Source organism: Chiloscyllium plagiosum, unplaced genomic scaffold (genome assembly GCF_037043375.1).
Source record: "Chiloscyllium plagiosum isolate Xiang-an unplaced genomic scaffold, Cpla_swu_hap1 HiC_scaffold_43, whole genome shotgun sequence".
Lineage (NCBI taxonomy): Eukaryota > Metazoa > Chordata > Chondrichthyes > Orectolobiformes > Hemiscylliidae > Chiloscyllium > Chiloscyllium plagiosum.
In genome coordinates, this window is record NW_028270181.1 from 44,133,701 (window position 1) to 44,277,879 (window position 144,179).

Genomic DNA, 144,179 nt, shown 5'->3' on the forward strand with positions numbered 1-144,179 from the left:
TGATAAGATTTTAGCGGAAAAAGGGTGTGTGTGTGTGTGATGTTAGGAGGAAGCTGCTGTACCTTTATTCCTAATAACACTGTGTCTGATGGTTCAATCACTCGGGCCTTAAGGGGATTGACTACCTTATCAGAGGAACTGGCTGAGAATTCAGGAGTAGACACATCTCTCACGGGATGGCTTGAATCATGGTTTGGAAAATGGAAGGGGGTGGTGGTTTCCATCCTTAATTCCCTGATAGTAGTAACCAGGGTATTGGTAACCACTGGCTGTTGCATCATACCCTGTATACGAGGACTCACTCAAAGATTGATTGAGACAGCCTTAATGAAATAAGTGCCCCTAATGAGCAATCGGGGAGAAGGAATAAGTGACCTCGGGGAGATTCCCAAAATAAATGAAATTTCGGGCAAGATGCTTGTCAATTTGGAAGCGACATATAAGAAAAATGCAGAAGATGACAAATGATAATTAAAGAAAAAGGGGGAAATTATGGGATATAGGTAAAGCAGTTACTCCTGCAATCATAATTGCTTATGCAAGGTAAGTGAACTCACACCACTGTATAAGTGTGCTTGGGAAATCATGTCTCACAAACTTGATTGAGTTTTTTGAAGAAGTAATAAAGCAGATTGCTGATGGCAGAGCAGTAGATGTGATCTACATGGACTTCAGTAAGGCGTTCAACAAGGTTCTCCAAGGGAGACTGATTAGCAAGGTTAAATCTCATGGAATACAGGGAGAACTAGCCATTTGGATACAGAACTGGCTCAAAGGTGGTAGTGGGGTTGTTTTTCAGACTGGAGGCCTGTGACCAGTGGAGTGCCACAAGGATCAGTGCTGGGCCCTCTACTTTTTGTCATTTATATAAATGATTTGGATGCAAGCATAAGAGGTACAGTTTGTAAGTTTGCAGATGACACCAAAGTTGGAGGTGTAGTGGACAGCAAAGAGGGTGACCTCAGATTACAACAGGATCTGGATCAGATGGGCCAATGGGCTGAGAAGTGGCAGATGGAGTTTAATTCAGATAAATGCAAGGTGCTGCATTTTGGGAAAACAAATCTTAGCAGGACTTCTACATTTAATGGTAAGGTCCTAGGGTGTGTTGCTGAACAAAGAGACCTTGGAGTGCGGGTTCATAGCTGCTTGAAAGGGGAGTCGCAGGTAGATAGGATAGTGAAGGTGGCGTTTGATATGCTTTCCTTTATTGGTCAGAGTACAGGAGTTGGGAGGTCATGTTGCGACTGTACAGGACATTGGGTGGGTCACTGCTGGAATGTTGCGTGCAATTCTGATCTCCTTCCTATCGTAAAGATGTTGTGAAACTTGAAAGGGTTCAGAAAAGATTTACAAGGATGTTGCCAGGGTTGGAGGATCTGAGTGACAGGGAGAGGGTGAACAGGCTGGGGCTGTTTTCCCTGGAGCATCGGAGGCTGAGGGGTGACCTTATCGAGGTTTATAAAATCATGAGGGGCATGGATAGGATAAATAGATAAAGTGTTTTTCCTCGGGTCAGGGAGTCCAGAACTAGAGGGCATAGGTTTAGGATGAGAGGGAAAAGATATAAAAGAGACCTGAGGGGCAACTTTTTCACGTGTACGTGTATGGAATGAGCTGCCAGAGGATGTGGTGGAGGCTGGTACAAATGCAACATTTAAGAGGCATTTGGATGGATATATGAATAGGACAGGTTTGGAGGGACATGGGCCGGGTGTTGAGGTGGGACTAAATGGGGTTGGGATATCTGGTCGGCATGGACAGGTTGGATCGAAGGGTCTGTTTCCATGCTGTACATCTGTATGACACTATGACTGTAACCAAGAGCTAAGTTAACAACAATGAAAACTATGTGAAGGAAATATATAATTGTTTTTGTATTATCTAAGATGTGCATACAAGAATGAAACGTGCCTGCAAATAATGGTAGATGTTACAGCCAAATAGATAAGGTACTGTGAGGGGAGGGGGTGTAGGTTAAGCTAGATATGCTTGTACAAACAGTTACAAGCTTCTGTTTCCCGCTTCTGCAAAAACAAAAAATACCACAATCAAAAGGTCATAAGGCTCAGTATGGGCAAAGAATGCTGGGAAATATTGCTTGAGCTAGCAAGGAAGCAGAATGCAGTGGAGGAAGATATATAACAATGGACCACAGAGGGATGTAGTGAGATGGCCAAGCAGGACATAAATGTTGTTATGCACACGGCCGGATGAGGCCAGAGGGAAACAGCCGGGTTTCGAGTAGTGGGAGATGTAAACAGGGGAGGAGCAATAGGAGGAAAGAGAAATGAATTGTATATAAGATATGTACTTGCTAAACTCTGTGTGTCTACTTTAGACACCACGCTTGCAAGCGTATAATAAATGATACTGCTGCTTCAGACCTTGTCTCGGACTGAAATTATTGAAGTGAATGGGTTCTATTTCCCACACACTCTACACTTCAACTTTGAAACCTGTCCTTTTAAGATATCAGCACAATTGCAGAAATACTGCTGAGTTTGCTGCTAAATTCAGATACACAGAAAAAAACAACCAGTTTCATGCTCAACAACAAAATTATTCCATATAAATTTCACAATTTACAACACACAAGACCTCAAGTCGTCATCACAGTTGTGTACGAGTACAGAAGGAGGCATTTTGGCCCATCGTTTCTGTTCCAGCTTGGGAAATGTTCCCTTTATTTATTCATTTGTGGGATGAGGGCATTGCTGGCTCGGCCAGTGTTTATTGCCCATCCCTAATGGCTCAAAGAGCAGTTCAAAGTCAACCACGTTGCTGGGGGTCTGGAGGAACATGGAGGTCAGACCAACTAAAGATGGCAGGTTCCTTCCCTTAAATGCATTAGTGAACAAGTTGGGTATTTCCAACAATTTGCAATGGATTCATGGCAATCATTACTCTCTTGTTTACAGACTTTTTAAATCAATTCAAATTCCACCATGGCAGGATTTGAACCTGGGTCTCGGGATTAACAATGCAGTGATAACACCACTACACCATCACCTGGTCTGCAATGTGGGAGTATAGAGAGTAGCATTTACCGTCTGTATTGCAGGGAACAGCAGTCCCTGTGTATGCGATGCTGAACAGCAATTTCTGAGGATGTGAACCAGAAGGCCCTGTGCACGTGACAGAGAATAGCAGTCCCTGTCTATATTATATCAAACAGCAGTTCCTCTGTATAATTACAGTAAATGCTTTCACGGTGTTTATTACTGACAACAGCAGTTCCTATATATATTACACAGAGCAGCAGTACCTGTGTATTTTATACTGAACATCTGTATCTCTGTACAGGAAACAGAACTGCATTACAGAGAACAGCAGTTCATGTGTAGAGAATGGCAGTTTCTGTGGTGTCTGTGTTTATTGTAGAGAACAGCTGTCCCGGTGTATATTGTAGAGAACAGCTGTCCCGGTGTATATTGTAGTGAACAGCTGTCCCAGTGTATATTGTAGTGAACAGCTGTCCTGGTGTATATTGTAGTGAACAGCTGTCCCGGTGTATATTGTAGTGAACAGCTGTCCCGGTGTAGGTTGTAGTGAACAGCTGTCCTGGTGTATGTTGTAGAGAACAGCTGTCCTGGGGTATATTGTAGTGAACAGCTGTCCTGGTGTATATTGGACTGAACAGCTGTCCCGGTGTAGGTTGTAGTGAACAGCTGTCCCGGTGTAGGTTGTAGTGAACAGCTGTCCTGGTGTATGTTGTAGAGAACAGCTGTCCCGGTGTATATTGTAGTGAACAGCTGTCCCAGTGTATATTGTAGTGAACAGCTGTCCCGGTGTATATTGTAGTGAACAGCTGTCCCGGTGTATATTGTAGTGAACAGCTGTCCCGGTGTAGGTTGTAGTGAACAGCTGTCCTGGTGTATGTTGTAGAGAACAGCTGTCCTGGGGTATATTGTAGTGAACAGCTGTCCTGGTGTATATTGGACTGAACAGCTGTCCCGGTGTAGGTTGTAGTGAACAGCTGTCCCGGTGTAGGTTGTAGTGAACAGCTGTCCTGGTGTATGTTGTAGAGAACAGCTGTCCCGGTGTATATTGTAGTGAACAGCTGTCCCAGTGTATATTGTAGTGAACAGCTGTCCTGGTGTATATTGTAGTGAACAGCTGTCCCGGTGTATATTGTAGTGAACAGCTGTCCCGGTGTAGGTTGTAGTGAACAGCTGTCCTGGTGTATGTTGTAGAGAACAGCTGTCCTGGTGTATATTATAGTGAACAGCTGTCCTGGTGTTTATTGTAGAGAACAGCTGTCCCAGTATATATCGTAGTGAACAGCTTTCCCAGTGTATGTTGTAGTGAACAGCTGTCCTGGTGTATATTGTAGAGAACAGCGGTCCCGGTGTATGTTGTAGTGAACAGCTGTCCCGGTTTATGTTGTAGTGAACAGCTGTCCTGGTGTATGTTGTAGTGAACAGCTGTCCCAGTGTATGTTGTAGTGAACAGCTGTCCCGGTGTATATCGTAGTGAACAGCTTGTCCTGGTGTATATCGTAGTGAACAGCTGTCCCGGTGTATATCGTAGTGAACAGCTGTCCTGGTGTATATTGTAGTGAACAGCTGTCCTGGTGTATATTGTAGTGAACAGCTGTCCGGGTGCATATCGTAGTGAACAGCTGTCCCGGTGTATATTGTAGTGAACAGCTGTCCCAGTGTATGTCGTAGTGAACAGCTGTCCCGGTGTATATTGTAGTGAACAGCTGTCCCGGTGTATATTGTAGTGAACAGCTGTCCCGGTGTATATCGTAGTGAACAGCTGTCCTGGTGTATATTGTAGAGAATAGCTGTCCCGGTGTATATTGTAGTGAACAGCTGTCCCAGTGTATATCGTAATGAACATCTGTACCAGTGTATATTGTAGAGAACAGCTGTCCTGGTGAATACTGTCGTGAACAGCTGTCCCAATGTATGTTGTAGAGAACAGCTGTCCCAGTGTATATTGTAGAGAACAGCGGTCCTGGTGTATATTGTAGTGAACAGCTGTCCCAGTGTATGTTGTAGTGAACAGCTGTCCTGGTGTATATTGTAGTGAACAGCTGTCCTGGTGTATATTGTAGTGAACAGCTGTCCAAGTGTATGTTGTAGTGAACAGCTGTCCTGGTGTATGTTGTAGTGTACAGCTGTCCCAGTGTATGTTGTATTGAACAGCTTTCCCAGCGTATATTGTAGAAAACAATTGTCCTGGTGTATATTGTAGAGAGCAGCCATCCTGGTGTATATTGTAGAAAACAATTGTCCCGGTGTATATTGTAGAGAGCAGCCGTCCCGGTGTATATTGGAGTGAACAGCTGTCCCGGTGTATGTTGCAGTGAACAGCTGTCCTGGTGTATATTGTAGAGAATAGCTGTCCTGGTGTGTATTGTAGTGAACAGCTGTCCCGGTGTATATCGTAGTGAACAGCTGTCCTGGTGTATATTGTAGAGAATAGCTGTCCCGGTGTATATTGTAGTGATCAGCTGTCCCGGTGTATATCGTAGTGAACATCTGTCCAAGTGTATATTGTAGAGAACAGCTGTCCTGGTGAATATTGTCATGAACAGCTGTCCCGATGTATGTTGTAGAGAACAGCTGTCCCAGTGTATATCGTAGTGAACAGCTGTCCCGGTGTTTATTGTAGTGAACAGCTCTCCTGGTGTATGTTGTAGAGAACAGCTGTCCTGGTTTTTATTGTAGTGAACAGCAGTCCCGATGTATATTGTAGAGAACAGCAGTCCCGGTGTATGTTGTAGTGAACTGCTGTCCCAGTGTATATTGTAGTGAACAGCTGTCCTGGTGTATATTGTAGTGAACAGCTGTCCCGGTGTATATCGTAGTGAACAGCTGTCCCGGTGTATATTGTAGTGAACAGCTGTCCCGGTGTTTATTGTAGTGAACAGCTGTCCCGGTGTATGTTGTAGAGAACAGCTGTCCCGGGATTTATTGTAGTGAACAGCAGTCCCGATGTATATTGTAGAGAACAGCTGTCCCGGTGTATATTGTAGTGAACAGCTGTCCCAGTGTATATTGTAGTGAACAGCTGTCCCTGTGTAAATCGTAGTGAACAGCTGTCCCGGTGAATATTGTAGTGAACAGCTGTCCCGGTGTTTATTGTAGTGAACAGCTGTCCCGGTGTATGTTGTAGAGAACAGCTGTCCCGGTGTATATTGTAGAGAATAGCTGTCCCGGTGTGTATTGTAGTGAACAGCTGTCCCGGTGTATATCGTAGTGAACAGCTGTCCTGGTGTATATTGTAGAGAATAGCTGTCCCGGTGTTTATTGTAGTGAACAGCTGTCCCGGTGTATGTTGTAGAGAACAGCTGTCCCGGTGTATATTGTAGTGAACAGCTGTCCCAGTGTATATTGTAGTGAACAGCTGTCCCGGTGTAAATCGTAGTGAACAGCTGTCCCGGTGAATATTGTAGTGAACAGCTGTCCCGGTGTTTATTGTAGTGAACAGCTGTCCCGGTGTATGTTGTAGAGAACAGCTGTCCCGGTGTATATTGTAGAGAATAGCTGTCCCGGTGTGTATTGTAGTGAACAGCTGTCCCGGTGTATATCGTAGTGAACAGCTGTCCTGGTGTATATTGTAGAGAATAGCTGTCCCGGTGTATATTGTAGTGATCAGCTGTCCCGGTGTATATCGTAGTGAACATCTGTCCAAGTGTATATTGTAGAGAACAGCTGTCCTGGTGAATATTGTCATGAACAGCTGTCCCGATGTACGTTGTAGAGAACAGCTGTCCCAGTGTATATCGTAGTGAACAGCTGTCCCGGTGTTTACTGTAGTGAACAGCTATCCTGGTGTATGTTGTAGAGAACAGCTGTCCTGGTTTTTATTGTAGTGAACAGCAGTCCCGGTGTATGTTGTAGTGAACTGCTGTCCCAGTGTATATTGTAGTGAACAGCTGTCCTGGTGTATATTGTAGTGAACAGCTGTCCCGGTGTATATCGTAGTGAACAGCTGTCCCGGTGTATATTGTAGTGAACAGCTGTCCCGGTGTTTATTGTAGTGAACAGCTGTCCCGGTGTATGTTGTAGAGAACAGCTGTCCCGGTATTTATTGTAGTGAACAGCAGTCCCGATGTATATTGTAGAGAACAGCTGTCCCGGTGTATATTGTAGTGAACAGCTGTCCCAGTGTATATTGTAGTGAACAGCTGTCCTGGTGTATATTGTAGTGAACAGCTGTCCCGGTGTATATCGTAGTGAACAGCTGTCCCGGTGAATATTGTAGTGAACAGCTGTCCCGGTGTTTATTGTAGTGAACAGCTGTCCCGGTGTATGTTGTAGAGAACAGCTGTCCCGGTGTATATTGTAGTGAACAGCTGTCCTGGTGTATATTGTAGTGAACAGCAGTCCCGGTGTATATCATAGTGAACAGCTGTCTCGATGTATGCTGTAGTGAACAGCTGTCCTGGTGTATATTGTAGAGAACAGCTATCCCAGTGTATATTGTAGTGAACAGCTGTCCCGGTGTATATTGTACTGAACAGCTGACCCGGTGTTTATTGTAGTGAACAGCTGTCCTTGTGTATATTGTAGTGAACAGCTGTCCCGGTGTTTATTGTAGTGAACAGCTGTCCCGGTGTATGTTGTAGAGAGCAGCTGTCCCGGTTCATATTGTAGTGAACAGCTGTCCCAGTGTATGTTATAGTGAACAGCTGTCCTGGTGTATGTTGTAGTGTACAGCTGTCCCAGTGTCTGTTGTATTGAACAGCTTTCCCGGCGTATATTGTAGAAAACAATTGTCCCGGTGTATATTGTAGAGAGCAGCCGTCCTGGTGTATATTGTAGAAAACAATTGTCCCGGTGTATATTGTAGAGAACAGCTATCCCAGTGTATATTGTAGTGAACAGCTGTCCCGGTGTATATTGTAGTGAACAGCTGACCCGGTGTTTATTGTAGTGAACAGCTGTCCTTGTGTATATTGTAGTGAACAGCTGTCCCGGTGTTTATTGTAGTGAAAAGCTGTCCCGGTGTATGTTGTAGAGAACAGCTGTCCCGGTGTATATTGTAGAGAGCAGCTGTCCCGGTGTATATTGTAGTGAACAGCTGTCCTGGTGTATATTGTAGAGAACAGCTGTCCTGGTTCATATTGTAGTGAACAGCTGTCCCAGTGTATATTGTAGAGAACAGCTGTCCCGGTTCATAATGTAGTGAACAGCTGTCCCAGTGTATATTATGGAGAACAGCTGTCCAGGTTCATATTGTAGTGAACAGTTGTCCCAGTGTATATTGTAGTGAACAGCTGTCCCAGTGTATATTGTGGAGAACAGCTGTCCCGGTTCATATTGTAGTGAACAGTTGTCCCAGTGTATATTGTAGTGAACAGCTGTCCTGGTGTATATTGTCGTGAACAGCTGTCCAGGTGTATATTGTAGTGAACAGCTGTCCCGGTGTATATTGTAGAGAACAGCTGCCCCAGTGTATATTATAGAGAACAGCTGTCCCAGTGTTTATTGTAGAGAACAGCTGTCCCGGTGTATATTGTAGTGAGCAGCTGTCCCAGTGTATATTGTAGAGAGCAGCTGTCCAGTGTATATCGTAGTGAACAGCTGTCCCGGTGTATATTGTAGTGAACAGCTGTCCCGGTGTATATTGTAGTGAACAGCTGTCCCGGTATTTATTGTAGTGTACAGCTGTCCCGGTGTATATTGAAGAGAACAGCTGTCCCGGTGTATATTGTAGTGAACAGCTGTCCCGGTGTATATCGTAGTGAACAGCTGCCCCGGTGTATATTGTAGTGAACAGCTGTCCTGGTGTTTATTGTAGTGAACAGCTGTCCCAGTGTATGTTGTAGAGAACAGCTGTCCCGGTATTTATTGTAGTGAACAGCAGTCCCGATGTATATTGTAGAGAACAGCTGTCCCGGTGTATATTGTAGTGAACAGCTGTCCCAGTGTATATTGTAGTGAACAGCTGTCCTGGTGTATATTGTAGTGAACAGTTGTCCCGGTGTATATCGTAGTGAACAGCTGTCCCGGTGTATATTGTAGTGAACAGCTGTCCCGGTGTTTATTGTAGTGAACAGCTGTCCCGGTGTATGTTGTAGAGAACAGCTGTCCCGGTGTATATTGTAGTGAACAGCTGTCCTGGTGTATATTGTAGTGAACAGCAGTCCCGGTGTATATCATAGTGAACTGCTGTCCCGATGTATGCTGTAGTGAACAGCTGTCCTGGTGTATATTGTAGAGAACAGCTATCCCAGTGTATATTGTAGTGAACAGCTGTCCCGGTGTATATTGTACTGAACAGCTGACCCGGTGTTTATTGTAGTGAACAGCTGTCCTTGTGTATATTGTAGTGAACAGCTGTCCCGGTGTTTATTGTAGTGAACAGCTGTCCCGGTGTATGTTGTAGAGAGCAGCTGTCCCGGTTCATATTGTAGTGAACAGCTGTCCCAGTGTATGTTATAGTGAACAGCTGTCCTGGTGTATGTTGTAGTGTACAGCTGTCCCAGTGTCTGTTGTATTGAACAGCTTTCCCGGCGTATATTGTAGAAAACAATTGTCCCGGTGTATATTGTAGAGAGCAGCCATCCTGGTGTATATTGTAGAAAACAATTGTCCCGGTGTATATTGTAGAGAACAGCTATCCCAGTGTATATTGCAGTGAACAGCTGTCCCGGTGTATATTGTAGTGAACAGCTGACCCGGTGTTTATTGTAGTGAACAGCTGTCCTTGTGTATATTGTAGTGAACAGCTGTCCCGGTGTTTATTGTAGTGAAAAGCTGTCCCGGTGTATGTTGTAGAGAACAGCTGTCCCGGTGTATATTGTAGAGAGCAGCTGTCCCGGTGTATATTGTAGTGAACAGCTGTCCTGGTGTATATTGTAGTGAACAGCTGTCCCGGTATTTATTGTAGTGAACAGCTGTCCCGGTGTATATTGAAGAGAACAGCTGTCCCGGTGTATATAGTAGTGAACAGCTGTCCTGGTGTATATTGTAGTGAACAGCTGTCCCAGTGTATATCGTAGTGAACAGCTGTCCCGTTGCATGTTGTAGTGAACAGCTGTCCCAGTGTATATTGTAGAGAACAGCTGTCTCGGTGTATGTTGTAGTGAACAGCTGTCCCAGTGTATATTGTAGAGAACAGCTGTCCCGGTGTATATAGTAGTGAGCAGCTGTCCCAGTGTATATTGTAGAGAGCAGCTGTCCCAGTGTATATCGTAGTGAACAGCTGTCCCGGTGTATATTGTAGTGAACAGCTGTCCCAGTGTATATTGTAGTGAACAGCTGTCCTGGTGTATATTGTAGTGAACAGCTGTCCCGGTGTATATTGTAGTGAACAGCTGTCCCAGTGTATATTGTAGAGAACAGCTGTCCCGGTGTATATTGTAGTGAGAAGCTGTCCCAGTGTATATTGTAGAGAGCAGCTGTCCCAGTGTATATCGTAGTGAACAGCTGTCCCGGTGTATATTGTAGTGAACAGCTGTCCCAGTGTATATTGTAGTGAACAGCTGTCCAGGTGTATATTTTAGTGAACAGCTGTCCCAGTGTATATTGTAGAGAACAGCTTTCCCGTTGTATGTTGTAGTGAACAGCTGTCCCAGTGTATGTTGTATAGAGCAGCTGTCCTGTTGTATGTTGTAATGACTGCTGTCCCGGTATATGTTGTAGTGAACAGCTGTCCCAGTGTATATTGTAGTGAACAGCTGTCCCGGTGTATATCGTAGTGAACTGCTGTCCTGGTGCATATTGTAGTGAACAGCTGTCCCGGTATATATTGTAGTGAACAGCTGTCCCAATGTATACCGTAGTGAACAGCTGTCCCGTTGCATGTTGTCGTGAACAGCTGTCCCGGTGTATATTGTAGTGAACAGCTGTCCCGGTGTATATTGTAGTGAACATCTATCCCCGTGTATATTGTCGTGAACAGATGTCCCGGTGTATATCGTAGTGAACAGCTGTCCCGGTGCATATTGTAGTGAACAGCTGTCCCAGTGTATATCGTAGTGAACAGCTGTCCCGTTGCATGTTGTAGTGAACAGCTGTCCCAGTGTATATTGTAGAGAACAGCTGTCTCGGTGTATGTTGTAGTGAACAGCTGTCCCAGTGTATATTGTAGAGAACAGCTGTCCCGGTGTATATAGTAGTGAGCAGCTGTCCCAGTGTATATTGTAGAGAGCAGCTGTCCCAGTGTATATCGTAGTGAACAGCTGTCCCGGTGTATATTGTAGTGAACAGCTGTCCCAGTGTATATTGTAGTGAACAGCTGTCCTGGTGTATATTGTAGTGAACAGCTGTCCCGGTGTATATTGTAGTGAACAGCTGTCCCAGTGTATATTGTAGAGAACAGCTGTCCCGGTGTATATTGTAGTGAGAAGCTGTCCCAGTGTATATTGTAGAGAGCAGCTGTCCCAGTGTATATCGTAGTGAACAGCTGTCCCGGTGTATATTGTAGTGAACAGCTGTCCCAGTGTATATTGTAGTGAACAGCTGTCCAGGTGTATATTTTAGTGAACAGCTGTCCCAGTGTATATTGTAGAGAACAGCTTTCCCGTTGTATGTTGTAGTGAACAGCTGTCCCAGTGTATGTTGTATAGAGCAGCTGTCCTGTTGTATGTTGTAATGACTGCTGTCCCGGTATATGTTGTAGTGAACAGCTGTCCCAGTGTATATTGTAGTGAACAGCTGTCCCGGTGTATATCGTAGTGAACTGCTGTCCTGGTGCATATTGTAGTGAACAGCTGTCCCGGTATATATTGTAGTGAACAGCTGTCCCAATGTATACCGTAGTGAACAGCTGTCCCGTTGCATGTTGTCGTGAACAGCTGTCCCGGTGTATATTGTAGTGAACAGCTGTCCCGGTGTATATTGTAGTGAACATCTATCCCCGTGTATATTGTCGTGAACAGATGTCCCGGTGTATATCGTAGTGAACAGCTGTCCCGGTGCATATTGTAGTGAACAGCTGTCCCGGTGTATATTGTAGTGAACATCTATCCCCGTGTATATTGTAGTGAACAGATGTCCCGGTGTATATCGTAGTGAACAGCTGTCCCGGTGTAGATCGTAGTGAACAGCTGTCCCGTTGCATGTTGTAGTGAACAGCTGTCCCAGTGTATATTGTAGAGAACAGCTGTCTCGGTGTATGTTGTAGTGAACAGCTGTCCCAGTGTATATTGTAGAGAACAGCTGTCCCGGTGTATATAGTAGTGAGCAGCTGTCCCAGTGTATATTGTAGAGAGCAGCTGTCCCAGTGTATATCGTAGTGAACAGCTGTCCCGGTGTATATTGTAGTGAACAGCTGTCCCAGTGTATATTGTAGTGAACAGCTGTCCTGGTGTATATTGTAGTGAACAGCTGTCCCGGTGTATATTGTAGTGAACAGCTGTCCCAGTGTATATTGTAGAGAACAGCTGTCCCGGTGTATATTGTAGTGAGAAGCTGTCCCAGTGTATATTGTAGAGAGCAGCTGTCCCAGTGTATATCGTAGTGAACAGCTGTCCCGGTGTATATTGTAGTGAACAGCTGTCCCAGTGTATATTGTAGTGAACAGCTGTCCAGGTGTATATTTTAGTGAACAGCTGTCCCAGTGTATATTGTAGAGAACAGCTTTCCCGTTGTATGTTGTAGTGAACAGCTGTCCCAGTGTATGTTGTATAGAGCAGCTGTCCTGTTGTATGTTGTAATGACTGCTGTCCCGGTATATGTTGTAGTGAACAGCTGTCCCAGTGTATATTGTAGTGAACAGCTGTCCCGGTGTATATCGTAGTGAACTGCTGTCCTGGTGCATATTGTAGTGAACAGCTGTCCCGGTATATATTGTAGTGAACAGCTGTCCCAATGTATACCGTAGTGAACAGCTGTCCCGTTGCATGTTGTCGTGAACAGCTGTCCCGGTGTATATTGTAGTGAACAGCTGTCCCGGTGTATATTGTAGTGAACATCTATCCCCGTGTATATTGTCGTGAACAGATGTCCCGGTGTATATCGTAGTGAACAGCTGTCCCGGTGCATATTGTAGTGAACAGCTGTCCCGGTGTATATTGTAGTGAACATCTATCCCCGTGTATATTGTAGTGAACAGATGTCCCGGTGTATATCGTAGTGAACAGCTGTCCCGGTGTAGATCGTAGTGAACAGCTGTCCCGGTGTAGATCGTAGAGAACAGCTATCCCGGTGTATATTGTGGTGAACAGATGTCCCGGTGTATATTGTAGTGAACAGCTGTCCCGGTGTATGTTGCAGTGAACAGCTGCCCTGGTGGATATTGTACTGAACAGCTGTCCCAGTCTATATTATAGAAAACGGTTGTCCCATTGTATATGGTAGAGCACAGCTTTACTGGGAATGATGTCGAGAAAAGTTGTCCTGGGAATGATGTCGAGAACAGCGGTGCTGGTCTGTTTCACTCAGAATTGCAGTCCCTATCTAAATGATAGAGAAGGTCAATTTTCTGTCTATGTTGATTTGTATACTAAGGAGAACAGCAATCCCTGTTGGTAATATCCCAAAGAGCAGCCTCTGATTCTTTGAATCAGAGCAGCAATCCCTGTGTACATTACGAAGAATGGCAGTCCCAGTCTGTATTAAAAGGAAATGCAGTTCCTGGGTCTGTTACAGAGAACACCACTCCCTCTGCATATGACAGAGATCAATGGTTCCTATGTGTACTGCACAGAACAGCAGTTCCCATGTATACTGCACAGAACAGCAGTTCCCATGTATACTGCACAGAACAGCAGTTCCCATGTATACTGCACAGAACAGCAGTTCCCATGTATACTGCACAGAACAGCAGTTCCCATGTATACTGCACAGAACAGCAGTTCTTCTGCATATAACAAAGGACAGCAGTTGCTGTGTGTATTACAGGCAAAAGCAGCCCCTGTGTATATTGAGACCAGCAGTCACTGTGAATGTTAGTGAGCACAGAAGTCTCTCTGCATTAAGGAACAAGTCAGTCCCAGTGTTTGTGGGGGATAAAAACAGTCTCTTTGCATATGAATAGCAGTCCACGTGTATCAGACATTGAACACCTGTCCTTGTGTGTATTGTAGAGAACAACAGTTCCTCTTTGTACAGAGGAGAACAGTAGTTATTGTGTACAATCGAGAGAGCAGCAGTCTCTATTGTTGGGAGCAGCAGTCCCTGGGAACACAATACAGAAAAACAGGCCCTGCCTTCTGCATAGAGAACAGCACGGCCTGTCTGTATTATAGAGAAAAGCAGTCCCTGTATATTGTAGAGAATGAGCAGTCCCTGTCTATATTCAAGAGAACAGGAGTCCTTGTCTATAATACAGGGAACAGCAGTCCCTGTCTATAATAGAGGAAAAAGCCGTCCCTGTCTAAAAAACAGGGAACAGCAGTCCCTGTCTATAATACGGGAACAGCAGTCCCTGTCTATAATACAGAGAACAGCAGTCCCTGTCTATATTACAGGGAACAGCAGTCCCTGTCTACAATACAGGGAACAGCAGTCCCTGTCGGTGATACAGGGAACAGCAGTCCCTGTCCGTGATACGGGGAACAGCAGTCCCTGTCTACAATACAGGGAACAGCAGACCCTGTCTATAATACAGGGAACAGCAGACCCTGTCTATAATACAGGGAACAGCAGTCCCTGTCTACAATACAGGGAACAGCAGACCCTGTCTATATTACAGGGAACAGCAGTCCCTGTCTACAATACAGGGAACAGCAGTCCCTGTCTATGATACAGGGAATACCAGTCCCTGTCTGTGATACAGGGAACAGCAGTCCCTGTCTGTGTTACAGGGAACAGCAGTCCCTGTCTATAATACAGGGAACAGCAGTCCCTGTCTATAATACAGGGAACAGCAGTCCCTGTCTGTGATACAGGGAACAGCAGTCCCTGTCTGTAATACAGGGAACAGCAGTCCCTGTCTATGATACAGGGAATACCAGTCCCTGTCTGTGATACAGGGAACAGCAGTCCCTGTCTGTGTTACAGGGAACAGCAGTCCCTGTCTATAATACAGGGAACAGCAGTCCCTGTCTATAATACAGGGAACAGCAGTCCTTGACTATAATACAGAGAACAGCAGTCCCTGTCTATATTACAGGGAACAGCAGTCCCTGTCTATAATACAGGGAACAGCAGTCCCTGTCTATAATACATAGAACAGCAGTCCCTGTCTATATTACAGGGAACTGCAGTCCCTGTCTACAATACAGGGAACAGCAGTCCCTGTCTGTGATACAGGGAACAGCAGTCCCTGTCTGTGATTTCGGGAACAGCAGTCCCTGTCTGTGATACAGGGAATAGCAGTCCCTGTCTACAATACAGGGAACAGCAGTCCCTGTCTATGATACAGGGAACAGCAGTCCCTGTCTATAATACAGGGAACAGCAGTCCCTGTCTGTGATACAGGGAACAGCAGTCCCTGTCTGTGATACAGGGAACAGCAGTCCCTGTCTGTGATACAGGGAACAGCAGTCCCTGTCTATGATACAGGGAACAGCAGTCCCTGTCTGTGATACAGGGAACAGCAGTCCCTGGCTATAATACAGGGAACTGTAGTCCCTGTCTGTGATACAGGGAACAGCAGTCCCTGTCTATGATACAGGGAACAGCAGTCCCTGTCTATAATACAGGGAACAGCAGTCCCTGTCTGTGATATAGGGGACAGCAGTCCCTGTCTGTGATACAGGGAATAGCAGTCCCTGTCTACAATACAGGGAACAGCAGTCCCTATCTATGATACAGGGAACAGCAGTCCCTGTCTGTGATACAGGGAACAGCAGTCCCTGTCTGTGATACAGAGAACAGCAGTCCCTGTCTGTGATACAGGGAACAGCAGTCCCTGTCTGTGATACAGGGAACAGCAGTCCCTGTCTGTGATACAGGGAACAGCAGTCCCTGTCTATGATACAGGGAACAGCAGTCCCTGTCTATGATACAGGGAACAGCAGTCCCTGTCTGTGATACAGGGAACAGCAGTCCCTGTCTATGATACAGGGAACAGCAGTCCCTGTCTGTGATACAGGGAACAGCAGTCCCTGTCTATAATACAGGGAATAGCAGTCCCTGTCTATAATACAGGGAACAGCAGTCCCTGTCTATAATACAGAGAACAGCAGTCCCTGTCTATATTACAGGGAACAGCAGTCCTGTCTGTGATACAGGGAACAGCAGTCCCTGTCTGTGATACAGGGAACAGATGTCCCTGTCGATAATGCAGAGAACAGCAGTCCCTGTCTATAATACAGGCAACAGCAGTCCCTGTCTATAATACAGAGAACAGCAGTCCCTGTCTATAATACAGAGAACAGCAATTTGTGTGAATATTGCATAGAACAGCAATACCAGTGTATTTTATCCTAAACAGCCATCTCTGTGTATATGAAATAGAACAGCAGTCCCTCTGTATATTACAGAGAAGTGCAGTTTCTGTGTTAATGACAGAAAATAGCATATTAGATTAGCTTCCCTGTAGTGTGGAAACAGGTCCTTCGGCCCAACAAGTCCACACCAAACCTCCAAAGAGTAACCCACCCAGACCCATTTCCCTCTGACTAATGCACCTAACAGTCTGGCTAATTTAGCATGGCCAATTCACCTAATCTGAACATCTTTCGACTGTGGGAGGAAACCGGAGCAACCGCAGGAAACCCATGCAGACACGGGGAGAATGTGGAAACTCCACACAGACAGTCCCCCGAAGCTGGAATCAAACCTGGGATCCTGGTGCTGTGAGGCAGCAGTGCTAACCACTGAGCCACCGTGGCAGTAGTCACTGTGTATATTGTGGAGAACAGTGGTCTCAGAGTTCATTGTTGTAAATAGCAGTCTCTGTGTTTATTAGTGAAGAGCAGTCCCTGTATTATTGCAGAGAACAGCAGGCCCTGTGCTGATGAGAGTAAACAGCAGGCCCTGTCATTTTGATAGAGACTAGCAGTATTTCTCCTTATTGTCAAACAAAAGCAGTCTCTTTCATTTTTACAGAGAAAAACAATCTATGCCTTACTGTAGAGAACATCAGTCCATGTCTTTGCCATAGAGAGCAGCAGTCATTGTCTTTTCCACACAGTACAGAGAACCATTATAAAGAGTTAAAAATCACACAACACCAGGTTATAGGCCAACAGGTTTAATTGGAAGCACACTAGCTTTCGGAGCGACGTTCCTTCATCAGGTGATTGTGGAGGGCTCGATTGTAACACAGAATTTATAGCAAAAATTTGCAGTGTGAAGTAACTGAAATTATACATTGAAGAATTGATTGTCTGTTAAGCCTTTCATCTGTTAGAATGCAGTGATAGTTTCACTTCTTTCATGTGTAAATCACAAAACCCTTTCTTTAAAGTTGCATTCTCAGGTTAGCTGTTAACAATGGTGATAGCTAGACAATATGTTGAAGGTATTAGCCCCCTGTGTTCTCTGTCTATGACCTGATGTTTAGATTGATTCCAATCTAAAAAGTGAGATAACAGAGTTTTACATAAATTCATGCAGTTTTTGAGCTCAGAGTTCTATATGAATGTATGTGGTTTTTGAGCAAAGTGCAATGTAACTCCGAAAATACCAAAAAAATTCACCACGCAAAATATATGTGTGCATGTGGGTCTTTGTCTGTGTGTGTGTCTGTCTGGGGTGGGGGTTATGAGTGTGAGAAAGTGTTGTGTGTGTGTAGTGAGTGCAGAGTGTCTTAAGTCTGTGAGGGGGTGTGTGTCTATAAGGGTGTGTGTGGGTGTCTGTGTGCGCGTCTGTGTTTATCTGTGTCCGTGTGTATGTGAGAATGTGTGTGTGTGTGTAGGAATATCTGTGTGTGTGTGTGTAGTGCAATGGTGATCACCTGTAATGTGACATGAACCCAAGGTCTCCGAATCATTATAAAGAGAACAGTTAAGCCTTTCGTTTTATTTGTGGCAGACACTAGTCCCTGTCATAATACACAAATCCTTCCTATTCATATACCCATCCAGATACCTTTTAAATGTTGCAATTGTACCAGCCTCCACCACATCCTCTGGCAGCTCATTCCATACACGTACCACCCTCTGTGTGAAATAGTTGCCCTTTAGGTCTCTTTTATGTCTTTCCTCTCTCACCCTAAACCTATGCCCTATAGTTATAGACTACCCCACCCCAGGGAAAATACTTTGTCTATTTATCCTATCCATGCTCCTCATGATTTTGTAAAGCTCTATAAGGTCACCCCTCAGCCTCTGACACTCCAGGGAAAACAGCCCCAGCCTATTCAACATGGGTGGCACAGTGGTTAGCACTGCTATCTCACAGCGCCAGAGACCCAGGTTCAATTCCTGCCCTCAGGAAACTGTCTGTGTGGAGTTTGCACAATCTCCCCGTATCTGTATGGGTTTCCTCCGGGTGCTCCAGTTTCCTCCCACAGTCCAAAAATGTGCAGGTTAGGTGAGTTGGCTATGCTGAATTGTCCATTGTGTTAGGTGAAGGGGTAAATGTGGGGGTATGGGTTCCTCACCAGAAGGCTGGTTTGGCCGAAGGGCCTGTTTCCACACTGTAAGTAATCTAATCTAATTTAACCTCTCCCTATAGCTCAAATCCTCCAACCCTGGCAACATCCTTGTATATCTTTTCTGAACCCTTTCAAGTTTCACAACATCTTTCCAATAGAAAGGAGACCAGAATTGAATGCAAAGTTCCAACAGTGGCCTAACCAATTTGCTGTTATCTCAGGATTGTCTCTGCCTCATCACCCTTTTCTATCTCTGTCTGTCTGTCTGTCTCTCTCTGACTCTGTGTCTCTCTATGGCTCCTCCTCTCCCTCTCTCTCTCTCACTCTATCTCTCTCTCTAACTCTGTGTCTATCTCTCTCTGAGTCTGTTTCTCTCTATCCTATGTTTCTCGCTCGCTCTCTTTATGTCTGACTGCCTTTGCCCTCCCCACCCCCACCCCCACCCTGACTTTTGCTCCCCAACAATTTCAACATTCCTGGCAAAGAGAGAGGATCCAGAGTGGTAGAAAGGAAATCTGTTGGGGAATGTGAGCAGGGTGGAGATGGGAAAGATGAGGAATTGAAGGAAAGATGTGGGACAGACAGAGAGAGAGAGATGGGAACACAGAGGTAGAGATAGAGCTGTAGTGAGAAAGGGAGGGAGTGATATCTGTGGGATCAGAGTGTGCAGCAGCTCCCTCTCCATCTTTTTCGTCCCTTTGTCCTCCCAGCCCAGAACTCGCCCCTTGTGATAAAAATCCCAGAGACGGCCTGAACCCCACAATTCTTTTCCCCGTGTGTGAGTTTAAATGAGGAGACAGGACAGTTTCTGATTATTCTCTCTCTGGGTCCAGCTCTTGTCTGACGATTCCTCACAGGAGATTAGATTTGATTCTCTCTGTCTCTGCACCGTCCCGAGTTTGAGCTCCTGGGTCTAATCTCCCCCTCCTCCTCGGGTGGGGAACCGCCTGAGAGAGAAATGAGAATTGATGTGATATAAAATAAAGCCGTGGCACCAAAAGCACAGCAAGATCCCACCACTCTCTGCCTTCCACAATCTCTCCCTTTACCCTGTGATGCTGGATCAGTTTAATTATTGTATCATTAAGGCATTGCTTAACATCACAGCAACATCCAAATACAAAGATATCACCATCGAGCAGTTGGCCAGAGGCTAGAAACATGAATAACCATACACAGCAAGATCCCACAAGCAGCAGTGTGGCCACAGACAGATTATGTGTCACTCACGCTGGTTAAGGGTTTGATTCTGTCTCCAGGATGACAGACAGAGACCAATCCTACTGTTTGACAAATTCCAAGCATTTCCCCCTTCTTCTCTATTTGTCCCCTCACTCTCTGTTCCCCCTTTTGCTCCCTCTCTCTCTGTTCCCCCTCTCACTCTCTCTTCATCTCTGACATCTCTCTCCTTCTCTCTCTGTCTCTGTCAGATGTAATCTTGTACACTGCAATCTTTATCCCAACCCCCACTTTAAATAATGACGGCTCACCTTGTAGCGTGTGGGACGGTTTTACTTGTTTGAAACCTCAACAAAAGAAAACTGGACAGAGACAGACGCCCCGCCCCAGGTCAGGAGCCTTGTTGGATCTAGCTGCCCACTGAGATCTTAATTCGAGGGCAGCAAAGTGTTCCCATTCCTAATTTGTTAAACTCTTTCTAAGTCTCGTTAGTTATGTCAGTGCAGTTTGAAAATATTAAACATTGGTCCCACACTCGTGTCTTAGAGCCTGACTGTAGATACTCTGACACACACAGCGCTGGGAAAAGAGGGAGTTATTTGCTGAAGGTCTCTCGGGATTTTCCTGCTGTACATGTGGTTCCCAGAATCAAACTCTGTCTCTGTGTCTCTGTCTCTGTCTGTCTCTCCCTCCCTGCCCTGCTCTACATGCAGCCATTTCTAACTTGACTTTCAATCTCTCGTTTCCTTTCCCCTTCTCAAATATATCAGCAGAGTTTGGAAGTGTAAAACCTTGATCACATGCCTTCCCCTCAACACCCACAATACCCCCTCTTTATCCCCTTGCCCCCACCCCCAAACTCCCCCCAGTACAGGACTGCGAATTTCATGGGGACTGTACACAGGTTTTGTCAGGGGGGGGGAGTCAGTGAGGGTGTGTAAACCATGTGTTTATGTACCTGACCCAGGTATGATTCACAAACCTCACACCGTCCCTCACTCTCATTCACTCGTTCTCTCACAAGTGTATACACACACACACTCGCATGCCACATTCTGTTCTTCACAGACACTCACTCTCACATATGTGCATGCAAATATCCACACTGACGTGCACACACTTTCACACACAGTCACTGTCAATCCAAGACCCTCACTCTTACAGACGTATGCACAGTTTCATACACACTACCATGATCACACATATGCGCACACCCTCCCACTCACTGTCTGTCTCACACACTCGTGTGCACGCGCGCATACACACACAGTCTCACACTCTCCCACATATATCCTTCATATACTCACCCTGTCACACACATACTGTCTCCAAAACTCCTCCTCTTACACACGCTAACACACATTCTCTCTCTGGTATGCACACGCTCTCTCTTGCACACACAAACTCTCTTGCATGCACACTTGCTCTCATATGCTCATTCTCACAGGCTCATACTCTCTTTCTCTCACACATGCACATTCTCTCTGTCTCACACACGTACACCTTGTGTCTCTTTGTGCATGCACACACTCTCTCTCGCACATACTCTATCACACGTACACACTCAATCTCGCTCACACATTTTCTCTCTCTTTTGCACATGCGCACGTTCTCTCTTCCATAGGCCCTCTATCTCTCACACAAAGTCTGTCTCTCGCATGCACTCTATCTCTTGCATGTGCACACTCTGTCTCACGAGCATGCACTCTTTCAAGCAGGCACGCACTTCCTGTCTCTCACATGCAATCTCTCTCTCTCTAATACCCACTCCTATCTCCCTCTCACACATACTCCATCTCTCTCACATGCGCGCACACACACTTTCTCACATGCACGCACACAAACTCTCTCTCTTGCATTCTCATACTCTCCTTCTCTTGTGCAAGCATACACTCTGTCTCTCTTGCACAGGGACACTCTCTCTTCAAGCATGCACTCTCCTCCCTCATGCACACACTCTCCCTTCCTCTTTCTCATAAGCACTCTCTCTCACTCTCATGCACTCGCTCTCACACAGTCTCTCGCAAGCACGCATTCTCTTTTTTCTCACACGCACACTCTCTTGCTCTCACATGCTCTCTTTCTCTCTCACCCACACACAGTCTCTTACTCTCATGCAGGCACATACTCTCTCTAGGTCATGTGCACTCTCTCTCTCACACACACACACACACACACACAGTCTCTCTCGAAGACACACTCCCTTGTGCACACCCACACACTCTCTCTGTTGAATACATGTTAGAAACGAAAATCGCTTCTCAATAATCGCTCTAGACAAATTCAGGAAAACAAAGTTTTATTAACAAGTCAAGTCTGCAGAGTCGGGCACCCTTAAAGAAAAGGCGCGCTGAGGCTTACAAAGTCTCCATTATATATAGCACAAGTCCCTCCTCTCCTTGGCTCCAACAAGCCATGAGGTTCACATTCTTAAAAACATCATTATTTTTATCACAAAGTCTGCAACAAAAGGCTCCAGAGTCTCCAAAGTTTGTTGTTTTTCTCACCCTGTAGTCTTATCAGTCAAAGGCTTTAATCTGAAACAGATGTCTCAAGTCGTTCCCCCATCCTGGAGTCTTATCAGTCAAGGACTCATCCTTCCCTGCTGTGTGAATGGCTTCATTAATCAAGAGCCTGCTTGTTTTTACTATCACTCACAAATTGTCAGAATTCTGCACAATTTAAACTACTCTACTTTTGAGTATATAAAATGGTTGTTAGAAAAGAAACAAAAGTTTTGTCTTTTATTATAGATCAGTCTGTGGTCCAGGCACATCTTAAAGTTTAAACTGAAATTACCTCTCACAATTCCACCCTTTTCTTTCTTTAAGATGTGCCTGACCAAGATAAGCCCCCCTTTCCCTCAAGGGCCCGGGAAATCCTTGGTCTTTCGCAGCAACATCACTTTAAGTTCCCGTGTCCCATGTTGTGGAACCACCACTGCCTGGAGTCGGGAAATATTTTTCTGAATTAAAAACTGAATACAGGGAGTTCGGCAGGGTAATACGAGAAGAAGAATCATGCCGCCCCCAACCACCAGCAACGCCGTGCGCCACCAGCTACCACCTAGGAGACCATCCCATCCGATGCCACTAAGAGGACGCCAAGATTGTACTGGCACATGGGCCAATCTCCGAATTTCATCGGAAATTTTCAAAACCGCTTTACCATTATCGTCAATTTCTAGACAGCAGTTTGTCAGGTTAAATTTCCCGCACACACCCCCCTCCGAGGCCAACAGATAATCCAAGGCAAGTCGGTTTTGATATATAGCAGCCCTCATCTGATCCTGCTGCTGAGCCAACAGCTCTAGGGCCAGGGCAGTCCGGTTAGTAATGACCTCTACGACTGCTTGGAGCCTGATAATTCGATTTAGCATATAGATAGGAGTGCGATATCCCCATGATCCGTCCTGTGCCCAAGTAGCCGGCCCATAGTATTCAATAATCCGGGCCGGTGGCCACTCATCCCCCCAATCACCGACTTGGATATCCCTTGGCGACCTACGCAGGGAGTCAAAGAGTTTAACTCCCAAATCATCGCCTTCCTCCCGGGGTAATAGGAAGAACGCAGGTCGTATTAGACCCAGGAAGCATACCCCAGCCCATCCCATGGGCAGTTTGGAGTATGCCTGATTACCGCATATCCAAAATAGGCCATCTGGAGCAGGCCCTCCCTGCCTCACAACGTCATCCCACAACTCCTTTACCCCAGGGACGCCCTCATAAGGACCAGGACCACTGCAATTCCAGTATTCGGATTGTTGACCCCGTGGCAGAGTCTGGACAGGATTATTCCAGCATTGATTCCCCTGACAACCACCGCTCCACACTCTTTTCATGCCATCGGAAGGGTCAGCACTGAGCTCGTAAGAGGAGGAATCAGAACGTAACCGAATGCAATTTTGATGATCTCGGTTTGCAATGTACCAAGCAATATTCTCAGGCCACCATACTCGCGTGGTTGCATCCAATATATTCTGACAGGGGCTAATCCCTACCTTCACGGTCCCCTTGCCTTCAATACAGAACTGGCCCTCAGGGCTGTTTGTCAGTCTCCACCCCTGGCTTTTTCTGTCGTTGTCACGAGTCCAAGTGGTTTGCAGCAATTCCCCTATGTCTAAGCTTTGACCAGTCCACGGCCATTGTTCCGACATATGCGGCCCCCCACAGACCCAGCAATTGCTAACATTTAAAACAGTGGCTATTCTAGAGGTGAGATCAATAAACAGGTTTTGTGTAACATCAGGGAGTTCAATCTGTCCTTCTACCTCTTCGTATACAGATGGCACTTTAGGGAGCACGACCGTTCCCTGTCGGTCTTGCTCTTTCCCCAACCCCCGATCAGGGATCTGTATCTTGGTCTCCTTGACTCTGTCAACCTGCTCCCTGAGCAACACGGAGGATAGGTCCCACCTCCCAGTTTTGCTAATACACACCCAGCGGTCATTTATAGGGCATCCATGGATTTTGCCACCGTATCCTTTATTATATACCTGATAATAGGGTCTCCCATCCTCCCAACATTCATGGCGTGCACTCACATCATAACACCTATTGTCCACATAGGAATGGGACACAAATGATCCCGAATAGATTCGAATCCCAAGTCTTACTGTAGTTCGACATTTGTCACATCTCCCCTCACCCTCCCCCACATACAGGAGTAAACTGATCAATATCCCCACTAATACAGTCCAAGTAGAGTTCATTATTGCTGTCTTTTCAGTTTTACCGACAACGGCTTGTCCCCTTGCTCGCATGTCCAGGTGCTTTCTTCTTCAGGCAGAACAGGCCCCTTTATCCTTGATGCGTGGACCCACCCTTTTTCTTTCGTCCGAACAGCTGCTTCAGTTGTTAACAGAACCAGGAACGGTCCTTCCCACCGCGGCTGGAGCGTTTCGGCCTTCTGGTCCTGAAGTTGTTGGAAGGGAAAGTGGGAACCATATATACTGACTCAAAGTATGCATACGGAGTCGTTCATACTTTCGGGAAAATCTGGAAAGAGCGAGGATTGATAACTTCCCGGGGAAAAGAATTAGCTCACGAACAAATGATCAGCCTAACGTTGGAAGCCCTGGCGTTACCTACGGAACTTGCAGTAGTCCATGTACCCGGTCACCAGAAGGGGTCGACACCGGAAGCGGTGGGAAACCGGCTGGCAGATGAGGAAGCCAAGCGGGCAGCGGTCGAAAAATCCGTCCAATTGTTAACGTTAACACCGTTGAGGGAGGGCCTCGCTAAACAACCCGTCTTCACCCAGGGGGAGATTGATAAAATGGATCAATTGGGTGCCCGGCTAGATACTAATGGGAAGTGGACGGTTCCTGATGGGAGACAAGTACTGAACAAACAGATCACCCGGAGTATTCTGCACCGATTACACCATCACACCCACTGGGGGATGCAAGCCATGTGTGACACAATCCTGAGAGACTATGTATGCAGGGGGATATACACATTAGCCCAACAAGAGGTAGTCGGATGCCCCACTTGCCGGCGTATTAATCGGAAGGCCATGCGTTCTATGCCAGCCGGTGGTCAGCCCCTCGCGATTAGGCCATTTCAGAGGATCCAAGTCGACTTTACAGAATTACCCCCAGTACAGAGATGGAAATATCTGCTAGTAATAGTAGACCATTTCACTCACTGGGTAGAGGCTTTCCCAACTGCCAAAGACGATGCACCAACCGTGGCCCGACTGTTGTTAGAGAACATAATCCTGAGATATGGCATAATGGAATCTATCGACTCCGACTGCGGGACGCATTTTATTTCTAAGCTACACCATTTGATCTGTAATGCCCTGGGTATCCAATGGAAATTCCACACACCCTGGCATCCTCAGAGTTCGGGTCGAGTTGAGAGAATGAATGGCACGCTCAAGACCCAATTGACTAAGCTGATGTTAGAAACTAAGTTACCCTGGCCAAAGTGTCTGCCCATTGCCCTAATGAGGATACGTACGGCACCTCGCCGAGATGTCGGGGTTTCCCCCTATGAAATGCTCTTCGGATTACCGTATTGGAGTAAGGTTGATGGATGTCCCACTCTACAAGGGGGCGATGTATTTATCCGAACCTATTTACTGGCCTTATCCCGTTCTTTTGCAGAACTCCGGAGATTGGATACTTGTTAAGACCTGGAAGGCCGAAACGCTCCAGCCGCGGTGGGAAGGACCGTTCCTGGTTCTGTTAACAACTGAAGCAGCTGTTCGGACGAAAGAAAAAGGGTGGGTCCACGCATCAAGGATAAAGGGGCCTGTTCTGCCTGAAGAAGAAAGCACCTGGACATGCGAGCAAGGGGACAAGCCGTTGTCGGTAAAACTGAAAAGACAGCAATAATGAACTCTACTTGGACTGTATTAGTGGGGATATTGATCAGTTTACTCCTGTATGTGGGGGAGGGTGAGGGGAGATGTGACAAATGTCGAACTACAGTAAGACTTGGGATTCGAATCTATTCGGGATCATTTGTGTCCCATTCCTATGTGGACAATAGGTGTTATGATGTGAGTGCACGCCATGAATGTTGGGAGGATGGGAGACCCTATTATCAGGTATATAATAAAGGATACGGTGGCAAAATCCATGGATGCCCTATAAATGACCGCTGGGTGTGTATTAGCAAAACTGGGAGGTGGGACCTATCCTCCGTGTTGCTCAGGGAGCAGGTTGACAGAGTCAAGGAGACCAAGATACAGATCCCTGATCGGGGGTTGGGGAAAGAGCAAGACCGACAGGGAACGGTCGTGCTCCCTAAAGTGCCATCTGTATACGAAGAGGTAGAAGGACAGATTGAACTCCCTGATGTTACACAAAACCTGTTTATTGATCTCACCTCTAGAATAGCCACTGTTTTAAATGTTAGCAATTGCTGGGTCTGTGGGGGGCCGCATATGTCGGAACAATGGCCGTGGACTGGTCAAAGCTTAGACATAGGGGAATTGCTGCAAACCACTTGGACTCGTGACAACGACAGAAAAAGCCAGGGGTGGAGACTGACAAACAGCCCTGAGGGCCAGTTCTGTATTGAAGGCAAGGGGACCGTGAAGGTAGGGATTAGCCCCTGTCAGAATATATTGGATGCAACCACGCGAGTATGGTGGCCTGAGAATATTGCTTGGTACATTGCAAACCGAGATCATCAAAATTGCATTCGGTTACGTTCTGATTCCTCCTCTTACGAGCTCAGTGCTGACCCTTCCGATGGCATGAAAAGAGTGTGGAGCGGTGGTTGTCAGGGGAATCAATGCTGGAATAATCCTGTCCAGACTCTGCCACGGGGTCAACAATCCGAATACTGGAATTGCAGTGGTCCTGGTCCTTATGAGGGCGTCCCTGGGGTAAAGGAGTTGTGGGATGACGTTGTGAGGCAGGGAGGGCCTGCTCCAGATGGCCTATTTTGGATATGCGGTAATCAGGCATACTCCAAACTGCCCATGGGATGGGCTGGGGTATGCTTCCTGGGTCTAATACGACCTGCGTTCTTCCTATTACCCCGGGAGGAAGGCGATGATTTGGGAGTTAAACTCTTTGACTCCCTGCGTAGGTCGCCAAGGGATATCCAAGTCGGTGATTGGGGGGATGAGTGGCCACCGGCCCGGATTATTGAATACTATGGGCCGGCTACTTGGGCACAGGACGGATCATGGGGATATCGCACTCCTATCTATATGCTAAATCGAATTATCAGGCTCCAAGCAGTCGTAGAGGTCATTACTAACCGGACTGCCCTGGCCCTAGAGCTGTTGGCTCAGCAGCAGGATCAGATGAGGGCTGCTATATATCAAAACCGACTTGCCTTGGATTATCTGTTGGCCTCGGAGGGGGGTGTGTGCGGGAAATTTAACCTGACAAACTGCTGTCTAGAAATTGACGATAATGGTAAAGCGGTTTTGAAAATTTCCGATGAAATTCGGAGATTGGCCCATGTGCCAGTACAATCTTGGCGTCCTCTTAGTGGCATCGGATGGGATGGTCTCCTAGGTGGTAGCTGGTGGCGCACGGCGTTGCTGGTGGTTGGGGGCGGCATGATTCTTCTTCTCGTATTACCCTGCCGAACTCCCTGTATTCAGTTTTTAATTCAGAAAAATATTTCCCGACTCCAGGCAGTGGTGGTTCCACAACATGGGACACGGGAACTTAAAGTGATGTTGCTGCGAAAGACCAAGGATTTCCCGGGCCCTTGAGGGAAAGGGGGGCTTATCTTGGTCAGGCACATCTTAAAGAAAGAAAAGGGTGGAATTGTGAGAGGTAATTTCAGTTTAAACTTTAAGATGTGCCTGGACCACAGACTGATCTATAATAAAAGACAAAACTTTTGTTTCTTTTCTAACAACCATTTTATATACTCAAAAGTAGAGTAGTTTAAATTGTGCAGAATTCTGACAATTTGTGAGTGATAGTAAAAACAAGCAGGCTCTTGATTAATGAAGCCATTCACACAGCAGGGAAGGATGAGTCCTTGACTGATAAGACTCCAGGATGGGGGAACGACTTGAGACATCTGTTTCAGATTAAAGCCTTTGACTGATAAGACTACAGGGTGAGAAAAACAACAAACTTTGGAGACTCTGGAGCCTTTTGTTGCAGACTTTGTGATAAAAATAATGATGTTTTTAAGAATGTGAACCTCATGGCTTGTTGGAGCCAAGGAGAGGAGGGACTTGTGCTATATATAATGGAGACTTTGTAAGCCTCAGCGCGCCTTTTCTTTAAGGGTGCCCGACTCTGCAGACTTGACTTGTTAATAAAACTTTGTTTTCCTGAATTTGTCTAGAGCGATTATTGAGAAGCGATTTTCGTTTCTAACATGTATTCAACAGAGAGAGTGTGTGGGTGTGCACAAGGGAGTGTGTCTTCGAGAGAGACTGTGTGTGTGTGTGTGTGTGTGTGAGAGAGAGAGTGCACATGACCTAGAGAGAGTATGTGCCTGCATGAGAGTAAGAGACTGTGTGTGGGTGAGAGAGAAAGAGAGCATGTGAGAGCAAGAGAGTGTGCGTGTGAGAAAAAAGAGAATGCGTGCTTGCGAGAGACTGTGTGAGAGCGAGTGCATGAGAGTGAGAGAGAGTGCTTATGAGAAAGAGGAAGGGAGAGTGTGTGCATGAGGGAGGAGAGTGCATGCTTGAAGAGAGAGTGTCCCTGTGCAAGAGAGACAGAGTGTATGCTTGCACAAGAGAAGGAGAGTATGAGAATGCAAGAGAGAGAGTTTGTGTGCGTGCATGTGAGAAAGTGTGTGTGCGCGCATGTGAGAGAGATGGAGTATGTGTGAGAGGGAGATAGGAGTGGGTATTAGAGAGAGAGAGATTGCATGTGAGAGACAGGAAGTGCGTGCCTGCTTGAAAGAGTGCATGCTCGTGAGACAGAGTGTGCACATGCAAGAGATAGAGTGCATGCGAGAGACAGACTTTGTGTGAGAGATAGAGGGCCTATGGAAGAGAGAACGTGCGCATGTGCAAAAGAGAGAGAAAATGTGTGAGCGAGATTGAGTGTGTACGTGTGATAGAGTATGTGCGAGAGAGAGTGTGTGCATGCACAAAGAGACACAAGGTGTACGTGTGTGAGACAGAGAGAATGTGCATGTGTGAGAGAAAGAGAGTATGAGCCTGTGAGAATGAGCATATGAGAGCAAGTGTGCATGCAAGAGAGTTTGTGTGTGCAAGAGAGAGCGTGTGCATACCAGAGAGAGAATGTGTGTTAGCGTGTGTAAGAGGAGGAGTTTTGGAGACAGTATGTGTGTGACAGGGTGAGTATATGAAGGATATATGTGGGAGAGTGTGAGACTGTGTGTGTATGCGCGCGTGCACACGAGTGTGTGAGACAGACAGTGAGTGGGAGGGTGTGCGCATATGTGTGATCATGGTAGTGTGTATGAAACTGTGCATACGTCTGTAAGAGTGAGGGTCTTGGATTGACAGTGACTGTGTGTGAAAGTGTGTGCACGTCAGTGTGGATATTTGCATGCACATATGTGAGAGTGAGTGTCTGTGAAGAACAGAATGTGGCATGCGAGTGTGTGTGTGTATACACTTGTGAGAGAACGAGTGAATGAGAGTGAGGGACGGTGTGAGGTTTGTGAATCATACCTGGGTCAGGTACATAAACACATGGTTTACACACCCTCACTGACTCCCCCCCCCTGACAAAACCTGTGTACAGTCCCCATGAAATTCGCAGTCCTGTACTGGGGGGAGTTTGGGGGTGGGGGCAAGGGGATAAAGAGGGGGTATTGTGGGTGTTGAGGGGAAGGCATGTGATCAAGGTTTTACACTTCCAAACTCTGCTGATATATTTGAGAAGGGGAAAGGAAACGAGAGATTGAAAGTCAAGTTAGAAATGGCTGCATGTAGAGCAGGGCAGGGAGGGAGAGACAGACAGAGACAGAGACACAGAGACAGAGTTTGATTCTGGGAACCACATGTACAGCAGGAAAATCCCGAGAGACCTTCAGCAAATAACTCCCTCTTTTCCCAGCGCTGTGTGTGTCAGAGTATCTACAGTCAGGCTCTAAGACACGAGTGTGGGACCAATGTTTAATATTTTCAAACTGCACTGACATAACTAACGAGACTTAGAAAGAGTTTAACAAATTAGGAATGGGAACACTTTGCTGCCCTCGAATTAAGATCTCAGTGGGCAGCTAGATCCAACAAGGCTCCTGACCTGGGGCGGGGCGTCTGTCTCTGTCCAGTTTTCTTTTGTTGAGGTTTCAAACAAGTAAAACCGTCCCACACGCTACAAGGTGAGCCGTCATTATTTAAAGTGGGGGTTGGGATAAAGATTGCAGTGTACAAGATTACATCTGACAGAGACAGAGAGAGAAGGAGAGAGATGTCAGAGATGAAGAGAGAGTGAGAGGGGGAACAGAGAGAGAGGGAGCAAAAGGGGGAACAGAGAGTGAGGGGACAAATAGAGAAGAAGGGGGAAATGCTTGGAATTTGTCAAACAGTAGGATTGGTCTCTGTCTGTCATCCTGGAGACAGAATCAAACCCTTAACCAGCGTGAGTGATACATAATCTGTCTGTGGCCACACTGCTGCTTGTGGGATCTTGCTGTGTATGGTTATTCATGTTTCTAGCCTCTGGCCAACTGCTCGATGGTGATATCTTTGTATTTGGATGTTGCTGTGATGTTAAGCAATGCCTTAATGATACAATAATTAAACTGATCCAGCATCACAGGGTAAAGGGAGAGATTGTGGAAGGCAGAGAGTGGTGGGATCTTGCTGTGCTTTTGGTGCCACGGCTTTATTTTATATCACATCAATTCTCATTTCTCTCTCAGGCGGTTCCCCACCCGAGGAGGAGGGGGAGATTAGACCCAGGAGCTCAAACTCGGGACGGTGCAGAGACAGAGAGAATCAAATCTAATCTCCTGTGAGGAATCGTCAGACAAGAGCTGGACCCAGAGAGAGAATAATCAGAAACTGTCCTGTCTCCTCATTTAAACTCACACACGGGGAAAAGAATTGTGGGGTTCAGGCCGTCTCTGGGATTTTTATCACAAGGGGCGAGTTCTGGGCTGGGAGGACAAAGGGACGAAAAAGATGGAGAGGGAGCTGCTGCACACTCTGATCCCACAGATATCACTCCCTCCCTTTCTCACTACAGCTCTATCTCTACCTCTGTGTTCCCATCTCTCTCTCTCTGTCTGTCCCACATCTTTCCTTCAATTCCTCATCTTTCCCATCTCCACCCTGCTCACATTCCCCAACAGATTTCCTTTCTACCACTCTCTGGATCCTCTCTCTTTGCCAGGAATGTTGAAATTGTTGGGGAGCAAAAGTCAGGGTGGGGGTGGGGGTGGGGAGGGCAAAGGCAGTCAGACATAAAGAGAGCGAGCGAGAAACATAGGATAGAGAGAAACAGACTCAGAGAGAGATAGACACAGAGTTAGAGAGAGAGATAGAGTGAGAGAGAGAGAGGGAGAGGAGGAGCCATAGAGAGACACAGAGTCAGAGAGAGACAGACAGACAGACAGAGATAGAAAAGGGTGATGAGGCAGAGACAATCCTGAGATAACAGCAAATTGGTTAGGCCACTGTTGGAACATTGCATCCAATTCTGGTCTCCTTTCTATTGGAAAGATGTTGTGAAACTTGAAAGGGTTCAGAAAAGATATACAAGGATGTTGCCAGGGTTGGAGGATTTGAGCTATAGGGAGAGGTTAAATTAGATTAGATTACTTACAGTGTGGAAACAGGCCCTTCGGCCTAACCAGCCTTCTGGTGAGGAACCCATACCCCCACATTTACCCCTTCACCTAACACAATGGACAATTCAGCATAGCCAACTCACCTAACCTGCACATTTTTGGACTGTGGGAGGAAACTGGAGCACCCGGAGGAAACCCATACAGATACGGGGAGATTGTGCAAACTCCACACAGACAGTTTCCTGAGGGCAGGAATTGAACCTGGGTCTCTGGCGCTGTGAAATAGCAGTGCTAACCACTGTGCCACCCATGTTGAATAGGCTGGGGCTGTTTTCCCTGGAGTGTCAGAGGCTGAGGGGTGACCTTATAGAGCTTTACAAAATCATGAGGAGCATGGATAGGATAAATAGACAAAGTATTTTCCCTGGGGTGGGGTAGTCTATAACTATAGGGCATAGGTTTAGGGTGAGAGAGGAAAGACATAAAAGAGACCTAAAGGGCAACTATTTCACACAGAGGGTGGTACGTGTATGGAATGAGCTGCCAGAGGATGTGGTGGAGGCTGGTACAATTGCAACATTTAAAAGGTATCTGGATGGGTATATGAATAGGAAGGATTTGTGTATTATGACAGGGACTAGTGTCTGCCACAAATAAAACGAAAGGCTTAACTGTTCTCTTTATAATGATTCGGAGACCTTGGGTTCATGTCACATTACAGGTGATCACCATTGCACTACACACACACACACAGATATTCCTACACACACACACACATTCTCACATACACACGGACACAGATAAACACAGACGCGCACACAGACACCCACACACACCCTTATAGACACACACCCCCTCACAGACTTAAGACACTCTGCACTCACTACACACACACAACACTTTCTCACACTCATAACCCCCACCCCAGACAGACACACACACAGACAAAGACCCACATGCACACATATATTTTGCGTGGTGAATTTTTTTGGTATTTTCGGAGTTACATTGCACTTTGCTCAAAAACCACATACATTCATATAGAACTCTGAGCTCAAAAACTGCATGAATTTATGTAAAACTCTGTTATCTCACTTTTTAGATTGGAATCAATCTAAACATCAGGTCATAGACAGAGAACACAGGGGGCTAATACCTTCAACATATTGTCTAGCTATCACCATTGTTAACAGCTAACCTGAGAATGCAACTTTAAAGAAAGGGTTTTGTGATTTACACATGAAAGAAGTGAAACTATCACTGCATTCTAACAGATGAAAGGCTTAACAGACAATCAATTCTTCAATGTATAATTTCAGTTACTTCACACTGCAAATTTTTGCTATAAATTCTGTGTTACAATCGAGCCCTCCACAATCACCTGATGAAGGAACGTCGCTCCGAAAGCTAGTGTGCTTCCAATTAAACCTGTTGGCCTATAACCTGGTGTTGTGTGATTTTTAACTCTTTATAATGGTTCTCTGTACTGTGTGGAAAAGACAATGACTGCTGCTCTCTATGGCAAAGACATGGACTGATGTTCTCTACAGTAAGGCATAGATTGTTTTTCTCTGTAAAAATGAAAGAGACTGCTTTTGTTTGACAATAAGGAGAAATACTGCTAGTCTCTATCAAAATGACAGGGCCTGCTGTTTACTCTCATCAGCACAGGGCCTGCTGTTCTCTGCAATAATACAGGGACTGCTCTTCACTAATAAACACAGAGACTGCTATTTACAACAATGAACTCTGAGACCACTGTTCTCCACAATATACACAGTGACTACTGCCACGGTGGCTCAGTGGTTAGCACTGCTGCCTCACAGCACCAGGATCCCAGGTTTGATTCCAGCTTCGGGGGACTGTCTGTGTGGAGTTTCCACATTCTCCCCGTGTCTGCATGGGTTTCCTGCGGTTGCTCCGGTTTCCTCCCACAGTCGAAAGATGTTCAGATTAGGTGAATTGGCCATGCTAAATTAGCCAGACTGTTAGGTGCATTAGTCAGAGGGAAATGGGTCTGGGTGGGTTACTCTTTGGAGGTTTGGTGTGGACTTGTTGGGCCGAAGGACCTGTTTCCACACTACAGGGAAGCTAATCTAATATGCTATTTTCTGTCATTAACACAGAAACTGCACTTCTCTGTAATATACAGAGGGACTGCTGTTCTATTTCATATACACAGAGATGGCTGTTTAGGATAAAATACACTGGTATTGCTGTTCTATGCAATATTCACACAAATTGCTGTTCTCTGTATTATAGACAGGGACTGCTGTTCTCTGTATTATAGACAGGGACTGCTGTTGCCTGTATTATAGACAGGGACTGCTGTTCTCTGCATTATCGACAGGGACATCTGTTCCCTGTATCACAGACAGGGACTGCTGTTCCCTGTATCACAGACAGGACTGCTGTTCCCTGTAATATAGACAGGGACTGCTGTTCTCTGTATTATAGACAGGGACTGCTGTTCCCTGTATTATAGACAGGGACTGCTATTCCCTGTATTATAGACAGGGACTGCTGTTCCCTGTATCACAGACAGGGACTGCTGTTCCCTGTATCATAGACAGGGACTGCTGTTCCCTGTATCACAGACAGGGACTGCTGTTCCCTGTATCATAGACAGGGACTGCTGTTCCCTGTATCATAGACAGGGACTGCTGTTCCCTGTATCACAGACAGGGACTGCTGTTCCCTGTATTGTAGACAGGGACTGCAGTTCCCTGTAATATAGACAGGGACTGCTGTTCTCTGTATCACAGACAGGGACTGCTGTTCCCTGTATCACAGACAGGGACTGCTGTTCCCTGTATCATAGATAGGGACTGCTGTTCCCTGTATTGTAGACAGGGACTGCTATTCCCTGTATCACAGACAGGGACTGCTGTCCCCTATATCACAGACAGGGACTGCTGTTCCCTGTATTATAGACAGGGACTGCTGTTCCCTGTATCATAGACAGGGACTGCTGTTCCCTGTATCACAGACAGGGACTGCTGTTCCCTGTATTATAGACAGGGACTGCTGTTCCCTGTATCACAGACAGGGACTGCTGTTCCCTGTATCATAGACAGGGACTGCTGTTCCCTGTATCACAGACAGGGACTGCTGTTCCCTGTATCACAGACAGGGACTGCTGTTCCCTGTATCACAGACAGGGACTGCTGTTCCCTGTATTATAGACAGGGACTGCTGTTCCCTGTATCATAGACAGGGACTGCTGTTCCCTGTATTGTAGACAGGGACTGCTATTCCCTGTATCACAGACAGGGACTGCTGTTCCCGAAATCACAGACAGGGACTGCTGTTCCCTGTATCACAGACAGGGACTGCTGTTCCCTGTATTGTAGACAGGGACTGCAGTTCCCTGTAATATAGACAGGGACTGCTGTTCTATGTATTATAGACAGGGACTGCTGTTCCCTGTATTATAGACAGGGACTGCTGTTCCCTGTAATATAGACAGGGACTGCTGTTCTCTGTATTATAGTCAAGGACTGCTGTTCCCTGTATTATAGACAGGGACTGCTGTTCCCTGTATTATAGACAGGGACTGCTGTTCCCTGTAACACAGACAGGGACTGCTGTTCCCTGTATCACAGACAGGGACTGGTATTCCCTGTATCATAGACAGGGACTGCTGTTCCCTGTATTACAGACAGGGACTGCTGTTCCCTGTATCACAGACAGGGACTGCTGTTCCCTGTATTATAGACAGGGACTGCTGTTCCCTGTATTATAGACAGGGACTGCTGTTCCCTGTAACACAGACAGGGACTGCTGTTCCCTGTATCACAGACAGGGACTGGTATTCCCTGTATCATAGACAGGGACTGCTGTTCCCTGTATTGTAGACAGGGACTGCTGTTCCCTGTAATATAGACAGGGTCTGCTGTTCCCTGTATTGTAGACAGGGACTGCTGTTCCCTGTATTATAGACAGGGTCTGCTGTTCCCTGTATTATAGACAGGGTCTGCTGTTCCCTGTATTGTAGACAGGGACTGCTGTTCCCTGTATCACGGACAGGGACTGCTGTTCCCTGTATCACCGACAGGGACTGCTGTTCCCTGTATTGTAGACAGGGACTGCTGTTCCCTGTAATATAGACAGGGACTGCTGTTCTCTGTATTATAGACAGGGACTGCTGTTCCCGTATTATAGACAGGGACTGCTGTTCCCTGTTTTTTAGACAGGGACGGCTTTTTCCTCTATTATAGACAGGGACTGCTGTTCCCTGTATTATAGACAAGGACTCCTGTTCTCTTGAATATAGACAGGGACTGCTCATTCTCTACAATATACAGGGACTGCTTTTCTCTATAATACAGACAGGCCGTGCTGTTCTCTATGCAGAAGGCAGGGCCTGTTTTTCTGTATTGTATTCCCAGGGACTGCTGCTCCCAACAATAGAGACTGCTGCTCTCTCGATTGTACACAATAACTACTGTTCTCCTCTGTACAAAGAGGAACTGTTGTTCTCTACAATACACACAAGGACAGGTGTTCAATGTCTGATACACGTGGACTGCTATTCATATGCAAAGAGACTGTTTTTATCCCCCACAAACACTGGGACTGACTTGTTCCTTAATGCAGAGAGACTTCTGTGCTCACTAACATTCACAGTGACTGCTGGTCTCAATATACACAGGGGCTGCTTTTGCCTGTAATACACACAGCAACTGCTGTCCTTTGTTATATGCAGAAGAACTGCTGTTCTGTGCAGTATACATGGGAACTGCTGTTCTGTGCAGTATACATGGGAACTGCTGTTCTGTGCAGTATACATGGGAACTGCTGTTCTGTGCAGTACACATAGGAACCATTGATCTCTGTCATATGCAGAGGGAGTGGTGTTCTCTGTAACAGACCCAGGAACTGCATTTCCTTTTAATACAGACTGGGACTGCCATTCTTCGTAATGTACACAGGGATTGCTGCTCTGATTCAAAGAATCAAAGGCTGCTCTTTGGGATATTACCAACAGGGATTGCTGTTCTCCTTAGTATACAAATCAACATAGACAGAAAATTGACCTTCTCTATCATTTAGATAGGGACTGCAATTCTGAGTGAAACAGACCAGCACCGCTGTTCTCGACATCATTCCCAGGACAACTTTTCTCGACATCATTCCCAGTAAAGCTGTGCTCTACCATATACAATGGGACAACCGTTTTCTATAATATAGACTGGGACAGCTGTTCAGTAGAATATCCACCAGGACAGCTGTTCACTACAATATACACCGGGACATCTGTTCACCACAATATACACCGGGATAGCTGTTCTCTACGATCTACACCGGGACAGCTGTTCACTACGATCTACACCGGGACAGCTGTTCACTACGATATACACCGGGACATCTGTTCACTACAATATACACAGGGATAGATGTTCACTACAATATACACCGGGACAGCTGTTCACTACAATATGCACCGGGACAGCTGTTCACTACGATATACACCGGGACATCTGTTCACGACAATATACACGGGGATAGATGTTCACTACAATATACACCGGGACAGCTGTTCACTACAATATACACCGGGACAGCTGTTCACGACAACATGCAACGGGACAGCTGTTCACTACGGTATACACTGGGACAGCTGTTCACTACAATATACACCAGGACAGCAGTTCACTACGATATACACCGGGACAGCTGTTCTCTTCAATATACACCGGGAAAGCTGTTCACTACAATAAATACCGGGACAGCTGTTCACTACAATATACACCGGGACAGCTGTTCACTACAATATACACTGGGACAGCTGTTCACTAAAATATACACCGGGACAGCTGTTCACTAAAATATACACCTGGACAGCTGTTCACTACAATATACACTGGGACAGCTGTTCACTACAATATACACCGGGACAGCTGTTCACTACGATATACACCAGGACAGCTGTTCACTACAATATACACCGGGACAGCTGCTCTCTACAATATACACTGGGACAGCTGCTCACTACAATGTACACCGGGACAGCTGTTCTCTACAATATACACTGGGACAGCTGTTCACTACAATATACACCGGGACAGCTGTTCACTACAATATACACCGGGACAGCTGTTCACTACAATATACACTGGGACAGCTGTTCACTACAATATACACCGGGACAGCTGTTCACTACGATATACACTGGGACAGCTGCTCTCTACAATATACACTGGGACAGCTGCTCACTACTATATACACCGGGACAGCTGTTCACTGCAATATACACTGGGACAGCTGCTCTCTACAATATACACCGGGACAGCTGTTCACTACGATATACACTGGGACAGCTGCTCTCTACAATATACACTGGGACAGCTGCTCACTACTATATACACCGGGACAGCTGTTCTCTACAATATACACTGGGACAGCTGCTCTCTACAATATACACTGGGACAGCTGTTCACTACAACATACACCGAGACAGCTGTTCTCTACAATATACACTGGGACAGCTGTTCACTACAACATGCAACGGGACAGCTGTTCACTACGATATACACTGGGACAGCTGTTCACTACAATATACACCAGGACAGCTGTTCACTACTATATACACCGGGACAGCTGTTCTCTTCAATATACACCGGGACAGCTGTTCACTACAATAAATACCGGGACAGCTGTTCACTACAATATACACCGGGACAGCTGTTCACTACAATATACACCGGGACAGCTGTTCACTACAATATACACCGGGACAGCTGTTCACTACGATATACACTGGGACAGCTGCTCTCTACAATATACACTGGGACAGCTGCTCACTACAATATACACCGGGACAGCTGTTCTCTACAATATACACTGGGACAGCTGCTCACTACAATATACACTGGGACAGCTGCTCTCTACAATATACACCGGGACAGCTGCTCACTACAATATGCACCGGGACAGCTGCTCACTACAATATACACCGGGACAGCTGTTCACTACAATATACACCGGGACAGCTGTTCACTACGATATACACTGGGACAGCTGCTCTCTACAATATACACTGGGACAGCTGCTCACTACAATATACACCGGGACAGCTGTTCTCTACAATATACACTGGGACAGCTGTTCACTACAATAGACACCGGGACAGCTGTTCACTACAATATACACCGGGACAGCTGTTTACTACAATATACACTGGGACAGCTGTTCACTACAATATACACCGGGACAGCTGTTCACTACAATATACGCTGGACAGCTGCTCTCTACAATATACACTGGGACAGCTGCTCACTACAATATACACCGGGACAGCTGTTCTCTACAATATACACTGGGACAGCTGTTCACTATAATATACACTGGGGCAGCTGTTCTCTACAATATACACTGGGACAACTGTTCACTACAATATGAACCGGGACAGCTGTTCTCCACAATATACACTGGGACAGCTGTTCACTACATTATGAACCGGGACAGCTGTTCTCTACAATATACACTGGGACTGCTGTTCACTACAATATGAACCAGGACAGCTGTTCTCTACAATATACACCAGGACAGCTGTTCACTACAATATACACCGGGACAGCTGCTCTCTACAATATACACCGGGACAGCTGTTCTCTACAACATACACCGGGACAGCTTTTCACTACAATAAACACCGGGACAGCTGTTCACTACAATATACACAAGGACAGCTGTTCACTACAATATGAACCAGGACAGCTGTTCTCTACAATATACACCAGGACAGCTGTTCACTACAATATACACCGGGACGGCTGCTCTCTACAATATACACCGGGAAATTGTTTTCTACAATATACGCCGGGAAAGCTGTTCAATACAACAGACACTGGGACAGCTGTACACTACAACATACACCAGGACAGCTGTTCACTATAACATACACTGGGACAGCTGTTCACTACAATATGAACCGGGACAGCTGCTCTCTACAACATACACCGGGACAGCTGTTCACTACAATAAACACCGGGACAGCTGTTCACTACAATATACACAAGGACAGCTGTTCACTACAATAAACACCGGGTCAGCTGTTCAGTACAATATACACCGGGACAGCTGTTCACTACAATATACACTGGGATAGCTGTTCTCTACAATATACACCAGGACAGCTGTTCACTACAGCATACATCGGGGCAGCTGTTCACTATGATATACACCGGGACTGCTGTTCACTACAATATACACCAGGACAGCTGTTCACTACAATATACACCGGGACAGCTGTTCTCTACAACATACACCGGGACAGCTGTTCACTACAATAAACACCGGGACAGCTGTTCACTACAATATTCACCGGGACAGCTGTTCACTACGATATACACCGGGACAGCTGTTCACTACAATATTCACCGGGACAGCTGTTCACTACGATATACACCGGGTCAGCTGTTCTCTACAATATACATCGGGACTGCTGTTCACTACAATAAATACCGGGACAGCTGTTCTCTACAACATACACCGGGACAGCTGTTCACTACAATAAACACCGGGACAGCTGTTCACTACAATATACACCGGGACAGCTGTTCACTACGATATACACCGGGACAGCTGTTCACTACAATATACACCAGGACAGCTGTTCACTACAATATACACTGGGACAGCAGTTCACTACAACATACACCGGGACTGCTGTTCACTACAATAAAAACCAGGACAGCTGTTCTCTACAACATACACCAGGATAGCTGTTCACTACAATAAACACCGGGACACCCCTAGATGAATCCGGCCTATCCCACACTCTCAGGCGCTGTTTTCCAGACCCTAACCCCTGGATTATTCCGGCCTATCCCAACCTCTCAGGCACTGTGTTCCAGAACCTAACCCCTGGAGTATTCCGGCCTATCCCACACTATCAGGCACTGTGTTTCAGACATTAACCCCTGGATTGACCCGGCCAATCCCACACTCTCAGACACTGTGTTCCAGACACTAACCCCTGGATTAACCGGGCCTTCCCCACACTCTCAGGCACTGTGTTCCAGTCCCGAACCCCTGGATTAATTCAGCCTCCCCCACAGTCTCAGCCACTGTGTTGCAGACCCTAAACCCTGGATTAATCCAGCCTATCCCACACTCTGTGACACTGTGTTCCAGACACTAACCCCTGTATTAAACCGACCACCACCATTCTCTCAGACACTGTATTCCCGACAATAAAACCTGGAATTACCCAGCCAATCCCACACTCTCAGACACTGTGTTCCAGACCCTAACACCTGGATTGACCTGGCCTTTCCCACACTCTCAGGCACTGTGTTCCAGACCATAACCCCTGGATTAATCCGGCCTATCCCACACTCAAAGGCACTGAATACCATACCCTAACCCCTGGATTATTCCCACCTATACCACACTCTCAGGCACGCTGTTCCAGACCTTAACCCCTGGATTAATCCGGCCTATTCCACACTCTCAGGCTCTGTGTTCCAGACTCTAACCTCTGGATTAATCCGGCCTATCCCACACTCTCAGGCACTGTGTTTTAGACACTAACCCCTGGATTGACCCGGCCTATCCCACACTCTCAGACACTGTGTTCCAGACACTAACCCCTGGATTCACTGGGCTGACCCCACGCTCTCAGGCACTGTGTTCCAGACTCTAACCCCTGGATTAATCTGGCCTATACCACACTCTCAGACACAGTGTTCCAGAAACGAACCACTGGATTAATCCGGCCTACCCCACACTCTCAGGCACTATGTTCCACACCCTAACCCCTGGATTAATTCAGCATCCCCCACACTCTCAGACACTGTGTTCCAGTCCCTAACACCTGGATTGACCTGGCCTACCCCACACTCTCAGGCACTGTGTAACAGACCCTAAACCCTGAATTAATTCAGCATCCCCCACACTCTGTGACACTGTGTTCCAGACACTAATCTCTGTATTACACCGAACATTCTCTCAGACACTGTATTCCCGACAATAAATCCTGGAATTAGCCGGCCTATCTTACACTCTCAGACACTGTGTTCCAGACACTAACCCCTGGATTATTCACACCTATCCCACACTCTCAGGCACAGTGTTCCAGACCCTAACCTCTGGATTGACCTTGCCTTCCCCACACTCTCAGGTATTGTGTTCCAGACCCTAACCCCTGGATTAATCCAGCCTGTCCCACACTCAAAGGCACTGAATTCCATACCCTAACCCCTAGATTATTCCCACCTATCCCACACTCTCAGGCACTGTGTTCGAGACCCTAATCTCTGGATTAATCCGGCCTATTCCACACTCTCAGACACTGTGTTCCACACCCTAACCCCTGGATTAATCCGGCCTATCCCACTCTCTCAGGCACTGTGTTCCCGAACCTAAATCCTTGAATTAATCTAGTCTATCCCACGCTCTCAGGCACTTTGTTCCACACCCTAACCCCTGGATTAATCCAGCCTCCCCGACATTCTCAGGCAGTGTTCCAGAACCTAACCCGTGGATTAATCCGGCCTATCCCACACTCTCAGGCACTGTGTTCCAGACCCTTACCTCTGGATTAATCCGGCCTATTCCACACTCTCAGACACTGTGTTCCAGAACCTAACCCGTGGATTAATCCGGCCTATCCCACACTCTCAGGCACTGTGTTCCAGACCCTTACCTCTGGATTAATACGGCCTATCCCACACTATCAGGCACTGTGTTCCAGACCCTAACACCCGGATTGACTTGGCCTACCCCACACTCTCAGGCACTGTGTTCCAGAGCCTAACCCCTGGATTAATCCGGCCTAACCCACCTCCTCAGACACTGTGTTCCAGACCCTAACCCTTGGATTAATCCGGCCTAAACCACATTCTCAGACACTGTGTTCCAGACCCTAACCCCTGGATTATTCCCACCTATCCCACACTCTCAGGCACTGTGTTCCAGACCCTAATCTCTGGATTAATCCGGCCTATTCCACACTCTCAGACACTGTGTTCCACACCCTAACCCCTGGATTAATCCGGCCTATCCCACTCTCTCAGGCACTGTGTTCCCGAACCTAAATCCTTGAATTAATCTAGTCTATCCCACGCTCTCAGGCACTTTGTTCCACACCCTAACCCCTGGATTAATCCAGCCTCCCCGACATTCTCAGGCAGTGTTCCAGAACCTAACCCGTGGATTAATCCGGCCTATCCCACACTCTCAGGCACTGTGTTCCAGACCCTTACCTCTGGATTAATCCGGCCTATTCCACACTCTCAGACACTGTGTTCCAGAACCTAACCCGTGGATTAATCCGGCCTATCCCACACTCTCAGGCACTGTGTTCCAGACCCTTACCTCTGGATTAATACGGCCTATCCCACACTATCAGGCACTGTGTTCCAGACCCTAACACCCGGATTGACTTGGCCTACCCCACACTCTCAGGCACTGTGTTCCAGAGCCTAACCCCTGGATTAATCCGGCCTAAACCACATTCTCAGACACTGTGTTCCAGACCCTAACCCCTGGATTAATCCGGCCTAAACCACATTCTCAGACACTGTGTTCCAGAGCCTAACCCCTGGATTAATCCGGCCTAACCCACCTCCTCAGACACTGTGTTCCAGACCCTAACCCTTGGATTAATCCGGCCTAAACCACATTCTCAGACACTGTGTTCCAGACCCTAACCCCTGGATTATTCTGGCCTATCCTACTCTCTCAGTCACTGTGTTCCAGGCCATAACCCCTGGATGAATCCGGCCTATCCCATATTCTCAGGCACTGTTTTCCAGACACTAACCCTGGATTAATCCAACCTATCACAATCTCTAAGGCACTGTGTTCCAGACCCTAACACCTGAATTAATTCTGCCGCCAGCACACTCTCAGGCACTGTGTTCCAGACCCTAACTCCTGGATTATTCACACCTATCCCACACTCTCAGGCACTGTATTCCAGACCATAACCACTGGATTAATCCGGCCTATCCCACTCTGTCTGACACTGTGTTCCAGACACTAACCCCTGTATTAAAGCGACCACCACCATAATCTTAGATACTGTATTCCCGACAATAAACCCTGAATTGACCCGGCCTATCGTACACTCTCAGACAATGTGTTCCAGAACCGAGCCACTGGATTAATCCGGCCTATCCCATACTCTCAGACACTGTGTTCCAGACCTTAACACTGGGATTGACCTGGCCTACCCCACACTCTCAGGTACTATGTTCCACACCTTAACCCCTGGATTAATTCAGCATCCCCCATACTCTCAGACACTGTGTTCCACACCCTGACACCTGGATTGACCTGGCCTACCCCACTCTCTCAGGCACTGTGTTCCACACCCTAACCCCTGTATTATTCCGGTCTATCCCACACTCTCAGGCACTGTTCTAGACACTAACCCCTGGATTGACCCGGCCTATCCCACACTCTCAGACACTGTGTTCCAGACACTAACCCCTGGATTGACCCGGCCTATCCCACACTCTCAGACACTGTGTTCCAGACACTAACCCCTGGATTGACTGGGTTTACCCCAAGCTCTCAGGCACTGTGTTCCAGACCCTAACCCCTGGATTAATCCAGCCTATCCCACACTATCAGGCACTGTGTTCCAGACACTAACCCCTGGATTGACCCGGCCTACCCCACGCTCTCAGGCACTGTGTTCCAGACCCTAACCCCTGATTTAATCTGGCCTATCCCATTCTCTCAGGCACTGTGTTCCAGGCAATAACCCTGGATTAATCCGGCCTATCCCTGACTCTCAGGCACTCTCTTTCAGACCCTAAACCCTGAATCAATCTGGCCCATCCCACACTCTCAGAAACTGTATTCCAGACCAAAACCCCTGGATTAATCTGCCATATCCCACACTCTCAGAAACTGTATTCCAGACCAAAACCCCTGGATTAATCTGCCATATCCCGCACTCTCAGGAACTGCGTTCCAGACCCTAACCCCTGGATTGACCGGCCTATTCCACACTCTCAGAAACTGTGTTCCAGACCCTAACCCCTGGATAATTCACACCTTTTCCCACACTCTCAAACACTGCGGTCCAGACCCTAAACCCTGGATTAATCCGCCCTCCCCACACACTCGGGCACTGTGTTCCAGACATAATCCCTGGATGAATCCGGCCTATCCCATATTCTCAGGCACTGTTTTCCAGACACTAACCCCTGGATTAATCCAGCCTATCCCAATCTCTAAGGCACTGTGTTCCAGAGCCTAACACCTGAATTAATTCTGCCGCCAGCACACTCTCAGGCACTGTGTTCCAGAACCGAGCCACTGGATTAATCCGGCCTATCCCATACTCTCAGACACTGTGTTCCAGACCCTAACACCTGGATTAATTGGTCCGATCCCACATTCTCAGATGCTGTGTTCCAGAGCCTAACCCCTGGATTGATCCGGCCTATCCCATACTCTCAGGCACTGTATTCCAGACACTAACACCTAGATTGACCTGGCCTACCCCACACTCTTAGGCATTCTGTTCCAGACCCGAACCCCTGGATTATTCACACCTATCCCACACTCTCAGGCACAGTGTTCCAGACCCTAACCTCTGGATTAATTGGGCCTATTCCACATTCTCAGGCACTGTGTTCCAGACCCTAGCCTCTGGGTTAATCCGCCGTATCCCACACTCTCAGACACTGTGTTCCAGACACTAACCCCTGGATTAACTGGGTTTACCCCACGCTCTCAGACACTGTATTCCCGACAATAAAACCTGGAATTACCCGGCCAATCCCACACTCTCAGACACTGTGTTCCAGACCCTAACACCTGGATTGACCTGGCCTTTCCCACACTCTTAGGCACTGTGTTCCAGACCATAACCACTGGATTAATCCGGCCTATCCCACACTCAAAGGCACTGAATACCATACCCTAACCCCTGGATTATTCCCACCTATACCACACTCTCAGGCACGCTGTTCCAGACCTTAACCCCTGGATTAATCCGGCCTATTCCACACTCTCAGGCTCTGTGTTCCAGACTCTAACCTCTGGATTAATCCGGTCTATCCCACACTCTCAGGCACTGTGTTTTAGACACTAACCCCTGGATTGACCCGGCCTATCCCACACTCTCAGACACTGTGTTCCAGACACTAACCCCTGGATTCACTGGGCCGACCCCACGCTCTCAGGCACTGTGTTCCAGACTCTAACCCCTGGATTAATCTGGCCTATACCACACTCTCAGACACAGTGTTCCAGACACTAACCCCTGGATTCACTGGGCCGACCCCACGCTCTCAGGCACTGTGTTCCAGACTCTAACCCCTGGATTAATCCGGCCTACCCCACACTCTCAGGCACTATGTTCCACACCCTAACCCCTGGATTAATTCAGCATCCCCCACACTCTCAGACACTGTGTTCCAGTCCCTAACACCTGGATTGACCTGGCCTACCCCACACTCTCAGGCACTGTGTAACAGACCCTAAACCCTGAATTAATTCAGCATCCCCCACACTCTGTGACACTGTGTTCCAGACACTAATCTCTGTATTACACCGACCATTCTCTCAGACACTGTATTCCCGACAATAAATCCTGGAATTAGCCGGCCTATCTTACACTCTCAGACACTGTGTTCCAGACCCTAACCCCTGGATTATTCACACCTATCCCACACTCTCAGGCACAGTGTTCCAGACCCTAACCTCTGGATTGACCTTGCCTTCCCCACACTCTCAGGTATTGTGTTCCAGACCCTAACCCCTGGATTAATCCAGCCTGTCCCACACTCAAAGGCACTGAATTCCATACCCTAACCTCTAGATTATTCCCACCTATCCCACACTCTCAGGCACTGTGTTCGAGACCCTAACCTCTGGATTAATCCGGCCTATTCCACACTCTCAGACACTGTGTTCCACACCCTAACCCCTGGATTAATCCGGCCTATCCCACTCTCTCAGGCACTGTGTTCCCGACCCTAAATCCTTGAATTAATCTAGTCTATCCCACGCTCTCAGGCACTTTGTTCCACACCCTAACCCCTGGATTAATCCAGCCTCCCCGACATTCTCAGGCAGTGTTCCAGAACCTAACCCGTGGATTAATCCGGCCTTTCCCACACTATCAGGCACTGTGTTCCAGACCCTAACACCTGGATTGACTTGGCCTACCCCACACTCTCAGGCACTATCAGGCACTGTGTTCCAGAGCCTAACCCCTGGATTAATCCGGCCTAACCCACCTCCTCAGACACTGTGTTCCAGACCCTAACCCTTGGATTAATCCGGCCTAAACCACATTCTCAGACACTGTGTTCCAGACCCTAACCCCTGGATTATTCTGGCCTATCCTACTCTCTCAGTCACTGTGTTCCAGGCCATAACCCCTGGATGAATCCGGCCTATCCCATATTCTCAGGCACTGTTTTCCAGACACTAACCCTGGATTAATCCAACCTATCACAATCTCTAAGGCACTGTGTTCCAGACCCTAACACCTGAATTAATTCTGCCGCCAGCACACTCTCAGGCACTGTGTTCCAGACCCTAACTCCTGGATTATTCACACCTATCCCACACTCTCAGGCACTGTATTCCAGACCATAACCACTGGATTAATCCGGCCTATCCCACTCTGTCTGACACTGTGTTCCAGACACTAACCCCTGTATTAAAGCGACCACCACCATAATCTTAGATACTGTATTCCCGACAATAAACCCTGAATTGACCCGGCCTATCGTACACTCTCAGACAATGTGTTCCAGAACCGAGCCACTGGATTAATCCGGCCTATCCCATACTCTCAGACACTGTGTTCCAGACCTTAACACTGGGATTGACCTGGCCTACCCCACACTCTCAGGTACTATGTTCCACACCTTAACCCCTGGATTAATTCAGCATCCCCCATACTCTCAGACACTGTGTTCCACACCCTGACACCTGGATTGACCTGGCCTACCCCACTCTCTCAGGCACTGTGTTCCACACCCTAACCCCTGTATTATTCCGGTCTATCCCACACTCTCAGGCACTGTTCTAGACACTAACCCCTGGATTGACCCGGCCTATCCCACACTCTCAGACACTGTGTTCCAGACACTAACCCCCGGATTGACCCGGCCTATCCCACACTCTCAGGCACTGTGTTCCAGACCCTAACCCCTGGATTAATCCAGCCTATCCCACACTATCAGGCACTGTGTTCCAGACACTAACCCCTGGATTGACCCGGCCTACCCCACGCTCTCAGGCACTGTGTTCCAGACCCTAACCCCTGATTTATTCTGGCCTATCCCACTCTCTCAGGCACTGTGTTCCAGGCAATAACCCTGGATTAATCCGGCCTATCCCTGACTCTCAGGCACTCTCTTTCAGACCCTAAACCCTGAATCAATCTGGCCCATCCCACACTCTCAGAAACTGTATTCCAGACCAAAACCCCTGGATTAATCTGCCATATCCCGCACTCTCAGGAACTGCGTTCCAGACCCTAACCCCTGGATTGACCGGCCTATTCCACACTCTCAGAAACTGTGTTCCAGACCCTAACCCCTGGATAATTCACACCTTTTCCCACACTCTCAAACACTGCGGTCCAGACCCTAAACCCTGGATTAATCCGCCCTCCCCACACACTCGGGCACTGTGTTCCAGACATAATCCCTGGATGAATCCGGCCTATCCCATATTCTCAGGCACTGTTTTCCAGACACTAACCCCTGGATTAATCCAGCCTATCCCAATCTCTAAGGCACTGTGTTCCAGAGCCTAACACCTGAATTAATTCTGCCGCCAGCACACTCTCAGGCACTGTGTTCCAGAACCGAGCCACTGGATTAATCCGGCCTATCCCATACTCTCAGACACTGTGTTCCAGACCCTAACACCTGGATTAATTGGTCCGATCCCACATTCTCAGATGCTGTGTTCCAGAGCCTAACCCCTGGATTGATCCGGCCTATCCCATACTCTCAGGCACTGTATTCCAGACACTAACACCTGGATTGACCTGGCCTACCCCACACTCTTAGGCATTCTGTTCCAGACCCTAACCCCTGGATTATTCACACCTATCCCACACTCTCAGGCACAGTGTTCCAGACCCTAACCTCTGGATTAATTGGGCCTATTCCACATTCTCAGGCACTGTGTTCCAGACCCTAACCTCTGGGTTAATCCGCCGTATCCCACACTCTCAGACACTGTGTTCCAGACACTAACCCCTGGATTAACTGGGTTTACCCCACGCTCTCAGGCACTGTGTTCCAGACCCTAACCCCCGGATTAATCCGGCCTATCCCACTCTCTCAGGCACTGCGTTCCAGACCCTAACCCCTGGATTATTCCGGCCTTTCCCACACTCTCAGACACTGTGTTCCAGACACTAACCCCTGGATTAACTGGGTTTACCCCACGCTCTCAGGCACTGTGTTCCAGACCCTAACCCCTGGATTAATCCGGCCTATCCCAGACTATCAGGCACTGTCTTCGAAACACTAAACCCTGGATTGACCCGGCCAATCCCACACTCTCAGACACTGTGTTCCAGACACTAACCCCTGGATTGACCCGGCCAACCCCACGAACTCAGGCACTGTGTTCCAGACCCTTCCCCCTGGATTAATCTAGCCTATCCCACTCTCTCAGGCACTGTGTTCCAGGCCATAACCCCTGGATTAATCTGGCCTGTCCCTGACTCTCAGGCACTCTCTTTCAGACCCTAAACCTTGCATTAATCTGGCCCATCCCACACTCTCAGAAACTGTATTCCAGACCAAAACCCCTGGATTAATCTGCCATATCCCGCACTCTCAGAACTGCGTTCCAGACACTAACCCCTGGATTGACCAGCCTATTCCACACTCTCAGACACTGTGTTCCAGACCCTAACCCCTGGATAATTCACACCTTTTCCCACACTCTCAGGCACTGTGTTCCAGACCCTAACCCCTGGATTAATCCAGCCTCCCCACAATCTCGGGCACTGTGTTCCAGACATAATACCTGGATGAATCCAGCCTATCCCATATTCTCAGGCACTGTTTTCCAGACACTAACCCCTGGATTAATCCGGCCCATCCCAATCTCTAAGGCACTGTGTTCCAGACCCTAACACCTGAATTAATTCTGACACCAGCACACTCTCAGGCACTGTGTTCCAGACCCTAACCCCTGGATTATTCACACCTATCCCACTCTCTCAGGCACTGTGTTCCACACCCTAACCCCTGGATTATTCCGGTCTACCCCACACTCTCAGGCACTGTTCTAGACACTAACCCCTGGATTGACCCGGCCAACCCCACATTCTCAGACACTGTGTTCCAGAAACTAACCCCTGGATTAATCCGGCCTACCCCACGAACTCAGGCACTGTGTTCCAGACCCTAACCCCTGAATTAATCTAGCCTATCCCACTCTCTCAGGCACTGTGTTCCATGCCATAACCCCTGGATTAATCTGGCCTGTCCCTGACTCTCAGGCACTCTCTTTCAGACCCTAAACCTTGCATTAATCTGGCCCATCCCACACTCTCAGAAACTGTATTCCAGACCAAAACCCCTGGATTAATCTGCCATATCCCGCACTCTCAGGAACTGCGTTCCAGACACTAACCCCTGGATTGACCAGCCTATTCCACACTCTCAGACACTGTGTTCCAGACCCTAACCCCTGGATAATTCACACCTTTTCCCACACTCTCAGGCACTGTGTTCCAGACCCTAACCCCTGGATTAATCCAGCCTCCCCACACTCTCGGGCACTGTGTTCCAGACATAATACCTGGATGAATCCAGCCTATCCCATATTCTCAGGCACTGTTTTCCAGACACTAACCCCTGGATTAATCCGGCCCATCCCAATCTCTAAGGCACTGTGTTCCAGACCCTAACACCTGAATTAATTCTGCCGCCAGCACACTCTCAGGCACTGTGTTCCAGACCCTAACTCCTGGATTATTCACACCTATCCCACACTCTCAGGCACTGTATTCCAGACCCTAACCACTGGATTAATCCGGCCTATCCCACTCTGTCTGACACTGTGTTCCAGACACTAACCCCTGTATTAAAGCGACCACCACCATAATCTTAGATACTGTATTCCCGACAATAAACCCTGAATTGACCCGGCCTATCGTACACTCTCAGACAATGTGTTCCAGAACCGAGCCACTGGATTAATCCGGCCTATCCCATACTCTCAGACACTGTGTTCCAGACCTTAACACTGGGATTGACCTGGCCTACCCCACACTCTCAGGTACTATGTTCCACACCTTAACCCCTGGATTAATTCAGCATCCCCCATACTCTCAGACACTGTGTTCCACACCCTGACACCTGGATTGACCTGGCCTACCCCACTCTCTCAGGCACTGTGTTCCACACCCTAACCCCTGTATTATTCCGGTCTATCCCACACTCTCAGGCACTGTTCCAGACACTAACCCCTGGATTGACCCGGCCTATCCCACACTCTCAGACACTGTGTTCCAGACACTAACCCCTGGATTGACTGGGTTTACCCCAAGCTCTCAGGCACTGTGTTCCAGACCCTAACCCCTGGATTAATCCAGCCTATCCCACACTATCAGGCACTGTGTTCCAGACACTAACCCCTGGATTGACCCGGCCTACCCCACGCTCTCAGGCACTGTGTTCCAGACCCTAACCCCTGATTTAATCTGGCCTATCCCACTCTCTCAGGCACTGTGTTCCAGGCAATAACCCTGGATTAATCCGGCCTATCCCTGACTCTCAGGCACTCTCTTTCAGACCCTAAACCCTGAATCAATCTGGCCCATCCCACACTCTCAGAAACTGTATTCCAGACCAAAACCCCTGGATTAATCTGCCATATCCCGCACTCTCAGGAACTGCGTTCCAGACCCTAACCCCTGGATTGACCGGCCTATTCCACACTCTCAGAAACTGTGTTCCAGACCCTAACCCCTGGATAATTCACACCTTTTCCCACACTCTCAAACACTGCGGTCCAGACCCTAAACCCTGGATTAATCCGCCCTCCCCACACACTCGGGCACTGTGTTCCAGACATAATCCCTGGATGAATCCGGCCTATCCCATATTCTCAGGCACTGTTTTCCAGACACTAACCCCTGGATTAATCCAGCCTATCCCAATCTCTAAGGCACTGTGTTCCAGAGCCTAACACCTGAATTAATTCTGCCGCCAGCACACTCTCAGGCACTGTGTTCCAGAACCGAGCCACTGGATTAATCCGGCCTATCCCATACTCTCAGACACTGTGTTCCAGACCCTAACACCTGGATTAATTGGTCCGATCCCACATTCTCAGATGCTGTGTTCCAGAGCCTAACCCCTGGATTGATCCGGCCTATCCCATACTCTCAGGCACTGTATTCCAGACACTAACACCTGGATTGACCTGGCCTACCCCACACTCTTAGGCATTCTGTTCCAGACCCTAACCCCTGGATTATTCACACCTATCCCACACTCTCAGGCACAGTGTTCCAGACCCTAACCTCTGGATTAATTGGGCCAATTCCACATTCTCAGGCACTGTGTTCCAGACCCTAACCTCTGGGTTAATCCGCCGTATCCCACACTCTCAGACACTGTGTTCCAGACACTAACCCCTGGATTAACTGGGTTTACCCCACGCTCTCAGGCACTGTGTTCCAGACCCTAACCCCCGGATTAATCTGGCCTATCCCACTCTCTCAGGCACTGTGTTCCAGACCCTAACCCCTGGATTATTCCGGACTTTCCCACACTCTCAGACACTGTGTTCCAGACACTAACCCCTGGATTAAGTGGGTTTACCCCACGCTCTCAGGCACTGTGTTCCAGACCCTAACCCCTGGATTAATCCGGCCTATCCCAGACTATCAGGCACTGTCTTCGAAACACTAAACCCTGGATTGACCCGGCCAATCCCACACTCTCAGACACTGTGTTCCAGACACTAACCCCTGGATTGACCCGGCCAACCCCACATTCTCAGACACTGTGTTCCAGATACTAACCCCTGGATTAATCCGGCCTACCCCACGAACTCAGGCACTGTGTTCCAGACCCTTCCCCCTGGATTAATCTAGCCTATCCCACTCTCTCAGGCACTGTGTTCCAGGCCATAACCCCTGGATTAATCTGGCCTGTCCCTGACTCTCAGGCACTCTCTTTCAGACCCTAAACCTTGCATTAATCTGGCCCATCCCACACTCTCAGAAACTGTATTCCAGACCAAAACCCCTGGATTAATCTGCCATATCCCGCACTCTCAGGAACTGCATTCCAGACACTAACCCCTGGATTGACCAGCCTATTCCACACTCTCAGACACTGTGTTCCAGACCCTAACCCCTGGATAATTCACACCTTTTCCCACACTCTCAGGCACTGTGTTCCAGACCCTAACCCCTGGATTAATCCAGCCTCCCCACACTCTCGGGCACTGTGTTCCAGACATAATACCTGGATGAATCCAGCCTATCCCATATTCTCAGGCACTGTTTTCCAGACACTAACCCCTGGATTAATCCGGCCCATCCCAATCTCTAAGGCACTGTGTTCCAGACCCTAACACCTGAATTAATTCTGCCGCCAGCACACTCTCAGGCACTGTGTTCCAGACCCTAACTCCTGGATTATTCACACCTATCCCACACTCTCAGGCACTGTATTCCAGACCATAACCACTGGATTAATCCGGCCTATCCCACTCTGTCTGACACTGTGTTCCAGACACTAACCCCTGTATTAAAGCGACCACCACCATAATCTTAGATACTGTATTCCCGACAATAAACCCTGAATTGACCCGGCCTATCGTACACTCTCAGACAATGTGTTCCAGAACCGAGCCACTGGATTAATCCGGCCTATCCCATACTCTCAGACACTGTGTTCCAGACCTTAACACTGGGATTGACCTGGCCTACCCCACACTCTCAGGTACTATGTTCCACACCTTAACCCCTGGATTAATTCAGCATCCCCCATACTCTCAGACACTGTGTTCCACACCCTGACACCTGGATTGACCTGGCCTACCCCACTCTCTCAGGCACTGTGTTCCACACCCTAACCCCTGTATTATTCCGGTCTATCCCACACTCTCAGGCACTGTTCTAGACACTAACCCCTGGATTGACCCGGCCTATCCCACACTCTCAGACACTGTGTTCCAGACACTAACCCCTGGATTGACCCGGCCTATCCCACACTCTCAGACACTGTGTTCCAGACACTAACCCCTGGATTGACTGGGTTTACCCCAAGCTCTCAGGCACTGTGTTCCAGACCCTAACCCCTGGATTAATCCAGCCTATCCCACACTATCAGGCACTGTGTTCCAGACACTAACCCCTGGATTGACCCGGCCTACCCCACGCTCTCAGGCACTGTGTTCCAGACCCTAACCCCTGATTTAATCTGGCCTATCCCACTCTCTCAGGCACTGTGTTCCAGGCAATAACCCTGGATTAATCCGGCCTATCCCTGACTCTCAGGCACTCTCTTTCAGACCCTAAACCTTGCATTAATCTGGCCCATCCCACACTCTCAGAAACTGTATTCCAGACCAAAACCCCTGGATTAATCTGCCATATCCCGTACTCTCAGGAACTGCGTTCCAGACACTAACCCCTGGATTGACCAGCCTATTCCACACTCTCAGACACTGTGTTCCAGACTCTAACCCCTGGATAATTCACACCTTTTCCCACACTCTCAGGCACTGTGTTCCAGACCCTAACCCCTCGATTAATCCAGCCTCCCCACACTCTCGGGCACTGTGTTCCAGACATAATACCTGGATGAATCCAGCCTATCCCATATTCTCAGGCACTGTTTTCCAGACACTAACCCCTGGATTAATCCGGCCCATCCCAATCTCTAAGGCACTGTGTTCCAGACCCTAACACCTGAATCAATTCTGACACCAGCACACTCTCAGGCACTGTGTTCCAGACCCTAACCCCTGGATTATTCACACCTATCCCATACTCTCAGGCACTGTGTTCCAGACCCTGACACCTGGATTGACTGGCCTATCCCACTCTCTCAGGCACTGTGTTCCACACCCTAACCCCTGGATTATTCCGGTCTATCCCACACTCTCAGGCACTGTTCTAGACACTAACCCCTGGATTGACCCGGCCAATCCCACACTCTCAGACACTGTGTTCCAGATACGAACTCCTGGATTGACCCGGCCCATCCCACGTTCTCAGGCACTGTGTTCCAGACCCTAACCCCTGATTTAATCTGGCCTATCCCACTCTCTCAGGCACTGGATTCCAGGCAATAACCCTGGATTAATCCGGCCTATCCCTGACTCTCAAGCACTCTCTTTCAGACCCTAAACCCTGAATCAATCTGGCCCATCCCACACTCTCAGAAACTGTATTCCAGACCAAAACCCCTGGATTAATCTGCCATATCCCGCACTCTCAGGAACTGCGTTCCAGACCCTAACCCCTGGATTGACCGGCCTATTCCACACTCTCAGAAACTGTGTTCCAGACCCTAACCCCTGGATAATTCACACCTTTTCCCACACTCTCAAACACTGCGGTCCAGACCCTAAACCCTGGATTAATCCGCCCTCCCCACACACTCGGGCACTGTGTTCCAGACATAATCCCTGGATGAATCCGGCCTATCCCATATTCTCAGGCACTGTTTTCCAGACACTAACCCCTGGATTAATCCAGCCTATCCCAATCTCTAAGGCACTGTGTTCCAGAGCCTAACACCTGAATTAATTCTGCCGCCAGCACACTCTCAGGCACTGTGTTCCAGAACCGAGCCACTGGATTAATCCGGCCTATCCCATACTCTCAGACACTGTGTTCCAGACCCTAACACCTGGATTAATTGGTCCGCTCCCACATTCTCAGATGCTGTGTTCCAGAGCCTAACCCCTGGATTGATCCGGCCTATCCCATACTCTCAGGCACTGTATTCCAGACACTAACACCTGGATTGACCTGGCCTACCCCACACTCTCAGGCATTCTGTTCCAGACCCTAACCCCTGGATTATTCACACCTATCCCACACTCTCAGGCACAGTGTTCCAGACCCTAACACCTGGATTGACCTTGCCTTCCCCACACTCTCAGGTATTGTATTCCAGACCCTAACCCCTGGATTAATCCAGCTTGTCCCACACTCAAAGGCACTGAATTCCATACCCTAACCCCTAGATTATTCCCACCTATCCCACACTCTCAGGCACTGTGTTCCAGACCCTAACCTCTGGATTAATCCGGCCTATTCCACACTCTCAGACACTGTGTTCCAGATCATAACCCCTGGATTAATCCGGCCTATCCCACTCTCTCAGGCACTGTGTTCCCGACACTAAATCCTTGAATTAATCTAGTCTATCCCACGCTCTCAGGCACTTTGTTCCACACCCTAACCCCTGGATTAATCCAGCCTCCCTGACATTTTCAGGCAGTGTTCCAGAACCTAACCCGTGGATTAATCCGGCCTATCCCACACTCTCAGGCACTGTGTTCCAGACCCTCACCCCTGGATTAATCCAGCCTATCCCAATCTCTAAGGCACTGTGTTCCAGACCCTCATACCAAATTAATTCAGCCTCCCGCACACTCTCAGGCACTGTGTTCCAAGCCCTAACCCTTGGATTAATCCGGCCTATTCCTGACTCTCAGCCACTCTGTTTCAGACCTGAAACCCTGCATTAATCTGGCCCATCACACACTCTCAGAAACTGTATTCCAGACCCAAATCCCCTGGATAGGAATGTGGGATAGGCCGGACTAATCCACGGGTTAGGGTGTGGAACAAAGTGACTGAGCGTGTGGGATAGGCCGGATTAATCCACTGTTAGGGTCTGGAATACAGTGCCTGAGAGTGTGCGAGAGGCCGGATTAATCCAGGTGTTAGGGTCTGGAATACAGTGCCTGAGAGTGTGCGAGAGGCCGGATTAATCCAGGGGTTAGTGTCTGGAACACAGTGTCTGAAGGTGTGGGTTTGGCTAGATTAATCGAAGGCTTAGGGTCTGGAACACAGTGCCTGACAGTGTGGGATTGTCCGGATCAATCCAGGTGTTAGGGTCTGGAATAGAGTGCCTTAGAGTGTGCGTTAGGCTGGATTAATCCAGGGGTTAGTGTCTGGAACACAGTGTCTGAGGTTGTGGGTTTGGCTGGATTAATCGAAGGCTTAGGGTCTGGAACACAGTGCCTAACAGTGTGGGTTTGGCCGGATTAATCCAGGTGTTAGGGTCTGGAATACAGTGCCTGAGAGTGTGGGATAGGCCGGATTAATCCAGGTGTTAGGGTCTGGAATACAGTGCCTGAGAGTGTGCGGGAGGCTGAATTAATTAGGTATGAGGGTCTGGAACACAGTGCCTTAGAGATTTGGATAGGCCGAATTAATCCAGGGGTGAGGGTCTGGAAAACAGTGCCTGAGAGTGTGGGATAGGCCGGATTAATCCACGGGTTAGGTTCTGGAACACACTGCCTGAGAATGTCGGGGAGGCTGGATTAATCCAGGGGTTAGGGTGTGGAACAAAGTGCCTGAGAGTGTGGGATAGACCAGATTAATTCAAGGATTTAGGGCCTGGAACACAGTGCTTGAGAGAGTGGGATAGGCCGGATTAATCCAGGGGTTATGGTCTGGAACACAGTGTCTGAGAGTGTGGAATAGGCCGGATTAATCCAGAGGTTAGGGTCTGGAACACAGTGCCTGAGAGTGTGAGATAGGTGGGAATAATCTAGCGGTTAGGATATGGAATTCAGTGCCTTTGAGTGTGGGACAGGCTGGATTAATCCAGGGGTTAGGCACTGGAACACAGTGCCTGAGTTTGTGGGATAAGCCGGATTAATCCAGGGGTTAGGGTCGGGATCATAGTGCCTGAGAGTGTGGGGTAGGCCAGATTAATCCGGGTGTTAGGGTCTGGAACACAGTGCCTGAGAGTGTGGGGTAGGCCAGGTCAATCCAGGTGTTAGGGTCTGGAACACAGTGTCTGAGAGTATGGGATAGACCGGATTAATCTAGTGGTTCGATTCTGGAACACAGTGTCTGAGAGTGTATGATAGGCTGGGTCAATCCAGGGTTTATTATCGGGAATACAGTGTCTGAGAGTATGGTGGTGGTCGGTTTAATCCAGGGGTTAGTGTCTGGAACACAGTGTCAGAGAGTGTGGGATAGGCCGAAAGTAATCCAGGCGTTACGTTCTAGAACACAGTGTCTGAGACTGTGGGATATGCCGGGTCAATCCAGGGGTTAGTGTCTCAAACGCTGTGCCTGAGAGTGAGGGATATTTCGGATTAATCCAAGCGTTAGGGTCTGGAACACAGTGTCTGTGAATGTGGGTTCGGCCGGATTAATCTAAGGGTTAGGCTCTGGAACACAGTGCCTGAGAGTGTGCAGGAGGTCGAATTAATTCAGGTGTTAGGGTCTGGAGCACCGTGCCTGAGAGAGTGGGATAGGCTGGATTAATCCGAGGTTCGGGTGTAGAATACAGAGTCTGAGAGTGATGGATTGGTCGGATTAATTAGTGTCTGGAACATAGTCAGTGAGAGTGTGGGATAGGCCGGATTAATCCAGGGGTTAGGCTCTGGAACATAGTGCCTAAGAGTTTGGGGAGGTCGGGACAATCCAGGGGATAGGGCCTGGAACGCAGTACCCATGAGTGTGGGTAAGGCCGTGTTAATCCAGGAGTTTTCGTCTGGAAAACAGTTTCTGAGAGTGTGGGATAGGCGCATTAATCCAGAGGTTAGGGTCTGGAACACCGTGCCTTTGAGTGTGGGATAGTCCGGATTAATCCAGGGGTTAGGGTCTGGAATACAGTGCCTGAGAGGGTGGGATAGGCCGGATTAATCCAGGGGTTAGGGTCTGGAACACAATGCCTGAGAATGTGGGGAGGCCGAGTCAATCCAGGGGTTAGGGTCTGGAACACAGTGCCTGAGAGTGTGGGGGAGGCCGGATTAATGTAGAGGTTAGGGTCTGGAACACAGTGCCTGAAAGTATAGGATAACCCGGATTAATCAAGGGGTAAGTGTCTGGAATTCAGTGCCTTTGAGTGTGGGATTGGCCGGATTAATCCAGGGGTTAGGGTCTGGAACACAGTGTCTGAGAGTGTGGGATTGGCCGGATTAATCCAGGGGTTAGTGTCTGGAACACAGTGTCTGAGGGTGTGGGTTCGGCTGGATTAATCCAGGGGTTAGGCTTTGGAATACACTGCCTGAGAGTGTGGGGGAGGCTGGATTAATCCAGGGGTTAGGGTGTGGAACAAAGTGCCTGAGAGTGTGGGGGAGGCCGGATTAATCCAGGGGTTAGGGTCTGGAACACAGTGCCTGAGCGTGTGGGATCGGCCGGAATTAATCCACGGGTTAGGCTCTGGAACACAGTGCCTGAGAGTGTGTGGTAGGCTGGATTAATCCAGGGGTTAGTGTCTGGAACACAGTGTCTGAGAGTGTGGGATAGGCTGAATTATTCCAGGCTTTCGGGTCTGTAAAACAGTGTCTGAGGGTGTGGGTTTGGCTGGATTAATAGAAGGCTTAGTGTCTGGAATACAGTGCCTGAGAGTGTGGGATTGGCCGGATTAATCCAGGGGTTAAGGTCTGGAACACAGTACCTGAGTGTGTGGGATAGGCCAGATTAGTCCAGAGGTTAGGGTCTGGAACACAGTGCCTGGGAGTGTGGGATAGGCCGGATTAATCCGGGGGTTAGGGTCTGGAACACAGTGCCTTAGAGATTGGGAGAGGCTGGATTCATCCAGGGATTATGTCTGGAACACAGTGCCTGAGAGTATGGTGGTGGTCGGTTTAATGCTGGGTTTAGTGTCTGGAACACAGTGTCTGAGAGTGTGGGGAGGCCGGATTAATCCAGGGGTTAGGGTCTGGAACACAGTGTTTGAGAGTGTGGGGGAAGCCGGATTAATCCAGGGGTAAGGCTCTGGAACACAGTGCCTGAGAGTGTGGGGAAGGCCGGATTTATCCAGGGGTTAGTATCTGGAACACAGTGTCTGAGAGTGTGGGAAAGGCTGAATTAATCCAGGCTTTAGGGTCTGTAAAACAGTGTCTGAGGGTGTGGGTTTGGCTGGATTAATAGAAGGCTTAGGATCTGGAATACAGTGCCTGAGAGTGTGGGATTGGCCGGATTGATCCAGGGGTTAGGGTCTGGAACACAGTGCCCGAGAGTGTGGGGAGGCTGGGTTAAATCCAGGGGTTAGGGTCTGGAACACAGTGCCTGAGAGTCAGGGATAGGTCAGATTAATCCAGGGGTTAGGGTCTGGAACACAGTGCCTGACAGTGTGGGTTTGACCGGATTAATCCAGGTGTTAGGGTCTGGAATACAGTGCCTGAGAGTGTGGGGTAGGCCGGATTAATCCAGGGGTTAGTGTCTGGAACACAGTGTCTGAGGGTGTGGGTTTGGCTGGATTAATCGAAGGCTTCGGGTCTGGAACACAGTGACTGACAGTGTGGGATTGTCCGGATCAATCCAGGTGTTAGGGTCTGGAATACAGTGCCTTAGAATGTGCGTTAGGCCGGATTATTCCAGGGGTTAGTGTCTGGAAACAGTGCCTGAGAGTGTGGGATAAACCGGATTAATCCAGAGTTTAGGGTCTGGAACAGAATGCCTGAGAGTATGGGATTGGTGGGAATAATCCAGGGGTTAGGTTATGGAATTCAGTGCCTTTGAGTTTGGGATAGGCTTTATTCATCCAGGGGTTAGGGTCTGGAACACAGTGACTGAGAGTTTGGGGAGGTCGGGTCATTCCACGGGATAGGGTCTGGAACACAGTGCCTGAGAGTGTGGGATAGGCCGGATCTATCCAGGGGTTAGGGTCTGCAACACATTGTCTGAGAATGTTGTTTAGGCCGGATTAATCCAGAAGTTAGGGTCTGGAACACAGTGCCTGAGTGCGTGGGATAGGCCAGATTAATCCAGGGGTTAGAGTCTGGAAAACAGTGCCTGAGAGTGTGGGATAGGCCGGACTAATCCAGTGTTTAGGGTCTGGAACACAATGCCTGATTAATCCAAGGGTTAGGTTCTGGAACACACTCGCTGATAGTGTGGGGGAGGCTAGATTAATCCAGAGGTAAGGGTCAGAAACACAGTGCCTGAGAGTGTGGTATAGGTGGGAATAATCCAGGGGTTAGGGTATGGAATTCGGTGCCTTTGAGTGTGGGATAGGCCGGATTAATCCAGGCATTAGGGTCTGGAACATAGTGCCTGAGAGTTTGGGGAGGTCGGGTCATTCCAGTGGATAGGGTCTGGAACACAGTGCCTGAGAGTGTGAGATAGGCCGGGTCAATCAGGGGTTAGGGTCTGGAATGCAGTACCCATGTGTGTGGGTAAGGCCGCGTTAATCCAGTGGTTATGGTCTGGATCATAGTGCCTGATAGTGCAGGGTAGGATGCTGTCATATAGAGGTTAGGGTCTGGAGCACCGTGCCTGAGAGAGTGGGATAGGCTGGATTAATCCGAGGTTCGGGTGTAGAATACAGAGTCTGAGAGTGATGGATTGGTCGGATTAATCCAGGGGTTAGTGTCTGGAACATAGTCAGTGAGAGTGTGGGATAGGCCGGATTAATCCAGGGGTTAGGCTCTGGAACATAGTGCCTAAGAGTTTGGGGAGGTCGGGACAATCCAGGGGATAGGGCCTGGAACGCAGTACCCATGAGTGTGGGTAAGGCCGTGTTAATCCAGGAGTTTTCGTCTGGAAAACAGTTTCTGAGAGTGTGGGATAGGCGCATTAATCCAGAGGTTAGGGTCTGGAACAAAGTACCTGAGAGGGTGGGATAGGCCGGATTAATCCAGGGGTTAGGGTCTGGAACACAATGCCTGAGAAGGTGGGGAGGCCGAGTCAATCCAGGGGTTAGGGTCTGGAACACAATGCCTGAGAAGGTGGGGAGGCCGAGTCAATCCAGGGGTTAGGGTCTGGAACACAGTGCCTGAGAGTGTGGGGGAGGCTGGATTAATCCAGGGGTTAGGGTGTGGAACAAAGTGCCTGAGAGTGTGGGGGAGGCCGGATTAATCCAGGGGTTAGGGTCTGGAACACAGTGCCTGAGCGTGTGGGATCGGCCGGAATTAATCCATGGGTTAGGCTCTGGAACACAGTGCCTGAGAGTGTGTGGTAGGCCGGATTAATCCAGGGGTTAGTGTCTGGAACACAGTGTCTGAGAGTGTGGGATAGGCTGAATTATTCCAGGCTTTAGGGTCTGTAAAACAGTGTCTGAGGGTGTGGGTTTGGCTGGATTAATAGAAGGCTTAGTGTCTGGAATACAGTGCCTGAGAGTGTGGGATTGGCCGGATTAATCCAGTGGTTATGGTCTGGAACACAGTACCTGAGTGTGTGGGATAGGCCAGATTAGTCCAGAGGTTAGGGTCTGGAACACAGTGCCTGAGAGTGTGGGATAGGCCGGATTAATCCGGGGGTTAGGGTCTGGAACACAGTGCCTTAGAGATTGGGAGAGGCTGGATTCATCCAGGGATTAGGTCTGGAACACAGTGCCTGAGAGTATGGTGGTGGTCGGTATAATGCTGGGTTTAATGTCTGGAACACAGTGTCTGAGAGTGTGGGGAGGCCGGATTAATCCAGGGGTTAGGGTCTGGAACACAGTGTCTGAGAGTGTGGGGAAGCCGGATTAATCCAGGGGTAAGGCTCTGGAACACAGTGCCTGAGAGTGTGGGGAAGGCCGGATTTATCCAGGGGTTAGTATCTGGAACACAGTGTCTGAGAGTGTGGGAAAGGCTGAATTAATCCAGGCTTTAGGGTCTGTAAAACAGTGTCTGAGGGTGTGGGTTTGGCTGGATTGATCCAGGGGTTAGGGTCTGCAACACATTGTCTGAGAATGTTGTTTAGGCCGGATTAATCCAGAAGTTAGGGTCTGGAACACAGTGCCTGAGTGCGTGGGATAGGCCAGATTAATCCAGGGGTTAGAGTCTGGAAAACAGTGCCTGAGAGTGTGGGATAGGCCGGACTAATCCAGTGTTTAGGGTCTGGAACACAATGCCTGATTAATCCAAGGGTTAGGTTCTGGAACACACTCCCTGATAGTGTGGGGGAGGCTAGATTAATCCAGAGGTCAGGGTCAGGAACACAGTGCCTGAGAGTGTGGTATAGGTGGGAATAATCCAGGGGTTAGGGTATGGAATTCGGTGCCTTTGAGTGTGGGATAGGCCGGATTAATCCAGGCATTAGGGTCTGGAACATAGTGCCTGAGAGTTTGGGGAGGTCGGGTCATTCCAGTGGATAGGGTCTGGAACACAGTGCCTGAGAGTGTGAGATAGGCCGGGTCAATCAGGGGTTAGGGTCTGGAACGCAGTACCCATGAGTGTGGGTAAGGCCGCGTTAATCCAGTGGTTATGGTCTGGATCATAGTGCCTGATAGTGCAGGGTAGGATGCTGTCATATAGAGGTTAGGGTCTGGAGCACCGTGCCTGAGAGAGTGGGATAGGCTGGATTAATCCGAGGTTCGGGTGTAGAATACAGAGTCTGAGAGTGATGGATTGGTCGGATTAATCCAGGGGTTAGTGTCTGGAACACAGTGTCTGAGGGTGTGGGTTCGGCTGGATTAATGGAAGCCTTAGGGTCTGGAACTCAGTGCCTGACAGTGTGGGATTGGCCGGATTAATCCAGATGTTAGGGTCTGGAATACAGTGCCTGAGAATTTGGGATAGGCCTGATTAATCCACAGGATAGGTTTTGGCACTTAGGCACTATGTTCCAGAGCCTAACCCCTGGATTAATCCGGCCTATCCCACACTCTCACTGACTATGTTTATTGTCGGGAAAACAGTCCGGCCTATCCCACACTCTCAGGCACTGTGTTCCAGAGCCTTACCCCTGGATTAATCCGGCTTCCCCCACACTCTCAGGCACTTTGTTCCACACCCTAACCCCTGGATTAATCCAGCCTCCCCCACACTCTCAGGCAGTGTGTTCCAAAACCTATCCTGTGGATTAATCAGGCCTATCCCAAATTCTCAGGCACTGTATTCCAGACCCTAACATCTGGATTAATCCGGCCAATCCCACACTGTCAGGCACTGAGTTCCAGACCCTAAGGCTTCCATTAATCCAGCCGAACCCACACCCTCAGACACTGTGTTCCAGACACTAACCCCTGGATTAATCCGGCCAATCCCACACTCTCAGACACTGTGTTCCAGACCCTAACCCCTGGATTAATCCGGCCTATCCCACACTCAAAGGCACTGAATTCCAGACCTTACCCCTTGATTAATCCGGGTTATCCTATACTTTCAGGCACTGTGTTCCAGACCCTAACCTCTACATTAATCCGTCCTCCCCCATACTCTCAGGCACTGTGTTCCAGACCCTAACCCCTGGATTGACTCGGCCTCCCCACATTCTCAGGCATTGTGTTCCAGACCCTAACCCCTGGATTAATCCAGCCTATCCCACCCTCTCAGGCACTTTGTTCCAGACCCTAACCCCTGGATTAATCCGGACTATCCCACACTCAAAGGCACGGTGTTCCAGACCCTAACCCCTGGATTGACCTGGCCTATCCCACACTCAAAGGCACTGTGTTCCAGACCCTAACCTCTGGATTAATGCGCCTATCCCACACTCTCAGAAACTGTTTTCCAGACGAAAACTCCTGGATTAACACGGCCTTACCCACACTCATGGGTACTGCGTTCCAGGCCCTATCCCCTGGATTGTCCCGACCTCCCCAAACTCTTAGGCACTATGTTCCAGAGCCTAACCCCTGGATTAATCCAGCCTATCCCACACTCTCACTGACTATGTTCCAGACACTAACCCCTGGATTAATCCGACCAATCCATCACTCTCAGACTCTGTATTCTACACCCGAACCTCGGATTAATCCAGCCTATCCCACTCTCTCAGGCACAGTGCTCCAGACCCTGAGAGTGTGGGATTGGCCGGATTGATCCAGGGGTTAGGGTCTGGAACACAGTGCCTGAGAGTGTGGGGAGGATGGGTTAAATCCAGGGGTTAGGGCCTGGAACGCAGTACCCATGAGTGTGGGTAAGGCCGTGTTAATCCAGGAGTTTTCGTCTGGAAAACAGTTTCTGAGAGTGTGGGATAGGCGCATTAATCCAGAGGTTAGGGTCTGGAACAAAGTACCTGAGAGGGTGGGATAGGCCGGATTAATCCAGGGGTTAGGGTCTGGAACACAATGCCTGAGAAGGTGGGGAGGCCGAGTCAATCCAGGGATTAGGGTCTGGAACACAGTGCCTGAGAGTGTGGGGGAGGCTGGATTAATCCAGGGGTTAGGGTGTGGAACAAAGTGCCTTAGAGTGTGGGGGAGGCCGGATTAATCCAAGGGTTAGGGTCTGGAACACAGTGCGTGAGCGTGTGGGATCGGCCGGAATTAATCCACGGGTTAGGCTCTGGAAAACAGTGCCTGAGAGTGTGTGGTAGGCCGGATTAATCCAGGGGTTAGTGTCTGGAACACAGTGTCTGAGAGTGTGGGATAGGCTGAATTATTCCAGGCTTTCGGGTCTGTAAAACAGTGTCTGAGGGTGTGGGTTTGGCTGGATTAATAGAAGGCTTAGTGTCTGGAATACAGTGCCTGAGAGTGTGGGATTGGCCGGATTAATCCAGGGGTTATGGTCTGGAACATAGTACCCGAGTGTGTGGGATAGGCCAGATTAGTCCAGAGGTTAGGGTCTGGAACACAGTGCCTGAGAGTGTGGGATAGGCCAGATTAATCCGGGGGTTAGGGTCTGGAACACACTGCCTGAGAGTGTGGGGGTGGCTGGATTTATCCAGGGGTTATGGTGTGGAACAAAGTGCCTGAGAGTGTGGGATGGACCGGATTAATCCACGGTTAGGGTCTGGAACACAGTGCCTGAGAGTGTGCGATAGGCCGGATTAATCCAGGGGTTAGTGTCTGGAACACAGTGTCTGAGGGTGTGGGTTCGGCTGGATTAATCAAGGGGTTAGAGTCTGGAACACAGTGTCTGAGGGTGTGGGATAGGCTGGATTAATCAAGGGGTTAGAGTCTGGAACGCAGTGTCTGAGGGTGTGGGCTTGGCTGGATTAATCGAACGCTTAGGGTCTGGAACACAGTGCCTGACAGTGTGAGATTGGCCGGATTAATCCAGGTGTTAGTGTCTGGAACAAAGTGCCTGAGAGTATGGGATAGGGCGGATTAATCCAGGGGTTTTGGGTCTGGAATACAGTTTCTGAGAGTGTGGGATGGGCCAGATTAATGCAGGTTTACGAGTCTGAAACAGAGTGGCTGAGAGTCAGGGATAGGCCGGATTAATCCAAGGGTTACAGCCTGAAACACAGTGCCTGAGAGAGTGGGATAGGCCGGACTAATCCAGGGGTTAGGGTCTGGAATACAGTGTCTGAGAGTGTGGGATAGGCCGGATTAATCCAAGGGTTAGGGCTTGGAACACAGTGTCTGAGAATGTGGGTTAGGCCGGATTAATCCAGGGGTTAGGCTCTGGAACACAGTGCCTGAGAGTGTGCGGGAGGCTGAATTAATTAGGTATGAGGGTCTGGAACACAGTGCCTTAGAGATTGGGATTGGCCGGATTAATCCAAGGGTGAGGGTCTGGAACACACTGCCTGAGAGTGTAGCATAGGCCGGATTAATCCAGGGGTTAGGGTGTGGAACAAAGTGCCTGAGAGCGTGGGATAGACCAGATTAATTCAAGGATTAGGGTCTGGAACACAGTGCCTGAGAGAGTGGGGTAGGCTGAATTATTCCAGGCTTTAGGGTCTGTAAAACAGTGTCTGAGGGTGTGGGTTTGGCTGGATTAATAGAAGGTTTAGTGTCTGGAATACAGTGCCTGAGAGTGTGGGATTGGCCAGATTAATCCAGTGGGTTATGGTCTGGAACACAGTACCTGAGAGTGTGGGATAGGCCGGATTAATCCAGAGGTTAGGGTCTCGAACACAGTGCCTGAGAGTGTGGGATAGGTGGGAATAATCTAGGGGTTAGGGTATGGAATTCAGTGCCTTTGAGTGTGGGACAGGCTGGATTAATCCAGGGTTTAGGGTCTGGAACAGAATACCTGAGAGTGTGGGGAAGGCAAGGTCAATCCAGGTGTTAGTGTCTGGAATACAGTGCCTGAGAGTATGGGATAGGCCGGATTAATCCAGGTATTAGGGTCTGGAACACAGTGTCTGAGAATGTGGGTTTAGGCCAGATTAATCCAGTGGTTCGGTTCTGGAATGCAGTGTCTGAGAGTGTACGATAGGTCGGGTCAATCCTGGGTATATTGTCGGGAATACAGTGTCTGAGAGTATGGTGGTGGTCGGTTTAATACAGGGGTTAGTGTCTGGAACACAGTGTCACAGAGAGTGGGATAGGCCGGATTAATCCAGGGGTTAGGGTCTGGAAATCAGTGCCTGAGAATGTGGGGGAGGCCGGATTAATCCAGGGGTTAGGCTCTGGAACACAGTGCCTGAGAGTGTGGGGGAGGCCGGATTAATCCAGGGGTTAGGGTCTGGAACACAGTGCCTGAGCCTGTGGGATCAGCCGGAATTAATCCACGGGTTAGGCTCTGGAACACAGTGCCTGAGAATGTGTGGTAGGCTGGATTAATCCAAAGGTTAGTGTCTGTAAAACAGTGTCTGACGGTGTGGGTTTGGCTGGATTAATAGAAGGCTTAGTGTCTGGAATACAGTACCTGAGTGTGTGGGATAGGCCAGATTAGTCCAGAGGTTAGGGTCTGGAACACAGTGCCTGACAGTGTAGGATAGGTCAGATTAATCCGGGGGTTAGAATCTGTAACACAGTGTCTGAGAGTGTTCGGGAGTCCGAGTCAATCCAGGGTTAAGGGTCTGGAACACAGTTCCTGAGAATATGGGATAGGCCGGATTAATCCAGGGGTTAGTGTCTGGAACACAGTGCCTAGGAGTGTGGGATAGGCTGGATTAATCCAGGGGTTAGAGTCTGGAACACAGTGCCTGAGAGTGTGGGATAGGCCGGATTAATCCAGGAGATAGGGTCTGGAACACAGTGCCTGAGAGAGTGGGATCGGCCGGATTAATCCAGGAGTTAGAGTCTGGAACACAGTGCCTGAGAGAGTGGGATGGGCCGAATTAATCCAGGTGATAGTGTCTGGAACACAGTGTCAGACCCTAACACCTGGATTAACCCCTGGATTAATCCGGCCTATGCCACACTCTCAGGCACTGTTTTCCAGACTCTAACCCCTGGATTAATCCGGCCTATCCCAAACTCTCAAACACTGTTTTCCAGACACTAACCCCTGGATTATTCGGGCCTATCCCACGCACTCAGGCACTGTGTTCCAGACCCCAACCCCTGGATTAATCCGGCCTATCCCACACTCTCAGGCACTGTTTTCCAGACTCTAATCCCTGGAGAAATCCGTCTATCCCAAACTCTCAAACACTGTGTTCCAGACCCTAACGCCTGAATTAATCCATCCTCCCACACACTCACTGACACTATATTCCTGACAATAATCCCTGGATTGAGCTGGCCTATCCCACAGTCTCAGGCACTGTGTTCCAGACCCTAACCCCTGGATTAATCCGGCCTATCCTGCACTCTCAGACACTGTGTTCCAGACCCTAACACCTGGATTGACTCGGCCTCCCGAACACTCTCAGGCACTGTGTTCCAGACACTTACCCCTTGATTAATCTGGGTTATCCTATACTTTCAGGCACTGTGTTCCAGACCCGAACCTCTACATTCGTACGGCCTCCCCCAAACTCTCCGGCACTGTGTTCCAGACCCTAACCCCGAGATTAATTCGGCATCCCCACACTCTCAGGCACTGTGATCCAGTCCCTATCCCCTGGATTGACCCGACCTCCCCAAACTCTCAGGCACTATGTTACAGACCCTAACCCCTGGATTAATCCGGCCTATCCCACTCTCTCAGGCACAGTGCTCCAGACCCTAACCTCTATATGACAGCATCCTACCCTGCACTCTCAGGCACTATGATCCAGACCATAACCACTGGATTACCGCGGCCTTACCCACACTCATGGGTACTGCGTTCCAGACCCTAACCCCTGGATTGACCCGGCCTATCTCACACTCTCAGGCACTGTGTTCCAGACCCTATCCCCTGGAATGACCCGACCTCCTCAAACTCTCAGGCACTATTTTCCAGATCCTAATGCCTGGATTAATCCGGCCTATCCCACACTCAAAGGCACCGAATTCCATACCCTAACCCCTGGATTACTCCCACCTATCCCACACACTCAGGCACTGTGTTCCCGACCCTTACCTCTGGATTAATCCAGCCTCCCCCACACTATTAGGGAGTGTGTTCCAGAACCTAACCTGTGCATTAATCCGGCCTAACCCACACTCTCAGGCACTGTGTTCCAGACCCTAACCCCTGGATTAATCGGGCTTCCCCCACACTCTCAGGCACAGTGTTCCAGACCCTAACCCCTGGATGAATCCGGCCTATCCCACACTCTCAGGCGCTGTTTTCCAGACCCTAACCCCTGGATTATTCCGGCCTATCCCACGCACTCAGGCACTGTGTTCCAGACCCTAACCCCTGGATTTATCCAGCCTCCCCCACACTCTCAGGCACTGTGTTCCAGACCCTAATCCCTGGATTAATCCGGCCTACCCCACACTCTCAGGCACTGTGTTCCAGAACTGAACCATTGGATTAAGACGGCCTATTCCACACTCACAGACACTGTGTTCCAGACCCTAACCCCTGGATTAATTCGGCCTCCCCACACTCTCAGACACTGTGTTCCAGACACGAACCCCAGCATTGAACCGAACACCACCATACTCTCTGGCACTGTGTTCCAGACATAATCTCTGGATTAAACCGGCCTATCCCAAACTCTCAGGCACTGTGTTCCAGACCCTAACTCCAGAATTAATTCGGCCTCCTGAACACTCTCAGGCACTATGTTCCAGAGCCTAACCCCTGGATTAATCCGGCCTATCCCACACTCTCAGGCACTGTGTTCCAAACACTAACCCCTGGATTAATCCGACCAATCCATCACTCTCAGACTCTGTCTTCCACACCCTAACCCCGGATTAAACCAGCCAATCCCACTCTCTTAGGCACAGTGCTCCAGACCCGAACCTCTATATTACAGAGTCCTACCCTGCACTCTCAGGCACTGTGATCCAGACCATAACCACTGGATTAACGCGGCCTTACCCACACTCATAGGTACTGCGTTCCAGACCCTAACCCCTGGATTGACCCGGCCTATCTCACACTCTCAGGCACTGTGTTCCAGACCCTGATCCCTGGAATGACCCGACCACCCCAAACTCTCAGGCACTGTATTCCAGAACCGAATGCCTGGATTAATCCGGCCTATCTCACACTCAAAGGCACCGAATTCCATACCCTAACCCCTGGATTATTCCCACATACCCCACAATCTCAGGCACTGTGTTCCAGACCATAACCCCTGGATTAATCCCGCCTAACCCACATTCTCAGACACTGTGTTCCAGACCCTAACCTCTGGATTAATCTGGCCTATCCCACACTCTCAGACACTGTGTTCCAGACCCTAACTCCTGAATTAGTCCAGCCTAACCGGCACTCTCAGGCACTGTGTTCCAGACACGAACCCCAGCATTGAACCGACCACCACCATACTCTCTGGCACTGTGTTCCAGACATAATCCCAAGATGAATCCGGCCTATCCCACAATCTCAGGAGCTGTTTTCCGGACCCTAACACCTGGATTAATCCTGCCTATCCCAATCTCTCAGGCACTCTGTTCCAGACCCTAACTCCAGAATTAATTCGGCCTCCTGAACACACTCAGGCACTGTGTTCCAGAGCCTAACCCCTGGATTAATCCGGCCTAACCAACATTCTCAGACACTGTGTTGCAGACCCTAACCCCTGGATAAATCCGGCCTCGCCCACACTCTCAGGCACTGTGTTCCAGAGCCTAACCCCTGGATTATTCAGGCCTAACCCACATTCTCAGACACTGTGTTCCAGACCAGAACCTCTGGATGAATCCGGTCTATCCCACACTCTCAGGCACTGTTTTCCAGACTCTAACCCCTGCATTAATCCACCCTATTCCATACTCTCAGACACGGTGTCCCAGACACTAACCCCGGATTAACCGGGACTACCCCACACTCTCAGGCACTGTGTTCCAGAACGTAACCCCTGGATTAATCCAGCGAATGCCACACTCTCAGGCACTGTGTTCCAGATCCTAAGCCTTCGATTAATCCAGCCAAACCCACAACCTCAGACACTGTGTTCCAGACACTAACCCCTGGATTAATCCGGCCTATCCCACATTCTCAGGCACTGTGTTCCAGACCCTACCCATGGATTGATCTGGCCTAACCCACATTCTCAAACACTGTGTTCCAGACCCTAACCTCTGGATTAATCTGGCCTAACCCACATTCTCAGGCACTGTGTTCCAGACACGAACCCCAGCATTGAACCGACCACCACCATACTCTCTGGCACTGTGTTCCAGACATAATCCCGAGATGAATCCGGCCTATCCCACACTCTCAGGCGCTGTTTTCCAGACCCTAACACCTGGATTAATCCTGCCTATCCGAATCTCTCAGGCACTCTGTTCCAGACCCTATCTCCAGAATTAATTCGGCCTCCCGAACACTCTCAGGCACTGTGTTCCAGACCCTAATCCCTAGATTATTCCAGCCTATCCCACGCACTCAGGCACTGTGTTCCAGACCCGAACTTCTGGATTAATCCGGCCTAACCAACATTCTCAGACACTGTGTTGCAGACCCTAACCCCTGGATAAATCCGGCCTCCCCCACACTCTCAGGCACTGTGTTCCAGAACCTAACCCCTGGATTATTCCGGCCTAACCCACATTCTCAGACACTGTGTTCCAGACCTAACCCCTGGATTAATCCGGCCTATCCCAAACTCTCAAACACTGTTTTCCAGACCCTAACACCTGGATTATTCCGGCTTATCCCACGCACTCAAGCACTGTGTTCCAGACCCTACCCTTGGATTAATCTGGCCTATCCCACACTCTCAGACACTGTGTTCCAGACCCTAACCCCTGGATTAATCCAGCCAATCCCACACTCTCAGGCACGGTGTTCCAGACCCTAATCCCTGAATTAACCCAGCCTAACCCACATTCTCAGACACTGTGTTCCAGAACCGAACCACTGGATTAAGACGGCCTATCCCACACTCACAGACACTGTGTTCCAAACCCTAACCCCTGGGTTAATCCAGCCTAACCCCACTTTCTCAGACATTGTGTTCCAGACCCTAAACCATGGATTAATTCGGCCTCCCCACACTCTCAGACACTGTGTTCCAGACACGAACCCCAGCATTGAACCGAACACCACCATACTCTCTGGCACTGTGTTCCAGACATAATCTCTGGATGAATCCGGCCTATCCCACACTCTCAGGTGCAGTTTTCCAGAGCCTAAACCCTGGATTAATCCGGCCTATCCCAAACTCTCAAGCACTGTGTTCCAGACTCTAACTCCAGATTTAATTCGGCCTCCCGAACACTCTCAGGCACTGATTTCCAGACACTAACCCCTGGATTAATCCGACCATTCCATCACTCTCAGACTCTGTCTTCCACACCCTAACCCCGGATTAAACCAGCCTATCCCACTCTCTTAGGCACAGTGCTCCTGACCTCGATATTACAGAGTCCTACCCTGCACTCTCAGGCACTATGATCCAGACCATAACCACTGGATTAACGCGGCCTTACCCACACTCATGGGTACTGCGTTCCAGACCCTAACCCCTGGATTGACCCGACCTCCCAAAACTCTCAGGCACTATGTTCCAGACACTAACCCCTGGATTAATCCGGCCTATCCCACACTCTCAGACACTGTGTTCCAGACCCTAACCCCTGGATTAATCCGGCCGATCCCACACTCTCAAACACTGTTTTCCAGACACTAACCCCTGGACTAATCCGGCCTATCCCACATTTTCAGGCACTGTATTCCAGACCCTAACACCTGGATTAATCCGGTCAAACCCACACTCTCAGGCACTGTGTTCCAGACCCTAAGCCTTCGATTTATCCAGCCAAACCCACAACCTCAGACACTGTGTTCCAGACACTAACCCCTGGATTAATCCGGCCTATCCCACATTCTCAGGCACTGTGTTCCAGACCCTACCCGTGGATTCATCTGGACTATCCCACACTCTCAGACACTGTGTTCCAGATCCTAACCCCTGCATTAATCAGGCCTAACCCACACTCTCAGACACTGTGTTCCAGACCCTAACCCCTAGATGAATCCGGCCTAACCCACATTCTCAGACACTGTGTTCCAGACCCTAACCTCTGGATTAATCCGGCCTATCCCACACTCTCAGACACTGTGTTCCAGACCCTAACTCCTGGATTAGTCCAGCCTAACCCACACTCTCAGGCACTGTGTTCCAGACACGAACCCCAGCATTGAACCGACCAACTCCACCATACTCTCTGGCACTGTGTTCCAGACATAATCCCTAGATGAATCCGGCCTATCCCACACTCTCAGGTGCTGTTTTCCAGACCCTAACACCTGGATTAATCCTGCCTATCCGAATCTCTCAGGCACTCTGTTCCAGACCCTATCTCCAGAATTAATTCGGCCTCCCGAACACTCTCAGACACTGTGTTCCAGACCCAAATCCCTAGATTATTCCAGCCTATCCCACGCACTCAGGCACTGTGTTCCAGACCCGAACTTCTGGATTAATCCGGCCTAACCAACATTCTCAGAAACTGTGTTGCAGATCCTAACCACTGGATAAATCCGGCCTCCCCCACACTCTCAGGCACTGTGTTCCAGAATCTAACCCGTGGATTAATCCGGCCTATCCCACACGCTCAGACACTGTGTTCCAGAGCCTAACCCCTGGATTAATCCGCCCTACCCCACACTCTGAGGCGCTGTGTTCCAGAGTCTAACCCGTGGATTAATCCGGCCTATCCCACACGCTCAGGCACTGTGTTCCAGACCCTAACCCCTGGATTAATCCAGCCTCCCTCACACTCTCAGGCACTGTGTTCCAGAGCCTAACCCCTGGATAAATCCGGCCTACCCCACACTCTCAGGCACGGTGTTCCACAGCCTAACCCCTGGATTAATCCAGCCAATCCCACACTCTCAGGCACGGTGCTCCAGACTCTAATCCCTGAATTAATCCAGCCTAACCCACATTCTCAGACACTGTGTTCCAGAACCGAACCACTGGATTAAGACGGCATATCCCACACTCACAGACACTGTGTTCCAGACCCTAACCCCTGGGTTAATCCAGCCTAACCCCACTTTCTCAGACATTGTGTTCCAGACCCTAAACCCTGGATTAATTCGGCCTCCCCACACTCTCAGACACAGTGTTCCAGACACGAATCCCAGCATTGAACCGTACACCACCATACTCTCTGGCACTGTGTTCCAGACATAATCTCTGGATGAATCCGGCCTATCCCACACTCTCAGGTGCAGTTTTCCAGAGCCTAACTTCTGGATTAATCCGGCCTATCCCAAACTCTCAAGCACTGTGTTCCAGACTCTAACTCCAGATTTAATTCGGCCTCCCGAACACTCTCAGGCACTGATTTCCAGACACTAACCCCTGGATTAATCCGACCATTCCATCACTCTCAGACTCTGTCTTCCACACCCTAACCCCGGATTAAACCAGCCTATCCCACTCTCTTAGGCACAGTGCTCCTGACCTCGATATTACAGAGTCCTACCCTGCACTCTCAGGCACTATGATCCAGACCACAACCACTGGATTAACGCGGCCTTACCCACACTCATGGGTACTGCGTTCCAGACCCTAACCCCTGGATTGACCCGGCCTATCTCACACTCTCAGGCACTGTGTTCCAGACCCTATCCACTGGAATGACCCGACCTCCCTAAACTCTCAGGCACTATGTTCCAGACCCTAACCCCTGGATTAATCCGGCCTATCCCACACTCTCAAACACTGTTTTCCAGACCCTAACACCTGGATTATTCCGGCCTATCCCACGCACTCAGGCACTGTGTTCCAGACCCTAACCCCTGGAATGACCCAGCCTATCCCACACTCTCAGACACTGTGTTCCAGACCCTAACCCCTTGATTAATCCAGCCAAACCCACACCCTCAGACACTGTTTTGCAGACCCTAAAGCCTGGATTAATTCAGCCAATCCCACACTCTCAGACACTGTGTTCCAGATCCTAACCCCTGGATTATTCCGGCCTAACCCACATTCTCAGACACTGTGTTCCAGACCCTAACCCCTGGATTAATCCGGCCTACACCACACTCTCAGGCACTGTGTTCCAGAATCTAACCCGTGGATTAATCCGGCCTATTCCACACGCTCAGGCACTGTGTTCCAGACCCTAACCCCTGGATAAATCCGGCCTCCCCCACACTCTCAAGCACTGTGTTCCAGAGCCTAACCCCTGGATTATTCCGGCCTAACCCACATTGTCAAACACTGTGTTCCAGACCCTAACCCCTGGATTAATCCGGCCTATCCCAAACTCTCAAACACTGTTTTCCAGACCCTAACACCTGGATTATTCCGGCCTATCCCACGCACTCAGGCGCTGTGTTCCAGACCCTACCCGTGGATTAATCTGGTCTATCCCACACTCTCAGACACTGTGTTCCAGACCCTAACCCCTGGATTAATCCGGTCTATCCCACATTCTCAGGCACTGTGTTCCAGACCCTACCCGTGGATTAATCTGGCCTATCCCACACTCTCAGGCACTGTTTTCCAGACCCTAACCCCTGGATTAATCCGGCCTATCCCACATTCTCAGGCACTGTGTTCCAGACACTACCTGTGGATTAATCTGGCCTATCCCACACTCTCAGACACTGTGTTCCAGACCCTAACCCCTGGATTAATCCGGCCGATCCCACACTCTCAGGCACTGTTTTCCAGACTCTAACCCCTGGATTAATCCGGCCTATCCCAAACTCTCAAACACTGTGTTCCAGACCCTAACACCTGAATTAATCCGTCCTCCCACACACTCACTGACACTATATTCCTGACAATAATCCCTGGATTGACCTGGCCTATCCCACACTCTTAGGCACTGTGTTCCAGACCCTAATCCCTGGATTAATCCGGCCTATCCTGCACTCTCAGACACTGTGTTCCAGACCCTAACACCTGGATTAATCCGTCCTCCCACACACTCACTGACACTATATTCCTGACAATAATCCCTGGATTGACCTGGCCTATCCCACAGTCTCAGGCACTGTGTTCCAGACCCTAACCCCTGGATTAATCCGGCCTGTCCTGCACTCTCAGACACTGTGTTCCAGACCCTAACACCTGGATTGACTCGGCCTCCCGAACACTCTCAGGCACTGTGTTCCAGACACTTACCCATTGATTAATCTGGGTTATCCTATACTTTCAGGCACTGTGTTCCAGACCCTAACCTCTACATTAGTACGGCCTCCCCCAAACTCTCGAGCACTGTGTTCCAGACCCTAACCCCGAGATTAATTCGGCCTCCCCACACTCTCAGGCACTGTGATCCAGTCCCTAACCCCTGGATTGACTCGGCCTCCCCATATTCTCAGGCATTGTGTTCCAGACCCTAACCCCTGGATTAATCCGGCCTATCCCACCCTCTCAGGCACTTTGTTCCAGACCCTAACCCCTGGATTAATCTGGACTATCCCACACTCAAAGGCACTGTTCCAGATCCTAACCTCTGGATTGACCTGGCCTATCCCACACTCAGCGGCACTGTGTTCCAGACACCAACCCCTGGATTAATGCGCCTATCCCACACTCTCAGAAACTGTTTTCCAGACGAAATATCCTGAATTAACACGGCCTTACCCACAATCATGGGTACTGCGTTCCAGACCCTATCCCCTGGATTGACCCGACCTCCCCAAACTCTCAGGCACTATGTTCCAGACACTAACCCCTGAATTAATCCGACCAATCCATCACTCTCAGACTCTGTATTCTACACCCTAACCTCGGATTAATCCAGCCTATCCCACTCTCTCAGGCACGGTGCTCCAGACCCTAACCTCTATATTACAGAGTCCCACCCTGCACTCTCAGGCACTATGATCCAGACCATAACCACTGGATTAACACGGCCTTACCCACACTCATGGATACTGCGTTCCAGACCCTAACCCCTGGATTGACCCGGCCTATCTCACACTCTCAGGCACTGTGTTCCAGACCCTATCCACTGGAATGACCTGACCGCCCCAAACTCTCAGGCACTATGTTCCAGACCCTAATGCCTGGATTAATCCGGCCTATCCCACACTCAAAGGCACCGAATTCCATACCCTAACCCCTGGATTACTCCCACCTATCCCACACACACAGGCACTGTGTTCCCGACCCTAACCTCTGGATTAATCCAGCCTCCCCCACACTATTAGGGAGTGTGTTCCAGACCCTAACCTGTGGATTAATCCGGCCTAACCCACACTCTCAGGCACTGTGTTCCAGACCCTAACCCCTGGATTAATCGGGCTTCCCCCACACTCTCAGGCACAGTGTTCCAGACCCTAACCCATGGATGAATCCGGCCTATCCCACACTCTCAGGCGCTGTTTTCCAGACGCGAACCCCTGGATTATTCCAGCCTATCCCACGCACTCAGGCACTGTGTTCCAGACCCTAACCCCTGGAATGACCCAGCCTATCCCACACTCTCAGACACTGTGTTCCAGACCCTAACCCCTTGATTAATCCAGCCAAACCCACACCCTCAGACACTGTTTTGCAGACCCTAAAGCCTGGATTAATTCAGCCAATCCCACACTCTCAGACACTGTGTTCCAGACCCTAACCCCTGGATTATTCCGGCCTAACCCACATTCTCAGACACTGTGTTCCAGACCCTAACCCCTGGATTAATCCGGCCTACACCACACTCTCAGGCACTGTGTTCCAGAATCTAACCCGTGGATTAATCCGGCCTATCCCACACGCTCAGGCACTGTGTTCCAGACCCTAACCCCTGGATAAATCCGGCCTCCCCCACACTCTCAAGCACTGTGTTCCAGAGCCGAACCCCTGGATTATTCCGGCCTAACCCACATTGTCAAACACTGTGTTCCAGACCCTAACCCCTGGATTAATCCGGCCTATCCCAAACTCTCAAACACTGTTTTCCAGACCCTAACACCTGGATTATTCCGGTCTATCCCACATTCTCAGGCACTGTGTTCCAGACCCTACCCGTGGATTAATCTGGCCTATCCCACACTCTCAGGCACTGTTTTCCAGACCCTAACCCCTGGATTAATCCGGCCTATCCCACATTCTCAGGCACTGTGTTCCAGACACTACCTGTGGATTAATCTGGCCTATCCCACACTCTCAGACACTGTGTTCCAGACCCTAACCCCTGGATTAATCCGGCCGATCCCACACTCTCAGGCACTGTTTTCCAGACTCTAACCCCTGGATTAATCCGGCCTATCCCAAACTCTCAAACACTGTGTTCCAGACCCTAACACCTGAATTAATCCGTCCTCCCACACACTCACTGACACTATATTCCTGACAATAATCCCTGGATTGACCTGGCCTATCCCACACTCTTAGGCACTGTGTTCCAGACCCTAATCCCTGGATTAATCCGGCCTATCCTGCACTCTCAGACACTGTGTTCCAGACCCTAACACCTGGATTGACTCGGCCTCCAGAACACTCTCAGGCACTGTGTTCCAGACACTTACCCCTGGATGAATCCGGCCTATCCCACACTCTCAGGCGCTGTTTTCCAGACCATAACCCCTGGATTATTCCGGCCTATCCCACGCACTCAGGCACTGTGTTCCAGACCCTAACCCCTGGAATGACCCAGCCTATCCCACACTCTCAGACACGGTGTTCCAGACCTTAACCCCTTGATTAACCCAGCCAAACCAACACCCTCAGACACAGTTTTGCAGACCCTAAAGCCTGGATTAATTCAGCCAATCCCATACTCTCAGACACTGTGTTCCAGAATCTAACCCCTGGATTAATCCGCCCTACCCCACACTCTCAGGCACTGTGTTCCAGACTCTAACCCGTGGATTTTTCCAGCCTATCTCACACGCTCAGGCACTGTGTTCCAGACCCTAACCCCTGGATTAATCCAGCCTCCCTCACACTCTCAGGCACTGTGTTCCAGAGCCTAACCCCTGGGTAAATCCGGCCTACCCCACACTCTCAGGCACGGTGTTCCACAGCCTAACCCCTGGATTAATCCAGCCAATCCCACACTCTCAGGCACGGTGTTCCAGACCCTAATCCCTGAATTAATCCAGCCTAACCCACATTCTCAGACACTGTGTTCCAGAACCGAACCACTGGATTAAGACGGCCTATCCCACACTCACAGACACTGTGTTCCAGACACTAACCCCTGGGTTAATCCAGCCTAACCTCACTTTCTCAGACATTGTGTTCCAGACCCTAAACCCTGGATTAATTCGGCCTCCCCACACTCTCAGACACTGTGTTCCAGACACGAACCCCAGCATTGAACCGAACACCACCATACTCTCTGGCACTGTGTTCCAGACATAATCTCTGGATGAATCCGGCCTATCCCACACTCTCAGGTGCAGTTTTCCAGACCCTAACCCCTGGATTAATCCGGCCTATCTCAAACTCTCAGGCACTGTGTTCCAGACTCTAACTCCAGAATTAATTCGGCCTCCCGAACACTCTCAGGCACTGTTTTCCAGAGCCTAACCCCTGGATTAATCCGGCCTATCCCACACTCTCAGACACTGTGTTCCAGACACTAACCCCTGGATTAACCCGACCATTCCATCACTCTCAGACTCTGTCTTCCACACCCTAACCCCGGATTAAACCAGCCTATCCCACTCTCTTAGGCACAGTGCTCCAGACCCTGACCTCTATATTACAGAGTCCTACCCTGCACTCTCAGGCACTATGATCCAGACCATAACCACTGGATTAACGCGGCCTTACCCACACTCATGGGTACTGCGTTCCAGACCCTAACCCCTGGATTGACCCGGCCTATCTCACACTCTCAGGCACTGTGTTCCAGACCCTATCCACTGGAATGACCCGACCTCCCTAAACTCTCAGGCACTATGTTCCAGACCCTAACCCCTGGATTAATCCGGCCTATCCCACACTCTCAAACACTGTTTTCCAGACCCTAACACCTGGATTATTCCGGCCTATCCCACGCACTCAGGCACTGTGTTCCAGACCCTACCCGTGGATTAATCTGGCCTATCCCACACTCTCAGACACTGTGTTCCAGACCCTAACCCCTGGATTAATCAGGCATCCCCCACACTCTCAGGCACAGTGTTCCAGACCCTAACCCCTGGATGAATCCGGCCTATCCCACACTCTCAAACACTGTTTTCCAGACCATAACCCCTGGATTATTCCGGCCTATCCCACGCACTCAGGCACTGTGTTCCAGACCATAACCACTGGATTAATCCATCCTATCCCACACTCTCAGGCACTGTGTTCCAGACCCTAACCCCTGGAATGACCCAGCCTATCCCACACTCTCAGACACTGTGTTCCAGACCCTAACCCCTTGATTAACCCAGCCAAACCAACATCCTCAGACACTGTTTTGCAGACCCTAAAGCCTAGATTAATTCAGCCAATCCCACACTCTCAGACACTGTGTTCCAGACCCTAACCCCTGGATTAATCCGGCCTACACCACACTCTCAGGCACTGTGTTCCAGAATCTAACCCGTGGATTAATCCGGCCTACACCACACGCTCAGGCACTGTGTTCCAGACCCTAACCCCTGGATTTATCCAGCCTCCCTCACACTCTCAGGCACTGTGTTCCAGACCCTAACCACTGGATTAATCCAGCCTACCCCACACTCTCAGGCCCTGTGTTCCAGAGTCTAACCCGTGGATTAATCCGGCCTATCCCACACGCTCAGGCACTGTGTTCCAGACCCTAACCCCTGGATTTATCCAGCCTCCCCGACAATCTCAGGCACTGTGTTCCACAGCCTAACTCCTGGATTAATCCAGCCAATCCCTAATCCCTGAATTAATCCAGCCTAACCCACATTCTCAGACACTGTGTTCCAGAACCGAACCACTGGATTAAGACGGCCTATCCCACACTCACAGACACTGTGTTCCAGACACTAACCCCTGGGGTAATCCAGCCTAACCCCACTTTCTCAGACACTGTGTTCCAGACCCTAAACCCTGGATTAATTCGGCCTCCCCACACTCTCAGACACTGTGTTCCAGACACGAACCCCAGCATTGAACTGAACACCACCATACTCTCTGGCACTGTGTTCCAGACATAAACTCTGGATGAATCCGGCCTATCCCACACTCTCAGGTGCGGTTTTCCAGACCCTAACCCCTGGATTAATCCGGCCTATCCCAAACTCTCAGGCACTGTGTTCCAGACTCTAACTCCAGAATTAATTCGGCCTCCCGAACACTCTCAGGCACTGTGTTCCAGAGCCTAACCCCTGGATTAATCCGGCCTATCCCACACTCTCAGACACTGTGTTCCAGACACTAACCCCTGGATTAATCCGACCATTCCATCACTCTCAGACTCTGTCTTCCATACCCTAACCCCGGATTAAACCAGCCTATCCCACTCTCTTAGGCACAGTGCTCCAGACCCTGACCTCTATATTACAGAGTCCTACCCTGCACTCTCAGGCACTATGATCCAGACTATAACCACTGGATTAACGCGGCCTTACCCACACTCATGGGCACTGTGTTCCAGACCCTAACCACTGGAATGACCCGACCTCCCTAAACTCTCAGGCACTATGTTCCAGACCCAAATGCCTGGATTAATCTGGCCTATCCCACACTCAAAGGCACCGAATTCCATACCCTAACCCCTGGATTACTCCCACCTATCCCACACTCTCAGACACTGTGTTCCAGACCCTAACCCCTGGATTAATCCGGCCGACACCACACTCTCAGGCACTGTGTTCCAGAATCTAATCCGTGGATTAATCCGGCCTATTCCACACGCTCAGGTACTGTGTTCCAGACCCTATCCACTGGAATGTCCCGACCTCCCCAAACTCTCAGGCACTGTGTTCCAGTCCCTAACCCCTGGATTAATCGGGCTTCCCCCACACTCTCAGGCACAGTGTTCCAGACCCGAACCCCTGGATTAACCCAGCCAAACCCACACCCTCAGACACTGTTTTCCAGACCCTAACCCCTGGATTAATCCGGCATATCCCACACTCTCAGACACTGTGTTCCAGACACTAACCCCTGGATTAATCCGACCAATCCATCACTCTCAGACTCTGTCTTCCACACCCTAACCCCGGATTAAACCAGCCTATCCCACTCTCTTAGGCATGGTGCTCCAGACCCTAACCTCTATATTACAGAGTCCTACCCTGCACTCTCAGGCACTATGATCCAGACCATAACCACTGGATTAATGCGGCCTTACCCACACTCATGGGTACTGCGTTCCAGACCCTGTCCCCTGGAATGACCCGACCTCCCAAAACTCTCAGGCACTGTATTCCAGAACCTAATGCCTGGATTAATCCGGCCTATCCCACACTCAAAGGCACCGAATTCCATACCCTAACCCCTGGAGTATTCCCACATATCCCACACTCTCAGGCACTGTGTTCCAGACCCTAACCCCTGGATTAATCGGGCTTCCCCCACACTCTCAGGCACTGTGTTCCAGACCCTAACCCCTGGATTAATCCCGCCTAACCCACATTCTCAGACACTGTGTTCCAGACCCTAACCTCTGTATGAATCCGGCCTATCCCACACTCTCAGGCACTGTTTTCCAGACTCTAACCCCTGGATAAATCCGGCCTATCCCAAACTCTCAAACACTGTTTTCCAGACCCTAACACCTGGATTATTCCGGCCTATCCCACGCACTCAGGCACTGTGTTCCAGACCCTAACTTCTGGATTAATCCGACCAATCCATCACTCTCAGACTCTGTCTTCCATACCCTAACCCCGGATTAAACCAGCCTATCCCACTCTCTTCGGCACGGTGCTGCAGACCCTAACCGCTATATTACAGTGTCCTACCTTGCACTCTCAGGCACTATGATCCAGACCATAACCACTGGATTAACGCGGCCTTACCCACACTCATGGGTACTGCGTTCCAGACCCTAACCCCTGGATTGACCCGGCCTATCTCACACTCTCAGGCACTGCGTTCCAGACCCTAACCCCTGGGTTAATCGGGCTTCCCCCACACTCCCAGGCACTGTGTTCCAGACCCTAACCCCTGGATTAATCGGGCTTCCCCCACACTCTCAGGCACTGTGTTCCAGACCCTAACCCCTGGATTAATCCCGCCTAACCCACATTCTCAGACACTGTGTTCCAGACCCTAACGTCTGGATTAATCCGGCCTATCCCACACTCTCAGACACTGTGTTCCAGACCCTAACTCCTGGATTAGTCCAGCCTCACCCACATTCTCAGACACTGTGTTCCAGACCATAACCTCTGTATGAATCCGGCCTATCCCACACTCTCAGGCACTGTTTTCCAGACTCTAACCCCTGGATTAATCCGGCCTATCCCAAATTATCAAACACTGTTTTCCAGACCCTAACACCTGGATTATTCCGGCCTGTCCCACGCACTCAGGCACTGTGTTCCAGACCCTAACTTCTGGATTAATCTGGCCTAACCAACATTCTCAGACACTGTGTTGCAGATCCTAACCCCTGGATAAATCCGGCCTCCCCCACACTTTCAGGCACTGTGTTCCAGACCCTATCCCCTGGAATGACCCGACCTCCCCAAACTCTCAGTCACAGTGTTCCAGACCCTAACCCCTGGATTAATCTGGCCTATCCCTGATTCTCAGGCACTCTGTGTCAGACCCTAAACCCTGCATTCATCTGGCGTATCACACACTCTCAGAAACTGTAGTTCAGACCAAAACCCCTGGATAAATCCGCCCTATCCCACACTCTCAGACACTGTGTACCAGCCCCTAACCCCTGGATTATTCCAGCCTATCCCACGCACTCAGGCACTGTGTTCCAGACCCTAACCCCTGGATTTACCCAGCCTCCCCACACTCTCAGGCACTGTGTTCCAGACGCTAACCCCTGGATAAATCCGGCCTCCCCCACACTCTCAGGCACTGTGTTCCAGACCCTAACCTCTGGATGAATCCGGCCTATCCCACACTCTCAGACACTGTGTTCCAGACCCTAACCTCTGGATGAATCCGGCCTATCCCACACTCTCAGGCACTATTTTCCAGTCTCTAACCCCTGGATTAATCCGGCCTATCCCAAACTCTCAAACACTGTTTTCCAGACCCTAATCCCTGGATTATTCCGGCCTATCCCACGCACTCAGGCACTGTGTTCCAGACCCTAACCCCTGGATTTACCCAGCCTCCACACACTCTCAGGCGCTGTTTTCCAGACCCTAACACCTGAATTAATTTGGACTCGTACACACTCTCAGACACTGTGTTCCAGAGCCTAACCCCTGGATTAATCCTACCTATCCCGCGCTCTCAGGCAATGTGTTCCAGACACTAACCCCAGGATTGACCCGGCCTATCCCACACTCTCAGGCACTGTGTTCCAGACCCTAACCCCTGGATAAATCCGGCCTCCCCCACACTCTCAGGCACTGTGTTCCAGACCCTAACCTCTGGATGAATCCAGCCTATCCCACACTCTCAGGCACTGTTTTCCAGTCTCTAACCCATGTATTAATCCGGCCTATCCCAAACTCTCAAACACTGTTTTCCAAACCCTAACACTTGGATTATTCCGGCCTATCCCAAGCACTCAGGCACTGTGTTCCAGACCCTAACTTCTGGATTAATCTGGCCTAACCAACATTCTCAGACACTGTGTTGCAGACCCTAACCCCTGGATAAATCCGGCCTCCCCCACACTTTTAGGCACTGTGTTCCAGACCCTATCCCCTGGAATAGCCCGACCTCCCCAAACTCTCAGTCACTGTGTTCCAGACCCTAACCCCTGGATTAATCCTGCCTCTCCCACACTCTCAGGCGCTGTGTTCCAGACACTAACCCCTGGATTAACCGGATTTACCCCATACTCTCAGGCACTGTGTCCCAGAACGTAACCCCTGGATTAATCCAGCCTATCACAAACTCAGGCACTGTGTTCCAGACCCTAACACCTGGATTAATCCAGCCAAACCCACACCCTCAGACACTGTTTTACAGACACTAAACCTAGGATTATTTCAGCCTATCCCACACTCTCAGGCACTGTGTTCCAGACCCTAACCCCTGGATAAATCCGGCCTCCCCCACACTCTCAGGCACTGTGTTCCAGAGCCTAACCCCTGGATTATTCCGGCCTAACCCACATTCTCAGACACTGTGTTCCAGACCCTAACCCCTGGATTAATCCGGCCTATCCCAAACTCTCAAACACTGTTTTCCAGACACTAACCCCTGGATTAATCCGGCCTACACCACACTCTCAGGCACTGTGTTCCAGAATCTAACCCGTGGATTAATCCGGCCTATCCCACACGCTCAGGCACTGTGTTCCAGACCCTAACCCCTGGATAAATCCGGCCTCCCCCACACTCTCAGGCACTGTGTTCCAGAGCCTAACCCCTGGATTATTCCGGCCTAACCCACATTCTCAGACAATGTGTTCCAGACCCTAACCCCTGGATTAATCCGGCCTATCCCAAACTCTCAAACACTGTTTTCCAGACCCTAACACCTGGATTATTCCGGCCTATCCCACGCACTCAGGCACTGTGTTCCAGACCCTACCCGTGGATTAATCTGGTCTATCCCACACTCTCAGACACTGTGTTCCAGACCCTAACCCCTGGATTAATCTGGCCTATCCCACACTCTCAAACACTGTTTTCCAGACACTAACCCCTGGATTAATCCGGCCTATCCCACATTCTCAGGCACTGTGTTCCAGACCCTACCCGTGGATTAATCCGGCCTATCCCACATTCTCAGACACTGTGTTCCATACCATAACCTCTGTATGAATCCGGCCTATCCCACACTCTCAGGCACTGTTTTCCAGACTCTAACCCCTGGATTAATCCGGCCTATCCCAAACTCTCAAACACTGTTTTCCAGACCCTAACACCTGGATTATTCCGGCCAATCCCACGCACTCAGGCACTGTGTTCCAGACCCTAACTTCTGGATTAATCTGGCCTAACCAACATTCTCAGACACTGTGTTGCAGACCCTAAACCCTGCATTCATCTGGCGTATCACACATACTCAGAAACTGGACTTCAGACCAAAACCCCTGGATAAATCCGCCCTATCCCACACTCTCAGACACTGTGTTCCAGCCCCTAACCCCTGGATTATTCCAGCCTATCCCACGCACTCAGGCACTGTGTTCCAGACCCTAACCCCTGGATTTACCCAGCCTCCCCACACTCTCAGGCACTGTGTTCCAGACCCTAATCCCTGGATGAATGTGGCCTAACCCACAAGCTCAGGCACTGTGTTCCAGACCCTAACCCCTGGATAAATCCGGCCTCCCCCACTCTTTCAGGCACTGTGTTCCAGACCCTATCCCCTGGAATTACCCGACCTCCCCAAACTCTCAGTCACTGTGTTCCAGACCCTAACCCCTGGATTTACCCAGCCTCCCCACACTCTCAGGCATTGTGTTCCAGAGCATAACCCCTGGATTATTCCGGCCTAACCCACATTCTCAGACACTATGTTCCAGACCCTAACCCCTGGATAAATCCGGCCTCCCCCACACTTTCAGGCACTGTGTTCCAGACCCTATCCCCTGGAATGACCTGACCTCCCCAAACTCTCAGTCACTGTGTTCCAGACCCTAACACCTGGATTTAACCAGCCTCCCCACAGTCTCAGGCGCAGTTTTCCAGACCCTAACAACTGAATTAATTTGGACTCCCGCACACTCTCAGACACTGTGTTCCAGAGCCTAACCCCTGGATTAATCCTACCTATCCCGCGCTCTCAGGCAATGTGTTCCAGACCCTAACCCCTGGATTAATCCGGCCTATCCCAAACTCTCAAACACTGTTTTCCAGACACTAACCCCTGGATTAATCCGGCCTACACCACACTCTCAGGCACTGTGTTCCAGAATCTAACCCGTGGATTAATCCGGCCTATCCCACACGCTCAGGCACTGTGTTCCAGACCCTAACCCCTGGATAAATCCGGCCTCCCCCACACTCTCAGGCACTGTGTTCCAGAGCCTAACCCCTGGATTATTCCGGCCTAACCCACATTCTCAGACAATGTGTTCCAGACCCTAACCCCTGGATTAATCCGGCCTATCCCAAACTCTCAAACACTGTTTTCCAGACCCTAACACCTGGATTATTCCGGCCTATCCCACGCACTCAGGCACTGTGTTCCAGACCCTACCCGTGGATTAATCTGGTCTATCCCACACTCTCAGACACTGTGTTCCAGACCCTAACCCCTGGATTAATCTGGCCTATCCCACACTCTCAAACACTGTTTTCCAGACACTAACCCCTGGATTAATCCGGCCTATCCCACATTCTCAGGCACTGTGTTCCAGACCCTACCCGTGGATTAATCCGGCCTATCCCACATTCTCAGACACTGTGTTCCATACCATAACCTCTGTATGAATCCGGCCTATCCCACACTCTCAGGCACTGTTTTCCAGACTCTAACCCCTGGATTAATCCGGCCTATCCCAAACTCTCAAACACTGTTTTCCAGACCCTAACACCTGGATTATTCCGGCCAATCCCACGCACTCAGGCACTGTGTTCCAGACCCTAACTTCTGGATTAATCTGGCCTAACCAACATTCTCAGACACTGTGTTGCAGACCCTAACCCCTGGATAAATCCGGCCTCCCCCACACTTTCAGGCACTGTGTTCCAGACCTTATCCCCTGGAATGACCCGACCTCCCCAAACTCTCAGTCACTGTGTTCCAGACCCTAACTTCTGGATTAATCTGGCCTATCCCTGACTCTCAGGCACTCTGTGTCAGACCCTAAACCCTGCATTCATCTGGCGTATCACACATACTCAGAAACTGGACTTCAGACCAAAACCCCTGGATAAATCCGCCCTATCCCACACTCTCAGACACTGTGTTCCAGCCCCGAACCCCTGGATTATTCCAGCCTATCCCACGCACTCAGGCACTGTGTTCCAGACCCTAACCCCTGGATTTACCCAGCCTCCCCACACTCTCAGGCACTGTGTTCCAGACCCTAATCCCTGGATGAATGTGGCCTAACCCACAAGCTCAGGCACTGTGTTCCAGACCCTAACCCCTGGATAAATCCGGCCTCCCCCACTCTTTCAGGCACTGTGTTCCAGACCCTATCCCCTGGAATTACCCGACCTCCCCAAACTCTCAGTCACTGTGTTCCAGACCCTAACCCCTGGATTTACCCAGCCTCCCCACACTCTCAGGCATTGTGTTCCAGAGCATAACCCCTGGATTATTCCGGCCTAACCCACATTCTCAGACACTATGTTCCAGACCCTAACCCCTGGATAAATCCGGCCTCCCCCACACTTTCAGGCACTGTGTTCCAGACCCTATCCCCTGGAATGACCTGACCTCCCCAAACTCTCAGTCACTGTGTTCCAGACCCTAACACCTGGATTTAACCAGCCTCCCCACAGTCTCAGGCGCAGTTTTCCAGACCCTAACAACTGAATTAATTTGGACTCCCGCACACTCTCAGACACTGTGTTCCAGAGCCGAACCCCTGGATTAATCCTACCTATCCCGCGCTCTCAGGCAATGTGTTCCAGACACTAACCCCAGGATTGACACGGCCTATCCCACACTCTCAGGCACTGTGTTCCAGACCCTAACCCCTGGATAAATCCGGCCTCCCCCACACTCTCAGGCACTGTGTTCCAGAGCCTAACCCCTGGATTATTCCAGCCTAACCCACATTCTCAGACACTGTGTTCCAGACCCTAACCTCTGGATGAATCCGGCCTATCCCACACTCTCAGGCACTGTTTTCCAGTCTCTAACCCCTGGATTAATCCGGCCTATCCCAAACTCTCAGGCACTGTGTTCCAGGCCATAACCCCTGCATTAATCTGGCCTATCCCACACTCTCAGAAACTGTATTCCAGACCAAAACCCCTGCATTAATCCGCCCTATTCCATACTCTCAGACACTGTGTCCCAGACACTAACCCCTGGATTAACCGGGACTACCCCACACTCTCAGGCACTGTGTTCCAGAACGTAACCCCTGGATTAATCCAGCGAATCCCACACTCTCAGGCACTGTGTTCCAGACCCTAAGCCTTCGATTAATCCAGCCAAACCCACACTCTCAGACACTGTGTTCCAGACCCTAACCCCTGGATGAATCCGGCCTAACCCACATTCTCAGGCACTGTGTTCCAGACCATAACGTCTGGATTAATCCGGCCTATCCCACACTCTCAGACACTGTGTTCCATACCCTAACTCCTGGATTAGTCCAGCCTCACCCACATTCTCAGACACTGTGTTCCAGACCATAACCTCTGTATGAATCCGGCCTATCCCACACTCTCAGGCACTGTTTTCCAGACTCTAACCCCTGGATTAATCCGGCCTATCCAAAACTCTCAAACACTGTTTTCCAGACCCTAACACCTGGATTATTCTGGCCTATCCCACGCACTCAGGCACTGTGTTCCAGACCCTAACTTCTGGATTAATCTGGCCGAACCAACATTCTCAGACACTGTGTTGCAGATCCTAACCCCTGGATAAATCCGGCCTCCCCCACACTTTCAGGCACTGTGTTCCAGACCCTATCCCCTGGAATGACCCGACCTCCCCAAACTCTCAGTCACTGTGTTCCAGACCCTAACCCCTGGATTAATCTGGCCTATCCCTGACTCTCAGGCACTCTGTGTCAGACCCTAAACCCTGCATTCATCTGGCGTATCACACACTCTCAGAAACTGTAGTTCAGACCAAAACGCCTGGATAAATCCGCCCTATCCCACACTCTCAGACACTGTGTTCCAGCCCCTAACCCCTGGATTATTCCAGCCTATCCCACACTCTCAGACACTGTGTTCCAGACTCTAACCCCTGGAAAAATCCGGTTTATCCCATTCTCTCAGGCACTGTGTTCCAGACCCTAAATCCTTGGATTAATCCAGTCTCCCCCACATTCTCAGGCAGTGTGTTCCAGAACCTAACCCGTGGATTAATCCGGCCTATCCCACACTCTCAGGCACTGCGTTCCAGACCCTATCCCCTGGATTAATCCGGCCTAACCCACATTGTCAGACACTGTGTTCCAGACCCTAACCCTTGGGTTAATCCGGCCTAACCCACATTCTGAGACACTGTGTTGCAGACCCTAACACCTGGATTAATCCGGCCTATCCCGATCTCTCAGGCACTGTGTTCCAGACCCTCAAATCTGAATTAATTCAGCCTCCCGCACACTCTCTGGCTCTGTGTTCCAGATCCTAACCCGTGGATTAATCCGGCCTAACCCACATTCTCAGACACTGTGTTGCAGACCCTAACCCCTGGATTAATCTGGCCTATCCCAATCTTTCAGGCACTGTGTTCCAGGCCATAACCCCTGCATTAATCTGGCCTATCCCACACTCTCAGAAACTGTATTCCAGACCAAAACCCCTGCATTAATCCGCCCTATTCCATACTCTCAGACACTGTGTCCCAGACACTAACCCCTGGATTAACCGGGACTACCCCACACTCTCAGGCACTGTGTTCCAGAACGTAACCCCTGGATTAATCCAGCGAATCCCACACTCTCAGGCACTGTGTTCCAGACCCTAAGCCTTCGATTAATCCAGCCAAACCCACACTCTCAGACACTGTGTTCCAGACCCTAACCCCTAGATGAATCCGGCCTAACCCACATTCTCAGGCACTGTGTTCCAGACCCTACCCGTGGATTAATCTGGCCTATCCCACACTCTCAGACACTGTGTTCCAGACCCTAACCTCTGGATTAATCCGGCCTATCCCACACTCTCAGACACTGTGTTCCAGACCCTAACCCCTAGATGAATCCGGCCTAACCCACATTCTCAGACACTGTGTTCCAGACCCTAACTTCTGGATTAATCCGGCCTAACCCACACTCTCAGACACTGTGTTCCAGACACGAACCCCAGCATTGAACCGACCATCACCATACTCTCTGGCACTGTGTTCCAGACATAATCCCGAGATGAATCCGGCCTATCTCACACTATCAGGCACTGTGTTCCAGACCCTATCCACTGGAATGACCCGACCTCCCCAAACTCTCAGGCACTATGTTCCAGACCCTAATGCCTGGATTAATCCGGCCTATCCGACACTCAAAGGCACCGAATTCCATACCCTAACCCCTGGATTACTCCCACCTATCCCACACACACAGGCACTGTGTTCCCGACCCTTACCTCTGGATTAATCCAGCCTCCCCCACACTATTAGGGAGTGTGTTCCAGACCCTAAACTGTGGATTAATCCAGCCTAACCCACACTCTCAGGCACTGTGTTCCAGACCCTAACCCCTGGATTAATCGGGCTTCCCCCACACTCTCAGGCACAGTGTTCCAGACCCTAACCCCTGGATGAATCCGGCCTATCCCACACTCTCAGGCACTGTGTTCCAGTCCCTAACCCCAGGAATGACCCAGCCTATCCCACACTCTCAGACACTGTGTTCCAGACCCTAACCCCTTGATTAACCCAGCCAAACCCACACCCTCAGACACTGTTTTGCAGACCCTAAAGCCTGGATTAATTCAGCCAATCCCACACTCTCAGGCACTGTGTTCCAGACCCTAACCCCTGGATTAATCCGGCCTACACCACACTCTCAGGCACTGTGTTCCAGAATCTAACCCGTGGATTAATCCGGCCTATCCCACACGCTCAGGCACTGTGTTCCAGACCCTAACCCCTGGATAAATCCGGCCCCCCCCACACTCTCAGGCACTGTGTTCCAGAGCCTAACCCCTGGATTATTCCGGCCTAACCCACATTCTCAGACACTGTGTTCCAGACCCTAACCCCTGGATTAATCCGGCCTATCCCACGCACTCAGGCACTGTGTTCCAGACCCTACCCGTGGATTAATCTGGTCTATCCCACACTCTCAGACACTGTGTTCCAGACCCTAACCCCTGGATTAATCTGGCCGATCCCACACTCTCAGGCACTGTGTTCCAGACCCTCCCCGTTGATTAATCTGGACTATCCCACACTCTCAAACACTGTTTTCCAGACCCTAACTCCTGGATTAGTCCAGCCTCACCCATATTCTCAGACACTGTGTTCCAGACCATAACCTCTGTATGAATCCGGCCTATCCCACACTCTCAGGCACTGTTTTCCAGACTCTAACCCCTAGATTAATCCGGCCTATCCCAAACTCTCAAACACTGTTTTCCAGACCCTAACACCTGGATTATTCCGGCCAATCCCACGCACTCAGGCACTGTGTTCCAGACCCTAACTTCTGGATTAATCTGGCCTAACCAACATTCTCAGACACTGTGTTGCAGACCCTAACCCCTGGATAAATCCGGCCTCCCCGACACTTTCAGGCACTGTGTTTCAGACCCTATCCCCTGGAATGACCCGACCTCCCCAAACTCTCAGTCACTGTGTTCCAGACCCTAACCCCTGGATTAATCTGGCCTATCCCTGACTCTCAGGCACTCTGTGTCAGACCCTCAACCCGGCATTCATCTGGCGTATCACACACTCTCAGAAACTGTAGTTCAGACCAAACCCCTGGATAAATCCGCCCTATCCCACACTCTCAGACACTGTGTTCCAGCCCCTAACCCCTGGATTATTCCAGCCTATCCCACGCACTCAGGCACTGTGTTCCAGACCCTAACCCCTGGATTTACCCAGCCTCCCCACACTCTCAGGCACTGTGTTCCAGACCCTAATCCCTGGATGAATGTGGCCTAACCCACAAGCTCAGGCACTGTGTTCCCGAGCATAACCCCTGGATTATTCCGGCCTAACCCACATTCTCAGACACTGTGTTCCAGATCCTAACCCCTGGATAAATCCGGCCTCCCCCACACTTTCAGGCACTGTGTTCCAGACCCTATCCCCGGGGATGACCCGACCTCCCCAAACTCTCAGTCACTGTGTTCCAGACCCTAACCCCTGGAATTACCCGGCCTCCCCACACTCTCAGGCGCTGTTTTCCAGACCCTAAAGCCTGGATTAATTCAGCCAATCCCACACTCTCAGACACTGTGTTCCAGACCCTAACCCCTGGATTAATCCGGCCTATCCCAAACTCTCAAACACTGTTTTCCAGACCCTAACACCTGGATTATTCCGGCCTATCCCACGCACTCAGGCACTGTGTTCCAGACCCTACCCGTGGATTAATCTGGTCTATCCCACACTCTCAGACACTATGTTCCAGACCCTAACCCCTGGATTAAACCGGCCTATTCCACACTCTCAAACACTGTTTTCCAGACACTAACCCCTGGATTAATCCGGCCTATCCCACACGCTCAGGCACTGTGTTCCAGACCCTAACCCCTGGATAAATCCGGCCTCCCCCACACTCTCAGGCACTGTGTTCCAGAGCCTAACCCCTGGATTATTCCGGCCTAACCCACATTCTCAGACACTGTGTTCCAGACCCTAACCCCTGGATTAATCCGGCCTATCCCAAACTCTCAAACACTGTTTTCCAGACCCTAACACTTGGATTATTCCGGCCTATCCCACGCACTCAGGCACTGTGTTCCAGACCCTACCCGTGGATTAATCTGGTCTATCCCACACTCTCTGACACTGTGTTCCAGACCCTAACCCCTGGATTAATCTGGCCTATCCCACACTCTCAAACACTGTTTTCCAGACACTAACCCCTGGATTAATCCGGCCTATCCCACATTCTCAGGCACTGTGTTCCAGACCCTACCCGTGGATTAATCTGGCCTATCCCACACTCTCAGACACTGTTTTCCAGACCCTAACTCCTGGATTAGTCCAGCCTCACCCACATTCTCAGACACTGTGTTCCAGACCATAACCTCTGTATGAATCCGGCCTATCCCACACTCTCAGGCACTGTTTTCCAGACTCTAACCCCTGGATTAATCCGGCCTATCCCAAACTCTCAAACACTGTTTTCCAGACCCTAACACCTGGATTATTCCGGCCTATCCCACGCACTCAGGCACTGTGTTCCAGACCCTAACCCCTGGATAAATACGGCATCCCCCACACTTTCAGGCACTGTGTTCCAGACCCTAACCCCTGGATTAATCTGGCCTATCCCTGACTCTCAGGCACTCTGTGTCAGACCCTAAACCCTGCATTCATCTGGCGTATCACACACTCTCAGAAACTGTAGTTCAGACCAAAACCCCTGGATAAATCCGCCCTATCCCACACTCTCAGACACTGTGTTCCAGCCCCTAACCCCTGGATTATTCCAGCCTATCCCACGCACTCAGGCACTGTGTTCCAGACCCTAACCCCTGGATTTACCCAGCCTCCCCACACTCTCAGGCACTGTGTTCCAGACCCTAACCCCTGGATAAATCCGGCCTCCCCCACACTCTCAGGCACTGTGTTCCAGAGCCTAACCCCTGGATTATTCCGGCCTAACCCACATTCTCAGACACTGTGTTCCAGACCCTAACCTCTGGATGAATCCGGCCTATCCCACACTCTCAGGCACTGTTTTCCAGTCTCTAACCCCTGGATTAATCCGGCCTATCCCAAACTCTCAAACACTGTTTTCGAGACCCTAATCCCTGGATTATTCCGGCCTATCCCACGCACTCAGGCACTGTGTTCCAGACCCTAACCCCTGGATTTACCCAGCCTCCCCACACTCTCAGGCGCTGTTTTCCAGACCCTAACACCTGAATTAATTTGGACTCCCGCACACTCTCAGACACTGTGTTCCAGAGCCTCACCCCTGGATTAATCCTACCTATCCCTCGCTCTCAGGCAATGTGTTCCAGACACTAACCCCAGGATTGACCCGGCCTATCCCACACTCTCAGGCACTGTGTTCCAGACCCTAACTTCTGGATTAATCTGGCCTATCCCTGACTCTCAGGCACTCTGTGTCAGACCCTAAACCCTGCATTCATCTGGCGTATCGCACACTCTCAGAAACTGTAGTTCAGACCAAAACCCCTGGATAAATCCGCCCTATCCCACACTCTCAGACACTGTGTTCCAGCCCCTAACCCCTGGATTATTCCAGCCTATCCCACGCACTCAGGCACTGTGTTCCAGACCCTAACCCCTGGATTTACCCAGCCTCCCCACACTCTCAGGCACTGTGTTCCAGACCCTAATCCCTGGATGAATGTGGCCTAACCCACAAGCTCAGGCACTGTGTTCCAGAGCATAACCCCTGGATTATTCCGGCCTAACCCACATTCTCAGACACAGTGTTCCAGACCCTAACCCCTGGATAAATCCGGCCTCCCCCACACTTTCAGGCACTGTGTTCCAGACCCTATCCCCTGGAATGACCCGACCTCCCCAAACTCTCAGTCACTGTATTCCAGACCCTAACACCTGGATTTACCCAGCCTCCACACACTCTCAGGCGCTGTTTTCCAGACCCTAACACCTGAATTAATTTGGACTGCCGCACACTCTCAGACACTGTGTTCCAGAGCCTAACCCCTGGATTAATCCGACCTATCCCTCGCTCTCAGGCAAAGTGTTCCAGACAATAACCCCAGGATTGACCTGGCCTATCCCACACTGTCAGGCACTGTGTTCCAGACCCTAACCCCTGGATAAATCCGGTCTCCCCCACACTCTCAGGCACTGTGTTCCAGAGCCTAACCCCTGGATTATTCCGGCCTAACCCACATTCTCAGACACTGTGTTCCAGACCCTAACCTCTGGATGAATCCGGCCTATCCCACACTCTCAGGCACTGTTTTCCAGTCTCTAACCCCTGGATTAATCCGGCCTATCCCAAACTCTCAAACACTGTTTGCCAGACCCTAACGCCTGGATTATTCCAGCCTATCCCACGCACTCAGGCACTGTGTTCCAGACCATAACCACTGGATTAATCCGGCCTATCCCACACTCTCAGGCACTGTGTTCCAGACCCTAACCCCTGGAATGATTCAGCCTATCCCACACTCTCAGACACTGTGTTCCAGACCCTAACCCCTGGAATGATTCAGCCAAACCCACACCCTCAGACACTGTTTTGCAGACCCTAAAGCCTGGATTAATTCAGCCAATCCCACACTCTCAGACACTGTGTTCCAGACCCTAACCCCTGGATTATTCCGGCCTAACCCACATTCTCAGAAACTGTGTTCCAGACCCTAACACCTGGATTATTCCGGCCTATCCCACGCACTCAGGCACTGTGTTCCAGACCCTATCCGTGGATTAATCTGGTCTATCCCACACTCTCAGACACTGTGTTCCAGACCTTAACCCCTGGATTAATCCGGCCTATCCCACACTCTCAAACACTGTTTTCCAGACACTAACCCCTGGATTAATCCGGCCTATCCCACACGCTCAGGCACTGTGTTCCAGACCCTAACCCCAGGATAAATCCGGCCTCCCCCACACTCTCAGGCACTGTGTTCCAGACCCTAACCCCTGGATTAATCCGGCCTATCCCAAACTCTCAAACACTGTTTTCCAGACCCTAACACCTGGATTATTCCGGCCTATCCCACGCACTCAGGCACTGTGTTCCAGACCCTACCTGTGGATTAATCTGGTCTATCCCACACTCTCAGACACTGTGTTCCAGACCCTAAACCCTGGATTAATCTGGCCTATCTCACACTCTCAAACACTGTTTTCCAGACACTAACCCCTGGATTAATCCGGCCTATCCCACATTCTCAGGCACGGTGTTCCAGACCCTAGCCGTGGATTAATCTGGCCTATCCCACACTCTCAGACACTGTGTTCCAGACCCTAACTCCTGGATTAGTCCAGCCTCACCCACATTCTCAGACACTGTGTTCCAGACCATAACCTCTGTATGAATCCGGCCTATCCCACACTCTCAGGCACTGTTTTCCAGACTCTAACCCCTGGATTAATCCGGCCTATCCCAAACTCTCAAACACTGTTTTCCAGACCCTAACACCTGGATTATTCTGGCCTATCCCACGCACTCAGGCACTGTGTTCCAGACCCTAACTTCTGGATTAATCTGGCCTAACCAACATTCTCAGACACTGTGTTGCAGACCCTAACCCCTGGATAAATCCGGCCTCCCCCACACTTTCAGACACTGTGTTCCAGACCCTATCCCCTGGAATGACCCGACCTCCCCAAACTCTCAGTCACTGTGTTCCAGACCCTAACCCCTGGATTAATCTGGCCTATCCCTGACTCTCAGGCACTCTGTGTCAGACCCTAAACCCTGCATTCATCTGGCGTATCACACAATCTCAGAAACTGTAGTTCAGACCAAAACCCCTGGATAAATCCGCCCTATCCCACACTCTCAGACACTGTGTTCCAGACGCTAACCCCTGGATTATTCCAGCCTATCCCACGCACTCAGGCACTGTGTTCCAGACCTTAACCCCTGGATTAAACCGGCCTATTCCACACTCTCAAACACTGTTTTCCAGACACTAACCCCTGGATTAATCCGGCCTATCCCACACGCTCAGGCACTGTGTTCCAGACCCTAACCCCTGGATAAATCCGGCCTCCCCCACACTCTCAGGCACTGTGTTCCAGAGCCTAACCCCTGGATTATTCCGGCCTAACCCACATTCTCAGACACTGTGTTCCAGACCCTAACCCCTGGATTAATCCGGCCTATCCCAAACTCTCAAACACTGTTTTCCAGACCCTAACACTTGGATTATTCCGGCCTATCCCACGCACTCAGGCACTGTGTTCCAGACCCTACCCGTGGATTAATCTGGTCTATCCCACACTCTCAGACACTGTGTTCCAGACCCTAACCCCTGGATTAATCTGGCCTATCCCACACTCTCAAACACTGTTTTCCAGACACTAACCCCTGGATTAATCCGGCCTATCCCACATTCTCAGGCACTGTGTTCATGACCCTACCCGTGGATTAATCTGGCCTATCCCACACTCTCAGACACTGTGTTCCAGACCCTAACTCCTGGTTTAGTCCAGCCTCACCCACATTCTCAGACACTGTGTTCCAGACCATAACCTCTGTATGAATCCGGCCTATCCCACACTCTCAGGCACTGTTTTCCAGACTCTAACCCCTGGATTAATCCGGCCTATCCCAAACTCTCAAACACTGTTTTCCAGACCCTAACACCTGGATTATTCCGGCCTATCCCACGCACTCAGGCACTGTGTTCCAGACCCTAACTTCTGGATTAATCTGGCCTAACCAACATTCTCAGACACTGTGTTGCAGACCCTAACCCCTGGATAAATCCGGCATCCCCCACACTTTCAGACACTGTGTTCCAGACCCTAACCCCTGGATTAATCTGGCCTATCCCTGACTCTCAGGCACTCTGTGTCAGACCCTAAACCCTGCATTCATCTGGCGTATCACACACTCTCAGAAACTGTAGTTCAGACCAAAACCCCTGGATAAATCCGCCCTATCCCACACTCTCAGACACTGTGTTCCAGCCCCTAACCCCTGGATTATTCCAGCCTATCCCACGCACTCAGGCACTGTGTTCCAGACCCTAACCCCTGGATTTACCCAGCCTCCCCACACTCTCAGGCACTGTGTTCCAGAGCCTAACCCCTGGATTATTCCGGCCTCACCCACATTCTCAGACACTGTGTTCCAGACCCTAACCTCTGGATGAATCCGGCCTATCCCACACTCTCAGGCACGGTTTTCCAGTCTCTAACCCCTGGATTAATCCGGCCTATCCCAAAATCTCAAACACTGTTTTCGAGACCCTAATCCCTGGATTATTCCGGCCTATCCCACGCACTCAGGCGCTGTTTTCCAGACCCTAACACCTGAATTAATTTGGACTCCCGCACACTCTCAGACACTGTGTTCCAGAGCCTCACCCCTGGATTAATCCTACCTATCACTCGCTCTCAGGCAATGTGTTCCAGACACTAACCCCAGGATTGACCCGGCCTATCCCACACTCTCAGGCACTGTGTTCCAGACCCTAACACCTGGATTAATGTGGCCTATCCCTGACTCTCAGGCACTCTGTGTCAGACCCTAAACCCTGCATTCATCTGGCGTATCACACACTCTCAGAAACTGTAGTTCAGACCAAAACCCCTGGATAAATCCGCCCTATCCCACACTCTCAGACACTGTGTTCCAGCCCCTAACCCCTGGATTATTCCAGCCTATCCCACGCACTCAGGCACTGTGTTCCAGACCCTAACCCCTGGATTTACCCAGCCTCCCCACACTCTCAGGCACTGTGTTCCAGACCCTAATCCCTGGATGAATGTGGCCTAACCCACAAGCTCAGGCACTGTGTTCCAGAGCATAACCCCTGGATTATTCCGGCCTAACCCACATTCTCAGACACAGTGTTCCAGACCCTAACCCCTGGATAAATCCGGCCTCCCCCACACTTTCAGGCACTGTGTTCCAGACCCTATCCCCTGGAATGACCCGACCTCCCCAAACTCTCAGTCACTGTGTTCCAGACCCTAACCCCTGGATTTACCCAGCCTCCACACACTCTCAGGCGCTGTTTTCCAGACCCTAACACCTGAATTAATTTGGACTCCCGCACTCTCTCAGACACTGTGTTCCAGAGCCTAACCCCTGGATTAATCCGACCTATCCCTCGCTCTCAGGCAAAGTGTTCCAGACAATAACCCCAGGATTGACCTGGCCTATCCCACACTGTCAGGCACTGTGTTCCAGACCCTAACCCCTGGATAAATCCGGTCTCCCCCACACTCTCAGGCACTGTGTTCCAGAGCCTAACCCCTGGATTATTCCGGCCTAACCCACATTCTCAGACACTGTGTTCCAGACCCTAACCTCTGGATTAATCCGGCCTATCCCAAACTCTCAAACACTGTTTTCCAGACCCTAACCCCTGGATTATTCCAGACTATCCCACGCACTCAGGCACTGTGTTCCAGACCATAACCACTGGATTAATCCGGCCTATCCCACACTCTCAGGCACTGTGTTCCAGACCCTAACCCCTGGAATGATTCAGCCTATCCCACACTCTCAGACACTGTGTTCCAGACCCTAACCTCTGGAATGATTCAGCCAAACCCACACCCTCAGACACTGTTTTGCAGACCCTAAAGCCTGGATTAATTCAGCCAATCCCACACTCTCAGACACTGTGTTCCAGACCCTAACCCCTGGATTATTCCGGCCTAACCCACATTCTCAGACACTGTGTTCCAGACCCTAACACCTGGATTATTCCGGCCTATCCCACGCACTCAGGCACTGTGTTCCAGACCCTATCCGTGGATTAATCTGGTCTATCCCACACTCTCAGACACTGTGTTCCAGACCTTAACCCCTGGATTAATCCGGCCTATCCCACACTCTCAAACACTGTTTTCCAGACACTAACCCCTGGATTAATCCGGCCTATCCCACACGCTCAGGCACTGTGTTCCAGACCCTAACCCCTGGATAAATCCGGCCTCCCCCACACTCTCAGGCACTGTGTTCCAGAGCCTAACCCCTGGATTATTCCGGCCTAACCCACATTCTCAGACACTGTGTTCCAGACCCTAACCCCTGGATTAATCCGGCCTATCCCAAACTCTCAAACACTGTTTTCCAGACCCTAACACCTGGATTATTCCGGCCTATCCCACGCACTCAGGCACTGTGTTCCAGACCCTACCTGTGGATTACTCTGGTCTATCCCACACTCTCAGACACTGTGTTCCAGACCCTAAACCCTGGATTAATCTGGCCTATCTCACACTCTCAAACACTGTTTTCCAGACACTAACCCCTGGATTAATCCGGCCTATCCCACATTCTCAGGCACGGTGTTCCAGACCCTAGCCGTGGATTAATCTGGCCTATCCCACACTCTCAGACACTGTGTTCCAGACCCTAACCCCTGGATTATTCCGGCCTAACCCACATTCTCAGACACTGTGTTCCAGACCCTAACACCTGGATTATTCCGGCCTATCCCACGCACTCAGGCACTGTGTTCCAGACCCTATCCGTGGATTAATCTGGTCTATCCCACACTCTCAGACACTGTGTTCCAGACCTTAACCCCTGGATTAATCCGGCCTATCCCACACGCTCAGGCACTGTGTTCCAGACCCTAACCCCTGGATAAATCCGGCCTCCCCCACACTCTCAGGCACTGTGTTCCAGAGCCTAACCCCTGGATTATTCCGGCCTAACCCACATTCTCAGACACTGTGTTCCAGACCCTAACCCCTGGATTAATCCGGCCTATCCCAAACTCTCAAACACTGTTTTCCAGACCCTAACACCTGGATTATTCCGGCCTATCCCACGCACTCAGGCACTGTGTTCCAGACTCTACCTGTGGATTACTCTGGTCTATCCCACACTCTCAGACACTGTGTTCCAGACCCTAAACCCTGGATTAATCTGGCCTATCTCACACTCTCAAACACTGTTTTCCAGACACTAACCCCTGGATTAATCCGGCCTATCCCACATTCTCAGGCACGGTGTTCCAGACCCTAGCCGTGGATTAATCTGGCCTATCCCACACTCTCAGACACTGTGTTCCAGACCCTAACTCCTGGATTAGTCCAGCCTCACCCACATTCTCAGACACTGTGTTCCAGACCATAACCTCTGTATGAATCCGGCCTATCCCACACTCTCAGGCACTGTTTTCCAGACTCTAACCCCTGGATTAATCCGGCCTATCCCAAACTCTCAAACACTGTTTTCCAGACCCTAACACCTGGATTATTCTGGCCTATCCCACGCACTCAGGCACTGTCTTCCAGACCCTAACTTCTGGATTAATCTGGCCTAACCAACATTCTCAGACACTGTTGCAGACCCTACCCCCTGGATAAATCCGGCCTCCCCCACACTTTCAGACACTGTGTTCCAGACCCTATCCCCTGGAATGACCCGACCTCCCCAAACTCTCAGTCACTGTGTTCCAGACCCTAACCCCTGGATTAATCTGGCCTATCCCTGACTCTCAGGCACTCTGTGTCAGACCCTAAACCCTGCATTCATCTGGCGTATCACACAATCTCAGAAACTGTAGTTCAGACCAAAACCCCTGGATAAATCCGCCCTATCCCACACTCTCAGACACTGTGTTCCAGCCCCTAACCCCTGGATTATTCCAGCCTATCCCACGCACTCAGGCACTGTGTTCCAGACCCTAACCCCTGGATTTACCCAGCCTCCCCACACTCTCAGGCACTGTGTTCCAGACCCTAATCCCTGGATGAATGTGGCCTAACCCACAAGCTCAGGCACTGTGTTCCAGAGCCTAACCCCTGGATTATTCCGGCCTAACCCACATTCTCAGACACTGTGTTCCAGACCCTAACCCCTGGATAAATCCGGCCTCCCCCACACTTTCAGGCACTGTGTTCCAGAGCCTAACCCCTGGATTATACCGGCCTAACCCACATTCTCAGACACTGTGTTACAGACCCTAACCTCTGGATGAATCCGGCCTATCCCACACTCTCAGGCACTGTTTTCCAGTCTCTAACCCCTGGATTAATCCGGCCTATCCCAAACTCTCAAACACTGTTTTCCAGACCCTAATCCCTGGATTATTCCGGCCTATCCCACGCACTCAGGCACTGTGTTCCAGACCCTAACCCCTGGATTTACCCAGCCTCCCCACACTCTCAGGCGCTGTTTTCCAGACCCTAACACCTGAATTAATTTGGACTCCCGCACACTCTCAGACACTGTGTTCCAGAGCCTAACCCCTGGATTAATCCTACCTATCCCACGCTCTCAGGCAATGTGTTCCAGACACTAACCCCAGGATTGACCCGGCCTATCCCACACTCTCAGGCACTGTGTTCCAGACCCTAACCCCTGGATAAATCCGGCCTCCCCCACACTCTCAGGCAATGTGTTCCAGAGCCTAACCCCTGGATTATTCCGGCCTAACCCACATTCTCAGACACTGTGTTACAGACCCTAACCTCTGGATGAATCCGGCCTATCCCACACTCTCAGGCACTGTTTTCCAGTCTCTAACCCCTGGATTAATCCGACCTATCCCAAACTCTCAAACACTGCTTTCCAGACCCTAATCCCTGGATTATTCCGGCCTATCCCACGCACTCAGGCACTGTGTTCTAGACCATAACCATTGGATTAATCCGGCCTATCCCACACTCTCAGACACTGTGTTCCAGACCCTAACCCCTGGAATGACCCAGCCTATACCACACTCTCAGACAATGTGTTCCAGACCCTACCCCCTTGATCAACCCAGCCAAACCCACACCCTCAGACACTGTTTTGCAGACCCTAAAGCCTGGATTAATTCAGCCAATCCCACACTCTCAGACACTGTGTTCCAGACCCTAACCCCTGGATTATTCCGACCTAACCCACATTCTCAGACACTGTGTTCCAGACCCTAACCCCTGGATTAATCCGGCCTATCCCAAACTCTCAAACACTGTTTTCCAGACCCTAACACCTGGATTATTCCGGCCTATCCCACGCACTCAGGCACAGTGTTCCAGACCCTATCCGTGGATTAATCTGGTCTATCCCACACTCTCAGACACTGTGTTCCAGACCCTAACCTCTGGATTAATCCGGCCTATCCCACACTCTCAAACACTGTTTTCCAGACACTAACCCCTGGATTAATCCGGCCTATCCCACACGCTCAGGCACTGTGTTCCAGACCCTAACCCCTGGATAAATCCGGCCTCCCCCACACTCTCAGGCACTGTGTTCCAGAGCCTAACCCCTGGATTATTCCAGCCTAACCCACATTCTCAGACACTGTGTTCCAGACTCTACCCCCTGGATTAATCCGGCCTATCCCAAACTCTCAAACACTGTTTTCCAGACCCTAACACCTGGATTATTCCGGCCTATCCCACGCACTCAGGCACTGTGTTCCAGACCCTACCCATGGATTAATCTGGTCTATCCCACACTCTCAGACACTGTGTTCCAGACCCTAACCCCTGGATTAATCTGGCCTATCCCACACTCTCCAACACTGTTTTCCAGACACTAACCCCTGGATTAATCCAGTCTATCCCACATTCTCAGGCACTGTGTTCCAGACCCTACCCGTGGATTAATCTGGCCCATCCCACACTCTCAGACACTGTGTTCCAGACCCTAACTCCTGGTTTAGTCCAGCCTCACCCACATTCTCAGACACTGTGTTCCAGACCATAACCTCTGTATGAATCCGGCCTATCCCACACTCTCAGGCACTGTTTTCCAGACTCTAACCCCTGGATTATTCCGGCCTATCCCACGCACTCAGGCACTGTGTTCCAGACCCTAACTTCTGGATTAATCTCATTCTCAGACACTGTGTTGCAGACCCCAACCCCTGGATAAATCCGGCCTCCCCCACACTTTCAGGCACTGTGTTCCAGACCCTATCCCCTGGAATGACCCGACCTCCCCAAACTCTCAGTCACTGTGTTCCAGACCCTAACTCCTGTTTTAATCTGGCCTATCCCTGACTCTCAGGCACTCTGTGTCAGACCCTAAACCCTGCATTCATCTGGCGTATCACACACTCTCAGAAACTGTAGTTCAGACCAAAACCCCTGGATAAATCCGCCCTATCCCACACTCTCAGACACTGTGTTCCAGCCCCTAACCCCTGGATTATTCCAGCCTATCCCACGCACTCAGGCACTGTGTTCCAGACCCTAACCCCTGGATTTACCCAGCCTCCCCACACTCTCAGGCACTGTGTTCCAGACCCTAATCCCTGGATGAATGTGGCCTAACCCACAAGCTCAGGCACTGTGTTCCAGAGCATAACCCCTGGATTATTCCGGCCTAACCCACATTCTTAGACACTGTGTTCCAGACCCTAACCCCTGGATAAATCCGGCCTCCCCCACACTTTCAGTCACTGTGTTCCAGACCCTAACCCCTGGATTTACCCAGCCTCCCCACACTCTCAGGCGCTGTTTTCCAGACCCTAACACCTGAATTAATTTGGACTCCCGCACACTCTCAGACACTGTGTTCCAGAGCCTAACCCCTGGATTAATCCTACCTATCCCTCGCTCTCAGGCAATGTGTTCCAGACACTAACCCCAGGATTGACCCGGCCTATCCCACACTCTCAGGCAATGTGTTCCAGAGCCTAACCCCTGGATTATTCCGGCCTAACCCACATTCTCAGACACTGTGTTCCAGACCCTAACCTCTGGATGAATCCGGCCTATCCCACGCACTCAGGCACTGTGTTCCAGACCATAACCACTGGATTAATCCGGCCTATCCCACACTCTCAGGCACTGTGTTCCAGACCCTAACCCGTGGAATGACCCAGCCTATCCCACACTCTCGGACACTGTGTTCCAGACCCTAACCCCTTGATTAACCCAGCCAAACCCACACCCTCAGACACTGTTTTACAGACCCTAAAGCCTGGATTAATTCAGCCAATCCCACACTCTCAGACACTGTGTTCCAGACCCTAACCCCTGGATTATTCCGGCCTAACCCACATTCTCAGACACTGTGTTCCAGACCCTAACCCCTGGATTAATCCGGCCTATCCCAAACTCTCAAACACTGTTTTCCAGACCCTAACACCTGGATTATTCCGGCCTATCCCACGCACTCAGGCACTGTGTTCCAGACCCTACCCGTGGATTAATCTGGTCTATCCCAAACTCTCAAACACTGTTTTCCAGACACTAACCCCTGGATTAATCCGGCCTATCCCACATTCTCAGGCACTGTGTTCCAGACCCTACCCGTGGATTAATCTGGCCTATCCCACACTCTCAGACACTGTGTTCCAGACCCTAACCCCTGGATTAATCCGGCCTATCCCACACTCTCAGGCACTGTTTTCCAGACTCTAACCCCTGGATTAATCCGGCCTATCCCAAACTCTCAAACACTGTGTTCAAGACCCTAACACCTGAATTAATCCGTCCTCCCACACACTCACTGACACTATATTCCTGACAATAATCCCTGGATTGACCTGGCCTATCCCATACTCTCAGACACTGTGTTCCAGACCCTAACCCCGAGATTAATTCGGCCTCCCCACACTCTCAGGCACTGTGATCCAGTCCCTAACCCCTGGATTGACTTGGCCTCCCCACATTCTCAGGCATTGTGTTCCAGACCCTAACCCCTGGATTGACCTGGCCTATCCCACACTCAAAGGCACTGTGTTCCAGACACTAACCCCTGGATTAATGCGCCTATCCCACACTCTCAGAAACTGTTTTCCAGACGAAATATCCTGGATTAACACGGCCTTACCCACACTCATGGGTACTGCGTTCCAGACCCTATCCCCTGGATTGACGCCGACCTCCCCAAACTCTCTGGCACTATGTTCCAGACACTAACCCTGGATTAATCCGACCAATCCATCACTCTCAGACTCTGTATTCTACACCCTAACCTCGGATTAATCCAGCCTATCCCACTCTCTCAGGCACAGTGCTCCAGACCCTAACCCCTGGATTAATCGGGCTTCCCCCACACTCTCAGGCACAGTGTTCCAGACCCTAACCCCTGGATGAATCCGGCCTATCCCACACTCTTAGGCGCTGTTTTCCAGACCATAACCCCTGGATTATTCCGGCCTATCCCACGCACTCAGGCACTGTGTTCCAGACCATAACCACTGGATTAATCCGGCCTATCCCACACTCTCAGGCACTATGTTCCAGACCCTAACCCCTGGAATGACCCAGCCTATCCCACACTCTCAGACACTGTGTTCTAGACCCTAACCCCTTGATTAACCCAGCCAAACCCACACCCTCAGACACTGTTTTGCAGACCCTAAAGCCTGGATTAATTCAGCCAATCCCACACTCTCAGACACTGTGTTCCAGACCCTAACCCCTGAATTAATCCGGCCTACACCACACTCTCAGGCACTGTGTTCCAGACCCTAACCCCTGGATTTATCCAGCCTCCCTCACACTCTCAGGCACTGTGTTCCAGAGCCTAACCCCTGGATTAATCCGGCCTACCCCACACTCTCAGGCACTGTGTTCCAGAGTCTAACCCGTGGATTAATCCGGCCTATCCCACACGCTCAGGCACTGTGTTCCAGACCCTAACCCCTGGATTTATCCAGCCTCCCCCACACTCTCAGGCACTGTGTTCCACAGCCTAACCCCTGGATTAATCCAGCCAATTCCACACTCTCAGACACGGTGTTCCAGACCCTAATCCCTGAATTAATCCAGCCTAACCCACATTCTCAGACACTGTGTTCCAGAACCGAACCACTGGATTAAGACGGCCTATCCCACACTCACAGACACTGTGTTCCAGACACTAACCCCTGAGTTAATCCAGCCTAACCCCACTTTCTCAGACATTGTGTTCCAGACCCTAAACCCTGGATTAATTCGGCCTCCCCACACTCTCAGACATTGTGTTCCAGACACGAACCCCAGCATTGAACCGAACACCACCATATTCTCTGGCACTGTGTTCCAGACATAATCTCTGGATGAATCCGGCCTATCCCACACTCTCAGATGCAGTTTTCCAGACCCTAACCCCTGGATTAATCCGGCCTATCCCAAACTCTCAGGCACTGTGTTCCAGACTCTAACTCCAGAATTCATTCGGCCTCCCGAACACTCTCAGGCACTGTGTTCCAGAGCCTAACCCCTGGATTAATCCGGCCTATCCCACACTCTCAGACACTGTGTTCCAGACACTAACCCCTGGATTAATCCGACCATTCCATCACTCTCAGACTCTGTCTTCCACACCCTAACCCCGGATTAAACCAGCCTATCCCACTCTCTTAGGCACGGTGCTGCAGACCCTGACCTCTATATTACAGAGTCCTACCCTGCACTCTCAGGCACTATGATCCAGACCATAACCACTGGATTAACGCGGCCTTACCCACACTCATGGGTACTGCGTTCCAGACCCTAACCCCTGGATTGACCCGGCCTATCTCACACTCTCAGGCACTGCGTTCCAGACCCTAACCCCTGGATTAATCGGGCTTCCCCCACACTCTCAGGCACTGTTTTCCAGACCCTAACCCCTGGATTAATCGGGCTTCCCCCACACTCTCAGGCACTGTGTTCCAGACCCTAACCCCTGAATTAATCCCGCCTAACCCACATTCTCAGACACTGTGTTCCAGACCCTAACGTCTGGATTAATCCGGCCTATCCCACACTCTCAGACACTGTGTTCCAGACCCTAACTCCTGGATTAGTCCAGCCTCACACACATTCTCAGACACTGTGTTCCAGACCCTAATCCCTGGATGAATCCGGCCTATCCCACACTCTCAGGCACTGTTTTCCAGACTCTAACCCCTGGATTAATCCGGCCTATCCCACGCACTCAGGCACTGTGTTCCAGACCCTAACTTCTGGATTAATCTGGCCTAACCAACATTCTCAGACACTGTGTTGCAGACCCTAACCCCTGGATAAATCCGGCCTCCCCCACACTTTCAGGCACTGTGTTCCAGACCCTATCCTCTGGAATGACCCGACCTCCCCAAACTCTCAGTCACTGTGTTCCAGACCCTAACTCCTGTTTTAATCTGGCCTATCCCTGACTCTCAGGCACTCTGTGTCAGACCCTAAACCCTGCATTCATCTGGCGTATCACACACTCTCAGAAACTGTAGTTCAGACCAAAACCCCTGGATAAATCCGCCCTATCCCACACTCTCAGACACTGTGTTCCAGCCCCTAACCCCTGGATTATTCCAGCCTATCCCACGCACTCAGGCACTGTGTTCCAGACCCTAATCCCTGGATTATTCCGGCCTAACCCACATTCTCAGACAGCGTGTTCCAGACCCTAACCCCTGGATAAATCCGGCCTCCCCCACACTTTCAGGCACTGTGTTCCAGACCCTAACCCCTGGATAAATCCGGCCTCCCCCACACTCTCAGGCACTGTGTTCCAGAGCCTAACCCCTGGATTATTCCGGCCTAACCCACATTCTCAGACACTGTGTTCCAGACCCAAACCCCTGGAGAAATCCGCCCTATCCCACACTCTCAGACACTGTGTTCCAGACCCTGACCCGTGGATTAATCCGGCCTATCCCACATCCTCAGGTACTGTGTTCCAGACCCTAACCTCTGGATTAATCCGGCCTATCCCACACTCTCAGACACTGTGTTCCAGACCCTAACCCCTAGATGAATCCGGCCTATCCCACACTCTCAGACACTGTGTTCCAGACACTAACCCCTGGATTAATCCAGCCTATCCCACACTCCTAGGCACTGTGTTCCAGACACTAACCCCTGGATTAATCCGGCCTATCCCAAATTCTCAGGAACAGTGTTCCAGACCCTGAACCCTGGATTGACTCCGACTCCCGAACACTCTCAGACACTGTGTTACAGATCCTTCCCCCGGATTATTCCCACCTCTCCCACACTCTCAGGTACTGTGTTCCAGACCCTAACCTCTGGACTAATCTGGCCTATCCCACACACTCAGGTACTGTTTTCCAGACCATAACCCCTGGATTAATCCGGCCAATCCCACACTCTCAGGCACTGTATTCCAGACACTAAGCCTTCTATTAATCCAGCCAAACCCACACCCTCAGACACTGTTTTACAGACCCTAAACCCTGGATTAATTCAGCCTATCCCACACTATCTGACACTGTGTTCCAGATTCTAACCCCTGGATTAATCCGACCTATCCCGCACTCTCAGACACTGTGTTCCAGACACTAACCCCTGTATTAAACCGACCATTACCATTCTCTCAGACACTGTATTCCCGACAATAGACCCTGGATTGACCCGGCCTATTGTACACTCTCAGACACTGTATTCCAGAACCGAACCACTGGATTAATCCGCCCTATCCCACACTCTCAGACACTGTGTTCCAGACCCTAACACCTGGATTAATCCACCATATCCCGCACTCTCAGGCACTGCGTTCCAGACACTAACCCCTGGATTGACCCGGCCTATCCCACAGTCTCAGACACTGTGTTCCAGACCCTAACACCTGGAATATTCTGGCGTATCCCACACTCTCAGGCACTGTTTTCCAGACCCTAACCCCTGGATTAATCCGGCCTATCCCAATCGCTCAGGCACTGTGTTCCAGACCCTAACACCTGAATTAATTCGGCCTCCCGCACATTCTCAGGCACTGTGTTCCAGAGCCTAACCCCTGGATTAATCCGCCTAACCCACATTCTCAGACACTGTGTTCCAGATCCTAACACCTGAATTAATCCGCCCTATCCCGCACTCTCAGGCACTGCATTCCAGGCACTAACCCCTGGATTGACCCGGCCTATCCCACAGTCTCAGACACTGTGTTCCAGACCCTAACCCCTGGATTATTCCGGCCTATCCCACGCACACAGGCACTGTGTTTCAGACCCTAACCTCTGGATTAATCCGGCCTATCCCAAACTATCAGGCACTGTGTTCCAGACACTAACCCATGGATTGACCTGGCCTACCCCACACTCTCAGACACTGTGTTCCAGACCCTAATACATGGATTAATCCAGCCAATCCCACACACTCAGACACTGTTTTACAGATTCTTAACCCTGAATTAATCCAGCCTCCCCCACATTCTCAGGCAGTGTGTTCCAGAACCTAACCGTGGATTAATCCGGCCTATCCCACACTGTCAGGCACTGCGTTCCAGACCCTCATACCTGAATTAATTCAGCCTCCCCCACACTCTCAGGCACTGTGTTCCAGAGCCTAACCCCTGGATTAATCCGGCCTAACCCACATTCTCAGACACTGTGTTCCAGACCCTAAGCCTTCGATTAATCCAGCCAATCCCACATCCTCAGGCACTGTGTTCCAGACACTAACCCCTGGATTAATTCGGCCTCCCCCACACTCTCCGGCACTGTGTTCCTGACCCTAACCCCTTGATTAACCCAGCCAAACCCACACCCTCAGACACTGTTTTACAGACCCTAAAGCCTGGATTAATTCAGCCAATCCCACACTCTCAGACACTGTGTTCCAGACCCTAACCCCTGGATTATTCCGGCCTAACCCACATTCTCAGACACTGTTTTCCAGACCCTAACCCCTGGATTAATCCGGCCTATCCCACACTCTCAGGCATTGTGTTCCAGACCCTAACCCCTGGATTAATTCAGCCTCCCCCACACTCTCAGGCACTGTGTTCCAGAGCCTAACCCCTGGATTAATCCGGCCTAACCCACATTCTCAGACACTGTGTTCCAGACCCTAAGCCTTCGATCAATCCAGCCAATCCCACATCCTCAGGCACTGTGTTCCAGACACTAACCCCTGGATTAATCCGGCCTATCCCACACTCTCAGGCAGTGTGTTCCAAAACCTAACCCGTGGATTAATCCGGCCTATCCCACATTCTCAGGCATTGTGTTCCAGACCCTAACCCCTGGATTAATTCGGCCTCCCCCACACTCTCCGGCACTGTGTTCCTGACCCTAACCCCTTGATTAACCCAGCCAAACCCACACCCTCAGACACTGTTTTACAGACCCTAAAGCCTGGATTAATTCAGCCAATCCCACACTCTCAGACACTGTGTTCCAGACCCTAACCCCTGGATTAATCCGGCCTAATCTACATTCTCAGACACTGTTTTCCAGACCCTAACCCCTGGATTAATCCGGCCTATCCCACACTCTCAGGCATTGTGTTCCAGACCCTAACCCCTGGATTAATTCGGCCTTCCCCACACTCTCCGGCACTGTGTTCCTGACCCTAACCCCTGGATTAATCCGGCCTATCCCACACTCTCAGACACTGTGTTCCAGACCCTAACCCCTGGATTAATTCGGCCTCCCCCACACTCTCCGGCACTGTGTTCCTGACCCTAACCCCTGGATTAATCCGGCCTAATCTACATTCTCAGACACTGTTTTCCAGACCCTAACTCCTGGATTAATCCGGCCTATCCCACACTCTCAGGCACTGTTTTCCAGAGCCTAACCCCTGGATGTGGAACAGTCCATCTTCCGCAACTACACTGGCCCCACCCCCCACCTTTTCCTCCGCTACATCGATGACTGTATCGGCGCCGCCTCGTGCTCCCACGAGGTGGTTGAACAGTTCATCCACTTCACCAACACCTTCCACCCCGACCTCAAATTCACCTGGACAGTCTCAGATTCCTCCCTCCCCTTCCTCGACCTTTCTATTTCTATCTCAGGCGACCGAATCAACACGGACATCGACTACAAACCGACCGACTCCCACAGCTACCTGGACTACACCTCCTCCCACCCTGCCCCCTGTAAAAATCGCCATCCCATTCTCCAAATTCCTTTGTCTCCGCCGCATCTGCTCCCAGGAGGACCAGTTCCAAAAACGTACAACCCAGATGGCCTCCTTCTTCAAGGACCGCAATTTCCCCCCCGACGTGGTCGACGATGCCCTCCACCACTTCTCTTCCACTTCCCGCTCCTCCGCCCTTGAGCCCCGCCCCTCCAACCGCCACCAGGACAGAACCCCACTGGTCCTCACCTACCACCCCACCAATCTCCATGTACAGCGTATCATCCACCGTCATTTCCGCCACCTCCAAACGGACCCCACCACCAAAAATATATTTCCCTCCCCTCCCCTATCAGCATTCCGTAAAGACCACTCCCTCCGTGACTCCCTCGTCAGATCCACACCCCCCACCAACCCAACCTCCACTCCCGGCACCTTCCCCTGCAACCGCAGGAGGTGCAAGACTTGCGCCCACACCTCCCCCCTCACCTCCCTCCAAGGCCACAAAGGAAACTTCCATATCCGCCACAGATTCACCTGCACCTCCACACACATCATCTATTGCATCCTCTGCACCCGATGTGGCCTCCTCTATATTGGGGAGACAGGCCGGCTACTTGCGGAGCGTTTCAGAGAACACCTCTGGGACACCCGGACCAACCAACCCAACCACCCTGTGGCTCAACACTTCAACTCCCCCTCCCACTCCACCAAGGATATGCAGGTCTTTGGACTCCTCCATCGCCAGACCACAACAACACGACGGTTGGAGGAAGAGCGCCTCATCTTCCGCCTAGGAACCCTCCAACCACAAGGGATGAACTCGGATTTCACCAGTTTCCTCATTTCCCCTCCCCCCACCTTGTCTCAGTCAAATCCATCGAATTCAGCACTGCCTTCCTAACCTGAAATCTTCTTCCTGATCTCTCTGCCCCCACCCCAGTCTGACCTTTCACCCTCACCTTGACCTCTTTCCACCTATCACATTTCTGATGTCCCTCCCCCAAGTCCCTCCTCCCTACCTTTTATCTTAGCCTGCTGGACACACTTTCCTCATTCCTGAAGAAGGGCTTATGCTCGAAATGTCGATTCTCCTGTTCCCTGGATGCTGCCTGACCTGCTGCGCTTTTCCAGCAACACATTTTCAGCTCAACCTTTTCTTTCACCCTAACAGAAATATACTTTCTCTGGACTCTTAATATCTCACTTCTGAAGGCTTCCCATTTTCCAGCCGTCCCTTTATCTGCGAACATCTGCCCCCAATTAGCTTTTGAAAATTCTTGCCTAATACCGTCAAAATTGGCCTTTCTCCAATTTAGAACTTTAATTTTTAGATCTGGTCTATCCTTTTCCATCACTATTTTAAATCTAATAGAATTATGGTCGCTGGCCCCAAAGTGCACCCCCACTGACACCTCAGTCACCTGCCCTGCCTTATTTCCCAAGAGTAGGTCAAGATTTGCACCTTCTCTAGTAGGTACATCCACATACTGAATCAGAAAATTGTCTTGTGCACACTTAACAAATTCCTCTCCATCTAAATCTTTAACACTATGGAAGTGAAAGCCTATGTTTGAAAAGTTAAAATCCCTGACCATAACCACCCTATTATTCTTACAGATAGCTGAGATCCCCGAACAAATTTGTTTCTCAATTCCCCTCTGACTATTAGGGGGTCTATAATACAATCCCAATAAGGTGATCATCCCTTTCTTATTTCTCAGTTCCACCCAACTAACGTCCCTGGATGTTATTCCAGGAATATCCTCCCTCAGCACAGCTGTAATGCTATCCCTTATCAGAAACACCACTCCCCCTCCTCTCTTGCCTCCCTTTCTATCCTTCCTGTAGCATTTGTATCCTGGGACATTAAGCTGCCAGTCCTGCCCATCTCTGAGCCATGTTTCTATAATTGCTATGATATCTCACAAAAGTGAGGTGATGCATTTTGGCAAGACTAAATCGAGAGCGAATTATACAATGAACAGAGGACCCTTGGGAAAAGTTGATGGGCAGAGAGATCTGGGAGTGCAGGTCCATTGTACCCTGAAGGTTGTTGCACAGGTGGTTAGAGTGGTGTAGAAGGCATATAGTCTGCTTGCCTTCATTGGACGGGGTATTGAGTATAAGAGCTGGCAAGTCATGCTAAAATTGTACAAGACATTGGTTCGGCCATATTTAGAATCCTGTGTACAGTTCTGGTCACCACATTCCCAAAAGGGTGTGGACACTTTGGAGAGGGTGCAGAGAAGGTTTACGAGGATGTTGCCTGGTATGGAAGGTGCTGGCTATGAAGAGAGGTTGAGTAGGTTAGGATTGTTTTCATTAGAAAAAGGAAGTTTAAGGGGGGCTGTGATTGAGGTTTATGAAATCAGGAAAGGTATAGACAGGGTGGATAGAGATAAGCTTTTTCCCAGAGGTGAAGGATTCAATAACGAGTGGTCATGCTTTCAAGGTGAGAGGTGGAAAGTTTAAGGGGGATACACGCGGCAAGTACTTCACACAGAGGGTGGTGGGCGTTTGGAACGTGTTGCCAGCAGAGATGGTAGAGGCAGGCACGGTAGATTCATTTAAGATGTGTCTGGACAGATGCATGAGTAGGTGGGGAGCAGAGGGATACAGATACTCAGGAATTGGGCAATAGATTTAGACAGTAGATTTGGATCGGCTCAGGCTTGGAGGGCAGAAGGGCCAGTTCCTGAGCTGTACATTGTTTTTTTTTCACAGTCCCATGTTCCTAACCGTGCGCTGAATTCATCTGTCTTCCATGTTAGGCCCCTTGCATTGGAATAAATGCAGTTTTATTTATTAGTGCTACCTTGTCCCTGCCTGCCCTGACTGTTTGACTCGCTTCTGTACGTAACTGTCCCAGTCTCAGATTGATATCTTTCCTCACTATCTCCCTGGGTCCCACCCCCTTACTAGTTTAGATCCTCCTGAGCAGCTCTAGCACATCTCCCTGCCAGTACATTAGGCCCCTTCCAATTTAGGTGTAATCCATCCTTCTTGTACAGGTCACTTCTACCCCGAAGGAGATCCCAATGATCCAAAAATGTGAACACTTCTCCCAAACACCAGTCCCGCAACAGGAAAGGGGAGGAAAGGAGGGTGGGGGCGTGGTATGGGGGAATGGTGTGGGGGAAGGAGGGGACGGGAAGGAGATGTGGGAAGGGAAGGGAGGGGAGGGAGAGGGGTGGAAGGAGAAGGGGTAGGAGAGGGGTGGAGGAGTGGGGGAATGAGGGAGGGGGAGGGAGTGGGGGAAGGAGACGTGGGGGAGGGAGGGAGGAAGGAAAGCGTGGTGGGGGAGGAGAGAGGTGAAGGTGGGGGGAGGAGGGGGTGAAGGAGAGGGGGAGGAGTGGGGTGAATGAGCGGGGGAATGAGGGGGAGGCAAAGGGGAGGAGAGGGGAGAGGGAAAGGAGAGGATTGAAGGAGCGGGGGAATAAGGGGAGGTGGGGGGAAGGTGACATGGAGAATTGGGGAACGGAAAGGAGATGTGGGAAGGTAGGGGAGAGAAAGGTGAGGGGTGGAAGGAGAAGGTGGTAGGAGGGGGAAGGAGGGAGGAGGAGGGGTGGAGGAGAGGGGGAAATGAGGGAGGGGAGGAAGTAGAGGAGGGGGAGTATGCGGGGTGAAGGAGAGATTGGGGAAGGAGAGGAGGAGATGGGGAGGGGGAAGAAGAGGGTGAAGGGAGAAGGTGAGGTGGGGGAAGGAGAGTTGGGGAAGTGGGGGAGGATAGGTGGAAGGAGAAGGGCGAAGGGGGAATGAGAAGGGGAAGGCGAAGGGTGGAAGGGGTGAAGGAGAGGTGGGTAAGTAGAGGGGACAAGGAGCGGGGAGGAGGAGAGTGGCGGGAAGGGGGAGTCGGGTTGGAAGGAGAGTAGGGAAAAGGGGAGGGCGAAAAGGAAGGGAGAAGGAGAGGCGGGTTTGAAGGAGGGGGAGGAGAGAGGGAGGAAGAAGAGTGGGAACGAGAGGGTGGGAGGAGATGGCGGAACGAGATGGCGGAAGAGAAGGTTGAAGGAGAGTTGGGAGAGGAAGGTGGGAGGAGGGGCCGGAGGAGAGGATGGGAGGAGGGGGCGGAGGAGAGGGGAAGGAAGGGGGTGAAGGGGCAGGGAGAGGAAGGAGGGGGAGCAGTGGGGGTAAGGGGGGAAAGAATGGGGGTTGAAGGAGAGGGGGAAGGGGTGAATGAGGGGGGAAGGGGGTGAAGGAGAGGGGGGTTTGAGAGGGGGAGGAGAGGGTGGGAGGAGAGGCAGAGTGTGGGGGGAAGCGATTGGCAGGGAAGGAGAGGGGAAAAAGTAAGGGAGATGGAGGGGAGAAGCAGAGAGAGAGAAGAGTGGGGGATGGAGGGGGAGGAGAGGAGAGGTTTGGAAGGAGAGGGATGGAAGGGGTGACGGAGAGGCTGGTAGGAGGGGAGGGCAAAGAAGTGGGGAAGGAGAGGGCGGAAGGAGAGGAGGAGGAAGGAGGGGGTGAAGGAGGAGAGGGGAAGGAGAGGGTGGAGGGGGCAGAGGTGGGGAAGGAGAGGGTGGAGGGGGCAGAGGTGGGGAAGGAGAGGAGGAATGAGGGGATGGGGAAGGAGAGGGGGAATGGGGGAAGAAGAGAGGGGAATGGGTGAAGAAGAGGGGGGAATGGGGGAAGGAGAGGGGGAATGAGGGGATAGGGAAGGAGAGGGGGAATGGGGGAAGAAGAGAGGGGAATGGGGGGAAGGAGAGGGGGAAGGAGAGGGGGAAGGGGCAAGTAGAGGGGAAGGCGAGTGCTAGGGAAGGAGAGGGGGTAGGGAAGGAGAGGGGAAGGCAAGGGTGATGGAGGAGAAAACAGAGAAGAGTGGGAGGAAGGAGTGGGGAGGAGAGGAGGAGGGGCAGGTGAGAAAGAAGAGAGGGAGAGAAGGGGGGTAGAAAAGAGTGAGAGAGACATAGAAACGCCCCTCCGTCCTCCCTCTGTCCTCCCTCCCCCCTTGTTCCTGCCTCCCCACCCACCCCTTTATGGTGGGGGGACACAGTGAGCACGTGCAGACACTCACTGACCTTTTCAGGGACTGTCTCACTGCACAGCAAGATCCCAGGCACCAATACCCCTCCCACCCCTCGATACAAGGATTTACGTAAACCTCCCCCCTATCAAGTTTTCACCCCCTGAATGTTGTTGCCCCCCCCATTATATTCCTGACCACAATTCCCAATACCCCCATGATCAGTCTCTCCCCCCATCCCCTCTTTGGGGCGGAGTTGATTTCCAGCCCATCCCCATTTATTTACCTTTCCAATCCACACCCCCACCCGATATTGGCCCTTCCCCATTTTTCTCTTCCCCCCTACATTTACTGCCTCATTCCCCTGCAACTCCCCTACCTTTGGCTAATTTGTGACCCCACCCACAATTTCCCATCCTCCTGGAATATTACAGCCCCACCCACTTTCCTCCCTTTCCTCAATCTCATTGCCCCTCTCCCCCTGTGCACCTTCATTTACCCCCCTACCTCGAACTATCCATACTCTATCCATACTCTATCCCCTCTATCCATACTCCCCCATCTCTGTATAAAAGCCCCCACTGTGTCTCCATTGTGTACAATTCCCTCACCCTCCCTCACCACCCCCACCCCTCACTGTGTCCCAGGTCCTGGGCTGGAGGGGGTGGGGGTGGGGGTGGGGCACGGGGTGTGTGCAGAGACGGACCGGCCATTCGACTGTGTGTGTCTTCGTGCACAGCAAGATCCCAGTCCCCAGGCTTACCCCTGCCCCACCCCACCCCTCACTGAGAAAGAGGCTTTATTTCCCATCACCCCACAGTTTGGACAACAATAGGAGACCCAGGGCACAGCAAGATCCCACTGTGTTAATGACATGTGCAGCCCCACCACATGGTACTGAGTCCAAATCTCCCTCAGGGACAGGAGGACAGGGAGGGGGGGTGTGGACTTCCCCAGTTTCCTCATTCCCCTCCCCCCCCCCTTACCCCAGCTCCAACCTTCCAGCTCAGCCCCGCCCCCATGACCTGTCCCACCTGTCAATCTTCCTTCCCACCAATCCGCTCCACCCTCCTGTGGCTGCTGATTCCTCCTCCCGGCCGCCAGAGGGCGCCGCTCTGCCTCTCCTCACGGCCCTGGTCTGAGTCACCTCTTGCCTCCTCCCGCTTCCTCCTTGTCAATCCTTCCCCTGTGCGGGCGGCCATCCTGGGGTGACGTCACCGCGCAGCCCCTTGCGCCTTTGCGTCACTCCGGTGATTGTGACGCAGTGAGTGAGTGAGAGTGCCCTGAGTGTAACCATCTGTAACACAGTCTGTGTCCCATCAGCTCAGTCCCAGCTTTTACACATGGAATGGCCAGGAGACAGTGCAACAGTCGCGGGATGGCCCTCAGCCCATTGTCAGGGAACAGGGCAATCTGGTTACAATCTCATGGTCATTGGGACAATTAACAGATCCGTGTAATCACTGGGTGTCCGTCTGGGAAATGGATTGATGATGATGGAGAGGAGTTGTGTTCTCCATAATTAGGTGGAATAAACTTGCAGTGCAGCTTGCTCAGCACCACAGCCACAAACAGCCCCTGTCTCCACCACCGACACTCAGTAGCAGCAGTGTGTACCATAGACAAGATGCACTGGAGAAATTCCCCAAGGTTCCTTCCAGAGCAGCTTCCAGACCCACGGCACTATCATGTGGAATGCTGAGCACAGCAGATACACGGGAACACCACCAGTTGGCAATTCCACATCAAGCCACTCCCCACCCTGGCTTGGAAAAACATCTCAGTCCCACAAGTGCCATTGGTTGGAAATCCTGGAACCCCCTCCCTTACCTCATTGTGGGTTTATCTGCCCCAAATAAATAGCAGCAGTTCAAGGCAGGAAAATACCTTTGGGGACATTGAGAGTAGGACACCCCTAAATTGGGCGAGGACATCAGTCAGTGTGAGGATTGGTGTAAGGCAAAACTGAGTGGAGAACTTGTTCAGGACGTCAGTAATTGGGGGAAATGGTGCTGAGCGACACTGAATTGGAGAATTGGTGCGGGCCATCAGTAAATGAGAGACCTGGTGCACAGTGGAGCGAAATTAGAGAATTGGTGCATGGCAACAGGAAATGGGAGAATTAGAGTAGTGCACACTGAAATGGTAGAATCGGACTCGGGCATCAGTAAATGGAAGAATTAGTACAGGGATATAAGTAAATGGGAGATTTGGTGGAAACAATAAATGGGAGATTCGGTACATAGTGCCATTACATTTGAAAACTGGTGTGAGTGCCAATATATTAGAAAATTGGAGCAGAGCATGTCTAAATTCGGAATAAGGGGCAGGGAATCAATCAAAAGAAGAAATGTTGCAAGCATCGGTAAATTGGAGATTCAGTTCAGTGCATCACTAAATGAAAATAATTCAGTCGGGCACCCGTACGTTGAAGATGTGTATCAGGGAACAACTAAATGGAAGGAATTGATGCAGGGCAACAATAATTGGAGAGTTCATGCAGGTGCCATTAAATTCTAAGTGGGAGGACTGGGGCAGGATAACCTCAATGGGTGAGTTGGTGAAATTCCCGAATTAGTGCAGGATTGGTAAATTGGAGAATTGGTGCAGAGAAGCGGAGCACTAATTACAGCTTTAGAGATGTACAGCACGGAAACAGACCCTTTAGTCCAACGTATCCACGCCTACACTTAAGAATTCTGGCAGGTCTCCACTAAATTGGAGAATCATTGCAAGGAACTACTAAATGGAAAAAAACTAGAAAAGTGCTTATGGAAATGTGAGAATTTGCAACTGGGCGTCAGATAATGGTTGAATGAATGCAGTTCAGCACTGAATGGGTGAGTTGTGCTGTGTTGCACTAAATGGGAGAATTGGGGCAGGGCCATACCTTTTGGGAGATTTAAAGTAGGGCGCCCCCAAACTGGGTGAGAGCATCAGTCAGTGTGAGGATTGGTGTAAGGCAAAACGGAGTGGAGAACTTGTTCAGGACGTCAGTAATTGGGGGAAATGGTGCTCAGCAACACTGAATTGGAGAATTGGTGTGGGGTATCAGTAAATGAGAGACCTGTTTCACAGTGGAGCTAAATTAGAGAATTGGTGCATGGTAACAGTAAATGGGAGCATTAGAGTAGCGCACCCTGAAATCGTGGTATTGGGCTCGAGCATCAGTAAATGGAAGAATTAGTACAGGGATAGGAGTAAATGGGAGATTTGGTGGAAACAATAAATGGGAGATCTGGTGCACAGTGCCATTACATTAGAAAATTGGTGGGAGTGCCAATATATTGGAAAATTGGAGCAGACCATTGGGGAATCGGGGCCAGGGAATCAATAAAAAGAAGAAATATTGCAAGCATCGGTAAATTGGAGATTCAATTCAGTGCATTACTGAATGAAAAGAAAATCAGCAGGGCACCCGTGCATTGAAGATGTGTATCAAGGAACAACTAAATGGAAGGAATTGAAGCAGGGTAACAATAATTGGAGAATTCGTGCAGGTGCCATTAAATTCTAAGTGTGAGACCTGGGCCTTGTGACTACACCTCACAAGGACTTCAGTTGTTATGAAGCACATTCAGAAATCCTGAATGTGTGAAAATACAAATCAAGTCTTTGCAATGAATAAAAGACCCAAGAACAGGGCAGGAAATGGTAATCTATTGGTCTCATCCCACCGGAGAGAAATCAGTGGGTAAAAACTGTGTTTTTGATGTAATTGATACCTGAACAATTAAACACCAGTTCAATTAAAGAGGTAATTCACATCCAATGAAGTAAACTATTGTTGACCGAATAAACACAGTCCAGTTCTGGATGCAATAACAGTAGAATACAGTCACATGTTAACTCACTGGAATGTGTGTGTCACCATAGTCTTCCCAGACCACAGGGGCTGCTCTCTTCATTACTGAGAGAAGCGACTCATGGTGATTTGACCAGAGGGACCTCAGACCTCAGGCAAGGGGAGAATTTGAGAACGAGAGTCCTTCATGGTAACCTCAAACTGGTAATGGGAATTGAACCCACGCTGTCCACATCACACTGCTCTGTAAACCAACATTACAGCCAACTCAGCTAAACTGATTCCCCCTAACTGGAGGGTCACATGTGGGGATGAATAATTGAATCCCTTGCTACACACAGTGCAGGTGAACGGCCTCTCCCCACAATGTGTTTGTTGGTGTTTCATCAAATCATTGCTACTCATAAAGCTCTTCTCACAGTCAGAGCATTGATGTGTTCTCTCATTGATGTGAACAAAGCCATAGCTGCTGAGGTTGGAGAACCGAGTGAACCCCTTCCCACACGAGGAGCAGGTAAAAGGTGTGAATGTGCTGGTGCTCACTGAGTACAGATGACTAAGTGAATCCCTTCCTACACTCAGTGCAGGCGGACAGTCTCTCTCTCTCTCTCTCTCTAGTATGGCCACGCTTGTGTATTTGAAGCTTTGCTGATTTAATAAATCCCTTCTCACACACAGAGCAGATGATTGGTCTCTCTCCAGTGTCAACTCAACGGTTGACATTAGGCTGAACTGGGAAGTTTATTCCTTCCCAAACAGAGCAGACAATGCTTCTCTCCCGATGATGAAGACGTTTGTCTGACATTAGGCTGGATCCCCAAGTGAATACCTTCCCACACATGGAACAGCTGAATACCTTCTCCCCCATGGGAACGGGTTGATGTTAAATTATGGCTGAAAAATGTGTTGCTGGAAAAGCGCAGCAGGTCAGGCAGCATCCAAGGAACAGGAGAATTGACATTTCGGGCATAAGCCCTTCTTCAGGAATGAGGAGGGTGTGCCAAGCAGGCTAAGATAAAAGGTAGGGAGGAGGGACTTGGGGAAGGGGCATTGGTAATGCAATAGGTGGAAGGAGGTTAAGGCGAGGGTGATAGGCCGGAGAGGGGTAGGGGCGGAGAGGTCGGGAAGAAGATTGCAGGTCAAGAAGGCAGTGCTGAGTCTGAGGGTTGGGACTGAGATAAGGTGGGGAGAGGGGAAATGAGAAAGCTGGAGAAATCTGCATTCATCCCTTGTGGTTGGAGGGTTCCTCGGCAGAAGATGAGGCGCTCTTCCTCCAGGCGTTGTGTTGCTGTTTGAGGATGTGGCTGAAGAGCTTCAGGGCAGAGGAGATGACCTGGGGGGTGCAGTTAGAGAGGGACTCACTGAGATCCTTGTGGAGGGAGGAGGAGAGTTTCTTCAAGGTAGGCATCCTTGCAAGAGGATTCACAGTAGATTAAAATCAACTAGCAGAAAGTGAGGACTGCAGATGCTGGAGATCAGAGCTGAAACATGTGTTGCTGGAAAAGCGCAGCAGGTCAAGCAGCGTCAAAGGAGCAGGAGAATCGATGTTTTGGGCATAAGCCCTTCTTCAGGAATGAGGAGGGTGTGCCAAGCAGGATAAGATAAAATGTATGGAGGAGGGACTTGGGGGAGGCGCATTGGGAATGCAAAAGGTGGAAGGACGTTAAGGTGTGAAATTATGACCATTGAATTTAATACCTTTACATATCTTAAAGTTTTTTTTTTCCTCCACAGTCAGGGGAAAGGTCTCTTGTCAGTGTGAACCCACTGGTGTTACATGAAGCTGGATGACAGAGTAAATCCCTTCCCACACATAGAGCAGGGGAACAGTCTCTCCCCAGAATGTCTGTGCCGGTGAGTCTCCAGCTGGTCTGGGGATTTGCAATCCTTCTCACAATCCAGACATTTCCATGGTGCTGATCTCCTCACATATCTCCAAGTTGGATAATCTGTTGGATCCTTTCCCATAAACACAACATATTTATGGCTTCTCTGTCTGTGGATTTTTAAAGAATGTTAACTGGATAATGTTAAATAATTTCTGTAGTCAGTTCAGTGGAACACACACTGTTGTGTGAGCATGTGTGTGTGTGTGTATGTGTGTGTGTGTGTGTCTGTGTGTGCGTCTGTGTCTGTGTGTGTGTGCGTGTGTGTCTGTGCTGGCACTTTACCACTCACATTGTTTACTTGAAATCTTTGCTTACAGACATAACAGATAAACATGTTCCCTTTATGTCCAAATGAATTAAGTGCCTCTTTTGGATCTATATATCATGTTTGATTTGACTCACTCATCTTCAATTCTTTCAATCTATTTCTCAGTGAAATGATTTTCAAATATTATCGTGGTGCATACAGAGTAAAATCTCAGAACAAACAAATCCAATTTCAGAAAGACATCCTCCCTCTATTCTACACTTCCTCCCAAACAAATGATCCAATCATATCAAAAGATGCAAAAAGCACAATCAAAAGCAAAAAGGAACCTTCCTGAATAAATCAGGTCGTTGTTCCAACATCTCTGAGACATTGTGTGTCCTGAGGTGCAATCCTGTTGTGGGATGTACCTTGCCAACTGGTGGACAGCACAGCCCCCTACCCGGAAGGATGTTACACAAGAGATGATCCCCTTTGCTGCTGCTGTACATCAATGGGGAAGAAAGGGAATGGGGAAGGTTGTCGGCAATCAAGAGAGCTGTTTTGTCCCACATGTTGATGAGCTTCTTGTGTTGTTGAAGCAGCATTCAACCAGGCAAGTGGAGAGGATTCCGTATCACACCTGACTTACATCGTGTAAGGTGGGCAGGCAGGAGGGGAGTTGAGCACTGCAAGACTTTTTGCATCTGCCCTGATCTTGTATCAACTGTAGTTGTATGGTTAGTCCTGTTCAGTTTCTGGTCAATATTACACCCCCGGAATGCTGCTCATGGAGGATTCAATAATGCTATTGCTGTGGAATGTCAACAAGGGATACTCGGATATTCTCTTGTTGATGATGGGCTTTGCCGGGCTCGGATGTGATACAACTGTTACTTGCCACTTGTACAGATTTTAGATGCTGGCCAGGTCTTGCTAGATATGGATGTGCGTTTTTTTTAGCTACGGTGAGGTTCAGGTTGTAAGATTGTTCTCAATGAGAACAAACCTACCAGTTCAGTGAGCAAACTTACAACCTGAACATATGGATATGCGCTCCATCAGTATCGGAGCAGTTGAAAATGATGCTGAATATTGTCGAATTGTCAACCAACAATCCTGCTGCTGAAGGGAAAGTGATTGACAAAGCAGCTGAAAATGATTGACCCTGAGACTCCATCCTGAGGAACTCCCCTCAAACTAACAAGGCCTGGCTTCTCAAGTCCCACCTACTTCACAAGTGGGACATGACACGTCTGAACAGGTTGGTTAAAAATGTCACCTGCAGAAAACTCCAGGTATTCAAGTAGACTGCTGTTTGTTTCAAAGATCACCTGGGGGTGAAGCTGTTATAAAGCTATCGCCCAGGACACTGCACCACCCGGGCAATGGGTTCTGAAGGAGATGCACACAGGACTGGAATGGTTCACTCTGTTTCTCTGCCAGACCTGCTGACTTCCCCCAGCACTTTCTGATTTGATTTGGATGTGAGCATAAGAGGTACAGTAGTAAGATTGTAGATGACACCAAAATTGGAGGTGTAGTGGACAGCGAAGAAAGTTACCTCAGATTACAACAGATCTTGACCAGATGGGCCAATGGGCTGAGAAATGGCAGATGGAGTTTAATTCGGATAAATGCAAGGTTCTGGATTTTGGGAAAGCAAATCTTAGCAGGACTTATACACTTAATGGTAAGGTCCTAGGGAGTGTTGATGAACAAAGAGACCTTGGAGTGCAGGTTCATAGCTCCTTGAAAGTGGAGTCACAGGTCGATAGGATAGTGAAGAAGGCGTTTGGTATGCTTTCCTTTATTGGTCAGAGTATTGAGCACAGGAGTTGGGAGGTCATGTTGCGGCTGTACATGACATCAGTTAGGCCACTGTTGGAATATTGTCTGCAATTCTGGTCTCCTTCCTATCGGAAAGATGTTGTGAAACTTGAAAGGGTTCAGAAAAGATTTACAAGGATGTTGCCAGGGTTGCAGCATTTGAGCGACAGGAAGAAGCTGAACAGTCTGGGGCTGTTTTCACTGGAGTGACGGAGATTGAGGGGTGACCTCATAGAGGTTTACAAAATCATTGATTAGATTACTTACAGTGTGGAAACAGGCCCTTCGGCCCAACAAGTCCACGCTGACCCGCCGAAGCGCAACCCACCCATACCCCTACATTTACCCCTTACCTCACACTACAGGCAATTTGGCATGGCCAATTCACCTGACCTGCACATCTTTGGACTGTGGGAGGAAACCGGAGCACCCGGAGGAAACCCACGCAGACACGGGGAGAACGTGCAAACTCCACACAGTCAGTCGCCTGAGTTGAACCCAGGTCTCTGGCGCTGTGAGGTAGCAGTGCTAACCACTGTGCTACCGTGCCACCCATTAGGGGTATGGAAAGGATAAATAGACAAAGTCTTTTCCCTGGGATGGGGGAGTCCAGAACGAGAGGGCAGAGGTTTAGGGTGAGAGGGGAAAGATATGAAAGAGACCTAAGGGGCAACATTTGCACGCACAGAGTGGTACAGGAAGTGGTGGAGACTGGTACAATTGCAGCATTTAAGAGGCATTTGGATGGGTATATGAATAGGAAGGGTTTGGAGAGATATGGGCCGGGCGCTGGCGGGTGGGACTGGATTGGGTTGGGATATCTGGTCGGTATGGACGGGTTGGACCGAAGGCTCTGTATCCAGGCTGTACATCTCGATGATTCTCGTCTCAGGTTTTCAGCATCTGCATGAGTCACCCTCAGGCCCCGCCCCGTGACGTCACGTATCCCTCTGCGCATGCGTCCACATTCCCGGCCAAGTTGGCGGCTGTTCACCTCGGAAATGCAAAACATTTACCCACAAGTTATTTTTCAAGGTGCTCGCTTCTCTCTGGAAGGGTTTATTCTCGGTCTGAATCCCTCTGTCCAGCTCCTGCAGCCTTACCGTCTGGAAAAGCGCGTCTCTTCCCATTTCCCACGGAGACAAACCCGGCACTGCGGCTGCGCCGCCCTCGGCTGTAGTGAGTATAGAGGGTATTCACCACCGCGCGGAATGCTGGGTAGGTACTCCGCCATTGAGGAGATTAACACAGAAGGTTAATTCTGTTCATTAATAATTTTCTCTTTCCTGAATTCCAATCTTCTGCTATCCAAATAATCTTTGGAAGAACAACATTAGCGTTTAGAAAAACATCTTAAAATTGGATGCATCTAACAAATCTCTCAGGTTATCTCTACAACATAACCTTGTCATTAAAATACTAGATCTTTCAAATCATTTTGTAAATTCCTGTCCTGAACAGATGGTGTTAGATTTTGGAAACTCCTTTAACAGGTGGATGTTTAACACTCAAGCCAAGAGATACATTTGTTTATTCTGAATGTCTCTCAGCATGTTTCTTTTGTCATCTTATTTTACAGAGTAGTGGAATTAATGAAAACTGAAGCATTTCTCTGATGCCAGTTCTGTGCTAACTTCTCAGCTACAAGCTCCAGCCAGAGAGTTTACATTGAAGTACAATGACACTGATTCAGAGGTGAATATTTTTGGGCATTCATCTATAATTCAATAGTTAATTTGTTTTGCTGTGGTTCATTGGTTCGGCCCTGGTGTGATCTCTTTACTGTGGATCTGAATCCCTGTCCTCCATGACAATCTCTTTGCCAATGTCCAACCTGCGCTACCTTTAATAATGAGTATTTTAAATTTCTGTGACAGTTTATTGTTATTTCTTCCAGTCGTCTTCAAATGAGGGTTTCATCATTGCAGGTGCCTGAGGTATGTGCTGTCAATTTATTCCACTCATATGTGTGGCCTCCCTCACAAACATCACTCAGACTTACTTTATGCTCCCTCTGACACACACTATTCCTTTCCCAGCTTGTAACACCCAGCCTCCTCCACAGGCTTTCAAATTCTTCTGTCTGTACAGCCCTCCCTATGTATTTCACCTTGGGTGAACATCAAAGCCGTCCCGATCTGTTTAAACTCCTCCAGCCACTCCATCTCTCCCTATCACTGTCACCTCCTCCACACACTCCAACCCTCCCTATCACTGTCACCTCCTCCACACACTCCAACCCTCCCTATCACTGTCACCTCCTCCACACACTCCAACCCTCCCTATCACTGTCACCTCCTCCAAACACTCCAACCCTCCCTATCACTGTCACCTCCTCCAAACAGACCAACCCTCCCTATCACTGTCACTTCCTCCACACACTCCAACCCTCCCTATCACTGTCACCTCCTCCAAACACTCCAACCCTCCCTATCCTCCAAACATGCCAACCCTCCCTATCACTGTCACCTCCTCTGGACACTCCAACCCTCCCTATCACTGTCACCTCCTCCAAACAGACAAACCCTCCCTATCACTGTCACCTCCTCCAAACACTCCAACCCTCCCTATCACTGTCACCTCCTCCAAACAGACCAACCCTCCCTATCACTGTCACCTCCTCCACACACTCCATTCCTCCCTATCATTGTCACTTCCTCCAAACAGACCATCCCTTCCTATCACTGTCACCTCCTCCAAACACTCCATCCCTCCCTATCGCTGTCACCTTCTCCACACACTCCAACCCTCCCTATCACTGTCACCTCCTCCACACATTCCATCTCTCCCTATCACTGTCACCTCCTCGAATCACTCCAACCCTCCCTATCACAATCACCTTCTCCAACCACTCCATCAGTCCCTATCACTGTCAACTCCTCCAGTAACATCAACCCTCCCTCTCACAGTCACCTCATCCAGACACTCCAACCCTCCCTATCACTGTCACCTCCTCCAAACACGCCAACCCTTCCTATTACTGTCACCTCCTCCAAACACTACAACCCTCCCTATCACTGTCACCTCTTCCAGTCACTCCAACCCTCCCTATCACTGACACCTTCTCCAGTCACTCCAACCCTTCCTATCACTGTCACGTCCTCCAAACACTCCAACCCTCCCTATCACTGTCACCTCTTCCAGTCACTCCAATCCTCCCTATCACTGTCACCTTCACCAGACACTCCAACCCTCCCTATCACTGTCACCTCCTCCAAACATGCCAACCCTCCCTATCACTGTCACATCCTCCAAACAGACCATCCCTCCCTATCACTGTCACCTCCTCCAAACAGACCAACCCTCCCTATCACTGTCAACTCCTCCAAACATGCCAACCCTCCCTATCACTGTCACCTCCCCCAAACAGACCATCCCTCCCGATCACTGTCACCTCCTCCAGACACTCCAACCCTCCCTATCGCTGTCACCTTCTCCAGTCACTCTAAACCATCCCTCCCAAAACTGCTTCTCACTGAACTTTGTTCAGTGATTCCAACCCGCCTCCTCCCACCCTAATCGCTCCCCCGTCCTCCCCCCTCCGCCCGTCTCCTCCCCCCCCCCCGTCTCCTTCCACCCCCCCGTCTCCTCCCCCCCCCCCCGTCTCCTTCCACCCCCCCGTCTCCTTCCCCCCCCGTCTCCTTCCCCCCCCCGTCTCCTTCCCCCCCCCGTCTCCTCCCCCCCCGTCTCCTCCCCCCCGTCTCCTTCCCCCCCCCCCGTCTCCTTCCCCCCCCCCGTCTCCTTCCCCCCCCCCGTCTCCTTCCCCCCCCCCGTCTCCTTCCCCCCCCCGTCTCCTTCCCCCCCCCCCGTCTCCTTCCCCCCCCCGTCTCCTTCCCCCACCCCCCGTCTCCTTCCCCCCCCCCCCGTCTCCTTCCCCCCCGTCTCCTTCCCCCCCCGTCTCCTTCCCCCCCCGTCTCCTTCCCCCCCCCGTCTCCTTCCCCCCCCCCCCGTCTCCTTCCCCCCCCCGTCTCCTTCCCCCCCCCCTGTCTCCTCCCCCCCCGTCTCCTTCCCCCCCCCCCGTCTCCTTCCCCCCCCCGTCTCTTTCCCCCCCCCCCCGTCTCCTTCCCCCCCCCCGTCTCCTTCCCCCCCCCCGTCTCCTTCCCCCCCCCCGTCTCCTTCCCCCCCCGTCTCCTTCCCCCCCCCCCGTCTCCTTCCCCCCCCCGTCTCCTTCCCCCCCCCCGTCTCCTTCCCCCCCCCGTCTCCTTCCCCCCCCCGTCTCCTTCCCCCCCCCGTCTCCTTCCCCCCCCCGTCTCCTTCCCCCCCCCGTCTCCTTCCCCCCCCCCCGTCTCCTTCCCCCCCCCGTCTCCTTCCTCCCCCCCGTCTCCTTCCCCCCCCGTCTCCTTCCCCCCCCGTCTCCTTCCCCCCCCCCCCGTCTCCTTCCCCCCCCCGTCTCCTTCCCCCCCCCGTCTCCTTCCCCCCCCCAACCAGGACCCACCTGTCGCCACTAGGACCCACCTGTCACCACCTATCTCCACCAATCCCCAACTATCGCCACTGGTCCCCATCCGTCGCCACCAGCCCCCATCTGTTGCCAGCGATCCCCATCTGTCTCCACCAGTCCCTACCAGGCCCCATCTGTCACGACCAGTTCCAACCAGGCCCCACCTGTCATCACCAGTCGTCTCCTGTCGCCACTAGGCCCCGTCGGTCGCCACCGGTCCCCATCCGTCGGCACCGGTCCCCACCTGTCTCCACCGGTCCCCACCTGTCTCCGCCGGTCCCCACCGGTCCCCACCTGTCTCCACCGGTCCCCACCTGTCTCCACCGGTCCCCACCTGTCGCCACCTGGCCCCATCAGTCCCCATCTGTCGCCACCGGGCTCCATCTGTCGCCACTAGGCCCCGTCCGTCGCCACCTGGCCCCATCAGTCCACAACTATCACCACCGGTCCCCATCTGTCGCCACCGGTCCCCATCTGTCGCCACTAGGCCCCGTCCGTCGCCACCTGGCCCCATCAGTCCACAACTATCACCACCAGTACCCACCTGTCTCTACCGGGTCCCACCAGGCTGCATTCGTCGCCAGCACACCCCATCTGTCGCCACCGGTCCCCATCTGTCGCCACCGGTCCCCATCTGTCGCCACCGGGCCCCATTTGTCGCCACCGGGTCCCATCTGTCACCACCAGGCCCAACCACGCCCCATCTGTCGCCACCAGGACCCACCTGTTTACACCGGGTTCCACCGGTCCCCACCTATTGCCACCAGGCCCCACCTGTCGCCACCGGGCCCCCACCTGTCGCCACCGGGCCCCCACCTGTCGCCACCGGGCCCCCATCTGTCGCCACCGGGCCCCCATCTGTCGCCACCGGGCCCCCATCTGTCGCCACCGGGCCCCCACCTGTCGCCACCGGTCCCCCCCCGTCGCCACCAGGACCCACCCGTCGCCACCATGCCCCATCTGTCTCCACCAGTCACCACCTGGCCCCATCCGTCGCCACCAGGCCCAACCAGGACCCACCTGTCGCCACCACGACCCATCTGTCTCCACCGGGTCCCACCAGACCCCATCAGTCCCCAACTATCACCACCAGGCCCCACCAGTTGCCAACTATCACATCCAGTCCCCATCTGTCTCCACCAGTCCCCATCTGCCCCGGACCCCGCCTGTCGCCACCGGTCCCCATCTCCCCCGGTCCCCGCCTGTCGCCATCCGTCGTCACCGGTTGCCGTCCGTTGCCAGCAGTCCCCATCTGTCTCCACCAGTCCCCACCAGGCCCCATCTTGTCACGACCAAGTCCAACCAGGCCCCATCCATCGGCACCGGTCCCCACCCGTCGCCACCGGGCCCCACCCGTCGCCACCGGGCCCCACCCGTCGCCACCGGTCCCCATCCGTCGCCACCGGTCCCCATCCGTCGCCACCGGTCCCCGCCTGTCGCCACCAGGCCCCATCAGTCCCCACCTTTCGCCACCAGGACCCACCTGTCACCACCAGGTCCCATCAGGCGCACCAGGCCCAAGCAGGACACACCTGTGTCCACCGGTCCCCATCTGTCGCCACCGGTCCCCACCTGTCTCCACCAGTCCCTACCGGGCCACATCTGTCACCACCAGGCCCCATCTGTCACGACCAGTTCCAACCAAGCCCCACCTGTCATCAACAGTTGTCTCCTGTCGCCGCCAGGCCCCGTCCGTCGCCGCCAGGCCGCGTCCGTCGCCATCAGGTCCCATCCGTCGCCACCAGTCCCCATCTGCCACTGGTCCCGCCTGTCGCCACCAGGCCCCATCAGTCCCCACCTGTCTCCACCGAGCCCCACCTGTCGCCACCAGGACCCACCTGTCGCCACCAGGACCCACCTGTCGCCACCAGGACCCACCTGTCTCCACCGGTCCCCATCCGTCGCCACCGGTCCCCATCTGTTGCCAGCAGTCCCCATCTGTCTCCACCAGGCCCCATCTGTCACGACCAGTTCCAATCAGGCCCCATCTGTCGCCTCCAGGTCCCACCTGTCATCAACAGACGTCTCCTGTCGCCACCAGGCCCCACCCGTCACCACCAGGCCCCGTCCGTCACCACCTGGCCCCGTCCGTCGGCACCGATGCCCATCAGTCGTCATCGGGTCCCCATCTGTCTCCACCAGTCTCCAACTATCACCACCAGTCCCCATCTGTCGCCAACGATCCCCATCTGTTGCCACTGGGCTCCACCGGTCGCCATCGGAACCCATCTGTCACCAGCAGGCCCAACCACATCCCATCTGACACCACCACGACCCACCTGTCGCCACCACGACCCACCAGTCCACCTCTGTCGCCACCGGGCCCCACCTGTCGCCACCGGGCCCCACCTGTCGCCACCGGACCCCACCTGTCGCCACCGGACCCCACTTGTCGCCACCACGACCTACCTGTCTCCACCGGGTCCCACCGGTCCCCACCTGTCGCCACCGGTGCCCATTTGTCGCCACCTGTCTCCACCAGTCCCCATCCGTCACCACCGGTCCGCATCAGTCACCACCGTTCCCATCTGTTGCCAACAGTCCCCATCTGTCTGCACCTGTCCCCACCGGGCCCCATCTGTCACCACCAGGCCACATCTGTCATGACCAAATCCAAACAGGCCCCACCTGTCGCCACCAGGACCCACCTGTCGCCACCAGGACCCACCTGTCGCCACCAGGACCCATCTGTCGCCACCGGTCCCCATCTGTCGCCACAGGTCACCATTTGTCGCCACCATGCCCCATCTGTCTCCACCAGTCCCCACCCGGCCCCATCCGTCACTACCAGGTCCAACCAGGACCCATCTGTCTCCACCGGGTCCCACCAGTCCCCATCTGTCGCCACCAGACCCCATCAGTCCCCAACTATCACCACCGGGCCCCACCTGTTGCCACACGTTGCCAACTATCACATCCAGTCGCCACCGGTCCCCACCTGTACCCACCTGTCGCCACCGGTCCCCATCTGTCGCCACCGGTCCCCATCTGTCGCCACCGGTCCCCATTTGTCGCCACCATGCCCCATCCGTCTCCACCAGTTACCACCGGGCCCCATCCGTCGCCACCAGGCCCAACCAGGACCCACCTGTCGCCACCACGACCCATCTGTCTCCACCGGGTCCCACCGGTCCCCATCTGTCGCTACCAGACCCCATCAGTCCCCAACTATCACCACCGGGCCCCACCTGTTGCCACCAGTTGCCAACTATCACATCCAGTCCCCATCAATCTCCACCAGTCCCCATCTGCCCCGGTCCCCGCCTGTCGCCACCGGTCCCCATCTGTCCCGGTCCCCGCCTGTCGCCATCCGTCGTCACCGGTCGCCATCCGTTGCCAGCAGTCCCCATCTGTCTCCACCAGTCCCCACCAGGCCCCATCTTGTCACGACCAAGTCCAACCAGGACCCACCTGTCTCCACCGGGCCCCATCTGTCGCCACCAGGACCCACCTGTCTCCACCGGGTCCCACCAGGCAGCATTCGTCGCCACCGGTCCCCATCTGTCGCCACCGGTCCCCATCTGTCGCCACCGGTCACCATTTGTCGCCACCATGCGCCATCTGTCTCCACCAGTCACCACCGGGCCCCATCCGTCGCCACCAGGCCCAACCAGGACCCACCTGTCGCCACCACGACCCATCTGTCTCCACCGGGTCCCACCGGTCCCCATCTGTCGCTACCAGACCCCATCAGTCCCCAACTATCACCACCAGGCCTCACCAGTTGCCAACTATCACATCCAGTCCCCATCTGTCTCCACCAGTCCCCATCTGCCCCGGTCCCCGCCTGTCGCCACCGGTCCCCATCTGCCCCGGTCCCCGCCTGTCGCCATCCGTCGTCACCGGTCGCCATCCGTTGCCAGCAGTCCCCATCTGTCTCCACCAGGCCCCATCTTGTCACGACCAAGTCCAACCAGGCCCCATCCATCGGCACCGGTCCCCACCTGTCGCCACCGGTCCCCATCCGTCGCCACCGGTCCCCATCCGTCGCCACCGGTCCCCATCCGTCGCCACCGGGCCCCATCCGTCGCCACCGGGCCCCATCCGTCGCCACCCGTCCCCATCCGTCGCCACCGGTCCCCGCCTGTCGGCACCAGGCCCCATCAGTCCCCATCTTTCGCCACCGGTCCCCACCATTCGCCACCAGGCCCCACCTGTCACCACCAGGTCCCATCAGGCGCACCAGGCCCAACCAGGACACACCTGTGTCCACCAGTCCCCATCTGTCGCCACCGGTCCCCATCTGTCCCCACCTGTCTCCACCAGTCCCTACCGGGCCACATCTGTCACCACCAGGCCCCATCTGTCACGACCAGTTCCAACCAAGCCCCACCTGTCATCAACAGTCGTCTCCTGTCGCCGCCAGGCCCCGTCCGTCGCCGCCAGGCCGCGTCCGTCGCCATCAGGTCCCATCCGTCGCCACCAGTCCCCATCTGCCACCGGTCGCCACCAGACCCCATCAGTCCCCATCTGTCGCCACCGGTCCCCATCTGCCACTGGTCCCCGCCTGTCGCCACCAGGCCCCATCTGTCCCCACCTGTCTCCACCGGGCCCCACCTGTCGCCACCAGGACCCACCTGTCGCCAACAGGACCCACCTGTCGCCACCGGTCCCCATCCGTCGCCACCGGTCCCCATCTGTTGCCAGCAGTCCCCATCTGTCTCCACCAGGCCCCATCTGTCACAACCAGTTCCAACCAGGCCCCATCTGTCGCCTCCAGGTCCCACCTGTCATCAACAGACGTCTCCTGTCGCCACCAGGACCCACCCGTCGCCACCAGGCCCCGTCTGTCACCACCTGGCCCCGTCCGTCGGCACCGATGCCCATCAGTCGTCATCGGGTCCCCATCTGTCTCCACCAGTCCCCAACTATCACCACCAGTCCCCATCTGTCGCCAACGATCCCCATCTGTTGCCACCGGGCTCCATCTGTCGCCAGCAGGCCCAACCACATCATCCCATCTGACAACACCACGACCCACCTGTCGCCACCACGACCCACCAGTCCACCTCTGTCGTCACCAGGCCCCACCTGTCTCCACCGGTCTCCACATTTCGCCACCGGGCCCCACCAGTCGCCACCGGGCCCCACCAGTCGCCACCGGACCCCACCAGTCGCCACCGGACCCCACCTGTCGCCACCGGACCCCACCTGTCGCCACCGGGCCCCACCTGTCGCCACCGGGCCCCACCTGTCGCCACCGGGCCCCACCTGTCGCCACCGGGCCCCACCTGTCGCCACCTGTCCCCACTTGTCGCCACCACGACCTACCTGTCTCCACCGGGTCCCACCGGTCCCCACCTGTCGCCACCGGTGCCCATTTGTCGCCACCTGTCTCCACCAGTCCCCATCCGTCACCACCGGTCCGCATCCGTCGCCACCGTTCCCATCTGTTGCCAACAGTCCCCATCTGTCTGCACCTGTCCCCACCGGGCCCCATCTGTCACCACCAGGCCACATCTGTCATGACCAAATCCAAACAGGCCCCACCTGTCGCCACCAGGACCCACCTGTCGCCACCAGGACCCACCTGTCGCCACCAGGACCCACCTGTCGCGACCAGGACCCACCTGTCGCCACCGGTCCCCATCTGTCGCCACAGGTCACCATTTGTCGCCACCATGCCCCATCTGTCTCCACCAGTCCCCACCGAGCCCCATCCGTCACCACCAGCCCAACCAGGACCCACCTGTCGCCACCACGACCCATCTGTCTCCACCGGGTCCCACCGGTCCCCATCTGTCGCCACCAGACCCCATCAGTCCCCAACTATCACCACCGGGCCCCACCTGTTGCCACACGTTGCCAACTATCACATCCAGTCCCCACCTGTCGCCACCGGTCCCCACCTGTCGCCACCGGTGCCCATTTGTCGCCACCTGTCTCCACCAGTCCCCATCCGTCACCACCGGTCCGCATCCGTCGCCACCGTTCCCATCTGTTGCCAACAGTCCCCATCTGTCTGCACCTGTCCCCACCGGGCCCCATCTGTCACCACCAGGCCACACCTGTCATGACCAAATCCAAACAGGCCCCACCTGTCGCCACCAGGACCCACCTGTCGCCACCAGGACCCACCTGTCGCCACCAGGACCCACCTGTCGCCACCGGTCCCCATCTGTCGCCACAGGTCACCATTTGTCGCCACCATGCCCCATCTGTCTCCACCAGTCCCCACCAGGCCCCATCCGTCACCACCAGCCCAACCAGGACCCACCTGTCGCCACCACGACCCATCAGTCTCCACCGGGTCCCACCGGTCCCCATCTGTCGCCACCAGACCCCATCAGTCCCCAACTATCACCACCGGGCCCCACCTGTTGCCACACGTTGCCAACTATCACATCCAGTCCCCACCTGTCGCCCCCGGTCCCCACCTGTCGCCACCGGTCCCCACCTGTCGCCACCGGTCACCATTTGTCGCCACCATGTCCCATCTGTCTCCACCAGTCGCCACCGGGCCCACCTGTCGCCACCGGGCCCCACTTGTCGCCACCACGACCTACCTGTCTCCACCGGGTCCCACCGGTCCCCACCTGTCGCCACCGGTGCCCATTTGTCGCCACCTGTCTCCACCAGTCCCCATCCGTCACCACCGGTCCGCATCCGTCGCCACCCTTCCCATCTGTTGCCAACAGTCCCCATCTGTCTGCACCTGTCCCCACCGGGCCCCATCTGTCACCACCAGGCCACATCTGTCATGACCAAATCCAAACAGGCCCCACCTGTCGCCACCAGGACCCACCTGTCGCCACCAGGACCCACCTGTCGCCACCGGTCCCCATCTGACGCCACAGGTCACCATTTGTCGCCACCATGCCCCATCCGTCACCACCAGCCCAACCAGGACCCACCTGTCGCCACCACGACCCATCTGTCTCCACCGGGTCCCACCGGTCCCCATCTGTCGCCAACAGACCCCATCAGTCCCCAACTATCACCACCGGGCCCCACCTGTTGCCACACGTTGCCAACTATCACATCCAGTCCCCACCTGTCGCCACCGGTCCCCACCTGTCGCCACCGGTCCCCACCTGTCGCCACCGGTGCCCATTTGTCGCCACCTGTCTCCACCAGTCCCCATCCGTCACCACCGGTCCGCATCCGTCGCCACCGTTCCCATCTGTTGCCAACAGTCCCCATCTGTCTGCACCTGTCCCCACCGGGCCCCATCTGTCACCACCAGGCCACATCTGTCATGACCAAATCCAAACAGGACCCACCTGTCGCCACCAGGACCCACCTGTCGCCACCAGGACCCACCTGTCGCCACCGGTCCCCATCTGTCGCCACAGGTCACCATTTGTCGCCACCATGCCCCATCTGTCTCCACCAGTCCCCACCGGGCCCCATCCGTCACCACCAGCCCAACCAGGACCCACCTGTCGCCACCACGACCCATCTGTCTCCACCGGGTCCCACCGGTCCCCATCTGTCGCCACCAGACCCCATCAGTCCCCAACTATCACCACCGGGCCCCACCTGTTGCCACACGTTGCCAACTATCACATCCAGTCCCCACCTGTCGCCCCCGGTCCCCACCTGTCGCCACCGGTCCCCACCTGTCGCCACCGGTCACCATTTGTCGCCACCATGTCCCATCTGTCTCCACCAGTCGCCACCGGGCCCACCTGTCGCCACCGGGCCCCACTTGTCGCCACCACGACCTACCTGTCTCCACCGGGTCCCACCGGTCCCCACCTGTCGCCACCGGTGCCCATTTGTCGCCACCTGTCTCCACCAGTCCCCATCCGTCACCACCGGTCCGCATCCGTCGCCACCCTTCCCATCTGTTGCCAACAGTCCCCATCTGTCTGCACCTGTCCCCACCGGGCCCCATCTGTCACCACCAGGCCACATCTGTCATGACCAAATCCAAACAGGCCCCACCTGTCGCCACCAGGACCCACCTGTCGCCACCAGGACCCACCTGTCGCCACCAGGACCCACCTGTCGCCACCGGTCCCCATCTGACGCCACAGGTCACCATTTGTCGCCACCATGCCCCATCCGTCACCACCAGCCCAACCAGGACCCACCTGTCGCCACCACGACCCATCTGTCTCCACCGGGTCCCACCGGTCCCCATCTGTCGCCAACAGACCCCATCAGTCCCCAACTATCACCACCGGGCCCCACCTGTTGCCACACGTTGCCAACTATCACATCCAGTCCCCACCTGTCGCCACCGGTCCCCACCTGTCGCCACCGGTCCCCACCTGTCGCCACCGGTGCCCATTTGTCGCCACCTGTCTCCACCAGTCCCCATCCGTCACCACCGGTCCGCATCCGTCGCCACCGTTCCCATCTGTTGCCAACAGTCCCCATCTGTCTGCACCTGTCCCCACCGGGCCCCATCTGTCACCACCAGGCCACATCTGTCATGACCAAATCCAAACAGGACCCACCTGTCGCCACCAGGACCCACCTGTCGCCACCAGGACCCACCTGTCGCCACCGGTCCCCATCTGTCGCCACAGGTCACCATTTGTCGCCACCATGCCCCATCTGTCTCCACCAGTCCCCACCGGGCCCCATCCGTCACCACCAGCCCAACCAGGACCCACCTGTCGCCACCACGACCCATCTGTCTCCACCGGGTCCCACCGGTCCCCATCTGTCGCCACCAGACCCCATCAGTCCCCAACTATCACCACCGGGCCCCACCTGTTGCCACACGTTGCCAACTATCACATCCAGTCCCCACCTGTCGCCACCGGTCCCCACCTGTCGCCACCGGTCCCCACCTGTCGCCACCGGTCCCCACCTGTCGCCACCGGTCACCATTTGTCGCCACCATGTCCCATCTGTCTCCACCAGTCACCACCGGGCCCCATCCGTCGCCACCAGGACCCACCTGTCGCCACCACGACCCATCTGTCTCCACCGGTCCCCACCGGTCCCCACCTGTCGCCAACGGTCCCCACCTGTCGCCACCGGTCCCCACCGGTCGCCACCAGGCCCCACCTGTCGCCACAGGTCACCATTCGTCGCCACCATGCCCCATCTGTCTCCACCAGTCCCCACCGGGCCCCATCCGTCACCACCAGGCCCCATCCGTCGCCACCAGGCCCAACTGGGACCCACCTGTCTCCACCACGACCCATCTGTCTCCACCGGGTCCCACCGGTCCCCATCTGTCGCCGCCAGACCCCATCAGTCCCCAACTATTACCACCGGGCCCCACCTGTTGCCACCAGTTGCCAACTATCACATCCAGTCCCCATCTGTCTCCACCAGTCCCCATCTGCCCCGGTCCTCGCCTGTCGCCACCGGTCCCCATCTGCCCCGGTCCCCGCCTGTCGCCATCCGTCGTCACCGGTCGCCATCCGTTGCCAGCAGTCCCCATCTGTCTCCACCAGGCCCCATCTTGTCACGACCAAGTCCAACCAGGACCCACCTGTCGCCACCGGGCCCCATCCATCGCCTCCAGGCCCCATCAGTCCTCAACTATCACCACCAATACCCATCTGTCTCCACCGGGCCCCATCTGTCGCCACCAGGACCCACCTGTCTCCACCGGGTCCCACCTGGCAGCATTCGTCGCCAGCACACCCCATCTGTCACCACCAGGCCCCATCTGTCACCACCGGTCCCCATCAGTCGCCAACGGTCCCCATCTGTTGCCACCAGGCCCAACCACGCCCCATCTGTCGCCACGGGTGCCCATCTGTCGCCACCAGGCCCCATCTGTCGCCACCGGGTCCCATCTGTCACCACCAGGCCCCATCTTTCACCACCAGGCCCAACCACGCCCCATCTGTCGCCACCAGGACCCACCTGTCTACACCAGGTTCCACCGGTCCCCATCTGTCGCCACCGGTCCCCATCTGTCGCCACCAGGACCCACCTGTCTACACCGGGTTCCACCTGTCGCCACCGGTCCCCACCAGTTGCCACCACGCCCCAACTGTCGCTACCAGGACCCACCTGTCTCCACCGGGTTCCACCGGTCCCCACCTGTCGCCACCAGCACCCACCTGTCTCCACCGGACCCTATCCGTCGCCACCTGTCTCCACCAGTACCCACCTGTCTCCACCAGTACCCACCTGTCTCCACCAGTACCCACCTGTCTCCACCAGGCCCCATCTGTCGCCACCGGTCCCCATCAGTTGCCACAGGTCACCATTTGTCGCCACCATGCCCCACCTGTCTCCACCAGTCCCCACTGTGCCCCATCCGTCGCCACCAGGCCCCATCAGTCGCCACCAGGCACAACCAGGACCTACCTGTCACCACCTGTCTCCACCAATCCCCAACTATCGCCACCGGTCCCCATCCCTCGCCACCGGTCCCCATCTGTTGCCAGCAGTCCCCATCTGTCTCCACCAGTCCCTACCAGGCCCCATCTGTCGCCACCGGGCCCCATCTGTCACCACCAGGCCCCACCTGTCATCACCAGTCGTCTCCTGTCGCCACTAGGCCCCGTCGGTCGCCACCAGTCCCCATCAGACGCCACCAGTCCCCACCTGTCTCCACCAGGCCCCACCTGTCTCCACCAGGCCCAACCACACCACATCCGTCGCCAGAACACTCCATCCGTCGCCACTAGGCCCCGTCCGTCGCCACCTGGCCCCATCAGTCCACAACTATCGCCACCGATACCCACCTGTCTCCACCGGGTCCCACCAGGCCTCATTCGTCGCCAGCACACCCCATCCGTCGCCACCGGTCCCCATCTGTCACCACCAGGCCCAACCACACCCCATCTGTCGCCACCGGGCCCCATCTGTCACCACCAGGCCCCATCTGTCACCACCAGGCCCAACCACGCCCCATCTGTCGCCACCAGGCCCCATCTGTCGCCACCAGTATCCACCGGGTCCCACCAGGCCGCATTCGTCGCCAGCACACCCCATCTGTCACCACTGGTCCCCATCTGTCGCCACCGGTCCCCATCTGTCGCCACCAGGCCCAACCACGCCCCATCTGTTGCCACCGGGCCCCCATCTGTCGCCACCGGGCCCCCATCTGTCACCACCGGGCCCCCATCTGTCGCCACCAGGCCCAACCACGCCCCATCTGTCGCCACCAGGACCCACCTGTCTACACCACGACCCACCTGTCGCCACCACGACCCACCTGTCTCCACCAGGACCCACCTGTCTCCACCAGGACCCACCTGTCTCCACCAGGACCCACCTGTCGCCACCACGCCCCACCTGTCGCCACCACGCCCCACCGGTCCCCACCGGTCCCCACCTGTCTCCACCGGTCCCCACCTGTCTCCACCGGTCCCCACCTGTCTCCACCGGTCCCCACCGGTCTCCACCGGTCGCCACCTGTCGCCACCAGGCCCCACCTGTCGCCACAGGTCACCATTCGTCGCCACCATGCCCCATCTGTCTCCACCAGTCCCCACCGGGCCCCATCCGTCACCACCAGGCCCCATCCGTCGCCACCAGGCCCCATCCGTCGCCACCAGGCCCAACTGGGACCCACTGTCGCCACCACGACCCATCTGTCTCCACCGGTCCCCATCTGTCGCCACCAGACCCCATCAGTCCCCAACTATCACCACCAGGCCCCATCTGTTGCCACCAGTTGCCAACTATCACATCCAGTCCCCATCTGTCGCCACCGGTCCCCATCTGCCCCGGTCCCCGCCTGTCGCCACCGGTCCCCATCTGCCCTGGTCCCCGCCTGTCGCCATCCGTCGCCACCGATCGCCATCCGTTGCCAGCAGTCCCCATCTGTCTCCACCAGGCCCCATCTTGTCATGACCAAGTCCAACCAGGCCCCGTCCCTCCTCAACGGGCCCCATCCATCGGCACCGTTCCTCATCAGTCGCCATTGGGTCCCAATCAGTCCCCACCTGTCGCCACCTGTCTCCACCAGGTCCCACCTGTCGCCACCGGTCCCCATCCGTCGCCACCGGTCCCCATCCGTCGCCACCGGTCCCCATCCGTCGCCACCGGTCCCCGCCTGTCACCACCAGGCCCCATCAGTCCCCACCTTTCGCCACCGGTCCCCGCCTGTCACCACCAGGCCCCATCAGTCCCCACCTTTCGCCACCAGGCCCCATCTGTCGCCACCAGGCCCAACCAGGCGCCACCAGGACTCACCTGTCGCCACCAGGTCCCATCAGGCGCCACCAGGCCCAACCAGGACACACCTGTGTCCACCAGTCCCCAACTATCGCCACCGGTCCCCATCCGTCGCCACCAGTCCCCACCAGTCCCCACCAGGCCCCATCTGTCACCACCAGTTCCAACCAGGCCCCACCTGTCATCAACATCGTCTCCTGTCGCCACCAGGCCCCGTCCGTCGCCACCATGGCCCACCTGTCTCCACCAGTCCCCGTCCGTCGCCAGCTGGCCCCGTCCGTCGGCACCGGTCCCCATCAGTCGTCATCGGGTCCCCATCTGTCTCCACCAGTCCCCTTCTGTCGCCAACGATCCCCATCTGTCGCCACCTCGACCCACCTGTTTCCACGGGTCCCACCAGGCCGCACCTGTCGCCACCCTTCGCTATTTGTTGCCACCATGCCCCACCTGTCGCCACCAGGCCCCACCTGTCGCCACCAGGCCCCACCTGTCTCCACCAGGCCCCATCAGTCGCCACAGGTCACCATTTGTCGCCACCATGCCCCACCTGTCTCCACCAGTCCCCACCGGGCCCCATCCGTCACCACCAGGCCCCATCAGTCGCCAACCGGCCCAACCAGGACCCACCTGTCGCCATTAGGACCCTCCTGTCACCACCTGTCTCCACCAGTCTCCAATTATCGCCACCGGTCCCCATCCGTCGCCACCGGCCCCCATCTGTTGCCAGCAGTCCCCATCTGTCTCCACCAGTCCCTACCAGGCCCCATCTGTCACAACCAGTTCCAACCAGGCCCCATCTGTTGCCACCATGCCCCACCTGTCATCACCAGTCGTCTCCTGTCGCCACCAGGCCCCGTCGGCCGCCACCTGGCCCCATCCGTCGGCACCAGTCCCCATGAGATGCCACCGGTCCCCATTAGTCGTCATCGGGTCCCCATCTGTCGCCACCGGTCCCCATCTGTCGCCACCGGTCCCCATCTGTCGCCCCCGGGCCCCATCAGTCCCCAACTATCACCACCGGTTCCCATCTGTCGCCAACATCCCCATCTGTCGCCACCGGGCCCCATCAGTCGCCACCGGTCCCCACCTGTCGCCACCGGTCCCCATCTGTCGCCAACATCCCCATCTGTCGCCACCGGGCCCCATCTGTTGCCACCAGGCCCAACCACACCCCATCTGTCACCACCACGACCCACCTGTCGCCACCAGGACCCACCTGTCTCCACCGGATCTCACCGGTCCCCATCTGTCGCCACCAGTCCTCATCAGTCCCCCACTATCACCACCAGGTCCTATCTGTTGCCACCAGTCGCCAACTATCACATCCAGTCCTCATCTATCGCCACCGGTCCCCACCTGTCGCCACCGGGCCCCATCTGTCACCACAAGTCCCCATCAGTCCCCAACTATCACCACCGGTCTCCACCTGTCGCCACCGGTCTCCACATGTCTCCACCGGGCCCCACCTGTCTCCACCGGTCCCCATCTTTCGCCACCAGGCACAACCAGGCCCCACTTGTCGCCACCACGACCCACCTGTCTCCACCGGGTCCCACCGGTCCACACCTGTCGCCACCGGTCCCCACCTGTCTCCACCAGGACCCACCTGTCGCCACCAGTCCCCATTTGTCGCCACCATGCCTCACCTGTCTCCACCAGGCCCCATCCCGCCCCACCAGGACCCACCTGTCGTCACCAGGACCCACCTGTCACCACCAGGACCCACCAATCCCCATCTGTCGCCACCGGTCCCCATCTGTCGCCACCGGTCCCCATCTGTCGCTACCGGTCCCCATCTGTCTCCACCAGTCCCCACCGGGCCCCATCTGTCGCCACTAGGCCCCATCTTTCACGACCAAGTCCAACCAGGCCCCATTTGTCGCCACCAGGCCCCACCTGTCGCCACCAGGCCCCGTCCGTCGCCACCAGGCCCCGTCCGTCGCCACCAGGCCCCGTCCGTCGGCACCGGTCCCCATCCGTCGGCAACGGTCCCCGTCAGTCGCCATCGGGTCTCAATCTGTTCCACCAGACCCCATCAGTCCCCATCTGTCGCCACCGGTCCCCATCTGCCACCGGTCCCCGCCTGTCGCCACCAGGACCCACCGGGCCCCACCTGTCTCCACCGGGCCCCACCTGTCTCCACCGGGCCCCACCTGTCTCCACCGGGCCCCACCCGTCGGCAGCAGTCCCCATCTGTCATCAACAGACGTCTCCTGTCGCCACCAGGCCCCACCCGTCGGCACAAGGCCCCGTCCATCGCCACCTGGCCCCATCCGTCGGCACCGATGCCCATCAGTCGTCATCGGGTCCCCATCTGTCTCCACCAGTCCCCAACAATCACCACCAGTCCCCATCTGTCGCCTAGGATCCCCATCTGTCGCCACCGGCCCCATCTGTCACCAGCAGGCCCAACCACACCCCATCTGACACCACCACGACCCACCTGTCGCCACCACGACCCACCAGTCCACCTCTGTCGCCACCAGTCCCCGTCAGTCACCAACTATCACCACCGGTCTCCGCCTGTCGCCACCAGGCCCCACATGTCGCCACCGGACCCCACATGTCACCACCGGGCCCCATCTGTCGCCACCAGGCCCAACCAGGCCCCACTTGTCGCCACCACGACCTACCTGTCCCCACCTGTCCCCACCGGTCCCCACCTGTTGCCAACAGTCCCCATCTGCACCTGTCCCCACCAGGCCCCATCTGTCGCCACCAGGCCACATCTGTCTCGACCAAATCCATTTAGGCCCCGTCCGTCGCCACCAGGCCCCCTCCGTCACCGCAGGCCTGCTCCGTCGCCACCAGGCACCCTCCGTCTGAACCGGTCCCCATCAGTCGTCATCGGGTCTCCACCTCTCTCCACCAGTCCCCACCGGGCCCCATCTGTCACCACCAGGTCCAACCACGCCCCATCTGTCGCC